At 46.9% G+C, this 144,179-nt stretch overlaps 3 protein-coding genes and 1 pseudogene across 3 annotated transcripts; 2 read left to right on the forward strand and 2 right to left on the reverse strand.

The window, feature by feature from the left end:
- Nucleotides 1–11,988: 11,988 nt before the first annotated feature.
- LOC144166622 (uncharacterized) lies at nt 11,989–19,014 on the reverse strand. Its single transcript, XM_077696166.1, has 2 exons — nt 18,597–19,014; nt 11,989–12,227 (listed from the first exon to the last, which is right to left on the reverse strand). Exons 1-2 carry the CDS (start codon nt 18,757–18,759, stop codon nt 12,001–12,003), a joined length of 390 nt encoding a protein of 129 aa, XP_077552292.1. The 5' UTR covers nt 18,760–19,014; the 3' UTR covers nt 11,989–12,000.
- A 4,450-nt stretch (nt 19,015–23,464) lies between these two features.
- On the reverse strand, nt 23,465–31,049 carry LOC144166632 (uncharacterized). The gene is made up of 6 exons (XM_077696174.1): nt 30,847–31,049; nt 30,728–30,760; nt 27,579–27,620; nt 26,945–27,007; nt 25,133–25,189; nt 23,465–23,682 (listed from the first exon to the last, which is right to left on the reverse strand). Exons 1-6 carry the CDS (start codon nt 30,974–30,976, stop codon nt 23,564–23,566), a joined length of 444 nt encoding a protein of 147 aa, XP_077552300.1. The 5' UTR covers nt 30,977–31,049; the 3' UTR covers nt 23,465–23,563.
- Nucleotides 31,050–40,336: 9,287 nt separating this feature from the next.
- LOC144155177 (uncharacterized) lies at nt 40,337–47,313 on the forward strand. Its single transcript, XM_077686464.1, has 5 exons — nt 40,337–41,066; nt 41,796–41,930; nt 42,842–43,039; nt 44,157–44,417; nt 47,297–47,313. Exons 1-5 carry the CDS (start codon nt 40,337–40,339, stop codon nt 47,311–47,313), a joined length of 1,341 nt encoding a protein of 446 aa, XP_077542590.1.
- Nucleotides 47,314–50,690: 3,377 nt separating this feature from the next.
- LOC144155182 (uncharacterized) lies at nt 50,691–95,769 on the forward strand (annotated as a pseudogene).
- The last annotated feature ends 48,410 nt before the right edge of the window (nt 95,770–144,179 follow it).

Below are 144,179 nucleotides of genomic sequence, written 5' to 3' on the forward strand. Positions count from 1 at the left end.
TTCATTAATGCTGCTTAGAAAAGCTAACCATGCAGCATTGCAAGAACGAGCCATCTTCAACGAGCATGATTTCTAAGGCACTAAATACGGCTGGAGGAGTTTTTTTCACCCCACCCAGGCGCACCAATTGCATGTACTCCAAAGGAAACTGGCTGACAAGCCCAACACTTAAGCGGAGCAACGGTGATACCTTATGATAATGGAGTGGCTGAAGCTTCAGTATGAAACTCATGTCTGTTCGGAGAGGACCATGCGTATCTGGAAAATTTATTTCTTGTCGTCCTTCGAGCGCGGACCTTCACAGCTGCGTAGTTTTTGCGTGCATGGCAGCCAGTGGGGTACCACATATGAATGCGTGCAACATGACTTAAATGAGTGACCTTGGTAAATGAGACCTTCTCGAGCAGCTCATTCATCTCACCAAGAAAGTTCTCCATGTAGGCTTACAGGTCAGCTGGTTTCCCGTTACCGTTGTAAAGCGCAGCAACGAATGGTGAGCCATTTTCTTTTCCTTTTACCTTCACGATCCCACGCCGGAATTCTCTTTGCGAGCTTCGTGAAACGCTCATCTCATCAACATTTACAATCAAAGAGAGAACGTTTCACTTTTCAGGGATGTTTCCTGAGATGTGCGCCTGTAGTCAAGGGTGTATACCCAAATAATAAAATGATCCATCAATCATAGCAACTACTTCGGTACTTCTCAGTGTTTTCAAAAGTGCCCTGGCATCCAGTGGTAACTTAAGGTTGCAGGGCTTGAGCGCTTTCAAAAGCGGACGGAGGTGCGAGGTCGGTATTTTTCTTTCAAATGCCTATCGTCGATTTTTTTTTCCTGTAGGCAACTTGTTCACTATGGGATTTCTTCTAGCGGGCTTGCACGAGCAACAGTCGGCGAATCGGCATCGCTATCTGCTGATGTAGCTTTTGTGTCATAGTCAGTCAATAGCTTCAAACTGTCACAGTCAAGAAATATCCGCGTTGTGCTCATGGGTGTGTGCGACTGCCACTGTTGTTCCCCTTTCCGTAACTTCCGCCGCAGGTACAGAATTCAGTGCTTTCGTAAGTCCACCCTCCAGCTCTACAGCTTTTGCAGTATAGTTTTTCTTCTTGCCTTGAATATCATCAATATACTCCGGCGCCTTTGACGACCGTTCGCATCGCTCAGCGCACTTTTTACCCTCTTCATTTTCTGGTAAATTCCCGTATTTCAATGTGTACTTAGAGACACTATAGGCTGAACGGAAATTTGTTTTAACTGAAAGATCATAAGTTTCTTAGCTCTCGGCTTTTGGCAGCACCGGTGCTGTCTAGCGCGTAAACGCTGGCAACGGTATTTTTTACGCCTCCGAACCATGGCGAATTTTGGATCATTTCTCTGGCCGCGGATTGGACGCTTATGATTTTTCACTGAACGGATAAGAAACGCTTTTACATGCTCGATCGGCTAGTGGGCCCGACTACTCTTTGTTAGCATCCGTGATTGTTAGTATCAAACAAGCAGCAGTTACTAAGTGCACGGTCTTGACTAGTAACGATAGCAGTTACTGTCCATACTTAGTGGCAGAGCCTACGTAACGTTATGTGGAGTAGTCAAGTTCGTAAGGAGTTAGTAAATGCACCCATTACTACCCTTTTACCAGCTTTATTGTTAGGAGTGTTTGCTGAATAGAAGTTTACACTAGACAATGCCACGAAAAAATGCGGGTGTAAGCTGTATACCTCGGTCGCGTTCTTTTCTGGCGAATCGTTTTCCTATCACATGTTTCTAAAAGTTGAAACTTTCCAATGCCAAAGCACAATCTTCTCTGTTGCCCCAAATAGTTTCCCGATTGAGCGCGCTTATATCCCCGATGCCTGTATCTGGTTCCAGTATTAATGGGCAGGGAAAACGGGAACCAGGGCTTTTCAAAGACCATTTAGGGATCTTTGAAACAAGGACAAAATTTAGAATGTGGGGAGGTGGGCAGAGGAGATTCCTTAAAATGACGAGTGCTCCCTTTTTAGTATACACCTTAAAAAGGAATAAAGAACAAGCGATGAACTGCATTTAGGAATAACGCATTTTTGACTACTTCGGATTTTGAAACAAATCGTAATCGAACAGCGGGGAAACAAAACAAGTTGCGTATTTGTTTTGTTTCTTTATATTATTTAGTTAGTGAAGCGCACCTTGCTCGTTTCGGGAGAAGGAACTGTTCTGCGAACTTAGGCTATGAAACCCATCAAGAAATATTATAAATGTTGTTGTAATTCCATGCTAAACAAACTCAGTTTTTTTATTATTATAAATGCCATTTAGTATCGCAGCATCTACTTATTGGCATGTCATGGTGTAGGGCCTGAGCAAGTAGAAGGTGCTTTAACTATAAAAATGACTATATCCAGTTAAAAACAGGCCTTATAATCAGTATGGCAGACAAAGATTTTGTACATACCACGTAAAATTCCATGTTATTCGGAATCAGATATTTGCAGATATCTACAATTCTTGCACAGTCACCCAGTAACTAGAACATATGTGATCACAGAGGCTGGCTTGCGCGGCACCTCATAGTCTTCAAAGCCACCAGTTCGTGTCCAAACCATCCACATCATTTTCCCACAAGCGTCGAACATGAACCCGGAGTAGAGTGCCTCGTGGTTTTTGCTACCACCTCGCATGCAAGTTCTCTGTTCCTCGACGCTTGTTTAAAGAGCTGCTGCAGCATACCTGTGAACATTTTTTACCATCTGAAACACTTTTTGGTTGCGGTCCTTAGATTAGCTCGCCACAAAATACTGAAGCCAAAAATTATTGCATTACGCACACCGGAATACAAGCTGAAAAAAAATCCTGTTTTTTTTTGTAATCTTCGAAGTTTGGCCATTGGTTGCATGCCATTGGTCCATACCATCAATACTTCTGCCTTGCTTTCAGTTGCAGCTATGAACTCTTACAACACAACTTTAAAAAATCGTAACAAAAGCAGATATGCCGAGTGCAAATCACGCAGTGCTATTCTGTTGGTGAAAACTTCAGCTTTCAATACTTCCAGGAAAGAAGGAAGCGTTTATTGGCACTGCTGCAGGGTCCCTTTCAGGCATTTCAACTTACACATAAGGCAACCGTAGCCTGTCTGTCTGCATCGCAAGCTTCCCAAAAGGCCGGCTATGGTCGCTTGTGGCGAAATAAAATTAATTTCGGGAGCATTGCCTCGTGAGCAGGTACGCGCCCCTTGCCTTTTTTAGGATCTTTTTTGCTTGCTCTTGCAGCCAAATATTGATGTACTGTTATAGCGTAAACATGAAGCGATCACGTGTAGAAGGTTTTCCCTATTAGCTCAGTTTGTTCAAACGACTACTCATGCATGGAACAAGACTGCTGAAAGGACGAGAGAACAAGGCTGTCAAGATTCGTCCTTTTTTGTTGTGGGGGCATATCTGATGCACAAGGTGATTGCATTATCAGGCCCGTTTTGTTTACTGTGAAGGTAAGAACGCTGGTGACCTACCTTAATTGAGCCTTTCCGTACAAGGACAGGTTATGCGCTTGGACACAGCTCTCACAATGAACACTCCAATAGTACTGCACAACTTCACTGCTCGAAATGTTCATACCATAGCGGGGCTTCCGTAACCATGGCCAGCTACAGCATTAGCAGCAGCCCACTCTGGTGACTGAGCTTTTTTATCGTCATTGTCATGGCTATGAGCTTGTTATGTGGAAGTGTGAAATCCCACCGAGATCTGGCGTGACATTTCTTGTTGCTGCTGGTTTGACGTAAGCGCGAACGAGGGGGCAGCGGTACGTGTAGTGGAACTGCACGGCTGATGGGTTGTTATTCCATCCTCCTCTCTGAAGTATGCAGCTGAAAAACATTTCCAGGTGGTCTTGACTGAGAGGGTACGTGCAGATGTATCTGTCGAAAAAAGCAGAATTTAATGTTCTGCTGGCTACCCTAATGGCTGTTACCAGAAATACATAACAAGTCTCTGAATACACTAGAATGCTGAATGAGGATGAATTTATACAAGGCAATTCGGCTGACCTGTTATTTTTGTGGTGTCGAACACTTATACGAGGGTGATCGCTGCTAACAGTTATACAAGGGTGATCAAAAATATGGTGCTTTGTTGGTATATTTTATTGCAAAGCCAACTGTATTACTTTTCGATATAATTCCTTTACGTTTTAGTTCACATTTCGTAGCATTTAACAGGCACGCATCCATTCACATTCCCATGTATCCCTTCTAAAATGCAGTTTTCACAAAATCACGAGGAACGAGGAACGTGGAACGAGGACTGCAGACGGGCGCGAGAGGCCCAGAAAGAGGCGTGGGGTGACCTTCGCCGGTACCCCACGTCAGATAACCTCATTTCTTTTAAACGGGCAAAGGCTTTTGGAAAGCGAGCGCGTCGTGAGGCGAAAAGGGAGGGTTGGCGCACCTTCCTCACTTCCATCAACTCATACACTGACACACACAAAGTCTGGACACGAATACGAAAACTAAAAGGACAACAGACACCCAGCCTGCCCCTGGTTAGTACAACAGGGGACACACTGGAAGACCAGGCTAACACACTTGCACAACACTTTGAACACGTGTCCAGTTCAGCACACTACACAAACACTTTCATAAAACACAAAACATCTGTTGAAAAGAAGTCCCTACGTGATAACAACAAGTCGCACACTTACAATTCTCCTTTTTCAATTCATGAGCTGAGGGCTGCTCTGAGCACATGTAAGCCTTCAGCTCTAGGTGCAGACAAAATCACATACACCATGATACAACACCTACGCCCAGACACTCTTGAAACACTCCTACATCTATACAACAACATATGGCTTTCGGGGCACATTCCTCGCTCTTGGAGGGAGGCCATAGTAGTGGCTGTCCTAAAGGAAGGGAAGGACCCTTCCTCTCCTGCCAGTTATCGCCCCATTGTCCTGACAACCTGCCTGTGTAAGCTCTTCAAGAAGATGATAAACAGGAGACTCGTGTACTTCTTAGAGTAAACGGTCTTCTCGAGAGCTGCCAGGCGGGCTTTAGGGCGGGGCGATCTACGAACGATCAACTCGTTGCGTTAGAGTCATATATTAAAGATGCTTTCCTGCATAAGCAGTACTGATGACAGTATTCTTTGATCTTGAAAAGGCGTACGACACTGCTTGGCGGTACGGCATCCTCACCGATTTGAAGTCCTTTGCCATGTCGGGTAACATGATGAATACGCTTGTTAGTTACCTGTCTGAAAGAACGTTTCGCGTGCGAGTTGGAGCTGCACTCTCTAGGGTTCATGTGCAGGAAAACGGCGTGCCGCAGGGTGGTGTTTTAAGTTGCACTTTATTTATTGTAAAAATGAATTCTCTTCAGAAGGCACTGCCACCATCGATCTCCTGTTCAATCTATGTAGACGATATTCAACTGTCCTTGAAATCGTGTAACTTGTCTATCTGCGAGCGCCAAGTGCAGCTTGGTGTGAACAAGCTAGGCGTCTGGGCAGATCGCAACGGTTTTAAATTTAATCCAGGAAAGTGCACTTGTGTTCTGTTTTCTAAGAGGCGTGGCATTCGGCCGGATCCAGACATTCGACTCCACGGTGCCTCTATTCCTGTCAAAAAGGAACACAAGTTTTTAGGTATAATCTTTGACGAAAAGCTCACATTCATCCCACACATAAAACTAAAACATAAATGCTTAAAAACAATGAATATCGTGAAGGTTCTGTCGCACATCTCTTTTGGTGCTGACAAACAACTTCTTTTACGTGTTTTTACCAGCCTAATAGGTTCACGACTGGACTATGGTAGCGTTGTCTATTGGTCAGCCACTAAAACATCCCTCAGATTGCTGGACCCTGTGCTTCATCTAGGGCTCCTCTTCTCGTGTGGTGCCTTCCGAACTAGTCCAGTAGAAAGCTTGTATGTAGAGTGCAACAAATGGAACCTACAACGTCAGCGAGCATACACAGACCTCCTTTATGCTTTTAAAATTTCATCCATGCCACACCATCCCTTAAAATCAGTTTTTCATGATACATCCATGACTGTACTCCTTTTAAATCGACCACCGTTCTCTGCGCCCTTCTCTTACAGAGTTAGAGAGGAAGCGTCAGAGCTTGCTGTCTCCTTTTTAGACACCATCCAAAGTTCTGTAACAGATTTCATAGCACCATGGCATCTCCGCCCTGTGTCATGCGACCCATCTTTCACACATGTTGATAAAAACCAAGCTCCCACATGTGCAATTCAGCAGCACTTCTTGTATTTGCAGGAGAAGTATCATTATTCTGAATTTTATACGGATGCCTCTAAGACTTCAACCTCTGTGTCCTGCGCGGCGCATGGGCCCGGCCTTAGTGTCACTAGAACTCTGAATAGTCATACTAGTATCTTTACGGCAGAGGCTTACGGTGTACTTCTTGTTGTCAATCATATACAGTAATACCTCGTTGACTCGAAGTCGTAAAAACCAGGAAAAATTTCGAGATAAACGGATTTTCGAGATAAGCAAAGTTGCGCTATCGCCGGGAAAAATGAGCGCTCTTCAGAAAAATCACTACTACTTACCGGCTCTTCAGCGGCAGTTTCTAATCTTTCTTCTCGTGCAGGTTTAAAACAGAAAAAAATAACGTGCAAGAGACTTTAACCAGCTGGGCTTTGCCGCACTGCCATTTTATTTAGCAGAGAAAAACTGCCTAATGCTCGTCTGCTTTGCGGTCGTACTCGGGCCTAGGAAGGCGTCCTCGAGCTGCTTAACGCATCGCATCAGTCGATCTTCCCCGCCGCTGCACTTGGCCTTATTTCGAAGCAAGCGCAGCAAATTTCTCGTCTCAGAAGATGTCGGCACCTCTCGAGGTGGTTCGTCATCACCGTCGTCTCCGCCGTCCCCTACATTAGTGGCCGTTTGAACGATTTCGGCGCCCGTCATTTCACCGGTCACCGCCACATCCTGCTCACACAGCGCGTACTCCAGAAAAGTCACGTCATTTTCGGTGGCACCGTTACCTGTAAGCTTGATGACCTCTTGACAAAGTTCCTCACAGTCTGTGAAGTCGCGCGACTTCATCGCGCGAATCTTGCAGCATCGCGCCAATCTTGTGAAATGGTCCAGCGGCGAAATTTTAGTTCCACTCCCAGTCAAGATTTCGAATTATCCGCAATCCGACCCAAAAATACTTCGAGATAAAGGGAAAAATATACATGGGACGTATAGGAAAATGTTCGGTGCCGTGGAAAATTTCGACTTAGCAGATTTTTCGAGATATGCGAGTTCGAGTTAACGAGGTATTACTGTACTTCAAAGCCACATCCCACAATCCATTATCTATACAGATTCCCTCAGTGTTGTGCGGGCACTGTCGTCAACAATGCCTTCGAAAAACCACGTTGTCAATCTGATCATCAAGGATATTATGTCGGTGTATGTACGCAAATTTGAACTGGTTCTTTGCTGGGTCCCCGGCCGCAGTGGTATAGCCGGGAACGAAGCAGCGGACCGAATGGCTGCTGCTGCTACACTCTTGAATGCAGTAGACATAACCACATTACCCTACACCGACGTGAAACCACACATCAGACAACAACTTCGCAAAACATGGCAAACACACTGGAGTGAACAAACAGGCAACAAGTTACACGTAATAAAACCTCACTTGGGACCGTACACCACCGACAGACGCAATAGATACTCTGAAGTCGCCTTGGCCAGATTACGGATAGGGCACACACATGCAACGCACTCGCACCTGCTCACTGGATCTCCAAGACCTCTGTGCAGCAGGTGCGGAGAGGCCCTATCCGTAGTGCACATACTAATCATATGCAAGGCACTTCACACAACACGACACAAACTCTTCAGAGAATTCTACAGACAACATATCCCACTACATCCATCGCTGTTTCTAGGTCACGATGCCATTGTTTCTGTGAAACGTGTGCTTGAATATTTGTCAGACGTTAAGTTTTTAAACCTCATTTCCTATCACGCATAATCAATTCTCGCCCTATACACCAGCCATCACCATTATCTTTAACTGATTTTACTCTGTTCGGCAGACATGTTTTTTTTACCTATCTTTTTGTGGTAACCACTTCACTTCATTAAATAAACTTTTCTCTGGCGCTCTTTGCCCTTAGTCGGCCTTGCGCCATAAAAACCCAACCATCATCATCAAAAATCACTACAATACAATAACCGCCGTCTACTGCTAGGCCAGTCTCTACAAACTGTAGCTTGTGCGTCGCAGGTGTTTACCTGCCATAGAACTAAACGCTCAATGAGTGCTATATGAGATGTCGGCAGGCGAAACTCAACTGTTCTTTGTAAGTTAACCGCACGCCTATAGATAGCACTGAAACAATTACGATGAAAGGCGACAGGGAAATGTTAAAAAATTTAGACCTCTTCTCCTGTCGAATAAAATATGAAAATGCATATTTTTTCGACTAGTCTCATTCCCGCGAATGGTGTGGGTTTGCCGTTGTGGATTGTTGGCATGGAACATAAACTTATTTTTCCAAGGTACGACCAAGTTCAGGTTAGCATGGTAGCTTTGCTGCTTTAGTGGAACCGCTTGCATGTAAGGTTCATTCAAGCTTATAGCACCGTTACTGAGTGAGGCTTATTGTGGTCGATGCCTGGTGCGGTTCTATTCTCTCTGTAAACAGAACAAATTACAAACGCCACATAGTTTTCTGGTCGTTCCGTTTAGCGAGAGTCTATTTTCGTGGTAAATAGAGCATTGCAGGTATAGTGCAATGCACTATATTCCAGTTTACGGATTTGCGACCTGACCAGTTTTGCAAGCACTAAAAGTTGGTTGCGAATAAATATTCGTAACAAACTAGAGCTGCTTGTAAACTAACTTGAAATTCAGTGGCATGTGTAGAGACACAAGTTTACCTACGGCCTTGTTAGCAGCGAGAAGTGTGCAGTTTTGCACCCATACAGTTAAAAGTATTAATAAATAAAAGGTACTGCTGACCCCCCACTGAATACTTGACCAAAGTAGTACTGCCGATTAGTCGTTTCTTATGTATGTCTAAAAATGGTATGGCAAGCATAAACTTGCGATGCAGAAAAGAACTTTCTGCAATAGCCGATCTGGTACTGCTGCTGGCAACATTTCTCTTTTAAAGCTGTTTTTTAAGTCAATCTAAGCCACACATGACAATTGCATATTCTAAATGACTGCGTGTTACAGTTGAACGTCACTTCAGTTGAACGATTGCGAGAAACGTGAACGGCGCTGAGGTTGAGGCTGTAAGTTCATTCATACCTTAATAAACAAGTGATATATACTATATACTATACTATAAACTAGAGTGTGTATGCTTTTTGCCGTTGCCAAACAGCTGCTGTGGTTAGGGGCTGCCAGGCACCATTCAAGTGGTCGCTGACCGCTTTTTCGCCCGGTGGACCCCCCAACACTCTATTGTTGTAAAACAAACTTGAAACCTAAAACTACATATGCAGTAATGATGTCTTCGTCGAGTCGCCACATCGCGTAGTCAAGTTATTTTGGCGCCGATTTGTTGGGGCTGCACTTGAAAGCTACAGTTACAGATCGGTGTCCGCCTTCCATGAGGTTTGTTGTACGGAGACTACCGTTGTGGTCGCTTTGATTCCACAATGCTGTTTGAGCTTGCGATGCCAGCCACTGTGGTTTACAATACGATGCAAACTCGTCAATAGCTGCGTCCATTCTGGAGTTCCCGGTCAAAGTCTTGAGAGATGAATGCCAATGTGGAACCACCAGGGGCAAACGAACTGCCAGTCCCACCAGCTTTCTCACCCACTTTATGATACAGTCAAACCCGGATATAACAAACCCGGATAGAGCGAATTATGCTATATATCGAACAAAAATAATTCACTTACGGAAATACATAGGAAACATATTCCTTATAACAAAGTTCACATCTGATATATCGAACTCTGCGCGCCTAGAATGGCCGCCGAAATGCATGGTCTTGGAGCGGCGATTGAGATGTGGATTGGCCGCGACCACGTAGCAAGAGTTGCGACTTAGACACTGCGCCTCGCACGGAGCGGCATGACGCCCGACACTTTCCGTAACTGTTTCCGGCGCGCGGGACTCACGACGGAACCCGCGCAGTCAGCGAGTCCGGACCAAGACAGCAGCATCAGTGAACTGTGGGAAGAGCTCCCACACATTCCCGATGATGTCGTGAGTGAAAGCCGTCCGACGCTTATTATGAAGCGCTTTCGGCAGTCAATGTGCTCCGCCAATGCTTCTTAGATTTCGGAGGACGCGGACTCGAACTGGTGCGAATAATGTTTCGTGTAGAGAATGCTATGCTGGTTGAAGCCGCCAAAACGAAAGTCAAAACAAAAATCGCCGCTTTTTTCTTTGCAAAGTAGGCAGTTCCGGCGGAAAGTAGCTTTATTACTTGCAATAAATGGATTATTTTGGGTATGGTAACGACTACTTTACTGTGTTCGTTTCTGCATGCGGGGATGGTGGAGTTCGGGAGGGGGAGGTGGGCTCCCGCGGATTGCGAACTTGTAATGATAAGTTCGTTATAGGTGGGTTCGGCTATATCGAACTATTGGGTATATCGAACTAATCACGGTGCATATTGCAATTCGCTAAAAACGGGTTTGACTGTAGCTGGCTCTTTAATACATCTCCATGAACTGCAAAAAAAAGTATATTTTCTGAATAAGTTGGCGACGGGATATGATTGGCAAAAGCTTTTTGCAAGAATTTATATTGATATAAACGTCAACTTATAAGAAGCTACCCGTAATTCAAGCTCAGCCAGCTCCGCATGAGACACTGGGTGAAGTGATACGGGCAGCCTTTCGCGGTCACCCTTAGGGACACATCCCTATCCGAAAAGGCAGCGCGCTGGCGGGCAGAGTTCAGCGCGCGCCTGATTTCCGGACCAGCGCGCGCACTTTCCAGCGGCGCTGGCCGCTCGAAAGCGCGTGGCGCTGGCCGCTCGAAAGCGCTCGAAAGCGCGTGGCGCTGGCCGCTCGAAAGCGCGTGGCGCTGGCCGCTCGAAAGCGCGTGGCACTGGCCGCTCGAAAGCGCGTGGCACTGGCCGCTAGAAAGCGCTCGAAAGCGCGTGGCGCTGGCCGCTCGAAAGCGCGTGGCGCTGGCCGCTCGAAAACGCTTGTGCTGGCGCTGAAAATCGCGCGCGCTGGCGCTGAAAATCGAGCGCGCTGGCGCTGAAATTCGAGCGCGCAGTCCCCTGAAAGCACGCCCACTAGCAGCTAGAACCGGCTGGGCATTATACCAAACACAGACCAGCCCTAGAAGCTATCGTGCAAGCATTAAAACATCTACTCCAGTTGTAAACAACAAAATTTTATTAACACTCCAAAAATTGAGTTTATACTTCTAGCGAACTTTAACCCAGGATGAAGAAAGAAAAGACGAAACACACGCTAGACTTCAACTGGGTTTATGCAAAAGGGAACAGAAAAGCATGCATATATGTACATGATACGAAAAAACAACCAAACAAACAAGCACATGATTCCACGCGAATGAAACACCGCAATGTTCGCACACGCTCTATCACTTTTACACTGAATCACAAACAATGCCTGGTCACATCACAGCGCCTGTTCTTTACCGACAGTGTGCACACCAGTCGCCGATTGCACATGATCAAGAGAAGGGGTGTCCCTTGATCATGTGCAATCGGCGACTGGTGTGCAAACTGTCGGTAAAGAACAGGCGCTGTGATGTGACCAGGCATTGTTTGTGATTCAGTGTAAAAGTGATAGAGCGTGTGCGAACATTGCGGTGTTTCATTCCCGTGGAATCGTGCTTGTTTGGTTGTTTTTTCGAATCATGTACATATATGCGTGCTTTTCTGTTCCCTTTTGCATAAACCCAGTTGAAGTCTAGCGTGTGTTTCGTTTTTTCTTTCTTCATCCTGTGTTAAAGTTCGCTAGAAGTATGAGTTCATTAGTCAGTAACCAGCTCGCCCAACTCTCCTCTTTAGTTGTTCGAGAGGTGATCTATGCTGCTTTATTAAGCACTGGCAGCTTGAAGAGCACCCTCTTCAGTTTCTTCGGCAGGCACGGCAACGGCAGGCACGGCTACGGCAGGCACGGCAACGGCAGGCACGCCAGGCGTTTTCAGGCGCATGAGCCTGCCCCTTTCAGCGAAGAGGCCCCGCAGGGCCTTCCGTCCCCGTGCGATCCTCTTCGCGGGTGGCTCATCACACGGATTATCGTGTACCACCTTTTGCACGGCACCTGCAAAACGGCACCAGATGCTCTGTAGTTGAACCACTAGTACTGGATTTGAAAATGAACGCAGATCAAAATGTCTCACAAGCATTTGCAAAACCTTGTGGTGCTCACAAGAAAACGTGAAGCATTTAGGGACTGTCCAGTTACACAGCCAGTTTGCTGACCCACTTGTGAGACTTTGCACTAACTGAGAGATTGAGTTTTAACATGCCAATGCTACACAAGCGATGAGGAGCGCCATACTTGAGAAGTCCGGATAATTTTGACCACCTGGGGATCCGTAACGTGCGCCGAAATTTCAAACACAGAGGCATTATTGCTTTTCACCTCTATCTAAAAAGCAACTGCCAAGGTCGCGAATCGCATCCATATCCTTGGGCTGAGCAGCACGTCTTAGCCGCTGAGCAACCACGGTGGGTGTTGCACTAAACTGACATTTATAGTGATAGCAGAGTCCTTAAATGCTTTTCTGGTCATGAAACTGTGCCGTCACGCTGTGGGAGAGCTCCGTGCGCTGCCCAGGGAGGCTGCACCACGGCACTGGTGTTGATCGGAGGGCAGGGCAGCAGGGGAAATGGTCAGAGTGCGTTTGGCAGGAAACGGACGCTCGGCGCCTTGTCAGCAGTGCGCTTTCGCTTCATGCGTCGTGGACTGCTGAAATGGACTTGTCATTTTGTGAGTGACGAAAACATTTGGCGTGAACAGACATGCTGCTACTGCATTCCTGCCTGCCGGACTGGCTACAGAGCAGCGGCGGCCGAGCCCGATGCCCTCTGATCTGTGGTGGTGCCCCTCGCTGATAGCATCTGTCCCCGTACGAAACTTGGCTGGGAGTTTCATGACCAAAGAAGCATTGAAGGACTCTGGTGATAGGGTAGGACACTGTCAAGACAGGCACACCCGAGGCACATACACAAAACTTTATACAAAGTCCTCAGGACATAAAATTCCCTTCGCTCTCAGAAAGCTTCGTTAAAAACAGGAATTTACTCTCCCTGCACTGCCATTCCAAAAAGAGAAAGTGGTTACCAATGCCACCACTGAGCAAGCAAAGAAAACAGGGCACAAGATAAACTGGGATGTTGCCCAGATTCTGTCCATAGAGCACAACGTATAAGCATGCCTTCATTTGGAATTCTTGGTTATCCAGACTGAACTACAGAAAATCAATAGGACTGGTGGCTGCAAGTTCCCCAGAGATGCCAAAACTCTGGCAAGATCACTGAAGGCCACACAAATCGGTGCTTTCAAGTTCATTGCGTAAAACGAGTCGCACTGCTCCCAAACATCAATTTTTATGTTTTTACTTGGTCAGTGATCTGCATTTCATATTTTCTGCAGTTCGTACCATTAGGCTTCGATAAAGCGAAACCACAAACAAACCAAATTGATTGAAAGCAAACTTATGTTGCTTGTTTTGAGTTTCTTTTTCATAATAAAGAAATGAGCAAGCAGAGCTTTTTTTTTCATGTAAATTATCTCGGGTGTATAATCTCACATTTAGCACAAGGTTGTGCAAAATGTTGGAGGGCATGCTGGTGGCATGTGACACCTCCCGCAAGATCCCAAACAAGCAACCCAGGCGGCACAGAAAGTGTGCCCCAAGACCGGCCCGTCTATGGCCGCTTTCTGGCATGTCCGGCCAGCATCCAGGTTCTGGCAGCCACTGATCATGCGTTGAACGGCCAACATTCGGCAACCAGCGCTTCGGCATTTTTCCGTCCGCCCGTGTCCGGACGCACAACGGCAGCTAACCGGCTGCCAGATATTCAGTTCTCTTACGGCTGCCGATGTTGAGAAAGAGAACGGCCGAAGTACGGCCTTAGGGCATCCGTTTTTTCTTCGGGAAGCGGTAATCGGCCGAAGCACGGCAAGCGACCGGCCACAGAATATGCGTATTCTTGCGGCAGTTGGGGTTCGAAAGGAGACCGGCCGGAGCGCGGCTGCCGTGCATTCGTTGTTTCAACGGTGAACCGCGCGTCCGGCGGACGTACGGCCCCAGAATATACGTTTTGCATTCGGTTAGCTGTCCTCGGCCGAATTACGGCCAGCGAATGGCCACAGAATATTTGGCAACCGGTGTTCAAGAGGAGACCGGCCTACGTAAGGTATCTGGTTATACGTCCTTTTTTCGGCAAACGGCATCCAGCCGAACAACGGCTCGCGCCTGGGCGCCGAGAATTCATGCACAGACGTGTTTGGAAGGAGACCGACCGGTTTTTTTCTGGGGGGACAAAGAGCCGTTAGGGAGCCGAACGACGGGGACGCGTTTTTCATCCGCTCCGTGTTTCTACGTTTTAAATGAACGAACATCGTTTGTCAAACAGTAATGAGTGTTCTCGGTGAACGGGCAAGGTGCAAGGACTCACTGGACATTAGCAGGGAACCTTTTAGGCCATCGAAATGTCATTTATTGCCACAAGAAGACTGTGCCACACCGACGGGTGAGCTAAGCCTCGCCAGTCATCGCCGCTACCACGCTTCTGCCTCCGGCTTCGTCGACGCATCATCTCGAGGCTATTCTCCCGCTCAAGAAATGGAGAGCATTGGAGACATCGATCCACCAGAGATGTCCGATCCGAGATGGAGATGGTTCACCAAAATAACTGGCCTTCAAGGGCGTCGAGCAAGCGGCAACCACGCAGGAGCTAAACCGCCACCATGTCAAGGACTCCCCACCAAAGAAAGGCAAGTGCGAGCAAAAGCGCAAGTTATTCTGCTTAAAATTAAACTGCGACAAGCAATGTTGCACTATGTTTTTGGTGATAAACGTAGAAGAGACTCGCTCGTGCATTGGTAGGATCAACTTCATGCCCTGCACTGTTACTTCATGGGATTTTACGACTGCCTATTTAGAAAAAAAAATATTTTAAATTTGCGATAACCACAGAGCCTTGTCACTGACGAAGCCTAGCTGTTAATTAGGTTTCGATGTTTGAAGGTGAGCTTAGCTACTCTTGGGATATGACTCATGTGGTTAAACATAATCGCCAGCATCCTAGCAAACACGGATTTTGTCAGGATTTTCTTGCTCAACGCAGATTGTTAAGTTCACGCACGATTTGGCTCTTGCAATAGATAAGCTTAAAGTGGTTTACTGTATATTCTTGGACTGCAAAAAAGCAAATGATGGTGTTGCATATCACATTCTGCGTAGTACATTTCATCCTGTGAACTGAATGAATCGGTTATTGCATTGTTATTACTATTGGCCCTATAGCTTTGTTCAAAAGTACTGTGTAGTTAACCGGACTATAGCGAATGAACGTGATTTCGTATACCTGCAGTTTTATTCGCATTTAATAACATCCTGGTGTGCTGATTCAGAAAAGTTTTTGGATGTTAAACAGTGTGTTAACGGCACCTTTACAAAAAAACCTTCATTCCAATTGGATACGTATACCGTAAATTATGCTGCTGTGACAACGGCCGAGGAATATAAATACCTAGGAGTTTATTTAGGGAGTGGTTAGAGGTTAAATAGGCAGGTTCACACCATAAAAGTTACGGCTGCATATTTTTTTGGTTTTCTGAGACGAAATTTCAGTGAACCTCCATCTAACTGAAAAGAACAACCGTATTTCACTCATGTGCGCTCAATCTTGGAGTACGCATGTGTTTTCGTGGATCCCTACACCAAAGAGCTCGTTGATACGCTCGAAAACATACAGAATATGTCAGTGCAATTCGTATTAGGTAATTGGCACGCTCAACTTAGCATGAGAGAAAGTAAAAGTAAACTGAAATGGCAGGACGTGAAAGATCACAGACGAAACCACAGGTTTAACTTTTTTCGTAATATCTATTATTCGAAAACTGTTGTAGAAGGGGAGAAGTATGTCCAAGCGCCATTCTACATATCTCAAAGTGGGACCGCTAGCTTAAAGCAAATTATTAACTTTTCTTTAAAGGTGACGCCTTGCGCGATTCCTTTTATTTTACATCAATGCTGCAGTGTAATTATCTTCGACGTATGATTGCATTAACTGTTTATATTGACGATTTTCAGCGCGCTTTGTAGAATTATTTTGTTATTTTGTCTCATATTTAATGCTTAGTGTTATGTATCTCCTTTCTGTAATGCATGCAAAGGAAAGCAGGTATCAAATAAACAAACAAACAAATAAATAAATAAATAAATAAATAAATAAATAAAACAATGAATAAATAAATGAATAAAAATAAATAAATAAATAAATAAATAAATAAATAAATAAATAAATAAATAAATAAATAAACTTCCAGAGGCGCAAGTTTGCTCCGACGGGTTGAGAACCCTACGCATTCAACCTTGACCAATAAAATATTTATTGCCCTATTCGTTGCAGTATGCAAGGTTTCCTGTATACATGCTACCATTGCTATGTTATTGGTTTGAAACAAATTATGTAACTCTAATTTTACGCCTTTCCTTGCGTGAACACAAAGGGATACAACTGCAGCCACCTGAAGCAGGGCGTCATTCGCGACGCGTCTAGAATTTTTTGAACGTAGTATGACATTAGAAGAAAATTAAGTTCTTTTGGACTATTGAGTGGTGTGGACGTACACTCATGAAAACAACATTAAAATAGATTGAAAATGAAAGTACCTGTTTGCTCCTTCTTAGGATCAGCCCTGCGCAAGATCATCAGAAAAGTTGATCGAGTAGAAAATGTCTTTGCAAGAAAAATGGGCAAAAAACTGGACATACTTTTTTGTGAAGGAGTTATATTAAATGCTCCTGAGTGTTTTGTTGAGAACCAAAACGCTTCGTAAACGCATTCACGCCGGTTTTATATACATCAAAATTGGTCAAGCAACTGTTATAAAAATAGTTTATGTAGTCATAGCATGAAAGTGTTCCGGAATATTGCCCTAAAAGAAATTGGCTAAAAGCGGCGCAATTTATCTCTCTGAAATTCAACCCACTAAAATGCGCCCTCCGCCGCCCCCCCCCCCCTCCTCTTTCCCCGTTTATTACAGGTAAGCCGCCCCACAGAGGATATCAGGATCTGGACAATACATCTATTCAAGCTCTACAAAGAACTGAATATTTTCTGTGTTTGGCAGTAAGAGAGGCACAGCAATTAAAGGACCGACAATTTGTGAGCACTGTTTAATAAATGAATTTTGCTGTCAACTGAGGCTGGTAATTAAGCAAAGCTGCGCTGAAAGCTTGACGGCTGGTGCTTGCGCGCGAACTCACTTTGATGTGGCTGCATTGGACCCAAAATGCTGGGTTTGTGCTGCTTCTGCACTGCGCGAATGAGTCATCTGCTTGCGCGACATGCAGTGACCGGCCTCAGTACAGCTAACGTACTGTGGCTGAACTCCAATGCCCGTAGCACGGCCGTATTTCCGGTAGCTGTAGTCCGGCTGGAGTCCGACGACCGCATCTCGGCTGTCCTCCGGCGGACGTACTTCGGCCGTACACGGGTGGCTTTGGAATGGCCGGAGCCCTACGGCTGGAATCTGGCCGTATGACTGTAAGCCGGTCGACTGGCCGACGGACACTGGCCGTTGGACAGCCATCGGAGTACGGCCGTATACGGCCAAAAGGCCCACATTTGGACATGGGCCGAACATGGCTGCCGGAAAACGGCCGGACAGAAAATCACCGGCCAAAGTACACCGGCCTGTTTTAGGCCGAACAGTCCTGTGCTGCCTGGGAAGCCCCCCCCCCCCCTTCCATCAAGGCCCTTCTCCCCTTAATCAACAGCTAATTTCAAATTTCCGTGCTGTTGTGGGATTCTCCCTTTGCCCTATAGTGTCCACACCCCGAGCTACACTGCATACAGGCAACATTGGCATGTGACGTTCAGTCTATAATCCAATCCAACTGTGGGTTGCAGCAGCCCAATAGCATATGTTCGATTTTGTTGCTGGGGCATGGGCTGCTGTACCCGAGGATACCGCGGCATGGTTTTTCAGGGGCTGTGCCAATAGAATGCACTGTATGGCCCGGGGGAAGGCGGCCTGCATGGAGGACTTGCAGATGTTGGAGCCAGGACACCAGGAGAACAGGGCAGACTTCAAGCTGAATTCTGAAAACTTTTCTCTGAGACTGACTCAGAGGATTTTTTTTTATATTTTTGAGATTGATGACTAACACTCGTTGGCAAAATGTTAGGTGAATGTGGATTCCGTCTTTTTCCTGGCGAGGGATCGTTGCCGCCACCATCGTGAATTTTTGTGTCGTTTTGGGATAGAGCACCCTCCGCACTCTGCCAGTGATCTCGACTTGCATGCTGGGGGGCACCTACTCGGAATGGTATGGTAGTTTTGGGCCGCCTGATAGGGTCAAACCAGGTTGCTACATAACTGCACTGCCTGCATGGTAACATTTCACTGATGCAGATCAACCTTCCCTCTTTCAAAATGCCCCCTTACACATTATAGCCTCCACTTTTGTTGGCGTAGCTGGCAGAGAGGCCACTCCGCCCGGCTCCTGGCGGTGGGACTGGCCAGTCAACGTCCGAGCCTGCAGCTCCTTGGCTGACCAAAAATTGCGGGCCAGCTCCCGAGCCACACGTGCCGGCGCCCGACTAGCCATGATATAGCCGAACTTGGCTTCTTTCACTAGGTGGCCGGACCCAAGGTGAACCTGTAACGACAAAATACACACAACATAGGAACAAAGGCTATTCCCAAATTTGGGCGAAATCTACCAGGAGCTATTACCGGCAGGCTTGGAAATAGGTTGCAGGAAGTCAACAACAGAAATTGGTTAACATAGAATAAACTGAATTTAAGTAATACCAGCAGCTTTGGAGATGCAGTCTTCAAGGAACCACGCAGATAAAATACAACTTTGTTTTATTGGTGGAAAGATTTGGTGTTTTAGTGCCTTGAGCACTTACTTGCTTAGCAGCAAATGATGCTTTATTCAATCATAAATTAATCCATGAAATCTAAAATTTTGATTCTTCTGCCCAATCACGTTTTGTGACGTCTTCAATGACGTAACAGACAGGTCTTCAAGTAAATGTTAGTATGCCATGTAGTCTGCAGTGGACTGTAGGAACATCCAGTTTACCTCAGAAGAGTTGAAGCTTGAGCTGGTTGGTACATAAATTTGAGAGTAGAGGGTGGCGCAACGAACGGGACGACGCGAAGATGAGAAACAGAAGCGCTTACTAACAAACAAAGGATTTATTGCATCGGGATACATGCTGGTCGACCACAAAAAACAAGAAAGAAAGAAGAAGGGGTAGGGGAGAAGGAACAAGGGAAAGCAGCACCAAATTGGTTGCTAAAAAATGCACAGCAATGGTGACAGGAGACACGTGTCAAGTTCTGAGATTGTGAATCCCTTTTTTGATGAGCGAGATGTCCGGTGGGCTAATACAAACTTCACCGCGCTGAGAAATGCAAAACACCTCATAAATCTTGCGTGCCTTCTGCTCCCGATAACAGCCCAATACACCGCATTTTTCAAGAAAAAGTGTGCAGCCACAACTTTTGCAGTGCGCAGGAAGGTGCCCGCCAACAGACCCATCCAGTGCTTCAGCGTGTTCACGCAAGCGGTCATTAATGCAACGGCCTCTGTCTGGCCTATGTAGCACCTTTTGCAACTGAGTGGGATGCTGTACAGCACTTGAGATTCGCATTCAACGTAAGGCCAAGCATGTTTCTTTTTGCAGGTCTTGGCTGGACTGGGCTTGCAACTAACTCTTCTGCACAGGCGTCGATCGGCGCAGTGAAAACAACGCAAACGCCGGCTCTTCCAACTACTTTCTTGATATTGTGTGACATCTTATGTACTATCGGCCGGAAAAGTAACCGGACCACTGCTCAGGCAGCCGGAGCGGCTGCTGGGGCGCACCGCGGCGCTGTTATCTCGCTGCGCTCGCTCACGACGAGAGTGCCACGCTTGACGCCAAACTTCCCCTCGCCCTCGCCCGGGTGCTTGACGCTTGACAAACAATCGCATGAGGGCCCAGCAGCCGCTCCGGCTGCCTGAGCAGTGGTCCGGTTACTTTTCCGGCCGATAGTACATAAGATGTCACACAATATCAAGAAAGTAGTTGGAAGAGCCGGCGTTTGCGTTGTTTTCCCTGCGCCGATCGACGCCTGTGCAGAAGAGTTAGTTGCAAGCCCAGTCCAGCCAAGACCTGCAAAAAGAAACATGCTTGGCCTTATGTTGAATGCGAATCTCAAGTGCTGTACAGCATCCCACTCAGTTGCAAAAGGTGCTACATAGGCCAGACAGAGGCCGTTGCATTAATGACCGCTTGCGTGAACACGCTGAAGCACTGAATGGGTCTGTTGGCGGGCACCTTCCTGCGCACTGCAAAAGTTGTGGCTGCACACTTTTGCTTGAAAAATGCGGTGTATTGGGCTGTTATCGGGAGCAGAAGGCACGCAAGATTTATGAGGTGTTTTGCATTTCTCAGCGCGGTGAAGTTTGCATTAGCCCACCGGACATCTCGCGCATCAAAAAAGGGATTCACAATCTCAGAACTTGACACGTGTCTCCTGTCACCATTGCTGTGCATTTTTTAGCAACCAATTTGGTGCTGCTTTCCCTTGTTCCTTCTCCCCTACCCCTTCTTCTTTCTTTCTTGTTTTTTGTGGTCGACCAGCATGTATCCCGATGCAATAAATCCTTTGTTTGTTAGTAAGCGCTTCTGTTTCTCATCTTCGCGTCGTCCCGTTCGTTGCGCCGCCCTCTACTCTCAAAATCTAGCTTACTGTGTGCTCTCATTTTGCTTATGACTGTATTTGCACCTGGCTAGTTTTTTCTACAGCTAGAAGTAATCACAGCGTGAAACGCTCGGTATGCTCAACAAACAGGGTCGCGTAAAACACCATCGCTTATACCAGTCGGCCAATGCAGTCTGAGACAACCCCAAAGTGCCAGGCTGCTGGGGAGCTATAACATAGTGCGTGCAGTACCAACAGCAGTAGCACTGGCGATTCTATGTGCACATGTACTTTCATAAGTTCCATTGTTTGCCCCACCATTCTTACTGCTATAAGATGAGTACGCAGTACATTTAAGCACAAGTAGCTCGTTCTGCAAGCTTATATTTCCCTGCCTAACTTGCATTTGCTTTTGCTGGCATCAGCCAAACACTCAGCTGTGCATATTACATCTTATGTTCTGTTGTGGCAAATGAGCTGTGAGTCGCGCAGCCATTCCCTTTTTCCAAATTATATAGCTTACTTGAGCGAAGTGTGCGTTAAACGTGGTGTCAGCACGATTCTAACACGGCAGGCTTTCGAATGAACCAAACTTGTGTTTTGTCTGAATAGTCCTTTTAAGACAGTGCCCCACATCGCTCATTTGCATTTTCAGCACTATTAGTGGTAAGTCTGTCACAATCGTTAACGTCTCCACTGTCACCCGTTTCGCAAAAAAAAAATCCCTCCTTTCACTAACTTCTAAATTGGGTTTAAAGAAATGTCAGTAAGGTGAACTCACTTGCATATACAGCTTCAAGTTGTGCCATTTGTTGAAATAGTGTGTGTAGCCCCTGCACACAGAAGTGAGCTAACTTCTTTTTTATTTGGTAAGTTAGCGATGTCCCTACTTCGCAGAGTCCCTCCTTAAAAGCCAACTGCACTCAAATTTTACCTCAGCCAAATTTACTGTGAAAGTACAGTACGTACCACCATACCAACAGGGACATCAGTTACAAATGTTAGTTACAAATGTTTAAAATAGCTCTGTCGCAGGCAATGCTGCATCTGCCAGCGAAACACGCAAAACAGCCATGAAATGGAAGTGACATTGCGGCCAGCCAGTAGAACTGATTGAGCTCCGCTGGGCGTGCTTCTTCTCATAGGGCTGGTGTAAGCGTGAAAAGTTGTGCACAGGTTTGCTCCAGCAGGCCGGCTTGGGCCGTAATGACTGTGCTCATCTCAGTGCGTTCCAAAATCCCAGATTTTTTTATGGCCCTTCACGCCGTAGATACACTTATTTCAGTTTTAATATTTTCTAGCTTGAAGTCTTAAGTTTTCAAGGGGTCGAAATTTTGAGTGCAGTTGGCCTTTAAGAGGAGGAAGGGAGTGACATTAGAGGTAAGTGGATTAACATCGCTCCTAAATACGCTACAGCACTACTCAATCCCATGGTCTTCTACACTGGTAAAGGAATGATCCTTCTCTTCTCCCGAGAGGAGGATGTTTCTTCTCATAGGAAGAAGAGTAAAAATTAACTGATAGTAAATGGCTCTGATTATCTGATAGATATTATGATTTCGCAATAATGCATTACTTGCATTTGCTGGGCCATCAGTTGATCAAAGATAAATGTGAGCTATTTTATTTAAAAGGAGCACAACAGCAATTTCTTTTTTGCAATTGCCCAGAGACTAAAATTCGCATGTATTATTTACACATGTGTACAACACAATTACCCTGCACTGTTTTTTGTCTGTAAGCATATATTCTAGTCGTGATGCAGTTTCCAAATGTACTAAAAAGTGGCAGCACTGAATTCCCAGTCATTCAGGAAATACTACACATATTTAAATGCACATATTTTATTCAACCTAATTGTACCTGTTCATTTTTACGCCCGTTCAGCATGTCTGCTTAAAGGAGTACTGACACGAAATTTTCGTGTTAAGTTTTTTTCGCTGCTATGCGTGCCTACCAGCCCACTAATCATAGAATGACAGATTAGACGGTCGAGCGCAGCGTAAACATTCATTTACGGCGTCGTTTATTCGTGCCAGTTTTGGTTTCGACTGAAAAACGCCGAGCGGCCGCCATGACAGGATGTATCACATGACGTCACCATTCTTGCCGCATCGCTGCCTCTCTGGAAGCACGCGCGAGCGAGCGCACGCGCGCGCCCAGACCGGCCAAGGTTTTCGCCGTCCCCACAGGACCGGGCAGCATGACGTCAGTCCCAAAACCATGATGTGTACACACGCCTGAGCAGCGCGCGCCAACCACCGCCAGCGCGTCGGCTTCGTCACGGGAGCCCCGACGTCAGCAGTTTGGGGCAAGTAGCACATGATGTCATGCCGGCCCGCTCTGGGCATTCTCGTGAGGGCGAAGATTAAGATGGATTTCAAATATATTTCGCTGAACGGTTGCTGTTGAAACTTGCTGGGAGGTATCTCCTGATAAAAAGGAAGTGTTTTACATAGTTATCTCAGCTTTGAAATTTCGTGTCAGTACTCCTTTAAGCTTTAAAATAAAATTCCATGAAAGATGGTATGGTACAATCATTTTACTAGTAAAAAATGCGTGCCGCAGGAGAACAAAAATGCCTAATTTCCAAATAAAAGTCACGTAAGCATTCGACAAAGAGCACATGCGTACTGAGGCTCATGCGGTTCAAGACCAGGCCTTCATTGTGCGTGGCTGAAATCATGTTTTCAACTGATGGACTACGCTCCTCAGCATATACACACCTCGCCATCTTTAACTGCAAACAGTGGTGGCAGGCTCTCCTGCTGCCGCTCAACTGAGGCTGTCCTGCTGGCGGCAGGCAGTCCCACTGCTTCAGCACTGGTACCTGAAGAAAAAAGGACACCAATGACACATTTCGTAATGACAAAACACGAACTCTGGAGTGCACAGCTAGGGAAAAGCACTGCACTGTCTGGCTGATCTTAAATGTAGGTCAGAACATGCACTGCTGTTGACATCAACAGAACTTCATTGGCCGTGGGCAAATTCCAGATTCGAATTTCTTTTACACCATGCATTGTGTGAAATGTCTCTTCCTTTTACAAATTGTATTAGTACTTAAACCAAGAAAAATTACGGGGGAACTTCTTAACATTGTGAAAATGAGGGCTTAGTTGGACGTTCTGCTAATCTACTGTTAAACTTGCATGTTGCTCTCATGGAGCTTCTGTAGCTGCCACTTCCTTGCAATGGCAATTACAATAAGCAGCATTTCAAGCTGCTTTAGCCTCATCTGCCATTGCATACTTTCTCGGCCTTCCTCACTGGTGATTAGGGTCTAATGCCCACGCAGCGACATATACAAGGCATGTCCAGAACATTCCACTGTCGCCTTCTCTACCAGCTCTCATTTGGCGGCTCCTGTTTTCCTTTCCAGCCTGTGCTGCCCGCCTTGTGCCACAATTTTCTGTGATTCTGTGTGCCTTACAATTTTTTTTACCTCACATGTGCCATAGAACGAAGATCTAGGCCAAACCATTACTGTGCACTCAATTTATAACAAGTTTAGATAACACATACGTAGCAGATGATGCGCGACTGCTCCTGCCTAGTGGGATCAGTGCGCATGTGCTTGCTCCTGCCGAAACTCGCCATTTCTCAGCATCGGCGCTTCGTAGAGCGCAGTTGCCACACACTCAATTCACTTTAACAGTGGACCACACTGCACATTTGCATCTTCAAAGTAGAATGTTTCAGCTACTGGAATATGTCTGTCTGGTGCAATACACATTGCATTAGTGCTGCAGTAGTATGTCAGCCCTAGCACTCACCCCACATAAAAGACAAGGCAGTGCGCTGCCAGCAGACAATGGTTTCCTAGATAGACAAGTTATACCTCACATTTTTGCCTGCAGCACTTAAATTACAGCAAGTCTCCTTAATTTACCACTCCTAAAAAGCCTGCTGGCTGTACAGAAGTGACCTGAAGCAGCTGTCATCCAAAAGGAAGCAGGAATCAAGCAAATATACAACGTAAAAGCTGAATCCATCAAAGAATTACATGACAAAACAAATGCAAGAATGTATTAGGCAGCTTTGCTCCTACACTGGTTACAAAGCCCAGAATAAAACTGTTGTTACTGCCATGTTCTACCTTTATCCATGTTGTAAAAGCATATTTGAGGCCAAGCAAAACGTAATGTATCAATATCTGTCTTGCTTGTCTGTGCAAGAACAATTTTTGAATGTAGAAGCTTTTCCAGCAAAGCGGACTGATTTTTTTTAAACAAGAAAATAATCAAAAGGTGCACAAAAATGCAGAAATTATGGCTCACCACCATCATGCAGATGACTGCCTGATGCCACAGCCTTGGCCGCAACAGCATCTCGGTCTGAAAATTAGGGGGTATCATAGCATGCTTTTCAAAACTAAGTACAGTCTGTAAAAATTCTCTAGGCCAAGCCGAAAGTGTGCTGGGCACAATAAATTCACTATACAAGCTTATGTCCCAAGCGAGGCTGAAACATTTTATGATACAAAGCTAGAGAAAACACCTTTCTTTTTTACTGTCAGAAAATATTTGCGTCAAATTGAAAGATAAAGCTTATTTTTTAAATTATTTGTGGTTGCGAAGGCTTAGGATTGGCATAGAAAATTTCAACACAGGTACATCTAACTATACCAGCACATCATCTACAAAAGCGATACCTACGAACACTGCCTCCCAGTACAGCCACTGCTGGCACACCACATTGGTGCAACTGAGCAAATCAGATTGTCCTTGTGGAAGAGCACAACAAGCTATCGCACATAACACACGGCTGGCCTGGCAAAATGTACTGGTGTAACCATGACATGCTTCAACAGTGGTGAACCTGAAGGAAAGGTAAAACAGGGGCAGCCACCTGTGGCCTCCAAAAATTATTCACGTGCTTTGGTAGTTCCCTAATGATGCTGTGCCCCCTGCATTTGTAGGCCTCTGCCGATGTGGTGATCAAGACATAACTGCACTCCTCTCTCCTCCCTCTTCTGTTCCTTTCACTCTTCTTGATACCCCTTCAATCCCCCACCCCCCTTGATTGATTGATTGATTGTAGGGGTTAACCGCCGACGCAACGCAGGCGATGAGGCTCGCCGCAGTGGAGGGCTCCTGATTAATTTTGACCACCTGAGGATCTTTATCGTGTGCCGAAATCTCGTACACACGCGCGTTTTTGCTTTTCGCCTCCATTAGAACAGTGGCCGCCGCAGCCGGGAATCGAACTCTCGACCTTGTTCTTAGCAGCGAAACGCCTTAGCCACTGAGCCACCGCGGCGGGTCCCACTCCCCTTCCCAAGGACTCGGTTGCATGCACATTAACTTTCTGATGAGCTCAATAATACCCGTATCCATTTCTTTTTGTGTTTTCCTCAAAACTGAATAATAACCCCCTCACCCCCTGCTTTTGGTTTGCTCTCTTGGTCGGCTGCACCCCTTCCCGCCTTTGTGCCTGAAAATGTGACCCTCTCCTTCTTAGCTCTCCCCAGCAGCTAATTAACTAATTTCCTCTAGTCTGCAAGAGCAATCACATACCACATCATGTAATGTATACTTTGCGGTGGAAACTGGGACCCTGCCCATTTTATTTCTGCATAAGTTTTTGATTTGTCCAGCGTACAAAAAACACCTGTCCTTGCACCCCACAACAATGAGCACAAAGTTCCACATTTTCATTTCAATGCCTTATAATGATGGCTGCACACTCTAGGGAAATGCCTGTCAGTGTGATGCGGTGACTAATGTGCATGATACAACTTTTGCATTAAGCTCATCCCAGATGCTCAACTTGCCCTAGTACGCTCATGTAATCGTGCATGAAATTGGCAGGCGCCAAAGAAACTGTTGCTTTCCTGGACTCTGTTCGAAAAAATACTCGTTAAAGCAAACTAAACAACAGGCAGTACAACTGGCTTGTCCACTGTCACGAGAAAGTGTTGCACTGTAGCGTGCCAGTAATGCTGGGTAACAATTCTCATTCATCATGCCATTACCACTTTACTCTGTAAGTGGGAAAGTTTTAAGACACTGCTCATACAGTAAAGACAGTTTTTCAACTTCAAACTGTAACAAAAATATAAAACAGAAAAGGCAGAAACTAGGACTAACCTCGCTCACTCCGCTCACTCCATGACGCCGCACTGTGGCCAGCTGTCAGGATGACGTCCTCCCCTGAAATTTAAAAGTCATCAATAAACATGCTCCTAGATTAATCGAAAAGAAACTAAACGCCAAGCAACTACTAATTATGCTCACACAAAATAAATGTAACTCAGTGGCCAATGCTCCTTCCAGTGACCTGCAAGCAACATTAGCCCCTCAAAGCTCCCGATTCGTGGCCATCCCCCCAGCAGGTATGTGCAAGAAAAAAAAACACTTTGTTCCATTGCCAGCAGCATCAGCAGATAGCTAAGGCACTTAAGGCTTTTGCTTTCAAATACTGTTTCGCTGCCGTATCCAGTCGGCTTCATTTTTCTAATGATCGTGCAAACTGCAGCGATTGGCGATTTGCCTCAAAAAGGACTCTTCATACACGCCAAAGCATTATTTCTAGACCTGGTGAGCAGCAATAATGTACAGTGGCTTTTCAGAACATCGATGCACTCTTAACCTCTAAAAAGAAGTTCTCCTCGTAACCATCTAAGCCAATACATGAAAGATGACACAAATGGCGCAAAAAATTACCAGACTGCAAGGCACAGAATATGCAGCACAAACTCAAAACAGCTATAGAGGAACTTGCCTTCAAAGGAGCAGCTGGCAAGGACGTCGTACGGGCCGGGCTCTCTACATAGAACAGTTCCATATGCATTGGTACGCGAAATATGAAGGATCCAATCTACATGTCACCTGTATGACATGAATGCACACAAGCTCGTAACAGTTCCCCATGTAGGTAAATACCATGAATACAGTGAGCTTGTGGTATGCGAAATTTTTCTGCCACATGGAGAGGGATCAGGGGCAGTGATGAAGGTTGCCACAGCAACCAATGCATTCAAATAACTGATGGTACACAATGAGAAAAACTTGGCTCAAATAAAAATTTCGCAAGGCTATCATGCCTTGCTAAATGAAACTATCATGCCTTGATGTGCAATAAATGTATTAGCTATTGTTAGGAATAATTACTGCTCAATGAATACTGGTTTTCTAGGTCAAAAACAGCACAAAATATAAATGGAACATACAGCACCCTCAGTTCTGACTTTAAACTAGTTTCATTTAATAATGCAATGAGTATATACTAGTGGTTCACAAACAGAAGTGCGTCCAAGCCCCCACATGTGCAGCAATGGTAAGACATGTTCATGCAACACCCCTGTCTGGACATGCACACTTTGCCGCAAGACAAAGAGGTCTGATGAACTGTCTCTGTCCAGCAAGGGACAGTCTCCTTCCTGTGCTCACCCCCCCTCCCCACCCAATAATCAGTGCAGAAATAATAAAAGCTATTCAATTATAATTAGGTAAAACACAATAAAATGTGGCACTGGCTATGCCACACCTGATGCCTCGAGATATGGCAACACAAACAGGGACGTTATGATTGGCCGAGCTCCCAGTATTTTATACATGCCACTGTATTGACCAAAAAGGCCTAAACAAGGAATGCTTTATTTCGTATTCTTTAAAGTAACCATAAAAACTGGATTATCGACTCAAAAAAGAAAATAAATGGAGATAGTAATAGGGGGCTTGCTCGGTCCGAGAGCTGTGTGCTTTTCCACCGCATGTTGCAATGAACCGATTAAGCATCACTCGGTGTCTGCACACTTAGCCAAGGTGCATACACGAGAACTTGCCCATCTACTAGTTTTACATGGATGTCCACTCTCGGCATATACCAGCATTGATGCCAGAAGTCGTGCAGATGGTAATCACAAAGTGTACGCCAGTTCAGTATATCTTGAAGTTAGGGGACATGCTTTAGGAATGGGGAACTCAATTCCATTCCCCTAAAAACAATCCTTTTTTCTATAGCAGCAGTCGGCTGTCTTGAGACCAAGTCAACCAAGCTATTTGAGGTAGAAACCTATTACCCAAGACAACTGCAATACTAGTGACGCTTCCCATTCATGGCTACGTTGGTTTGCATAAGGAGGATTGCAAATCTGCAATCACTTTCTATACAGCAAGCTCTGGCTACACTGTTATAGCGCTAGGATGATGGGGCCTGTCTGTAAAGATTGGTGCTTGACAAGTGCTATCACTGCCAGAACTTCTCTAATATGACAAAAAATACACACCTGAAAATATGTGTTGACCCCTTGGCTTCATACACTGAATTTTTAAAGCATCTTCTATTGCCAGAATCAAATTAGTGGTAACGCACCCAATTTGTTTTGAAGGTTGGTAGTTGTAACCCCACCAAACTTTTTTTTTTCTGTGTGCGCTTTCATTTTTTTTAACCACGGTGTGCCAGTTTTTTGCCTTTCTACGAGCTTGCAAGAATTGTCATGTCACGTGAAACCTCAGCATAGAACTCAGCTTTGCACTTTGAATTAAAGCAGCACTCAGAGGACAAGCTCAAAATAGGTCTTCCTATAAATAGAAGCCCAGTTAGCCCAAAATAGCTTGAGGGGTGGTAGGGAGTTCAGAGAAATAAGCCTAGCAAAAAAAAAACCAATTCAGAGCCAGCAAATGAATATGCCAGCCTCTGGTTACTTGTTCTCTCTTGTCGGCATTGTGCTGTCAATAATGCCGTCAAGCATAAAAAGGAGCTTCCCAAGTCAGGACATTGTGGGTTTAAACTTCCACAACTTCTCATGTTTCACAATCACTGGTACCGCAACACGCCACCGGGGCCAGTAGAAAAGCAAGCAGCAGTCCCCAAATTTTTTAGAAGAGGGCTGCAATTCATTTGCTTGTTTTTTAAATCTACAGATTGAATAGCTCCCTCATTTCTGCACATATCTTGATCATTCTTTTTGTGTCTGTTTCTGCAACAGAAACTACCGAATGAAAGAAAACCGTTCCAAGGATGCGTTGAGACTGTAAGCTCTGCAGCTAGGTGCCTCCTACATATTCACTTTTGGGCAGATTCTACCCAACTTATTTAAGGTGAAAACATAACTTGCCCAACATACCACACTGCCCTGGCAACAACTTGTCGATGTATTGTATGGCACAAACCTTCTAACAAGCCACGTACACTCATTTGATATCTGGCCCACATACGAAAACAAAAAGTTTAAAAATAAAAGCAGAAAAACCATTGCATTAGCACTAAGAAATGGGCTTGCTGCACCTGGCTCACACAGTTCTCACCTTCTTTGGAATGCTTAGCAATTCAATCTCATTACCTCAGCCCGCATTTAAGCGAGAAGATAACACGAGTACTCTTGAAGGACCAAATACAGGGGCAAGCAAAGCACTGCAAGGCGAGGCCTAGTACTTGGCCTTGACATAAACTACCATGAAATCCCGAACAAATGCTCCCACCCATGTAAGGGTCCCGACTAAATCCACTGCTAATTTCAAACTTCCGTGCCGTTCCGGGAAAGCCCCCCCTCTCTCTGCACGGTATCCACTCCCCAAAATTCACCCATTAGCAAGCAGAGAATGATATTAGGTTTGAGGCTTACATAACAGGCACGTTTTCATGCTGATTCGAGATGTGAGAGCATTTTTTCTTTTACATGTGCAAGATATCAGCCGACATTATTTGGATGTTCGGTAGCCCTAACCAGCACTTCAGTATTGTTTTGCAGGCAACATTGTTCTCTGAATAAACTGGTTGGCCCTTGTCCAGAATGTTGTCCTTTATCTTGGCCTGCATCATGTTGTGCTTGTTTATCAAACCTGAACTACAAGCTGAGGTGTGAGTTTTAAGAATTTCTTCTCTTACAATATAGGACTGACAAGCACAGAAACATTGTCACTCATTACCTTGTGTTTGTGCAGTTGGTGTCGAACTGCGAACTGCAAATTAAGCAAAGGAAATATAAGCAAGATAGAAAGACTACAATGAATAAAATATCTCCAAAATAAAGGGAAGTCAAACTAACCTGTGGGCTCGTTGTCGGGCAGTGAAAATTTTGCCACCACGTCCGGCCCAACAGCGTCCCGAGCGATTTCTGCAGAAGTCACAAAATTTTTTGTAGTCACAAGTAAATGTGGGATAGGTGGTTCGAACATTGAAACATGGTTAAGAGAGCACACAGGTCTACCGCTAGTCCCGAGTGGTCTCTACTTTTGTCCCGTCCTTACCACGCTACTTCACTATGTTTTTTGTAGTATTTTAAAGAATAACATTTTAAATGTCTATATAAGCATGACAATCATTTGACAATGGCTGCCACTTACCTATCCTTTCCAAGAGGGCATCGCACAGTCTGTCCGCCCGGCATCGCTGCTCTCGGACCTGCTCCTCCAGAGCAGCAACTTCTTTTTTGTGCCCCTCCTGCTGCTCAAGGAGGGCCGCCTCAAGTGCTGCGACCTTATCCTGGAGCCTCCTCAGCTCCGCACACTCCTCAGGGCCGATACCGTCCCCTTGAGCCATGGATGGCCCCGCCACGGCTAGATCATCACACTAAACAAAAAAATTATGTCATAAATATGTACTTTAGAAACAATACTGAAACCTAGTCTCAGCACAGTAATGAACGCAGTACCACTAACAGTACCTGCTTTACATTGTCATGTATTGTTTCAGTGCAGAATACATACTAGTACATGTAATGCCTGCTAATGTAGCTTCAACAAGCTTTCAATACAGATGATACCTTTTTTCGTCTCTTGGTCACCCACATTTTAGGTTAAAAAAGCTACAGCGTTAAACCCAGATTTATGGGACTATTGATTACACTGCGTTAGAACGGTGGTTTGGGCTAGTTGGTGGTGCATATTGAAATTTGAAACAGTGTGAAAAGACGGGACAAGAAAACGACGACACAAGGCGCTGACTAATTGTTGGTTAGTCAGTGCCTTCATCGTTTCTTTGTCCCATCTTTTGGCACTGTTTCGAATTTCAGTATTGATTACAGCTGACTAAATTCAAAGCAAAGTTTGTTTTTATTAATGCTTAAATTTCTACTTCTACCCAGTAAGCATCCGATTTATGGCCTGCCCCTTTATTAAATGAGAACAGCCATGTCTGCCACCATCCTAGACTGCGCGATGCAGGGTCCTGGCTGGGCTAAGCCAAGCCAGTACCAATCACGTCTCAGCCTTTAATTTTCTGCCACGTGCGATAGCAACTAAACAAGTGAGTTAGACATTGCACCTCAATACAGAAGATGTCCTGCGTAAAAAAATAAAGAAAAAAATATTTTGTTTTTAAAGTGAAAAGCAAGGTGAAATTACAAAAGCTATAAGACGGCATCTGCCAAACTGTGGAATTTAATAAACTTTCTACAGTTACAACAAAAGGGGGGACAGGGGCTTACTTATCTTGTTAACAAAACTTCGTTGATTGTCACTGCAAGGGAGTCACTTTGGTTTGCGGTCGGCTAAATGATTCTGTCCCTCTCACCATCCACCGTGGACCGAAACACATTTGTAACACCCAAAATTTCATCCCTTTTTAACCACACTTTGGCGAAAAATCTTTTAAAATTTATATCACATTGATCAGTCGTGGTCATGCTAATGAGATATTGCTGCAATAAAAACTTTTTTTTCACAAGCATGTTTGCTGGCTAAAAAGGTTTGTTATGACTTATTCGAGCAGCGCTAACTTAAACAGCTGCTCAAATATTAGTCATAATTAAAGTAGCCACAATAAAACATACAAACAGCAACCAAAATACTTTGCTAGTATAAGATACATGTAGGCTCCCCAACGAAAGCTAAGATGAACGAAGGGCAATCTGCCTCCTCTTTACTAATGCTCTGAAAGTCATATTTTTGGCTGTGCTTAAATGGACCCTATGTACTGATGCTTCTGTAGTGAACAGGAATCTCATGTACGAGCCAAAACATATGTAATTAGTGAAATATTTTGGTGGGTGTTATTTTGCTATTCCATTATACCATGACCTATCCTGACCAAATGAGCTTCCTTCCATCAAACCGGAGTTCAGAACTACCCCATTAAATGTCGGTCAAATTCTGGTAGAATAGATATATTATAATACACATAAGTTGCAGTGAAACTTACGTTCGGAAGTTCTAGGCTGCGGTCAGAGGCGTTAAAAGCATCGATGATGCCCCCTAGCTCCCTCCTTGCAGCTTGCTTCCTTTTGGCGGCCCTTTCTTTTTGCGTAAGGCTCTTAGGTGGCTTCAAAAAGAAAGCGATAAGTTATATAGGTCATTAATTAAATTAATGGTAACCACACATTGACCACAACTTCACTACCTTGTAGAAAACACAATGCCATGCAAACATTTCCACACTATCAGGACCACATTGAATAACAGTGATCACATTAAAATTTCCAAGCACATTATGTCTTCAGTGCAGTTTACTGGCAGCCCCCCCCCCCCCTAACCTACTGTTATGCAATGTTAGTAGTCTGTAAAAATCGCGTAGATTCCCGCCGCGGTGGCTCAGTGGCTAAGGCGTTGCGCTACTGAGCACGAGGTCGCGGGTTCGATTCCCGGCCGCGGCGGCCGCTTTTCTGATGGAGGCGAAAAGCAAACACGCCCGTGTGTACGAGATTTCGGCGCACGTTAAAGATCCCCAGGTGGTCACAATTAATCCGGAGCCCTCCACTACGGCGCGCCTCATCTCCTGCGTTGCGTCGGTGCGTTCAACACTACAATCAAACATCGCGTAGATGCTAAAAACATGCATTACTGGAAGTTTTTTTTTTTGGTTATAATGACATTATATATTTTGTACTCAGCAGAATTGCCTCCAACGTTATACATTAAACAAAGCCACAGCAAGTAATTTACAATAAAACAACAATCCCTCAGATTTGTCAGATCAAGAGGCGCTTTATATTTATTACTTGAGTCATGAGGTCTCAAGGACACCTTACCATGGCAGTCTTCGTGACTTCGGCCAAAATCACTCTCGGCACAGCGAAGCGGGCTTTTTTCAAAGCTTGAGTGAGCCCCGGCAGTGAGTCTAGAGAGAGAGATTAAAATCATTACTATTACGTTACAACATCAGATAACTCATACAATTTCAGGAAGTCGCTAAAGGTCGATAGAGAAAAAGCTCTCATCGCGACAAATTAGGAGAAAGCAGGAAAATCTGCTCTTTATAATGAGATTTTGCTTTCGGCGTACATTTGCTCTTGGCTGAGTTTGATTTAACAGGATACTTTTTCGCTATTCGCAACAACTGCGGCTTTTTTCAACAATTTTGTTTTAACAAAGCAGTTCCTCTAGCAATTCCTGTTCCAATAAAAGGAAAGCCAGCTCTTCTTGAGACAGAAAGAGTAATTTGTGTAACTAGAGACGCGGCTACGACCGAGAACGCAAAGGCCCTTGTGGCATCGAGAAGGGTCCATTAAACGCTAATAAACGTAAGCTAATTTGCTCATTACCATTCGTCGTGCGCATCAACTTATAGAACAATATACTTTGGTACTATTTCACGGGCATATTCCAAGCAAGAAAACCTATTCGCTTACCTGACAGTGCCGTCACGTGCGCGGGATAAAATCCCTCCACGTCGCCCGCTTCGCTGCGCCAGTACGCAGAAACTGTTCTTTGCCTCGAAAAATCGGTCGCGTTTTTGGGGTGAAAATCCTTAATCAGCTCCGTACGAAGCACCGCACGCTGTAAATCCTCCGTGAACAGCACACACGCGAACATTCCAAGGATGGGAGAAAACGAGCTGCAATGGAGGATCTCGCGCGAGTCGCATGGAGGAGTTGGAGCAGGAGGAGGAGAATGGCCGGAATGGCGTTGCAAGTTGCATGGAGGCAGAGCCTTCTATACAAGTTGTATAATAAACGTTACTAAGGGGCACACTGGTCATTCCATTCCTAAATTTGAAAATATTCAGCAAGTGCAGTGACTCGATCTACATATCAGTGGGTAGAAAACCTGCTTGTTGCAATTGAAAGTGGCAAAGCAGCCTAAATTATGACATTATGAGCTCAAAGGCACGTTTCTCAGTGCTCAAGGGCACTGCTCAGAAATTGCCTCATGCTGTTTTTTAGCCGATTTGTTGAGGTAATCTGTTTGGGCTGGTGTTTTTGCGATGAGAAGCTCGTGGTGTTGGGTAACAACTGCAATGCAAGAACAAAGTAACAAAATACTTCGGATCTTGTGTTTGGACCAAATGCTCGCACCCGCAGTAAACATATATACTCACCAGCTGCCTTAGTGCATCATTGGTATGCACTAGCACGGCAGAAATTTCTTTTTTTGGGGGGGGGGGGGATTTTTCCGAAATCCGCATTCCTTCAGCTGTTTGTTCACATTCGCTACTAAACCTTGAAGCTCCTTCCTCCATGTTCTTTAGAGGTATTAGGAATCGTCTAGAGATTGTCATTTCCCTTTCCGATGACCACTAAAAATTGGAGATTTGTTCACGTTGTTAATCCTTAAAATGTGAGTCAATTCACTTTGAATTCAATTTTTTATGTCCAACTGGGGAAAACCAGCTGAATTCCCCCCCCCCCCCCCCCCCCCACGTGTGGCAAGTTCTACTGGGCTCACACTCCTAGATACAATTTGAGAGCCCCTTGTGCAACGCTCTCATCCAAGGCTGTTATAACGCTGATCGTGGTCACGCAATTGCATATGACCACGGTTAATGCTCTCATCCAAAGCTCTCATAACGCTGTTTGGGGTCATGCAATTGTGTAGGACTACGGTTAGTCAGCATTAAAATATACTTATTCGTATATTTACACTTAGAGTATTGCGTGAGAGAGGGCCCAACATACCAACAATTCATTTGGCTCCACGACGAGTGAATTTGTAAGTGCATTCTGAACCGGTGCAGATTAGTCAAGTGTCATGCAGACCAGTGCAGGAAAATGAACATACGCTGCACTGCTTACACCAGTGCAGCCAGTTCAGGTACAAAAAACGCCTCTGTTATTTAGATCACCACGGGTGTCCCCCGCTTTGTGTGTGCTACGTCCACTACGCCTTCTAGAGATGCGTCGCCCAGGAGCGGTTTGGATCTTTTGAGCTGCTCTTTCTGAAGAGCAGGTGAGCTGCGGCTCAGTGAAAGTGAGCTGCAGTTCTTTTGGAGAGAGGGAGCCCCTTCTCGCTCATTCAGTGATCCGTGTCGAACGGGGCAAGCCACAGCAGAGCCAACCACGGAGGAAGAAGGGCCTACTGAGCCGAAAAGCCGAGTCAAATGAGCCGGCTCTTTGCGCCATCTATTATCGCCGCAAGAAAGCAACTGCACTGCCGGGCCAGGCAGGGCTGATTTTCCAAATCCCTCCAGCGCCACCTGTCGTGTAAGCAGACAGTCCGAGTCAGGAGAGCCGGATCTTCTGAGCCGTTCTTTGAGAACGGCGGTTGAGAGACCGCGGCTGCGAGAGGCAAATCGGGAGGCCGCAATGGCAGCAGTGACTGAACTGCATATGCATTATAAAAGTAATTAGAAAATACACTCCTGTGACCTTTATGATTCACCGCACTTACATTTTTGCGCTCAGCTATAGTCCGAGTCAGGAACGAGCCGGATCTTCTGTGCCGCTCAGTTCAGCGGCGGTTCTTGGCTCCCTGCTCCGAGCGGTTCTTTGGCACAGTGGCTCTCTCTAAGAACTGCCGCTCAACGGCTGCTCGCTCGATCAGAGAATCATGCTGAACCAGATGGCTCTGGATGAATCACGTCGGCACGTTCCGGTAGCGTTAGTAGAGGCGTGTCGGCCGACCAAGCTGGGTCTGGTGTGCAACTTTTGCGTCTATTATCAGTGCCAAAAAGCAAGCCCATCTCGTTTCGAATAAACTGAGCAAAGGGTTGTTTAAAAACTACAGTTTACATTTCATGTATTAAAATTAGTCTCTTGTATCGTGTTTTCCAGAGTCATTTTTTCTAGTGTCTCAGCTCAATAGTAGAGATTGTGTTTTTTCTTCAAATATTGACAGAGTGATCTTGAAATACCAGACACATAAAAACCTTTGTAATGACGGTGAAGCCAGGCCTTTTCTGTACAAATACACCAGACGCTGTGACAAAAGAAAGGTGTCTATAGCAAGGAAAAGTTCCCGGACCTAAATTAAGCAATAATTTATATTATGTTTAACATAGGTTAATAAACCGCTCAGCCGTTCAACTGAACCAGTTCACTTCTGTGAACAGACCCATTCTCAGTCACTCAATGACGTGAGCCATTTCTCCCATCTCCAACGCCTTCGCTAACACATGTGCGCACACGAACACACACACACACACACACACACACACACACGCACACGCACACGCACACGCACACGCACACGCACACGCACACGCACACGCACACGCACACACACACACACACACACACACACACACACACACACACACACACACACACACACACACACACACACACACACACACAATTCAAAATGAGGGGCTCGGCAAACGAAAACAGAAATAAGGGTGTACAGTCATGAACGGCATGGAAATCAAGGAAAAAATGTGGTACGTCATTTTCTTCTTGAACCAGACATAGGTTTTTTAAAAATGTTTGCAGGATAGAAAAAGTGGAGAGAGAGAGAGAGAGAGAGAGAGAGAGAATAAACTTTAATTCCATAAAGGAATTGCTTCACAAAAGTCTCCTCCTTCGAGGATGCCTTGAGCTCAGGCCGCGTCGACAGCCCTTTCGATCAGGCGAAGCTGATCTTTGAGGCCGGAGGTGGCCAAGGCCTCTCCCAAAGCTCTGTGGAAAGGTGGATGTTAGGGGGGGTCTAGGGTAGACTTGTCGCAGCCGCCCACTGTGTCTGAGAGTCCCAGGCTCTCCACAGCAGCGGCAAAGTGGAGAAAAGTGTGTCCGGTCAAAGAGGTGAAGTCTGGTTGAATGTGGGAAGGTGTTGACCTGCAGGGCACGCAATACACGCAATAATCTTTCCTTATCCCTCAGTAGCGATTTGTGGGGTGAATAGTAGGTTTTACAGGACAGCCTATAGGGTTGCGTAATTTCCTGGTATGTGACAAGAGGTTGCATGCGCTCGGTCTCGGCTTCATCAGCACTGGCTCGGCGGGTCAAATCGCGAGCCATGAGGTTGGCGATCTCGTTGCCAGGGATGCCTCTGTGAGCTGGTGCCCATACAATCCTGACTGGTCTCGTTGGTGGTCTCTGATTGATTAGTCGAAGTGTTGTGACGTGCAAGCGACTGTAGGCAAAGTTGCAGCACGCCTGCTCGGAGTCTGAGATTATAATTTTGGCGTTGCTTTGGCTAAGTGCAAGTGCTATCGCCGCTTCCTCAGCTTGGAGAGGGCCGTGTCCAGGGATTAAGATGCTGCATTTGTGCTGCTTATTTAAAACTACAGTGGCTGCCATGGCTGCTCTTCCAGAGTAACAGGCTGTGTCCTTGTAGGCAGTAGATGATGCATCTCTGTACAACCAAAATATGGTCCAGGATTGGGCTTCTCTGCGATCCTCGTGATGCACAGGGTGCATATTGTATGGTAAGGCGGGCACAATTCAGCATTGTCTAGTGGAGTGGGGTACATTACCAGTAAGGAGAGGTGGGTGGCTGAGTGGGGCTGACAGCGCCAGGCATGGGAGGATAAACCTCCCCGTTTCGGTTGCTCCTAACCTTAACCGTTGGCTAGACAGGTGCGCCTCTATTAACTCCTCGGCCCAGTTGTGGATGCCAAGTGTCGGAGTAGCCGTGCAGTTGAGGTGCTTGCCGGGAGACCCATGGCTTGCTTGTATGCCTTCCTGATAAGGATGTTAACTTTCTCGAGCTCTGTGGCATTAAGCAGGGCGTAAGGCACAGCGTATGTAATCCTCGACACGACGAAGGCCTGGACAAGGCCTGAAGCTTCTGAACCTGAACCTAAAGGCATTAACCATTCTGCTGATAAGAAGGGTGTTGGAGCGGTCCGCCTGGAATATCATGCCCCGTATCTTAATTCACGGTCGGAGAGTGCGCAATGATATGTCCCTCTAGGCGTAGAGTGATAGTAGGCGAACCTGGAGGGTGTGTTTTGCGTGATGAAACCAGGAACAGCTCATTCTATTAGGGGGCGCAGCTGAGACCAGATGACTTGGCATAGGCAGCCATCACATCCGCTGCCTCGTGTAGGCGGCTCTCTAACTCTCCCATCAACCCTGGACGACCACATGGTTATGTCGTCAGCGTATAGGCCATGACAGATCCCCGGGATGTTGTCGAGGAGTGGCGGCAGGCCTAGCAGGGCAAGTGGGAAAACCCCCACCGGGTAACAACAATAACAATACTTTATTTCAACCCAGGAGGGCTGGGGTGTGCTGAAAAGGCCAAAGGCCCATACCGAAAGGCCCAGCACACGGGTAGATTCAGCTCACGATCTCCACAATAGGCGTCCGATGCGATTACCGGAGGGCCTTTCACTTTTACCGTCTTTCTATCGTTTAAACATAAAAAAAATGCTATACCTGTTTCGAGAAGAAATAAATGACGTATCAGATCTTCCCTGTTACCTTGCTTGACGTTCAACCCTTATGAATAAAAAAAAGAACATTACACTAATATACTGTGGTCTCGCTGGCCTAGTTTCCTAGGCTTCTAAACAATTTCTCAAAGAGAAAGAGAGAGAACAACTTTATTGTGTGCCCGGTCAATGCCTCCTAAAAGACTGACCCTGTGTGAGGTCGAGGATCTAAGAGGTCAGCACTTATTGCACATATTCAGAGTGAAGGGAAAAAAAAATTGCTGGGCTTTTTTTTTCTCCACGCATGGATGAAGGTATATAGAAGCATAACTCTATCGATAGGAGAAACTGGAGAAACCATGGGTGGGAGCAGCGCGCGTGAGTCAGGTTAGCCAGCTGAGTGATCTATTTAGCTTAGGCACGAGTGACAGTGACGGACGGAGTGGCCGAGCCAATCAAGCCCGCTGCTGTTGTGCTTAAGTGATAGGAATTCGATTTTGCGCCGTTCCGCGACGTCAATCGACGATGAAAGACTCAGACTAACTGGACGTCTTGTGTGGGGTTGCAATGGCGACTGATGAAAAAAGAAAGGCGAAGCTCGAGTACTTCCACGAGAGTGAGGACTTCCGTGTGCCCAAGTCTACGTACTACGACAGGCTGAAGAGGCAGCGGCGACAATCGGCGCCTCAAGATTTGCGCAATGACGGGGCCTCTACATCTCGTAGCGGTGATTCAGATGGATCGGTGGAGGAGTTCCCTGCCGCGGACGACAGTTTTCCCTCTCATGAACTCGGCGACCTGCTACAGGACGGCACTATTCTTGCTGATAGTACGAACGTGGCCGACTGGTCCAGCGCGTGTGAGGAAAGTGCAACTGACTTGCCTCCTCAGATAAGCGAGGAAGAAATAGTTTCGTCGTCTTTTCGAAACTGCCGACGGAAAAGATACCCAACCTCGGGACCTCCAAAGCTGGCGCAACTGCCATGGCAATGTCGTTCTGTGTGGCGCACGGCCTAACCTGGACAGCTCTATGTGACCTCGCCAAACTGGTTAATAACATTGCCGGTATGGAAGTATTGCCGCGCAGCCAGTACATGTTTAGAAAGCTGTGGGTAGCACAAAAGAACGACCTAGTGAAGTACTGGTACCGGTGCGTACAATGTGAATCTGTGTTGGAAGAAGACCAGAATGGTGACTGCGTATGCGAAGTCTGCGATACTAAAGTGCCAGCATCAGACCTGCACGCTAAGTCGCACTTCTTCATCACTCTTGACACCAGGAAACAGCTACAGACGCTTATTGAAGGCACAAAGGAGGACCTTGCAGGTGGTCTGACGGCACGGAATGAGAAGTGCGACGATGTAATCACAGACATTACAAATGGGACGTCCTTCAGTTATCTGCAGCAGACGGAAGGACTAACACCGGATGATTTGACGTTGACCATGAACACAGACGGAAGTCCAGTATTCAAATCGTCCAAGACGTCCGTGTGGCCACTTCAGTTCACTTTAAATGAACTGCCACCTGCTGCCAGATTCAAGCATCCTGTATTGGCTGGACTCTGGTTTGGGCCCACCCACCCCAACATGCAGGCTTTCCTCTCGAGATTCGTGGCGGGTGTAACTGCAATGAAGCCGATTGTGTGGGAGCACCAAGCTTGTGTGCACAGCTCAAGGGTGTTTGTCCTGTGTTGTGCAATGGATGCACCTGCACGAGCAGCTGTGTTAAACATGAAGATGTTTAACGGGCACCACGGTTGCCTTCGGTGCTTTTCGAAGACTGACCACCAAGAAGGTGAGCATCAGACTATGCTTGTAGGGTTTCGTAGTGTTTTGCTTTAACAAAATTACAGTGCCAAAAACATAAGTACAGAGCAAGTGCTCGTAGTTGTGTTCTTTGTGCATCAATTTTTTTAAACTATGTGCAAGAGCTTGCTTTAGTGTGATTTGTTGCACAGTTGTAGATGGAATTTCTGCTGGATTTTTGGCCTGAGCAGCTTTGAATTGAGCTTTAATAACATGTTACTATTTTCGTTTAGTGCAAGGCATTTTAGCGTTGGGTTGAAAAAAACTTTTACAGCAGCCATACCAAAAGTGTGTGTTGCCATTGGAGGTATTAAGGGAATGCTAAGTACTATAAAAAGTCTGCACTGTAGGGCTCTTCGATTTACAGTGTCGGACCCAGTTATGCTTGATGTAACATGCTTTGAGATTCATGCTTAACAGATAAAAAAAAGTAAATCGTTCCTGAACAGTGACAGCTATAATCAGGAAGTTTTGTTTGGAATGGTCGTGGGAGAGGATGTTACAGCTGTGCAGGTCTCTTAATGAAGCTGTGTATTATTTTTGTACTGTGCACGTAGCCACATTTACACTTAGTGAGAGAACTTGCATTAGCCACGTGCATAATTGCTACTCAGGTAATGACATGAGGTTTTTTTTCAAAGTTTTGGACTCTTTTTCATCTTGTACATTTTTTGGCACTGAGTGGACAATTTTTTGTGTCATTTCTGCATAATTTCAGGTAGCATGCGGTATACCAGTCAACTGATGGAACCAAGAACACATGACGGCGTGCTGCGAGACATGCATATGGCATATGTGACAGATGACTGGTTCAATGGCTTCATAGGACCATCAGCCTTAATAAACCTTTCAGGTAGGTACTGAAATATGTTTTATAGTTGTTGTGAGGAAGAATACAGTTTGGTTTGAAGCATACGACAAATCCTGTGGTGTGTGCTCTGTAATGGGGCTTGGAGGTGAAATCCCTTTTTGCTGTTTTTTTTAGACATTTTAATTCACGTGAAGTATTTTATCCCCCACTGACCTCGTGGGATTAAAAGCAAATGATCTGTTTGTTGAGAGCTAAATGTTGCGGCATAGATCATACTTTTTCTGCAGAATAGTACGACAAATTGCTGTCAATCTACTGTTAATTTCTAGAAAGCTACCCAGTGAAGCTGGGGATTTTACAAGTGCCAGCTGCAGAAACAAAACTCTTGGGAAAGGCATTTTAAGCGTAGCTTTCATGGCAATGCATATGCAAGTGCAATGTAATTGCTGAATACCTTCAATGTGTTTGAGATTAGTTTAGTAGTTAGTTTAGTAGGACACAAAAGTGTCAGGTAATTGATAGACGTCTCGCTGCAGTAGCTATGTGTCTGATGGTTGTAAAATCCAGAGTGAATGCCGTATTTAAAATATTTCACAAGATAAGGCCATAAGTAGACCGCATAAAAGTGTCGTGCCTCTCTGGTAGTTACCTTGACACATGACATTTTAAATGTAAAATAACCGTGGGTTTGAAGAAACACTGGATACTCACAAATTTGGCAATTAGTGCAATGTTAAAAGGGCTATTAGGACGACATACAAGTTTGATGCTCTGTTGTTTTAAATGCAGCATCTTAAAAGACGAAAACCTTTCTCCGTTTTATGCAGTAGACATAGCTCAGAATAACTGAATTTCAAAATAGTAATTTTCAAAATATTTTGAAATTTAATGGCACAGCCACAGTATGTATGACTCACTGCTTTGCTTACCGGCTTTGAATTCATCTCTTTTAGGTTTCAACCTGGTCTCCGGCGTCAGTGTTGACTACATGCACTGTGTGCTTCAGGGGGTTTGTAAACAACTGACAGACTTCATGTTCAAAGGAAATTACAAAGGAGTGCCTACGAAGTCAAATGACAAAGCAGCGCCGACCAAGTCAAATGACAAAGTACCACCTACCAAGCCAAATGGCAAAGCACCATTTTACATTGGTACGTAAGATGCTTTTAGTATGTTCCCTAGATATAATGACTACCTCAATGGACAGGAAGATTCTTACTTTTAACTTGAGTGGTCACCATTTCTTGTAAACGCATTGTGGGGAGATCCAGCAGTGACAGGGTAGTAGATGTCACTCAGATAAGGTGAACATAATTAACACTGTTCATTATGGCAAAAAACAAAACGACATCACCAGAAGAATTGGCCTGTCTAAGCAGACGGTCAACTTCGTGTCAAAAACAAAAATGCCGCCAGCAAATGGGGCTCTGGTGAGATTGAAGAAAAGTGCTTTGAAATGCACGAAGCGGTGCACCCAGGGGTCGAATCTGCTCTCATCACGCAACATTCTCTGTAATACAGAGGTGAAGTTCAGTGAAGTTTGGCATTTATTATTTCCACGCAGCATCGATTCTCTTCCATTTGATAAAAAGGGTAAGAGTTGTTTCAAATGGGAGGATGGTTCTCGTCCATTGTGTGCAATCGGCTGCTGGCAGTGCAGTCCGGCTGATCTAACTTCCATTTCCACAGCCGACCTTCATCAGATTTCGTATCAAGAGTTTTACTGGCCAGATGTGATCATTTATAAAAAACCTGCAAGCAGGCTTTAAGAACGTGGGGCAGCGATCCAAATTGTTTGAAAAACGGTTGTGGGTAAACCTGCCTTGGCATGAAGTGTTCAAAGGGTCCTTGGCAAATTCTATTGGCAAGGACTGATTTCTATAGCTAGGTAGTAATTGCTGCTGATTACATTCTTGCCTTATTTGCCCAGCTTAGCGTGCATCTCCATGTACTTGACTGCATGGGCTAGGACTCTTGTAAGCAGCAGTGCTAAGATTTGAAAACTTTCATGCTGCATGTAGGTAAAAAGAGTTGATTATCAGTAGCATTTATAAGCAATACTGATTCCAGTTCCAATTTGATGCTCATATACACCCCCCCCTTCCCCCCCCCCACCCACCCACTTTGTCATTTGGATTCTGCATGCTTCAAGAACAGCAGACATATTTTTTTCAGATTAAAAGGGTCTGTTGGAACAGGCATAGACTGTACTTGGTAATACTTTTTTAAAAACAGAGAAATATTATCGCTCAATGTTTTTATATGCAGGTGATCCACCGAAACTGAAAAAGGTCAATGACCGGCTGCTGGCCATCCAGCCACCTCATTGTGTAACACGGCTGCCTCGATCCCTCGATGAAAGAAGCAACTGGAAGGCGTCCGAGTGGAGGAGCTGGCTGCTCTTCTATGTTCTCCCTTGCCTTGAGGGTGTGCTGCCGCAGGAATACTGGCGTCATCTGGCGAAGCTCTCTGAAGCTATTCACATTCTCCTGAGAGAGTCGCTGTCCACAAACGACATTGCCCGCGCAGGTAGGAATTCGATTGCAAGAAAGGGCTAGATAGTGGTGTCATTTGAGGTTCACAGAATTATTTGATGTGGTTTGATTGTTTTTACAAAATTTACTTCAGAGAAAAGCAGGCTTGAATGCTACTGACAGTGAACTGTGTGTTCAGGTAATGCCCTCACCTGTTATTCATAATTGGAGGAAAAAGTAGGACGATAGATAATGCAATCATCTCAAAGGAACTCATCTTAAACGAAGCTCATTTGTTTATTGCCATTAACTAGATGAATCTGCTGTCTTCACTAAACCAGTATTGAATGACATACCTGTTGCTGTTGAAAACTAGTTTGATTGCTTCATCAGTACTATCACACCAGGATGGCAGCTGTAGGCATGAGTGACACTTTATGGTGGAATATTCAGTTTTCTGTACTTTATTTCTTGCTGTGTATTTTTCCGGGTATCTTTCCAAAGATATATTTGCTGGAACTCTATGCAATTAATGGGTTGTCTTCACAAGTGCATTGAACCAAACTGGCCATTTACGTTCTGCATTTTCAAGTACAATAAACCCTTGCAGGACATAGTCCTCACAATAGAAAACTGTCATCAACAGGTAATACTACTTTGCTAAAAGTGGAGAAGGTTTGGCCTCTCTGCACTGCAGTGGGGGACTATTAAATACTTCAAATAAAGCGAGATTTCATATAGAGGACTACCATTATAAGGTGTGTACTGTAGTTGATCCCATCTTTAAAAGTTTACACGCAGCCATCCTTAAGAAAAATATGTGTATGGTGATTGTGTTAGAAGTATTTTTTGGAACGATTCCATGCTATGGTGAAAATTCTTATCTGCACATGTTAGTCAGTACTATACTAGGACCTTCAGCGTCTGAGGTGCCTTGTAAGATTTGTGATCCGAAACCAGTCATACATGCAAGATTTATTTTAGAAAGGTCTAGACCACCCGCACAGAAGAAAAATCTGCTAGAGCATAATAAAAAGAACAAAAAAGTCAGAACTAAACAAAGCAAATGTACTGAATGCTGAAGCTGGGCCCTATTTTAAATAGCCAGCCTACTGATTACTCTTACACGGTGGCTCAGTGGCTAAGGCGTTGTGCTGCTGAGCACAAGGATGCGGGTTTGGTTCCCAGCCGCCGTGGCTGCTTTTCTGATGGCGGTGAAAAGCAAAAACGCCCGTGTGTACAAGATTTTGGCACACCTTAAAGATCCCCAGGTGGTCAAAATTAAGCCGGAGCCCTCCACTATGGCGTGCCTTATCGCCTGCGTTGCGTTGGCGCGTTATACCCTGCAATCAATGATTACTCTTAAAGGGGTGGTGAACAGAACGTACATTTGCCTTTGCTTAATTGTATCTGCAGGAACAATCTTTTAAAAACATAAATACGAAATGTTTTCACAATTCGTTGCTTTTGGAATTTCGGAGACACCTTTGAAATGCTCATTCTCAGGCGCATCGCAAGCAACCATGTGTGCATTGTCGGTCGGCAGCGCAACAAGCAGTGACGTCTTGTTAACAACATTTGAGAGATGAACGCTCTTTGTATATAGTATTTTGTAAAGCTGTAAACTCAACATTTTAAAAATGTTGCCTCCTTTTGTTGGTTGCCCGATATACTTTTCCATCCACACGATCAGCGGCGTGACTGCTTCAGTTGTCTGGCAACTGTTGCAGCAGAAATCAGACCTACTGGCTTATTGTACTCAGTTTCCCTGGCGTAGTTCACCATATTTTGGGGAATTCTCTTCCAAATATTACCTTCTTCATGTCAAACAATGCAAAGCCACTCTAGCAAAAAAAAAAGCAGGTGCCTCGCGTGTGATTCGAACGTGCAGCCACCGGGCCAGCCTGCATTGAAGTCGAACACTTTGCTCACTGGACCACAGATTCAGGGTGCTCATGCATCTCAAACTGCAGCATAAAAGCCGTTTTATATTTAGCCCAGCATTCCGGTTTGCTTTCATAAATTCTTGTCTATCTAGAGCTTTAACTGCCAACTTACTGTAGAACGCTTCTGCAGTAAGCCATAGGGGAGGGTATCCAGTTGACAAAACTATGTTCTTTCACTGCAAACAAGGGAATCAATCCAAGTGCGTGATGGTGGGGCTTGGCGACTCGCTGTATCACTGGTTCACGTGCAATATTTTTACACATGAAGGGTAAAAGATGGGTTGGTGTTAATATCTGACAACTAGGAGTTCCTTAGATAAACGTGTTCAGACAGTAAATTCCCATTTTAAGCTTTAGGTCATTTCGCTCGTCATATCAGGAAGCTCACGTTTGCGTAACTCACATGAGAGGTTATGTGAGATAGACATCAGCATAGGCGTGTGCAGAGTTCTCGATTTAGGGGGGCAAAGTCTTACCGCTGCCCCCCTCCCTTACAGCAACTCCTGACAACTTCCCACTGAAGGCCCAGCGGTCCGAACGCAGTGCAAAGAGGGACAGTTATCAAAGTTTTATTTCAATGCGATGGAATTGCAACACACAAAATATTTCTGAGCAGACATTTTTACTTTCATGTGTTACATCGGCAAGGTATGGGGCAAATTTTGCGCCCCCCTTCAGATGATTAGGGGGGGCTGCCCCCCCCTGTGCGCACGCCTATGGACATCAGCAAGCTTGAGCAAGAATACTGGCTTAAAGAGCGACAGATTAGACTAGGGGGAAACAGCATAAACAGTTTACAAATACCCAGTTTACTGGTTGCCTCTGCCTGTGCCACTCACCCACATTGTTGACTGAGAGTTCGACCTTGTTGATCAGTTGTTTCAGAGATCAGACATTGCCCGTTCAATTGTGGGCAAATTCTATGGTTGCACCGATGTTGTAGCCATATCTGACTCTTTGCAAGCCTGCTGTACGCCCACATGTGCAGATGAGGGGGAGCTATGATTGGTTTCTTTAGTTCTTAACATGACATCACCTCACGACTCGAGGAAAAAATCCTTGGAGAAACCGTACCTGCGTGTTTCTACCCATTTGCCGATATTGTCCAGCGTAACTACTATGCACAGTTTGTTTATCAAGGTTTCACAGTTCGAAATACGCACACACAACATTATTTTTTTTTAAATCTGTTCACGACCCCTTTAATTTTTTTTTAAATGTGAAAGCCTTAAGTGTGCCAATGTGTGAAAAACAGTCTTTGCTGTTTGGTCAAAGACATGTCCTGCCACTTAAAAGGGGTAAAGAAATAAAAAAAAATGTGTGTGCTGCGGTGGCATTTGATTAGGGTCTCCACGGTAGCACAGCATAGCAGCCCAATGTGTGACCAGTGTACTATCTCGGCACGTTTGCAATAGAACAAAAGTTATCATTATCCCCTGTTTTGTTGCGCGTTCTCACTTTAGCATTGGCCGGGATTCTGAAGCTTGCCTTGAGGGGCTGATGGGCCCACTTCACAAAGTTCACAACAAAACTATGAACAGGAAATGTAAAAGTTGTCGAATAGTGCGGGCCGTGTCACAACTAAACATTGTACATGAGTAAAAAGAAGAAGCCAGTCGAAATACTGAATGCAGAACAGCAAAGAAATAAAAGCGAAGAAAGAGGTGCAAATACGATGTAGCTGTAAACAAGTGCGAACTTAGAAGCTGTATAAGTTAATTGCGTGGCTTTAGATAAAAACATAGCCACCAATAACATTTCTCTGATGATCGGCAGGGTTGGTGGCCTTGATCGATACCCTTTTATGACTCTCTCCCCTCCTTCTTCCCCTTCATAAAAATTCAGAAGGGGGCCACACCCCCTTTTTGCATACCCATGTCTCTGAAACATTCCTTTTTAATTCATTCCAGATCGGCTACTGTTGTCATTTGTTGAACGCTGCGAAGTGCTCTACGGACCTGCAGCACCGGTGTTCAATGTGCACTCTTTGCTGCATTTGGCGTCAAATGTTCAAAACCTTGGTCCTCTGTGGGCGAATTCCACGTTTGTATTTGAAGGTGGGAATGGAAAGCTTGTCAAGTCCATCACAGCAGCTAACGGTCTACCCCATCAGATTGTTGAGCGTGTGGTTATGGGACAGTGTCTGGAGAATTTTGTTTCAGCTGGAGACATCACCGAAGATGAAAGAGCCACGTGCAAACTTTTTTTGGGCCATGCTCGTGTCTCCAATGCAATTCATGAGGAGGGGGCTACACTGTTGGGGCACAACATGCATGCCAAGCTTACTGTTGCTAAAGGTGACTTATTGAAGGAGGCTGGCTATGGTGCCATTGAGTGCTATGACAGATTCATCTTTGACGACCAAGTCTATCATAGTGCCTTATATAAAAGGCCAATTAAAAGTGATAGCACTTTTGTGGAAGCATCCCAAGGTTTCTTCCACATCGAAAAAGTGGTGCGAGCATCGTTTATGGGAGGGCACAAATGCTTGCTCTTATGCCGAGAAGTTCTGTTTTTGGACACTGCGTCATTTCCCGACCACATTAGGCCATGTTTCTTGTCTGCTTCAGGTGTGCCCACAATCTTAACACCACGAGATGTGTTGAGAAGCTGTGTTTTTGTCGAGTTTCGCAAAGAAAAAAAAGCCTATTTGTGCTTGATGCCCAACAGCATTGAAAGGGATTAGGTGCCCATAAGTTCATTTTCTTTGTTGTTGTTTCTGTTGTTGTTGATCTTATAAGTGCAGAGCACTTTAGGGACTCAGCTTGTTGTCATAGCTTGCCTGGGGTCACACTATCTAGCCACTGTAGTCACGCGGCGGTACGCGCCCAAACAGAGCCCAGCAGTTAATCGACCAGATTTAGGGGAAATCCCCAAGGTGGAGTAAGTTTCTGTGAAGGAAATATTGACATCCACCTTAATGCAGCCATACGGCTACAAAGGAAAGCTATACAGCTTTCTCAGAAACTTCGCAGTTGAAGAAAAATTGTCCTGGCCCAGGATTCGAACCCGGGACCACTGCTTAACCGGAGCAGTCGCTCTACCAACTGAGCTAACCAGGAGGCTAGTCGTTAGTAGCGCGAAAGCGAATTGATCAACAGCTCGAAGTGAAGGACAGGTGTTAATCGACCAGATTTAGGGGAAATCCCCAAGGTGGAGTAAGTTTCTGTGAAGGAAAGTTTGACATCCACCTAAATGCAGCCAGACGGCTACAAAGGAAAGCTATACAGCTTTCTCAGAAACTTCGCAGTTGAAGAAAAATTCGTCCTGGTCCAGGATTCGAACACCCGGGACCACTGCTTATTGAGTTCAGTGATTTTTTTCTGTAAAGAAATGCACAAGGAATGCACGGTAAAGAAATGCACGGCCATGGGAGTGAATGATTATGGCAGGACAGCAGATTTCAGCACTCATACATTTCCCACTGTTGCCTTCCCCAACAACTGGGTAGAGAAAGGTCAGGCTTACTCTCGCATGCGTAGAGTATATGCTCCAAATGTAGTTGCCCTAAACATACACTGTTTTTGCGACCTTTTGCAAAATGTATCAGGGAGATTGTGTTGTAAATATTGTGTAAAATACCGTAAGTGTACCATATATGACTGTAAATGCTGTGATGAGTGTACTTTCCAGCAACCTTTATTTCAAGCCTGTGTGGCTGTAAAAGTGTGTTGCCACTGGACAAGGTTGTATTGTAAATATAGTGTAAAATACTGTAAGTATGCCATTTATGGCTGTGAGTACGTCTTAGCAACCTTGTCTTCAAGCCTGTGTGTTTGTACAAGTGTATTGCCATGGGAGATTGTAAGTTAACTATGATGTCAAATTCTGCAAGTGTACTACATATGATAGCAAATACTGTGAGAGCACTACACTTTTTGGCAACCATAATTTAAGCCTGCACTTGAATAAAAATTTGTTTCCACAGAATGTAGCCCTGCTGTGTTTGATGGCCTATACTTCCTGTTATGGACTTGTTTCAGTTGATCAGGGGAGTAAACAAATTGCTAAATGTCCTGTTGTGCTTTACTGGCTTCACATTCCCTTTAAAACGAAAGCCTGGAGTACCCCATTCTACGAAAAAGTTCTATTATTGTTGTTATTTGGTCAAGAAAGTATTGACAGGGAGAGTAAGTAAAAAAAAGGCTCCAGCTTAGCTCAGCTAACCCTGGATTTGTGAAGCAAAAGCTTGGCATGGCCTATTTAAGCGTTGGTTTCACTTTGTTAACCTTTTACTTAGCATAGGTATGCATTCATCGTTAAGATAGGTAGGACGGCTTTGCCTATGTTGGTGGTCAGGCATGACTCATTCGGTAGGCGTGGGAAGACATGCATTGGCTCAAAGCCTGCGTCTCCGGGAAAGATGGTTCGAGCTCTAATCCATGGCCAAGTTCACACTAAGTGAGTGCGGCACTTCTCTTGGCCGGGTGCGTGGGGAGTCAAAGGTGAGTCAATGTTCTTTGTGCTTCATAGAACAATGTGACGGAGAGGCTTATGAGGACTGGTCGGTTAGAGTGGCAGCAGCGATGGAACACCGACAACGCTGACACTGACTTCCTTCGCTGAGTTCCCAGCACACTCACTATACCGCGCTGTTTTCCTCCGCCCAGACAACTCGCCTACATCATTACTGGACAAGGCCCTTCCCTGCACTGTTTCCACATGATCGACTTGATCCCCGAAAACAGGTGTCCATGTGGACAGCTTGCCTCTTGTGTGAGCCACTACCTTTGGGATTGCAGTAGGGAGCACCGATTGTAACCCGACTTAAACATGTCCGCTTGTCCCTTGAACCTCTACATCTGTGACAAGCCCTGGACCGGGCCGTGCAAATCCTCATCGAGCTTATCGATTTTGCGAGCAAGAATATGCTGGATGTCTCGCGCTCATAAACAGCTCTGAAGTGATGTGTGTTGCTTAAGGGTGTAGTGAGTGTCTCTGCGATTGTGGTCCTCATTTGAGGGCTCATCTAATGAAATTTAGGTGCTGTGGGTGGTTGCTGCCTGTGATGAAGTTGCCCGCCTGTGCTCATCTTCATATCTGCGCAGCGATACTGTTCTTCGGGGTGTGCTTCTCTGTAGCTGGACCGTGCAGTGGAGACAGACTGCATAAATTCGGGAATACGGATAGTGCCTCTAGCAGCTATGGGTGTTAGAGTTTAGGGCCTCTTCAGACTGCAGTGCTCTTTTCGTGTTTGGATTTTCATGTAATTGTCATTTTTTTATGAATTGAGTAATTCTTTTTTTTTTAATTTACATTTTGGGTGCTTGCCCCTGTTCATTTATATCTGATTGGCTGTAAACGTGAACCTGCCATAGTTTTGGTGGTGCGGGTGTTGTTCCCCGCTTTTTTTGTTTTCTTTTAGGAGGGGGGAACACAGAAGGAATTGGAATTTGTCAGGCAGCGGCCTAGCTACAGAGAGTGCATGTGCCAAGAAAGTTGGTAGCGGCGGCTAGCACACCTGGCAGCAGTGAAGCTTGGTGCAGCAAGTGGTGAGGTGTTGCCTAGGCTACGGCACAGTTGTGATCAAATAAAGGTCAAATTGCTGGTAACGCTGAAACTTGGCTTGGCTGGGTTAGTAAAGCTTTGCTTTAAAATGTGTGTGATCTGATGTTACATAGTAACAGCATGATGCTTCAACAACTGTGCCATCTCAGATCTCTGCACGTTGCCAGCGCTGTCGTGTTTCTCTTCGTGGCACATATGCACTTGGGGGATTGGCAAGGAATTCAGAACTGTGAGGCCTAGGCAGTGTGGAAGCTTCACAAAATTTACAAAACTATGAACTTGAAAAGTAGAAGTAGTAGAGTGCGTGTCGCCTGACACCTCAATCTAATTTCCCGTTAGTATGTGCACCAGCTGGGCAGAACCCTGATTTTTTGGGAGGTAGTGGCATGTACGTGTCGGTCTCCTTGTTGAATAAATCGGCAATATAATGCAAAAAAGTGAGAGCGAAAAGACATACACAGTGTAGAAGAAAAGGCGATTGAAGCATTTCACACGAAAAGAAAAATAAAAGCAAAGAAAGGGGTGCAGATGTGCTGCAAAGAAGTCACTAATTAATATTGCGAGTCTTCAACCATCAGCGCACATAGACAAACTTCAGTGTGCCAAAATATTTTGTTACTGAGCTCATAAACAGAACTGCCTAAGTGGTATAGCAAACTCGAGCAAAAAAACCTTTCTTGACTGCTTATGTATGGGAACGTGAAAGCGTTATATATACACTTCATTTTGAGCACTGTGCTGTCCTCTATGCATAATGGCAGTTCAGTTCTTATTGTCATCCTTCATAGCGACAATGTCTCTCAACTCGAATCTTGATGTTGGCAATTACGTAATAAGGGAAATACTAAAAACAGTGTTTAGTGGGTTTGCTACATTTTGGCATTCAAGGGATGCTATAAAATGAAACTGGCGGCCGTACTACATTTGTACAGTCATGTTTCCTAGCAGCGGCTGTGGTTGGCGGCTGCCCACAAGTCCCTGTCACATCGTAAGGACCTGTTCAGAAGAGGATCCCATTGCTACATTTGTCTCTCCTGCTATCTAGCTTAGCTGTTGGGAGTTTCTGTAACCATTAATGCTTAATGAATTGTGCAATCCTACCTTTCAGTGAACTCCAGGTTAATAAGCCAGCGGCACCTGCCGCGAGAGAATGAATTGCGCCGCCTCCGCGTTAGGCATTTCACTGCGCAGCTGAGAAATGAATTGTGGCCGCTATCTGCTTCATTAGGTGCCACTTCCGTCTCTAGAAGAACTTGTTGCGCGAGTTGGTGCATCTTTTTTAATAAACACGGCCTTAATTAGCGCGAAAAAGACACCACACAGAGGAAGGACGGGACGAGCGCTCGATCGTCCCGTCCGTCCTGTGTGTAGTGTCTTTTTCGCGCTAAGACGATTCGCTTCCGTCTCCTTCGCCTTCGCTGGTACGAAACTTTGTAGTTCGCTTTTACTTTCATTGTGACAGTATATCAGCCGCTCGCCCATCGTTGCCGCAATGGGCCGGCCCTATCCCCTCCTATCCGTATTCATGCTCCGTGGTTTAAATCGACCGTCGTGCGTTGTCTGCCGGCGCAGGCGCCGTCGTTTGGTTGCAGCGATTAATTATAGACCGGGGCGCAACGAAGTTTCTCACGTACCACATCCTTGTGACCACGTGCCTACGCACGTGCTAAATTGGTAAGCGGCTGCTGTTTCCGCGGCAGCAATAAGGGCAGAGTTGAAAATTTTGCCCGTTTTTTAGAAGTTTCTGCACGCAAAGTTTTTCATTGCTTCACCGCACAGCACGCGCGCGCACACTGCAGTGCCAGCACCGCTTGGGGCCAGCGTTCCGCCCGCCAGCGGCATGAAAGCGCTGTTCACAAGTGAGGCTCGAGCGCCAACAGCACATTTCAGCACATTTACGCCACTCCGGCGCGAGTGACGCTGCTTGACAGCGGAGCTGAAGCGCTGCTGAGCGGGGCTGAAGCGCTGCTGAGCAGCGCAAGCGGCTTTCAGCGGCGCCAGCAGCGCAAACCATCGCTCTCAGCGGATTTCAGCACAAAAATGGCGCTGAAATACACTGCCTTTTCGGATAGGGATCGTCCAAGGGGGATATAGCCGAGACCTCAAAGTCAAAGTGACCCACCTCGAAGGCTCCTACTCGACCACATGGGGCACACAGGGCATCCTTAATTACTGAAAAAGCTTAGTGCAATTGGCTCTGGTCATGCTGCGGCATAAGGGCTACAACCTGTGGTAGTCCTCCTTAGTGGAACCTATGTACACTATACGGTTGTGCAAATTCTGGGGGGCAATGATGAAAGTTTACATCACATATCAAAAGGTTTTGCTGGAAAGCTAAGATGAGAAATGGTGTAGCAGCTTATTCAGAAAAACCCAGCCTCTCGCTGACATCGTTAGTTGCTCTTGATATCCGTGTTTCGGTGAACTGCACCCAAACAGCAGGGGGTCACCTATTCCACGCAAGGCTGCATATCGCTTCTTAATCTTGCGGTACAACTACGATTTCACGGACCTGGAAATAAAAAGTAACTACCTTTGCAGCGAACGCTCGATAATTGTTGCTGCCCATTTGAAATTGTCCTGTTTATTTATTTCATAAAAAGGAGGCAAATTACTTCAATGGGAAGCTATTAACAGTACAATGCGAGCTTCCAAAAAATATTTTGAGCAGGTTTGCAAGAGTGACATGCTTGCAAAGAGTAGCATACCCAGTGAAAAAACTGAAGCAAATATATGTATATACCTACGTATATACCTACGTAATTTTGTCCAAGCAACCATACTCAGTTCAGTGACATTGTTTCGACAGTGAGCATTGGGACTGGTCTGAGGCCGCTTGCTTGCAGTATAGAGGTACGGGCAGCAGAATGCGGTAGGGGGCGTCGCGGGGCAGAGGTATGTGCAAACACACGCATAAATGGTGGCCAGTAGTCAAGAATGTCAAGGAAGGCAAATGGGAAGTATTTTAATAATTTTTGGTATTGCCTTACATTTATTTGTTTTATGAAAGGATATGGAGGTAAACATTCCTTGGGCACTTGCGTCTGCTTACATGCTTTGGAGGCGAAAGCCTGGCGATACTTATGTACTACATCTCTGTCTTTGATTCTCTATATTTGCCGAGAAACACACACAACGCAGGAAAACTGCTTTGTGTGTTTGCCATCTCTCGACCGGTTTTTAAGCGCAGTTGTATGCAGTCATGAACAATTTTCAACCCTCCCGGGTTTCCACTTTATAATCGTCAGTTTTTTTTTTTTCGGGACACATTGGGTGGGCAAGTTCATGTTTTTTTAACAAAGGGGAATCATGATAATTAATGTAGCATGAAAACTGTGCGTAGCGTACGCACTTCCTCCTTCTGCGGCCACCAGATGTATAACCAAACTATAAACCAGCCCATGTGTCAACATGGCTGGGCGAGGAGGTGGGTCGCGAATCATCACTACTTCATCTGTATTCCTCGATATCTGATCTAGTTGTTTAAAGGGACACTGAAGTGAATTTGTCAAGCTCCCGTTTTTGCTTGCACTGCGTAGACTGGCTCAAATTAGCACACTTTTCATCGTTTATCCGGTTGACAAATCGGTAATTATTTTACAAAGCGCGAAAGAAGAAAAACTACCATGCGCGGTTTGCGGCGGCCGCACCAACTAAGGCTTTGACGTTGGGAGGAGGGGGCACCGTGATTGGACGATGCCCAAGGTTAGCAATCAAACAAGTTTCGGTTTCGGTTTCGGTTCTGTAAAACACAACCGATGGCGTTGTTGGATGGGCATTCTCAATATCTCAGTAATCATCGTACCGCGCTTCCGCCATGTTGTCGGTGGTAAAATGCATAAGATAAGCCTCCCAGGACATCTTGGAATAGTAGTAATCACTAGCCGAGGCCTCCGCAGTGGATGAACGCCATCCGCCTCAACGCAGACGTTCAAATGCCATGCGCTTTTCCCCCATATTTGGAGCTTGCCTCCCTCATGCCTGTATCGTAAAAAGCGTGTTCGCACCAGGCCAAGGGTCTGTTCATTCTGGCCTGTGCCCACTGCCTGCAAGCAGTCGGTGCTTATGGCAACAGCACGCCAACGAGAACTCGCTAGCGCGCCAGTGCCAGCCTGCGCGCGTTTTGTGAACTAGTTCGTGTAGCCATGAACGTTGCGGCCCCAAAAAAGGTGAACTCAATATAGAAAACATCGGCGGAAAACAAAAAAGTTAACTTACAAAAAAAAAAAAAGCACGTACCCGCGGGGATTCGAACTCGTGACCCGCAAAACATTTGCCGTGAATTCCTAGCGCCTCAGACTATTAGGCTACGGAGCGCGACGCGAAGGCCATGCTAATATAGGGTATATATTGTACAACCGGTTTACACTTTTATTTAGTTTTGGCATTTCAAGCCGCTTAGGTGACTATTTGTTGTACTGCGATCGTGCAGTAAGCGTCGCCCGAGTTTCCACAGTAGCTCACGTCTAGCAATTGCATTTCGTAGACGGAAAAGCGTTCGCAGATGCGTAGTCGTGCTGCTGACCGCTGTGCTTGTTCGCCCAGCGCTAAAAAGTGCTTCCCGCGCCCTAGTTTTACGCTGTACGGTAAAAATATCAGTTGATTTTATTTGCTTAGTACCTATATTGACTTCGCTGACTCTTCTCCCGCCTTCAAGAGGCCTTATATTTTCCTACTGGCGTACCAGTCAGCGAAGCGTCGCATGTGCAGCGCTTGTGTGAAGCGACCTTGACTTGGAGCTAGATACAGTGTACAAACAAACCAAGTAAAGAAAGGCACATTCTTCCATTCACAAACGTGTCCTGGCTTCGTTTCAACTAAGCGAACGAATTGCGACCAAGCAATTTTTTTTAACCTCCTTGATTGCGACGACCCGCCGGCGGCCGGCGGACGAAACGCTGGGCCGACTGACTCTGTCGGCCGGGGAGCCGTGCAGTAGCGCAGCCGTGGCGCAGCCAATTGCCAGCTCATCCCCTCCTGACGTCACACGAAAACGCCACAGAAAATGGGCGAGCGTAAAGAGAGGAGGACAGCGTTTTCGAATTAGTTTTTCTACTAAATAAAATCGCGTAAACGCGCCTAGAGTGGTCGAAACATGGCCTGGGGACTCCGGACTACAATTTGCGCTAGTAATCCCGCAATGTTTACATATCACTTCAGTGTCCCTTTAAAGTTAACAGTAAAATTGCATCGCCTTTATTGGAGCTAAGTAGTCGTATGAATTAAGCAAACTTGTCTGTCATTTGGTCGCGGAATAAATTGTTCCGGAACAAATGGCCCAGGAACTTATGGTCGTAGACAAAATGGTTCCTTAACTAATGGTCCCGGAAAAAATGGTCCGGAACAAATGGCCCCGGAACAAATGGTACCAACTTCAAACTAGGAAAAAATGGTCCCACCCCTACTGCACCTATGCACGAGCGCCTGTATGAGGGAAGGAATTGGGTGAGTGTATTTATTCTTGTATGTTTGTATTTGTGCACAATGTATTTTGCATGTGTTCATATATAATATATTTGGTAAGGCTGAATTTCCTTGAGGTAAATGAGTTTTACAAATGTTTTGTCGTCCATCTACGTCCTCGCGTGCTTAATTTGCTCGCCTCTTTTGGTTATTCCTAATGACGGGCAAACCAGTGGCAGACATTTCAATCAAAATCCGCGTGTATAATAAAAGCGAATACAATAACAAGCTGCCATAATTTTCTTGATGAATGCAGTTTTCTTATGAAGTGGAGCAACACAACTGTTGTTTCAATTAAGCTGGCTGACGTGCAATACTCGGAAGGATGCAAAATTTTGCCAACGCTTGAGAAGCGCGTCCCAGTTGAGCCTATGCGTTGAGCCCATTTACAGTGGCAGTATTCTTTAAGTTATGTAAAATATCAAAAATGTGAGTGGGCCGGTACTCCTGACCGTCAGTCAACATAGAGCTGTACTGGTGCATTGCGCTGACCGATTTACTCAGTTTTTTGTGAGACCAGGTAATACTGCACTCCAGAAAGGTGCAACAAATTTAATCAGAGAACCCACGTGGAGTTTTATAGATTCATTTTTCCCTAAGAGGTGCCTGGAACCGTTTTAATTTCCTGTTGCCTAACAACTAACATGAATAAATACATTTAGAGGCTTAATTCAGCGCACACTGACTCAAATCAGTGTGACTCTCCCAACAGTGAGATAGCATCGACTAGGTGGGTCCACACAAGAGTTAGGGGAAAAGAGGCAACCAAGACTCTACTAAGCAATTTACATAACTATCAATTTTGGTTGGTGCTGATGCGCTCACCAGACGAGATGCGGTAAACCGGTAGGAGTGGAAAACTCTCGGCTTACGTTGCCCGAGATGCGTGTTCGTCGCGACATATCAATCAGGCGAGTGTTGCACCACATGGCTATACACCACTGTGAATCAGACTTCCATGTCATTTGTGGCATAGACCGCTGTATGGTGTGGTTTCGACGTTGATATGCGTACAAACAGCGCGTTTATCGTTCGCACAGAAAGTCTGCAGCCTTAGTGATCACCGCATCGGTTGAGGGCACTGCAAGAAACGACGAGGGGGCTGTAGTCAAAATACATTCGCCAATTACTGACGCCGGGAGTCATGGAAATAGCGACGAGGGTGACGATGCGAACGATGGCAGTGAGACATCGCCGAATGGTAGCTGCAGCACAAGTGAAATACAGAAGCAGCTTGTCCTGCTTTGTCTTAAAGTGACGAAAAAACTTAAGTTTCCATTCTCCGCAGCAGATTAACTCTTAAGTGTGGTGAGATCTCTCATCAAGCAAGGCTTGGATGAACACATATAGCGAACAGCGTCATACCATTTTTAGAAAACGTAATATTGCACAACAAACTGTTATGCTGTGCAAATTTAAAGTCCTATTGCCGACGACAATAGAAAGGCAACGGTTATATTATTGTTTACTTGTACGTGATGATGATGATGGTTAGAGTTTTTTGGCAGGCTAGCTGGGGCAAAGAGCGCCAAACAAAAGTATCTAAAAGAAAATAGTGGCTACTAAAGCCAAAATAACAATAAAATCAATAACGGCAATGGTGATGGCTGGTGTATAGGGCCAGTTTTGGTTACGCATGATAGGAAATGAGGTTTCAAAAGTTCACATCAGACAAATATTTAAAAACGCGTTGCACAGATACCATGTCATTATCACCCAAAAACAAGGAAGGGTGTAGCCGAATGTGTTGTCTGTATAGTTCCTTGAAGTGTCTGTGTCTTGTTGTGTCGAGTGCCTTGCATGTGATTAGGATGTGGACTACGGATAGGCCCTCCCCACACCTGCTACACAGGGGTCTTGGAGATCCCGTGAGCAGGTGCGAGTGCGTTATATGGGTATGGCCCATCCGCAATCTAGCTAAGGTAACTTCAATGTGCCTGTTGTGTGAGTCAGTAGCGTATGGTCCCAAGTGAGGTTTTATTACATGTAACTTGTTATCTGTCTGTTCACTCCAGTGTGTTTGCCACGTGTTGTGAAGTTGGATGATGATGATGGATTGATTTTATTGGCGCAAGGCCGACATGGGCAAAGAGCGCCAAACACAAAGTGATTTGATAGGAGAGAACAAGAAATAAAATCAGTTAAAAACAATGAGCACGGCTGGTGTAAAGGGCCAGGGTGAAGAACAAGAGTGGTTAAAAATTAAATAAGGTGGCTGGTGTATAGGACCAGGGGTAAAACTATGGGTGATAAGAGATGAGTTGTAAGAAATGAACTTCAGATAGGAACCTTAAGGTTCGCTGAACAGAGAACATGGCTTCATCTCCTAAGAAGTATGACGGGTGTGGTGGAATATGTCGTGTTTGTAGTTGTGGGAAGTGTTTTCGTCGTGTAATGTCGAGTGCCTTACATTGTATGAGGATGTGGATCACGGATAGGGCCTCTCCGCACCTGCTGCACAGAGGTCTTGGAGACCCCGTGAGAAGGTGCGAGTGCGTTGCATGAGTGTGCCCTATCCGTAATCTAGCCAAGGCGACTTCAGTGTATCTATTACGTGTGTCGGTGGTGTATGGTCCCAAGTGTGGTTTTATTACGTGTAACTTGTTGTCTGTTTGTTCACTCCAGTGCGTTTGCCATGTTTTGCGAAGTTGTTGTCTGATGTGTGGTTTCACGTCGGTGTAGGGTAATGTGGTTATGTCTACTGTATTCGAGAGTGTAGCAGTAGCAGCCATTCGGTCCGCTGCTTCGTTCCCAGCTATACCACTGTGGCCAGGGACCCAGCAAAGAACCAGTTCAAACTTGCGTACATACACCGACATAATACCCTTGACTATTAAATTTACAACGTGATTTTTCGAAGACTTTGTTGACGACAACGCCCGCACGACACTGAGGGAGTCTGTATATATAATGGATTGTGTGATGTGACTTTGAAGTATATGATTGACAACAAGAAGTACACCGTAAGCCTCTGCCGTAAATATACTAGTATGACTATTCAGAGTTTTGGTGACACTAAGGCCGGGCCCATGCGCCGCGCAGGACACAGAGGTGGAAGTCTTAGAGGCATCCGTATAAAATTCAGAGCACTCATATTTCTGCTGCAAATACAAGAAATGCTGCAGAATTGCACATGTGGGAGCTCGGTTTTTATCTACATGTGTGAATGATGTGTCGCATGAGACAGGGCGGAGATGCCATGGTGCTACGAGATCTGTTACAGAACTTTGGATGGTATCTAAAAAGGAGACAGCAAGCTCTGACGCTTCCTCTCTAACTCTGTAAGAGAAGGGCGCCGAGAAAGATGGTCGATTTAAAAGGAGTTCAGTCATGGAGGTATCGTGAAAAACTGATTTAAAAGGATGGTGAGGCATGGATGAAATTTTAAACGCATAAAGAAGGTCTGTGTATGCTCGCTGACATTGTAGGTTCCATTTGTTGCACTCTACATACAGGCTTTCGACTGGACTAGTCCGAAAGGCACCACAGGACGAGCGGAGCCCTAGATGAAGCACAGGGTCCAGCATTCTGAGGGATGTTTTAGTGGCTGACCCATAGACAACGCTGCCATAGTCCAATCGTGAGCCTATCAAGCTGGTAAAAACACGCAACAGAAGCTGTTTGTCAGCACCAAAAGAGATGTGCGAGAGAACCTTCAGGATATTCATTGTTTTTAAGCATTTATGTTTTAGTTGTTTTATGTGTGGGATGAATGTGAGCTTTTCGTCAAAGATTATACCTAAAAACTTGTGTTCCTTTTTGACAGGAATCGAGACACCGTGGAGTTGGATGTCTGGATCCGGCCGGATGCCACGCCTCTTGGAAAACAAGACACAAGTGCACTTCCCTGGATTAAATTTAAAACCGTTGCTGTCTGCCCAACCAGCTAGCTTGTTAACACCAAGCTGGACTTGGCGCTCGCAGACAGACAGGTTACAAGACTTAAAGGATAATTGTACGTCGTCTACATAAATAGAGCAGGAAATCGACGGTGGCAATGCCTTCCTCAGGGAATTCATTTTCACAATAAAAAGGGTGCAACTTAAAACTCCACCTTGTGGCACTCCATTTTCCTGCACATGCACCCTAGAGAGTGCAGTTCCAAGTCGCACGCGAAACGTCCTTTCGGACATGTAACTGGAAAGCGTGTTTATCATGTTACCCGACATGCCAAAGGACTTCAAGTCGCTAAGGATGCCGTACCGCCAAGCAGTATCGTACGCCTTTTCAAGATCAAAGAAGACTGTCATACAGTACTGCTTGTGGAGGAAAGCATCTTTGATATAAGACTCTAATGTAACGAGTTGATCGTTGGTAGATCGCCCCGCCCTGAAGCCCGCCTGGCAGCTCTCGAGAAGGCCATTGTACTCTAAGAAGTACACAAGTCTCCTGTTTATCATCTTCTCGAAGAGCTTACACAGGCAGCTTGTCAGGGCAATGGGACGATAACTGGCGGGAGAGGAAGGGTCCTTCCCTTCCTTTAGGAAAGCCACTACTATGGCCTCCCTCCAAGAGCGTGGAATGTGCCCCGAAAGCCATATTTTATTGTATAGGTGTAAGAGTGTTTCAAGAGTGTCTGGGTGTAGGTGCTGTATCATGGTGTATGTAATCTTATCTGCACCTGGAGCTGAAGGTTTGCACGAGCTCAGGGCAGCCCTCAACTCATAGAGAGTGAATTCAGAGTTGTAAGAAGTTTTTGATCTGTCTTTGTCGTGTAAGGGCTTTTTTTCTGCAGATGTTTTGTGTTTCATGAAAGTGTTCGTGTAGTGTGCTGAACTAGACACGTGTTCGAAGTGTTGTGCAAGCGTGTTAGCCTGGTCTTCAAGTGTGTCCCCTGTTGTGCTAACCAGGGGCAGGCTGTGTGTCTGTTGTCCTTTGAGCTTGCGTATACGTGTCCAGACTTTGTGTGTGTCTGTGTATGAATTAATGGATGTCAAGAAGGTGTGCCAACTCTCTCGTTTCGCCTCACGGCGCACACGTTTTCCTAACGCCTTGGCCCGTTTGAACAAAATGAGGTTACCCGACGTGGGGTACCGACGAAGGATACCCCACGCCTTGTTCTGGGCCTCTCGCGCCCGCCTGCAGTCCTCATTCCACCACGGCCTCCGCTGGTTACGCGGGGCACCAGAGGCGTGGGGAATGGACTTTTCGGCGGCGTCGAGGATGTGCGCCGTGAGGAGTTGGGTGGCTTCTTCAACCTGTAGGTGTCCTATGGATGTGTGGTGTAGTTTCGATGTCTCTGTAAATGTGTTCCAGTTAGCTCGTGCTTCATTGAACCTATTATGGGAAGAAGAACTGCTTGGGCCGTTACCTATATATGTTAGTGAAGTGGGGAAGTGGTCACTGCCATATGGGTCAGTGCCCACTCCCCACTCAAGACATGGAAAGAGAATTGCCGAACCAATAGCCAAGTCAAGATTTGAGTATGTATTGTGTCCTATGTTATGGTATGTAGGCTGTTTCTTGTTGAAAAGGCATGCTCCAGAGGATGTTAAAAACTTCTCTATCAGGCGACCTCGGGCATCCGTGCGAGATGAGCCCCAAAGAGAATTGTGTGCATTGAAGTCGCCTGTAAGTATGTATGGTTCGGGCAGCTGGTCAACCAGCGCCTCGAAGTCGGTGCTCGTAAGTGCAACATCAGGAGGAATGTATATGGAGCATACCGTTATCAATCTATTAAATATTATTGTGCGGACGGCTACAGCCTCGAGGACAGTGTTCAAGGTGACAGGGTGGTATGCTAAGGATTTGCGAGTGATTATGGCAACACCGCCAGAAGAGTGTGTGCAGCCATCCCTGTCTTTCCTGTATACCATGTAACTATTCAAGAAATTTGTGTGTTTGGAATTCAGATGTGTTTCCTGGACACACATTATACTTGGCTGATTGGCATGCAGAATCTCATAAACGTCGTCAAGATTATTCAGAAGGCCTCTGCAGTTCCATTGAACTATGTTTTCTCTTCCCATTATTATGTGTTCAGAGCTACTGGAGTGTGACTGTTTATGTAGGGTCTTTCGGGGCTTGGACTCTTGGGAGGGGCTTTCTGGCCTTCTCTACTGACTTGGACGTCGCAGCCCGTTCCTTCCGCTGCGATGAAAGCCGGAAGGGCTCGACGTCCATGTCGTCATCTGAAGGCAAGGGGGTGGCCAGCGGACTGGGCCCCCTTGGCGTGGTACCCTTTCGGGCGTTCTTTGCCTGCGCTGCCAGTGCCGAAGGCGTGGGGAGCACGACAGGTGGCACAGGCAGTGAGGCAGGGGAGGGGGTCGCTGCGACTGCCTCCGTCTCCATCTCGTCCGGGCCCTTGCGTGTGCTTCGGGCCGGTGGAGAGGAGGAAACGGTGGGTGCAGCAGCATCCCCACCGGACGTGGATGCCACCACAGCCGCTGCTGGCTCAGCGAGCGGTGCGGAGGCGGGTTGGGCTGCAAGAGGCAACCCAGGGGGGGGCGGGGGCGGGACCAAGTCCGACTCTCGGTACTGGGTCCCCGCCGAAACAAGACGCCGCTCCGCCCCCCGGCGAGCTGCGTCGGCGTACCTCCCCAGGGGAAAAGAGGCGAACCTCTTCCGCGCCTCTGGGAAGGTGATGTTTTCAGTGATTTTGAGATTTATTATTTTCTTTTCCATCTGGAACCTTTCACACGTGCGGGAGTACGCAGCATGAGGTCCATGACAGTTGCTGCACATTAATTGTTGAGCCTGGCAGTTATCTGTATCATGATCTTGGGATGAACATTTTGCACACGTTGTTTTGCCGCGACAGGAGGTGGTGCCATGCCCGAACCGTTGGCACTTGAAACAGCGCCGCGGGTTCGGGATGTAAGGCCGGACAGAACAGTGAATGAAACCTGCTTTAATGGATTCGGGGAGTGTGGAACGGTCAAATGTCAAGATTATATGCTTTGTCATGATTTGCTTATCATCTCGCCGCATGGTGATGCGCCTCACTGCCGTCACGCCCTCGCCTTTCAGACCTTCGAGCAGATCGGCTTCCGTCTCATTTATCAGATCTGGCTCAGAAATCACACCCTGAGAGCTATTGAGGCTACGGTGGGGTGTGACTCTGATTTCCAGATCTGCCATGCGATTCTGGGTAAGGAGGCTTGTGGCTTGCTGGTGAGTGTTCACCTCGACCAGAACTTCGCCGGTTCTCAGTTTCTTGGCTTGGAAAGACTTGCCAAGGATGCCTTCAAGGAATTTGGTGATAAGGAACACTGACTGGGAGGAGATGGGATTTGACTTGTCAAGAGATTCAACAATCAAGAAGCGCGGATAGTTATCTGGCTTTTGGGATGAAATTGTTGGCAAGGGTGGGAATGAAGCTTCGGTGCGGCCCCTTTTCGGTGGCCGATCACGTTTGGGGGGGGGGGGGTTTGGAAAATGCCATATGATACATTGGGAAGCAGGGAGACGGGGGTACTTTCTTCTTTGACCTTACCCTGGTAGCCAAAGAGGTCCCGGAGCTCCCTGCCTGGTGAACAGACAGGGAGCCCATCCGCCGGAGCTTGACCTGGGCTCCGACGGCCACCGTTCATGGTTTCTAACCCTTCACCTATAAACACATTGCCACGGTTGGATCCAGCGTATGTTTGGGGGCTCGGGGTCCGCGGTATCGCCAGTACCGTCACCAAGATTACTCAAGGTGCCCCGTGCGGGGTGTTGTGAAGTTGGTGTCTGATGTGTGGCTTTATATCTGTGTACGGCAGTGTTGCTATGCCCACTGAATTCAAGAGTGTAGCAGCAGTGGCCATTTCATCTGCGGTTTCATTACCGGCAATTCCACAATGGCCAGGAACCCAACATATTGTTATTTCAAGACTTGATGCGTATGCCGCCATAAGGCCCTTAAAAACAAGATTGATTCCATAATTTTTTGAGCGTTTTCTAGACAAAAGTGCAGGTACAACACTAAGAGAATCTGTAAAAACTATGGACTTTGGAATTTGATGTTGGACAATGTGGTCTAAAATAAGTAAAATGTCGTGTGCTTCAGCTGTAAAAATGCTGTTGTGGGAGTTCATTCTTTTTGCCACGTTAAAGTTCAATCCATGCGCAGCACAAGACACAGCATCAGCTGTCTTTGATGCGTCGGAGTAAAACTCTGCACACTGGTACTTATCCTGCAGAAAGAGAAAATGCTGCATAATAGCTGCCCTTGGTGCCCTGTTTTTGTCGAACTGCACAAAGGACAGTTACAAGAAACATCACTGGCTTGCCATGGTGCAATAAAATCAATGATCGCTGTCTTGTGGATATATGAAAATGACACTGCTAGCTCAGAAGCTTCTGCTCTCACTCTGAGAGGGAACGGCATGGGAATTTTACTTGTACGTGGAGTTGCGTCAAAATTGCCCATGGCAGGATTGCATCGCATAAAAAGAAGGGTCCACGGTTCATCCATATCTCTCAAACTATGCCCTCCCGTACCTCAATCCCACCCGTGCAGAACTCGACAAAGTAAACTGCCTGTTGTGTAAGGTCTACCGAGTCACCCTGCAGGTACCTCACAGCACTTCCACTGCCAAATAGGAACAACTTGGTATCCACAATACCGCTGAGGAACTTATTAAGGCCCATCTAATGAATCAATACTCCCGTCTAGCATCGTCCCCTGCGAGACTAACAATTCTCCGCCGATTACACATCCGCATCCCAATCTTTACTAATTATGCCCACCCGATTCCCCTACCATTCGAGACAATATCCTAACCCGGCCGCTTCCCCGCAACATGCACCCCACAAACCACGTCGCTCGAAGGGAACAACGCGCTCGTTACCTGGCAGAAAAATACCCTATCAAACCGACAACCCACTATGTGGATGCCGCTAGCTAGCAAAACCACACAGCCTATGCCTCGGTGGTCATCAACAGTCCTAACTCCCCCCACTCACATCTCTCACCATCCGCACCCACTTACCTACTCAGGCGGAAGAGGCGGCAATAGCGCTAGCCCTTTCTCAGAGTACTACCCCAAAAGTCATCTTGTCCGATTCTCAATCTGCTATACGGAACTTTGCCCGAGGGCGCATATCAGGCAAAGCTTTCAAAATTCTTCTGCACAACCGCCCCCCCTCCCTCCTTTAAAAAAAAACGCGCGTGGAGCTCGTGTGGCCTCCCGCCCACACCGGCTTAGGAGGTAACGAGACGGCCCATACAGGAGCTCGAGATCTTACTGTCCGAGCAGGCCCTTCGGTTACCCCTAACCACGGCGCGCAATCCACTCGAGATAGCCTTATTACGTACGCGGCTATCACCGCGCATTACCGCCTCCTCCGCCAGAAATACCCCCCAGCCCACTCCTCACTTTCGCTTAAGGAAGAACGCTTGTGGCGGCTCCTTCAAACTAATACCCTTCCGTGGCGCGCCACCCTTTATCTCATATACCCCGATCAGTACCCATCACCCTTATGCCCCCACTGCGGAGATGTCGACACCATCTGCCCCGCTATGTGGGCGTGCCCTCAATACCCCTTACCCCGAATCCCCTATGTTGATCAATGGGAGGCGGCGTTGGGCTGCTCTGACCCCGGGGTCCAGAAAGCATACACCTGATGAAGAAATTTGTTGCCGCAAATTTCATACCTACCGATGACTCAGGTGTCACTGCAGACTGGTGATTTTGTGGACAGTTTAATACATTTAGTACGGTCAACAAAAAAACACTACTATCATAATTGTGCCTGCGCAAACGACAGCTTTTTGTTTATTTATTTATTTATTTATTGGTGTATTTATTTATTTATTTATTTATTTATTTATTTATTCATTACAGTACCCTCAGGGCCTTTACGGCGTTACAGAGGGGGTGGGTACACTGCAAGAAAACAGGTTACAGTGTAGAAGTACAGGCAGTATGTAAACATCAGCATATTTCCGGAAACCAGGTTACAGCATTACATGTATAGAAAGTGCATTCTTGAATGATGCGGGATCTTCAATACACAATGTGGTGGGGAAGGTGGTTGCATTCCTCAGACGTTTTGGGGAAAGGAAACAAACTACCCTTGTTCCTGCAGAGTCACCATGCCGAATCTGCAAATCTGTCCAATCATGTTGCAAGGCCGTTGGATGAATGGAGATACGCCAGTGATTTCTCGAACTGAAGGTTTCTCTAATTTTTCAAAAACCAGTAAAACCTGTGGAGGTTTTCCAAAAATTATCTGAGCCATGGTTTATCCTTGCATCGCCTTGTGTATACGTTATCCACGGGCAGGTGAACGCGGTGTAGCGCAACACGAGAGTAACATAAGATGCACTGACATCTTGCCTCTAACATTCCCGCTGTTCCCTTTCTGCTGCTAAAGTTAGTATCTTGGTCGGTAAGTTTGGAACGATCTTTCCCGTATACATTTCCTGTAGAAACTTTGAGTCTACTTTTTGTCGGGCGGTGGAATCAAGGGACAGACAGACATACAAAGCAAAATCGTTGCGTTTCGGTATCGAAAAAACAACGATCCTAATATTCGTGGAGCTTGCATGCATACGAGCGACCAAGCAGTCGTTTGTGGAGCCATCTCGCAGCCAGCTACAGTATTTTTAGCAACAATCTACATTTTCCCTCGTTTCCTAGGACCTACCGTAGCAGAACCGCGATCTTTATAAACAGTTAAAACTTGATTGTCTTTCAAGTAGAATTGTATATGCGTGGCGGCTGTTTTCCTGTGTCGAGTGCCTTGCATTATGAAACCCCTTGTTTTCACTTTTTTGTAGTTATACGCATGTTTTCTATTCTTTAATGTGTGCGCATGTCAATCTTAGTAGTCACGTGTTTAGCCAATGGCATGCTGCATGCATAGTTCAACGAATATTCTTACTAACGTCCATTCCGCACTTTAAGAAGCCACCGTAGGTTGTCTTCACCGCAATGCACCAGAATGACCTAGCGAAGTGACCTTGGGTGCAAATTTGATAAATGAAGTGTCCGAGCATTCAATTTTAATCAGAAATGGGATCTGCGCGAGGACATTCCGGATTGCGAAACGCCATTCCCGCCTTGCGTGTTGTGCCTTTTTTAGTTATGTTGGGAGTGTTCATTTTTTATTCATGTTGGGCCGAATGCGCACACTAGGCCACTTCGATTGGTCATTGGTGGTGAAGACAGTAAGCGAGGTTTCGTTATTTGAGTCTTCAAAAGTACGAACACTGGTTACGCTAGTTGTGTCGCTGCATACACAGTATTTTCCGCAGCTGTAGTACACGACTTATTCAAGTACACAAAAATACGGGTCCTCCTGCGTTTCTTTTCGGGGTTTACTTGTGCTATGCAGCGTTGTAAGCACTTGATGCAGGTACCGTAATCACCTTTAATTAGCGAGTTGACAATAATTGCGGTAATTTTCAAATATATTCAGGCAGATCTTATTTGAGACCTATATTGGCTATGCTAGCTTCGGGAGCACAACAAAACGAACATTTGCTTCCTTTCGGCGGATTTCTTATTCTTTTGTATTCAAGCCCCTTTCAAAACTTTCGTACATTTTTATTTTAATTACCGGGGAAATGACAGCTGCCGCCATTAGCAATTTCGAAAAAAGCCCTGGACGAAGCCTACACCATAGATATTCTCTGGGAAGAAAAGCATAAGGAGAAAAATAATTATATTTAGGGGTTTGGCGTGACAATTCATTACTTGGTGTGTGGAAATTGTGAAAAGTGACTCAAAATGTAGTTTTTTTTATTAATTACGGAACGCGCTGAAACAAGTTTGCTGCGAGGTGAGAAGAGGTGGACCAATAAGTGGCTGCTGCTGTCCCAGTGCGGGACACGGCTGCCGACGCAGCCTGAGCGCGTTTTCTTCTTTGTCTTGTAAGTACATTATGTGAATTTAGTGCGAGTTTCTTTCGCACCAATAACGAACTGATGCGTGCCGATATCGCTAATATCGGCAAGTCTACGGCAATGACATAGCCATGTACGCTTTGAAAGAGGAGGAAACTTAGGTAAGCACGACCATCGTCAGCAGGACTTGGCAGACACACGTCATATGGCTGCGGCAAGTTCAGTGTGCCATCATTGCGCGGGAAATAAAAAAAATTGTTATTTTGACGACGAACTTCAAGGGTGCGATCATTACGTGTGTGCGATCATTATGCGAGTACATACGGTATGAGTGATGCCGACAGCATTGATTGTTCAATACCGCCTTTTTCATCAGTTTTACCAAAGAAACCAACATGCCATACCATGCGTTAACGAATTTTATTCTGCCTTGTATGCCGCTTATAACCTTTATCCAAGCGGGTATATTGCCTTTTATTGATAAAGTAAAACTGTCTTCTGCAAGAGGTGTGAAAGACCTCAACTTTGAAATTCCTAAAAACACCAAATACATTTCTGCAATGATTTTCTCGCTAATATTCTCATATTCCATTTGCACAGGCTACTTACCGCTGTATTGGAAGGTGGGGAAGGCACTCCTGACTTCAAATTATGACCCTCATCTTCCTAACAAGTGTACCCTTCAAAATCATGGAACACCTCATCTACTCCCAAATCACCGACTTTCTTGACGCAAACAGTTACTACTTCCATCTTCCTCAGCATGGGTTCCGGAAGGATTAATCTTGTGAAACCCAATTAGCCCTTTTTGTCCAGGGTCTGCATACGTCTTAATACTACCCAGCAGACTGACGCAAAATTTCTGAATTTCGCGAAAGCGTTTGACAGGGTACCTCATAAGCGACTGGTAATAAAGTTTAAATCGTTGAATTTACATACTGACATTAAAACTTGGATTGAAGAATTTCTTACTAACCGCACCCCAGTTCGTTTCCCTCGATGCAGTGTATACCCTAGTCCTCCTACAGTAACATCAGGTGTCCCACAAGGCCCCGTTCTCGGGCCTCTTCCCTTTTTATTTCCGAATAATGACCTAGCTTCGCATCCTCCAGAATACGTTCGTTGGCCGACGACTGGGTAATCTATCGCCTAATCACTAACCCCAATGATCAATCCACTATCCAAGATGACCTTAACCACGTACAAGAATGGTGTGACCGCTGGCTTATGAAACTTAATCCTAACAAATGCAAAACAGTGTAATTTTACCGCCGCCACAACCGCTTTCTGTTCCCGTACCTAATTTCTAACGTCGCCTTCAAACAAGTGCAATCATAAAAGTACCTCGGTGTCACCCTAAGCAACGATCTTAACTAGCGCCTGCACTTACAATAGATCATCTGCGAACAAATCTTTAGGATTTCTGAAATGTCACCCGCAGCACGCCCCAAAGAAGGTGAAACCGCAGGCGTACAAGTCTCTTATCCGGTCTAAATTGGAATGTGCGCCTGCAATGTGGAGCCCATACCAAGCATATCTAATCGACTCAGTCGAGGCAGTTCAAAAAAATTGCTGTTCTGTTGGTAACTCAAACTGTGAAGGATTTAGATAACGGGGTTTAAAATGAACAATTTTACGCGAATGTGTGCCGTGTATATAGTGTTAGCTGTATAAAGTCTGATAAGGTAAATGCTGTAAATTCCCGTAGGCTGGTTTCCTTTCTTTAGTTGCTGTTCCTTATCTTGGAGTTCACACAGAGCTTGGAAGTTGAAGTGGTGCGTGCAGCATGGGTGTCTGACGATATGTACAGTCGCGTGCGATTTGAAGGTAATCGCGCGAGCTTCGACCGATAAAGACGTTAACGCCCTCGCGCGGCATTTTCCCGCGCACCTGTGACCTAGTTTATGCATTCTCCTCTCCATCGGTCGCTATTCCTGCAAGCTGTCATCCCTCCCGCAGCTACTAAACCAGCCTTTCCACTTTGTGGTGATTCGGTGGTTGTAATCACGTGTGCGCTTTCTTCTTGGTTATCGTGAGCAGCGCTAGTACCCATTACTATAAGTACGCAGTATTTCCGACAATGTGTTTGTACACACTTTTTCAAGACGTTCTGTAAGATACTAGTGGGACGTCGTCACTGCGTGCGCGATAAAAAAAAGGGGAAGGAATTACTGGTTTTTTGGCGGGAGTGATGGCTGCTTGAATAAACAGCTACTGAGGGAAAGACGAATGCGTATGCTAGGAACCAGGCGCATTAAAACTATCCGCGCGGGGGCGTTATCGTCGTGGTGGGTCGACGCTCGCACTATTACCTCCAAATCGCACGCAAATGTACTGCTGGCCTAAAGCGAAGCCAGAGAGCATAAAGGGCTGTTTAAGGACGTTGCCAAACAACAGGAAGGATGGCCACAATACTCGGTGGAAGCGAAAGGTGTCTTCGGTAAGTTGTAAACACGTTTGTGACTTGAGATTTTGAGTTGTCTTTGCTTTGAGTGGGCTTCATTTACTGCAACTTCATGAGATTTTTGCGGACGCAAAGAAACTAAACCTGAGAAGTAGAAATAAATTGGATGTTTTCGCTCTGCAGGCCAGCTCGCCGCTGCTCGCGAGCGGGGCAATGCCATTTCTGAGAAGCGCGGTGTGCCCGAAGCCGGCACACGCGTGAAGTTTACGCGCGTGCGGCACGCGCTCAAAGCCGGCGCCTGGTATTTTCATGTGCGCCGCTTGCGCTAACTGAAACCTTTATAAACGCCAAATATGGCTGCTCCCAGTACCTCCCATTTGTATTCCCGAGTGTGCGGTGTGATATCGTCTCGATTGCGTAAGCGCGAACCCAATGTTAATGCAAAGGCGCCTGGGCAAGTACACCCTTTTCTTACGCCTTTTCTCCCCCCCCCCCCTCCTTTCACCCAAACACTCCGTTTAGATGTAGAGAGTGATCGCACGTCTGCAAAATGAAAGCATGCACCCCAGCTAGATTTAGATGGTCTTTTTCAGCTGCTTTCAAGATGCCCTCTTATCTGCAAGAGCAAACTTGCCCACTTGACAGGCCTGCATCGTTCCGCGGTGCCATGAGAACAATGTTTGTCTATAACAAAAGAACATCAATGGTGCCTGCTTTCCCCCGATGCAAGAGAAAGGGAGGTTAAGCCTAACCTCAATTTTTCCAGTTTCTGTGATCGAGTGCGTTCGTTATGCCAATGTGTTACGCTGAGAGCGAGAGAAGGAGCAATGCAAATTTTCGCACTCGTTTTCCTTTCTCTGTGGCAATATGATGGGTTGTGAAAACAGTTTTAATCTTACCAAAAACAAGGCCGAAATGTGAAACGCTAGATCCCAATATTGAGAGCAAAAGCCACAATATTGTCGCAGAAAGCGTAACATGCATAAGATAAAAATAGGCACGATGCTATCAAACGTGTTATGCGTGTAGAAAATGATGTATTGACTAAGTAATTGATATAATGGGCTGCCCTTTACTTTGTTTGACCGGTTTTCGTTGCACACAAATTCACCACAAATGCTTTTTTGTTTTGTTTTTAGGTTTCCAGCTTCATAGGAAACCACGAGGAAAAAACTTCATCGCTCACAGTTCACATCGAATTTGTCATCCACGGAAGACGAATTGAATCAACGTCGGAAGGTGCGAAGGCCGAACCGCTTTGAGTCTGTTTCTGAATCGGACTCGCCGTCGCAGAAGAGGGGACGGAAGCAACCATCATCTGCCCGGCAGTTGTACCCAGAGTTGCCGGTCTGCTTTCCCTCGTCCCTTGCTTCAGGTCCGTTTCAACCTTTTTCATTCATTGTAATATGACAGATTTGGCTCGATATGTATTAGCGCATATTAAACAATGGTCTTCGTAAAGCAGGGACGTTCAGATCTATAAGTTACGCATATTTTATTTCTACAGAGGATTCCCTGTCCACTCCCAGGCAAGGAACTCCTAGACCTACAGATGACAGTGATTCAAGTACACCTCGTGTCGCATGTGTGAAACAGATATATCAGCAACTGAGGGCTTTAAGTTTATCATAGTTTGTCTTTCTTGTCTTGCAGGACAAACTGCCTCTACAGATAGAGCTCCTGCCATCCCAGAAAGGGATATCTATGTTTCCCGTTGCTCTTGTTTTTTTTTTCGTTTTTCGTTTAAAGTTGTTTTAATGGGGGAGGTATCTCAGCCTTCTAAACCGTCATTTTTTTCTGTAACTGAGTTCGTCCGAAACGGAAAAAAATGGCCCCAGTGACAAGCTAGGAAAAAATGGTCCAATGCTCTGGTCACCATGTTCCCCTTCAAGTTACCCATATCTCAACATAGTTACGGTTTTGATTTTATTGCTTTGGGTTTGAGCTAAAGGGTTGAGGAAGAGATGGGATGCTTTATTATTCATGTATAGGCCAGAAGTGAACTCTTCAGGAGGGTAATATCTAGCAAAGGAAACTGGGTACACATACAGAATGGACGTACGGGCGGATGGACGGACAAACGGTTTGATAGATTAATCGATGGACGATGTGTAACCGAATGGATGGATGGATGGATGAATGCCAGTGCTGATCATCGATTAAAAATTTTAATCCGAGTTATCGGGAGACATTTTCGAATAATTGATTGGTTGTTTTTTAGGTGGTGTGGATGACGAAAAGAACGAAAAGAAAATAAAAAAAAATTACGGAAAATGGCAAATGGTATGCCGCCCAGCGTTTCCAACAATATTGCAGAGTTCACCAAAGTTTCTCGTGTAATCGTTATAATAGCGTATATGGTATAATTGGTCGAAAGAAATTTGGAAAAACAAAAAAAAACAGAAGAATATCACTTAATTACGGAAAATGACGAACCGTGTAACGCCCTGCACATCCAGAAAAATGTTGGTTTCGCGGAAGTTCTACCTCTAATTGTTATCTGGAGATTTCGCTGCGGACATTTGGGTGCACAGATAATTTGGTGCACGTACTTCTTGGGGGTTGCACGGACGTTTCGGTGCAGGATGCCTCGGTGCGGACATTTCGGTGCACGGGCTGTCACAGGCAATCTTTTAACATTTCAGTTTTAATATCGTAATTTCGTCAGTTGATATATGTTTTCAAGTTCGAGAGTTTTGTTTGAGCCGCTGGTCACGGAAACGAACGCTAAACCGAGGCGGAGCATCATCGCGTAAAACCCCATTTTGGTAGTAGATGTCAAAAATTAACGTTGTTATTTACTCCCGTTCACCTTTTTTTATTTCAACATTCATAGTAACAACCGTAATACTTTAGGTGTTACCGCAGCGCTTTGCATTCGCTTCACACTTCACACAACGCTGCAAGACGCTGCTGCTTTAGTCCATTCCTATCTCTCCTTCCCCTCCCCTCCGCCAAACCGCCGCGAAAACAAAAAAAAAAGAAAGTAACCGAGCTTTTTTAAGCGCGTGTGTAACCCCTTTTAATTATTTTCTCTATCAATCTCGCCTTCTACTTCAAAACTAACCAACGATCACACTTACAATGGCGTCACTAAAGGGGAGGGACGGGACGGCTGAGCACCGCCGGCTACCAGCTCCCTTGTAAGAGAGAGGGGGGTGTCACTTGCGCTGCCTCATTGTGTAAACTGGACGTCCAAAACTTGAATATGACTGTCCCGGCTCTCGTCAAACCAGTCTATTCAATTTTTCTCTTCCTATAATGGAAGAAAGCCAGGTATGTGCCGGGTGTCCATGATATGCCCGACGTGTAAAGCTAATTGCCGAATGGGCGATCTGATGGGAACAAAGCGATTCCTGGAGATGGGGCGCCGTCGGCATGACCACGAAGCGCGGAATGGTGTAACCACCAAGCTTGTTGCTCCATGGTGGCGACAGGCGCCAACGATACTGGTTACTTTGTCCACAGCGGATTTTCGGGGGGGGGGGGGTTGTTGTGCACAAAAGCGATTGGGCCAGCTCATGGTGCATGTGTAGCTAAGTACTGCCAGGCATACGGCCACAGAATAGACTTCGTCGGGACGGCCATCATCGAGAACAAACAAAGCTGGAGGAGGAGGCTTTTACTTGAGCGGTGGCACATTCATGGAACTTCACCATACATAAATTGCTACTTTGGAACTCGTAACTTTTGTCTACACGCACGGGGTGTGCTCCATAGAGAGGGGCTTTGTGAGATACCTAACGCATTGAAAGGCTATTAGACGCCCCAGCACCTGGCCCCAGTCACCACTGGGAAAGAAAGCTGGTTGTGAAACGTGGGGTTCTCCGTATACTGCATCACTGTTTGAAGTGCAATTATACCTTTTTATTTGTAACTTCCCAACCAGACAGATCGTAGCGAAATGTTTACCTTCCGTGTACGTTGTGCGGGCCCTACGTACAGCGAACTTGACTAAGACAACTACCCATTGGGTCCGCTGAATGACGATCATTCTGTTTTGCAACATCACAAGCACGTATGCATACGCACTTTTACAGATATTCTCAGGCCCTGATCCCGCGGCGCCCAAAAAAGCAAAAAAAAAAAAATGCACGCCAATCCAGCCTGTGAATGTGTTTGGAAAGCAAAGCTGTTGAAGCAATTTAAAATTAGGGGTTGCTACTAGGAAATAAAGTCCTATCTTCCCTGTGCCAACCACAATGTCAAATAGACTAAAAAAATTGTTGCTTACAGGAGCATTGTTTCCCACCCGCACCTCTCGTGAAAGCGATGATGATCGGGAACCGGGTGATGGTGACGTTTGCGTGTCACGTCTCCTATTGGGTGGACCACGAAACAACCCGAGCCTGTTTTGCCTGTCTCAAAATCCCACTCTCAAAATAAACTGCCTATTTCCCATCGTGTTCAAAATCCCTCCACTCATATGCACATGTTAGCAATTGCCCCCTCTCGTGTCCCCTCGACCTCCTTCCTCTCCTCAGCGAAAACGAAGGTTGGGTCGGCTTTTGTTGGCGCGCCAAGACGAACAACGGGGCAGTGGCTGCCGTGGGGCGCACAGCGCACAATGCGTGCGCGGGGACGTACAATGAGTGCTCCCCCGCTATAACTGATGGGGGGGGGGGGGAGCTTAGCAATCAGCCCGTATTTAGGCCGCGTCGTCAACGTGTAAGTTCCATGCTATCATAGGTTTCACGCACCGACGCGACGGAGGCGAGGAGGCGCGCCGTAGTGAAGGGCTCCGGATTAATTTTCACCTCCTGGGGATCTTTAACATGTGCGGAAATCTCGTACACACGGGCGTTTTGGTTTTGACCTCCATCAGAAAAGCCGCCGCAGCGGCCTCTATGCTATTACAGAAAACCTAACTATCCCTTCTCTTTACCAGGCCTAACACTGACGACCCGGCCGGACCGAAGCATTTAAATTTCGCCATGGACAAACACTTTATTCTTCTGATGCAGTTCGTTTTTAATTTATTTGCAGCGGGGAGGCACGGCCGTCTTTTTCTTCCAGGTGGACCGAGCTCGCACAATGCCAGGCGAGCTCCCCTGCCTGTTCCCACTAAAAGGGTCGCTCCCCTCTCCAGCTCGAGGAGAGGGCTTTCGCGGCAGGGGGATGAGCAACACGTGGGTTGAAAGACAGGGATTATGGACAGTGGAATTTTGAGACACGAGGGAAGCAGGGCGGGAAAACTGCGACGGTGGAAATGCGACATGGGGAAGCGTGCTACACCCCTCCTATTTTACTGCCGACGCAGACGCAGTAAGCCGTTTCCGAGTGGAAGAAATGGAAACACTGCAATTGAGCCGGCGATGCGGGCACGGCTAGAAAACAATGACGACGTAGCCCCTCCTTCACTATGCCAGCACTTGTCATAGATACGGCCACGGAGCAAGATATAAAGAGGAGCGCCGACTGTGGCCCAGAAAAATTCTTTTGCTCAGGCTGATAACGTCCACGCGCCGCCGGCCGCCCAGCTTTCCCTTTGCTCTCTTCCTCCTTCGTTTGCCCTCTCGTCGCTGTGCCTGTGTACATGGCTCTTCCCTTCTTCGCTCTCCGCCGAGGCGTCGTTTCTTTCGCAACGACGTCTGTCGTATGCCTGTCCTACTATGCAGGAGGAATGCCCGCACGCGCGGAATTTAAACACCCGCTAGCAGCCGGAATAGACGGCGCACATGATCGCACGCCACCGCATACATGGCGATCGCTTATTCCCTATCGGGGGGCGTTTATTCGGACATTATGAAGACCCGCTAAAAATATTGTACTAACCCAGCAGATGTAAGACGCAACTGAACGACGACGACTTTAGAAACACCAAATAATGAGCAAGAGTAATATGAAACGCCACAACATGCAGTCTAGCGTGATTCTGCTTACGACAAACCGATGCAGCGCAAAAATTACCCTCTGTTGTTAGCCCGCTCTGCGGCCGCCTGTTTAATTATGTATGCCGCTTCTGCGCACGAACAATGCTTACAAGGGTCGCCCGGAGTCTCCATCGGCAAACGGCAATGGGACACGCATTTCTGTGCCAATGACTGAATTGAACGGCTGCCCTGTTGTAATATGTGTACAAAAACACTGTCATCTTGATAAGGCACCCAAGAATATCAAACGCAACCTTCATTGTAACTCATACGGCAACTTACCGCCCGATGTTCACTGTCGCTCTACGGTCGTGTTATCTCGTCGATAACGCCGTGCACTCCAAATAAAATGCTGCGATTTGTATGGCTGCAATTTTGGGCCTACGAGGGTTCCCTACGTTTTTTTTTTCTTTAAGCGGCTGACCAGCAAAACAACCGGCTCGTCAAACCTTTTCTTTTGGCGAATCATCACCACAGAGATATAGGGTCCGGACGAATTCAAATATCGCGAAATGAAGGCTTGTGAAAAGACCGCACTGTCAGGGCCTCGATCTTGAGCAGATTGCTACGTCGCGGGCAGTCGCGGGTGATGTTATCGCGTTTCTGATATTTTCTGATGAGCGTGTGAGTGCCGGTTCGTGCTCTAGGCACACTCTGTTTTGGACGTAAGTTGGAGGACGGCGAGAAAGCTGAATCAACTTTTATAATCGCTAGTGATCAGAACCAGTTGCTCCTTTCGCCTTTTGTAAAACCTGTTAAAACACAGCCGAATTGGTGTTCACAAATTTACAAAACGGAGTCACATTTTCGGCAAGCACTGCGCAAAAGGTATTGTTTGTATAGCAGCCATATGTCTATATGTGGCGCTCTACATTTTGTTTTCCCGCCATGCAAACCAATCCTTAACGCATCTTTGCCGTGCCGTACGACCACTCAATTCCTTCGGGTTCGGGTTACCCAGAAGGTGCTGTCGAACAAGTTAATCAAGCCGTGCGAAGGAGGAGCGCGATGAACGCGAAACGGCGCCAACGCAGGCCCAAAGCACTCCGTGCCCAGAACTACCGTCCCCGAAGCAGACAACAAAAGCCGACGGAATGCGTCCCGCCAACGCGCCCGCCGGCGCACGGGGAACGCCGGCCGCTTAGCCGCCGGACCATTCGCTGCGCCATCTACATTGCGCTCCTCGAGTGATGGACATTAAGAGCCCGCAGGAGAGAGCGAAGTCGGCGCTCCTGTTTATCTTGCTCCGCGGATACGGCGTTGCTATCTTAGCGTACTGCTTGCCCCCCTCCCTCTATTTTGCTGAGAGCGGGTACACGTAAAGGACTGCAGAAGGATCAACATTTGGGCGAGTTGGTACTGGTTATGTATCATCTTGATGAAACAGCGTAAAAAAAAACGGGGACACTAGGAGAGAAAGACGACAGGACGACGCTGTACTCACAACTATTTTTAATAAACTGCAACACGCATATATACTATGTTCCCAAAACCCACGTGCGCTCACAACATGACGCACATCAAGATTATCACTACAAAGTAACACCAAACTCTAAGTCACGGACTTATCTAGAAATAAGAATTCTTTTTCATGTAATGCTATCGACGGCTCACTTATGCAGATATCGCCTCTTTTTCTAATGTGAAATGCTTCGATAACTTCCCTAGTGATCTGATTAGTGTGAACCGAAAGGATGGTGGTGTCATGAAAAAGCGGAAAACACCCATGCTCGGAACAGTGTCTGGTGACATGTGAATCTTTCTTGTTTTTTAGTGCGTTTTTGTGCTCTAGTAAACTTATATTAATGCAACGACCGGTTTGCCCAACATATACGTGGCCACAATTAAACGGAATTTGATAGACCACCCCCGTTTTACACTCGACTAGAGGGGACCTGTGCTTAACAGAGCATTTCTTTTTAACTGCAATATCAGATTCTGCCAATTTTCTTTCTATTCGACAACAAATTTTTCCCATCTTAATGGGTGCTGAAAAAATATTTATACCAAATCTACCAGCTACATTTTTGAGCCCATGTGACAATTTATGCTTATACGGAATTACTACCACTTTTTTTCTTTTTACAAGGTTCACCCTCCCTTGGTTCTACGGCTTCTTAGGCGGATAAAAGAAGTTACCTCCGTATTATAGCATTATAGAGCCGTAGTAGGAGTTCTTTGTCAGCCCCATAAGATTGGTGGGACAGAACCTTAATGATGTTCATTATTTTCATACATTTATGCTTAAGTTTCCTGATATGTGGGATGAATGTGAGTTTGTGGTCAAACACAACACCTAAAAACTTGTGCTCCTTGTTCACAGGAAGCGACACGCCATTAAGAGTAATGTCTGGGTCCATATGGACCCCGCGCTTCCTAGAGAACACAACGCAGGAGCTTTTTACAGGATTCAATTTAAAATCATTCTTGTCTGCCCAGCTGGCAAGTTTCTTGACGCCGAGCTGGACCTGGCGTTCGGATATTGACATATTACATGATTTAAAAGATATCTGCACGTCATCTACATACATGGAGTAAGAAATTGTAGGCGGCAGTGCCTTCCCAAGGGAGTTCATTTTTACTATGAAGAGAGTGCAGAGAGTGCGGAACGCCGTTTTCTTGCACGTGTACCTCTGACAGGGCAGAACCAACTCTGACGCGAAAGGTTCTCTCCGACAAATAACTAGCAAGGGTGTTAAACATATTACTAGAAACACCGAATGACTTCAGATCAGTAAGGATCCCATAACGCCAAGCGGTGTCATAGGCCTTTTCTAGGTCGAAAAACACAGTTAAACAGAGCTGTTTGTGAATGAAGGCATCCTTAATATCTGACTCTAGTGCCACAAGTTGATCGTTTGTGGATCTCCCCGCCCTGAAGCCTGCCTGGCAGCTCTCGAGAAGACCGTTGTACTCCAAAAAATATACAAGCCTCCGGTTTATCATCTTCTCGAGAAGCTTGCACAGGCAGCTGGTCAGGGCAATGGGTCGATAGCTAGCGGGATAAGTAGGGTCCTTCCCTTCTTTCAAGAATGCTACAACTATGGCATCCCTCTAAGACTTTGGAATGTGCCCCGAAAGCCATATCTTGTTGAAAAGGTGAAGAAGTGTTACAAGAGTGTCTGTGTGTAAGTTCTGTATCATTGTATATGTAATGTTGTCTGGGCCTGGAGCTGAGGGTTTACACGTGCTCAGAGAACCCCTCAGCTCATTAAGTGTAAACTCAGAGCTGACCTGTCATTGCCATGTAAATGCTTCTTTTCGGCCACGAGTTTGTGTTTAATGAAAGTGTTTGTGTAGTGTGCTGAACTGGAAACGTGTTGGAAGTGTTGTGCGAGTGTGTCAGCCTGGTCTTTGAGTGTATCCCCTGTTGTGCTGACCAGAGGCAGGCTGTGTGTTTGTTGTCCCTTGAGTTTCCGTATTCGTGTCCATACTTTCAGAGTGTCTGTTCAGAGCGCCTTTGCCCGTTTGAACAAGAGGAGGTTTCCCGACGTGGGGTACCGACGAAGGATACCCCACGCCTTGTTCTGGGCCTCTCCCGCCCGCCTGCAGTCCTCATTCCACCACGGCCTCCTCTGGTTGCACGGGGCACCAGAGGCGTGGGGAATGGACTTTTCGGCGGCGTCGAGGATATGCGCCGTGAGGAGTTGGGTAGCTTCTTCAACCTGTAGGTGTCCTATGGATGTGTGTTGTAGTTTCGATGTCTCTGTAAATGTGTTCCAGTTAGCTCGTGCTTCATTGAACCTATTATGGGAAGATGAACTGCTTGGGCCTTTACCTATATAAGTTAGTGAAGTGGAGAAGTGGTCACTGCCATATGGGTCAGTGCCCACTCCCCACTCAAGACATGGAGAGAGAATTGCCGAACCAATAGCCAAGTCAAGATATGAGTATGTATTGTGTCCTGTGTTATGGTATGTAGGCTGTTTCTTGTTGAAAAGGAATGCTCCAGAGGATGTTAAAAACTTCTCTATCAGGTGACCTCGGGCATCCGTGCGAGAAGAGCCCCAAAGAGAATTGTGTGCATTAAAGTAGCCTGTTAAGATGTACGGTTCAGCAAGCTGGTCGACCAGCGCCTCAAAGTCAGCTCAGAAGTGCATTATCAGGAGAGATGTAGATGGGGCATACCGTTATCAACCTATTAAAAACTATTGTGCGGACGGCTACAGCCTCAAGGACGGTGTTCAAGGTGACAGGGTGGCATGCTAAGGATTTGCGGGCGATTATGGCCACACCGCCAGAAGAGTGTGTGCAGCCATCCCTGTCTTTCCTGTATACCAGGTAACTATTCAAGAAATTTGTGGGTTTGGAATTCAGATGTGTTTCCTGGACACACATTAAACTTGGCTGGTTGGCATGCAGAATCTCATGCACGTCGTCAAGATTATTCAGAAGGCCTCTGCAGTTCCATTGAACTATGTTTTCTCTTCTCATTATGATGTGTTAGAGCTACTGGAGTGTGAATATTTTTGTGGGGTATTTCGGGGCTTGGACTCTTGGGAGGGGATTTCTGGCCTTCTCTACTGACCTGGACGTCGCAGCCCGTTCCTTACGCTGCGATGAAAGCCGGAAGGGCTCGACGTCCATGTCGTCATCTGAAGGCACGGGGGTGCCCAGCGGACTGGGATCCCTTGACGTGGTACCCTTTCGGGTGTTCTTTGCCTGCGCTGCCAGTGCCGAAGGCGTGGGGAGCACCACAGATGGCCAAGGCAGTGAGGCGGGGTAGGGGGTCGCTGCGACTGCCTCCGTCTCCATCTCCGTGCCCTTACGTGTGCTTTGGGCCGGTGGAGAGGAAGCAGTGGATGCAGCGGCATTCCCAACAGACGTTGTTGCCACCACAGCCACTGCTGGGTGAGCGAGCGGTGCGGAGGCCGGTTTGGCTGCCAGGGGCAACCCAGGAAGGGGCGCGGGTGGGACCAAGTCCGACTCGCGGTACTGGGTCCCCGCCGAAACCAGACGCCGCTCCGCCCCCCGGCGAGCTGCGTCGGCGTACCTCCCTAGGGGGAAAGAAGCGAACCTCTTTCGCGCCTCTGGGAAGGTGATGTTCTCGGTGACTTTGATGTTGATTTTCTTTTGTAATTTAAACTTTTCACATTTTCTGGAGTAGGCCGCATGTGGACCCTGGCAGTTTACGCAAAGAAATTGTTGAACGTTACAGTTGTCGGACGGGTGGTCGTTCTGGGCGCATTTTCCGCAGGTAAGTCGGCCGCGACAGGAGTTTGTGCCGTGCCCGAACCGTTGGCACTTGAAACAGCGCCGCGGGTTCGGGATGTACGGCCGGACTGAACATCGGATGTAACCAACGTTGATGAATTCTGGAAGGGTGGACTTATCAAAGGTTAGGATGAGGTGCTTTGTCGGTATTTGCTTATCGTCTCTGCGGATGGTTATGCGCCTGACCGCTGTTACGCCCTGACTACGAAGGCCCTCCAGCAGGTCAGCTTCAGATTCATTTAGTAGGTCATTCTCGGAAATCACGACCTGGGAGCTGTTTAGGCTGCGGTGGGGCGTGACTCGGATTGGCAGATCGGCGATGCTGGTTTGAGCAAGAAGTTTATTGGCCTGATCCTGGCTACTGACCTCGACAAGAATTATACCGGTTCGATGTTTTTTGGCCTTATACGACCCTCCAACAATACTGTCAGGAAACTTTGAAATGAGAAATACTGACTGTGAAGCAAGAGGTTTTGATTGGTCTACAGATTCCATCACGATGAAGCGAGGATAGTTGTTCGGTTTCAGAGGACTCAAGTCAGGAAGTGGTGGAAAAGAAACTTCGGTGCGCCCCCTTTTCGGGGGCCGATCACGTCTTGGGGGGGGGGGGTTTGAAAATGCCATATAGCATTGTATAAAAGGAGGGAGACGGGGGTACTTTCTTCTTTGACCTTACCCAGGTAGTCAAAGAGGTCCCGGAGCTCCCTGCCTGGTAGACAGGCAGGGAGCCCATCGGCCGGAGCTTGACCAAGGCTCCGACGGCCACCGTTCACGGCTTCTAACCCTTCACCTTTCAACCTCTAGCCACGGTAGGTAACAACCTAAATATGGGGGGCTCGGGGTACGCGGTGTCGCCACTCACCGTCACCAAGATTACTCAAGGTGCCCCGTGCGGGGGAATTGGGAAATGATCAACACAGCCTGCACATTGATCTTTCACGAAATATCACTGAAACGAAATTTGCAGTATGATTCCAAGCAAGATCTCGTTCATGGTTATGCTGACCCCGGGTAAGAAAGGAAGAAGAATGTGGCGAACACTGCACTATTAGTCCTAGTGTCGGGCATTGCAAAGAAATGGATTCAGCCGGTTGCTTGCATGACTGGGAAGGCAGGTGTTCGCTCTGGCCCACTTTTGATCCTTCTTCAAAGATTGATCAGGAATTCTAAGGAGTCCGGTATTTTCGTGAAGGCACTGATTTCTAATCAGGAAGGCAGCAATGGTGTCGTGGCAAAAACGCCCAGAAAGACCATTCTTTACAATAGATGGCACGAAAATACGTTTCATTTTTGATCCCCTCACCTTTTGAAATGTACGAGGAATAACCTAAGGAAGCGTAAACTGAAGATTGGAACAAAAGTAGTAAATTGGGAACATATTAAGCAGCTCTACGTGTCCACGCCCCACTTAAAGTTAAGTACATGCCAAAATTTACCTTTAGGCATATCTATGAAACTCGTTTTGGCAACATGAAGGTAAAGTATGCAGCACAGGTGTTAAGCAGGAGTTTATACTTAGAAATGCAGGCATTCGTCGCCTTTATTGAGCTGCTCCCCACGGCTGTGGATACAGCAGAGTTTGTACAGCGGATGGATGATTTGTTCGACACCATAAACACCCCCTGTGTTCGAATCCAAGAGAGAAATGAGACAATCTGTCTCCATCCACTGAGCATGTTAAGTTCTTGACTGCATGCTTTTTCTGGTTTCAATCGCGGAAGTTCGAGCCCGGTTGTCAGCCTAGAACCTTACGGAAGTAGTAGGTGGCAGTCAGGGCCATTGTTTTGCTTTAGGCAGAGCTCCAAGCTTCTTTTGGGTTTCAGTTTCTACTGACACGCAACCTCAACCAGGACCCGCTTGAAAATTTGTTTGGAATTGTCAAGCAGCAGCACGGCTGCAATGAAACGCCGAATGCATACCAACTTGCTGCTGGGCTCAAACATATTGTAGTCGGCAATCTTCAAAGTATCCGACAAAAGCAAGTATGAGCAAGACACATCTGTTCTGTTAACAGAGCTGAAAAGGCTACCGCTGTCAGATGTCGCAGGCCAGGGCCAGAGCCAGAGCACAGCCGGTACGAGTCTGGATGTTCCGGAACATCTCTCCGTAACTGACCTGCGTTCACTTGATGTTCATGAAGCAAACATAGTTTGTTACGTGTCAGGGTATCTGGTACACACGTTCCTAAAGAGTAAGGCTTCTGACTCGTGTAGACAACTTCTAAAGTCCCCGAGCCAAGACCTCACCTAGTCAAATCAAGTATTTACGATGTTCACGGCAGTAGAGACTAGGTACACTAGCTGTGCCAACTGAGATGGCCTTTCACCATGTGGCCAGGTTGGAGCAGCTGTTTTCTGTAGCAATAAATGACGTTTCACAGTATCGGAGAAGCTAGTGAGCATCATGAGAGAGGCCGTAGAAGGACCATTTTGCAGCAAGGACTGCTGTGAGGCGTTCCTGAGGATGTTCGTTCGAATTTGCCTACTTTGGTACCTGAGGATGAGAAACAGATACCTAAGCAAGGTAAAAGAGTCCAAGTCATCAGCAAAGAGGAAGCTGAAAAAGCTATAAACGAAACATTATTGGGGCCTTTTAGGCAGCTTGTGAGAACTGCTTTATTAATATCTTCTTATTACTGGAAAATCCATCTCTGGATAGCTTGTTCATCTTCTCTTGAACGTTTAAAATGAAATGACTTACCATGCTGATACCAGGCACAATACAATTGTTCCAGCCAGGAGCTGTTGACCATTCACATTCAGTTGCTTAGTTCATCAGAGAGCCGAATTGCATGATTTTCGCAGTGGTGCAGATTTCCAATTGGGTTGTCGTCTAGTGCATGAATTGAAGTATTTTAATTTTGGTCAACTACACTTTTCGAAATGTACCAGCAATGGAATCTTTTGGAAACGTCTGTTAGTTGGGAGCCCATTAACGCAGTGTCTTACGGGTGTACACGAGTTATGTATATGTCAAAACAGTGCTTTTGGGAAGCACGAAAGTGCTCGGCAAGAGTGTGTACTTAATGGTTGGAGGGTAACAATCGGCATCATGCTTCTTTTTTGGGGGGAGGTGCAGCTGAGGCTAGTTTGGATTTCTGTTCTTACTAACACTCAACCTTAACCATACCCTGCTTAAGCTGTACAGGCTTCACGAGGTTAGTGTCACAGCAGTGCTTTGGTCCTGCAAATGACTTTCGAGTTCCCCCTATGTGAAGGTAGAACATGCCCCAGTGTTCTTGAATCGCATTGTTTGCACTTCGGCAGTGTATATGGTACGCACTTTATTGAAGGCATATGATTCTCACAAAGAGCTCCTGGAGGATAAGAGCCACCAAATTTGTAGTGTCATTAGCACATGTAATTTCCACGTCTTCCAGGGACCCTGGTAGCAGTTTGCCTGTGGTGTGTTTGCATTGGTGTGCTGTTTTGCTGTAAACAGTGTGCCATTTCGCAATGTGGGAGATAGAATGTGTGAATCAGTGTTTGATATAGCAGTAAACAGTGTTCGACATGCGAAGACATTGTACTACTTGCATTGATCTTTTATTGCGGTTCTCAAATACAATTACCATCATATATAATCAGCATTACTGCGACTGAAATACACAATATCCTTCATTTCGCTTTACAAGTTTCTGATCAGCTGTGAATTGCAATAATAACAAACAAGCATTTTTTCACTGCTTTTTGCAACTATACTGTTGCATCTTGATGTGCAATTGGTTCTTAGGTAACCGTGAAGAAAACGCATTAAAGTCAGTGCCGCACAGGTTTTTGATGACGGGTTTGAGGTACCCAACATATTTATGAATTGTTAGGACACTCGTGGAAAATTTTTATGCAGTGATTTCCTCAATACCCTGCCGCGGTCGAGTTGTCATCTTCCTACCTTCTAATGACCTCTTTTGTTGCTTGCGAAGAATCTTGATTTAAAATGCACTGCTGTATTGTAAAAATATGGAAAGTCGTGTATCACCCATTTTGTCCGCCCTCCCTGTAGTGGAAAGAGTACTTACTGACAAGAATATTGTGGAACATTAACAAATGCATTCTTAACCTGTACAGGGTACATCGTCGATACTGTGTCTGCAGTATAGTAGTGTTGACATGACGTACCCAGTAAATGGCAAGGGCGTATTGCATACGACACTTTGCGGTATGAAATGAGCATTGAATGGCTTACATTGCAATAATCTTGCATATCGACGTTCCGTTCAGTGCTGTGTAAAGTTTGTTTGTTAAGAGCTACTTATTTGTTAGCTGCATGTATTTCTTTATCACATCCTGTATTAGTATGCGAATACAGGATGTGCTTATGTGTTTCTGTCCCGTATTTCTTTATCACATCACAACATGTATTCGTAGAAGTGTTTTCAATTTATTCATTTATTCTTTTCATTTTTCACCTGGTGAGATATAAAAACTAATTAAAAGCGAATAAGTCAAAGCATGAAAACAACAAAGGTAAATTTACTCGCTAAAGCTTGGAAATTGTATGGCCATGCCTACCAGGCAACTGAATCTGTGATATGTCACTAGTCATGTGGTTGGGAAACTTAGGCAATCAATTATTAATGCTCTTCTTTATTATATATTCAAACAAAAAATTCTATGTGCATTGAACTGTTGGAAGTTCCTGACTTTGGGTCCAGTAATGCCGGTGATTTGCTGATTTGTGTTGTTTTTGTAGCACGAGGGCTACTCGGCCAAAGAGTGCCAAGGAAAAAAAAGGAACGACTGTTAATACCATCAGCTGACAGTGTCATATCAACGGGGCACATTTTAAGAGTCTTTTAAATCATAGGAGCTACGCTTGACTTAAGTATTTAAATATCAGATCTATGCAGGTTGTTTAAGCAGACTTTCATACTAGGTAATTGAAGGCAAATTTATTCATTTTATTTTTAAAGGGGCTGTGGAAACAAAATGAATGTTTGGTCGTTCAAAAGAGTGCCTCATTAAAAACACTCTGGCCCACTTTTATCACAAACTTCGCTGTAATAAGCTTAACAATGACGAAAATACAGAATAAACATGCGACACTCTAGCTACTTTTTTAAACTGCACCTATGGTGTATTATTGGCAGCTTATTGCAATTGTCTGAGGCCGGCAAAATCCAATGTAAATTAAACAGGCATTACAAGCTTGCAGAACGAGCTATTTGTGCTTACATTTAGTGCCAATTTTTGTTATAGCAGTAAGAATGGTGAGGTAAATAATGGAAATTATTAGGTAACAGTAAACAGAAACATTAGTGCAGACTGTGTGCATTATGCTAATTGAAGCTGCACAACCATCAGGTGCATTTGGCTTGTCTCACCTGACACTGGCATAAGCGATGTCACCACTTACGTGGCCCTGTTTGTCGACCATACCCAAATTTTCACGAGTGATTACTATCAACTATAAGGACAGCGGTCCATGAGTGGTATTGTCACACAATCTATGAAGGCTGACGGGAAACAAGGCAACCATTTAGATGCTTTACCATTCTCTGTGGCTGTAGTCAACATACTAATGTTTGCATAAAGCACATTCTCTGAATAAGTCATAGCTAATGCCACGAAAGACACAATTTAGCGGGAGAATGGAAATTTTGGCTTAAAATGTCTGATGTCGTAGTGAAGAAAGCATTGTTTGTTGCCAGGCAAGCATTGAGGGCATTGTGAAACTCCAAATCATTCAGATAAAACACACGTGTTTTTTTCATGGCCTCTTTAACCAGTGAAGAGTCACTAAACTAACAGGTTTTACTTTTATCATACTAGGAAGAAGTCCTCAGGGTCTCATCTGCAGCACTTGGTGTGGACACAGGAGCTTCTGAAGAGACAGGAGCTGACGAAGTAAGAATTATGAAGAGATGGCTGGATGTTTTTTGCATTGGGCAGAATTTTTGTGTGCAGTTTACGTGACTTGTCTTATTCTTCTTTTAGGACCAAGATGCTGATGAAGGTGCAGCAAATGCTCTGTTTCCCGAAAAAGCATTGCTGGTGTCAGCTGTGCTCACGTCCTATGCGATGCGTCACAGAATTAGCGACGAGGGCACCACAGACTTGTTCAACATGCTGAATGCAATATACCCAGGCAAAGCACCACGATCTAAGTACTTGCTGAAGAAGGCTTTGGGTGCTGATGTGCGAGAACCCGAAAAGCATTTTTACTGCGTGTATTGTAAGGGGTACCTGGGGCAAGAAACTTTCACGAGGCAGGTTTTCTGTGAAAACTGCAATCGGGATGTAGATCTTGCCTTCTGTTCGTTTTTTTAGTGGTGCCTCTCAAAGAGCAGTTACTAAGGATTCTTGCTCAGAAAAACCGGAAGTGGCTTCCACAAAGAGCTCGAGGAGACACAATCCAGGATGTGTTTGACGCCATTGAGCATGCGAGATTGTCCGCAGATTTTTCAAATGATGACATTTCTCTCATTTGGAACACAGATGGGATAAGAGTGTTTGAAAAATCGACATTTGAGATTTGGCCAGTTCAGTGTGAGATAGTTCAACTGGAACCTGCTGCGTGCCCTGTGGTTTGTTTTTTCCAAACCAAACATGGTGGTGGTGGTTTGATTTTATTGGCGCAAGGCCGACACGGGCAAAGAGCGCCAAACAGAAAGTTATTTGATGAGCAGAAAACACGAAATAAAATCAGTTAAAAACTATGAGTACGGCTGGTGTAAAGGGCCAGGGTGAAGAACAAGAGTGGTTAAAAAATAAATAAGGTGGCTGGTGTATAGGACCAGGGGTAAAGCTATGGGTGGTATGAGATGAGTTGTAAAAAGTGAACTTGTGATAGGAACTTAAAGGTGCGCTGAACAGAAAACATGGCATCATCTCCTAAGAAGTATGATGGGTGTGGTGGAATATGTCGTGTGTGTAGTTGAGGGAAGTGTTTGCGTCGTGTAGTGTCGAGTGCCTTACATTCTATGAGGATGTGGATCACGGATAGGGCCTCTCCGCACCTGCTGCACAGGGGTCTTGGAGATCCAGTGAGCAGGTGCGAGTGCGTTGCGTGAGTGTGCCCTATCCGTAATCTAGCCAAGGCGACTTCAGTGTATCTATTGCGTGTGTCGGTGGTGTATGGTCCCAAGTGTGGTTTTATTACGTGTAACTTGTTATCGGTTTGTTCGCTCCAGTGTGTTTGCCATGTTTTGCGAAGTTGTTGTCTGATGTGTGGTTTCACGTCGGTGTAGGGTAATGTGGTTATGTCTACTGTATTCGAGAGTGTAGCAGCAGCGGCCATTCGATCCGCTGCTTCGTTCCCGGCTATACCACAGTGGCCAGGGACCCAGCAAAGGACTAGTTCAAATTTGTGGACATACACAGACATAATACCCTTGACTATTAGATTTACAACGTGATTTTTTGAAGACTTTGTTGACGACAACGCCCGCACGACACTGAGGGAGTCTGTATATATAATGGATTGTGGGATGTGACTTTGAAGGATATGATTAACAACAAGAAGTACACCATAAGCCTCTGCCGTAAAGATACTCGTATTACTGTTAAGAGTTTTAGTGACATTAAGGCCGGGCCCATGCGCCGCGCAGGACACAGAGGTGGCAGTTTTAGAGGCGTCCGTATAAAATTCAGAAAATTGATACTTATGCTGCAAATACAAGAAGTGCTGCAGAATTGCACATGTGGGAGCTCGGTTTTTATCTACATGTGTGAAGGATGTGTCGCATGATACAGGGCGGAGATGCCATGGTGCTATAAAATCTGTTTGAGAACTTTGTATGGTGTCTAAAAAGGAGACAGAAAGCTCTGACGCTTCCTCTCTAACTCTGTAAGAGAAGGGCGCAGAGAACGATGGTCGGTTTAGGAGTAGTGCAGTCATAGACGTATCATAAAAAGCCGATTTAAAAGGATGGTGTGGCATAGATGAAATTTTAAAAGCAAAAAGGAGATCTGTGTATGCTCGCTGACGTTGTAGGTTCCACTTATTACACTCCACATAGAGGCTTTCGACCGGGCTAGTCCGGAAGGCGCCACATGCCAACCGCAGCCCCAGATGAAGCACTGGGTCCAGCATTTTGAGGGATGTCTTACTTGCTGACCCATAAACAACGCTTCCATAGTCTAATCGTGAACCTATCAGGCTGGTAAAAACACGTAAAAGAAGTTGTTTGTCAGCCCCATATGAAGAGTGGGAGAGAACCTTGAGTATATTCATGGCCTTTAAGCATTTATGTTTAAGTTGTTTTATGTGTGGAATGAACGAGAGCTTTTCGTCAAGGACTACACCTAAAAACTTGTGTTCATTTCTGACTGGAATTGAGACACCATTGAGTTTGATGTCTGGATCCGGCCGAATGCCGCGCCTTTTCGAAAACAAAACACAAGTACACTTCACTGGATTAAATTTAAACCCGTTGCTATCTGCCCAGCCAGCTAGCTTGTTAACACCAAGCTGGACTTGGCGCTCGCAGATAGACAGGTTACAAGACTTAAAGGATAACTGCACGTCGTCTACATAGATTGAGCAGGAAATGGTTGGTGGCAGAGCCTTCCGAAGAGAGTTCATTTTTACAATAAACAACGTGCAACTCAAAACTCCACCTTGCGGAACACCGTTTTCCTGCACATGAACCCTAGAGAGTGCTGTTCCAACTCGCACGCGAAACGTTCTTTCAGAGAGGTAACTGGCAAGCGTGTTCCACATGTTACCCGACATTCCAAAGGACTTCAAGTCGCTAAGGATGCCGTACCGCCAAGCAGTATCGTACGCCTTTTCAAGATCAAAGAAGACTGTCATACAGTACTGCTTGTGGAGGAAAGCATCTTTGATATAAGACTCTAATGCAACGAGTTGATCGTTCGTAGATCGCCCCGCCCTGAAGCCCGCCTGGCAGCTCTCGAGAAGACCGTTGTACTCTAAGAAGTACACGAGTCTCCTGTTTATCATCTTCTCGAAGAGCTTACACAGGCAGCTTGTCAGGGCAATGGGGCGATAACTGGCGGGAGAGGAAGGGTCCTTCCCTTCCTTTAGGAAAGCCACTACTATGGCCTCCCTCCAAGAGCGTGGAATGTGCCCCGAAAGCCATATTTTGTTGTATAGGTGTAAGAGTGTTTCAAGAGTGTCTGGGTGTAGGTGCTGTATCATGGTGTATGTAATCTTATCTGCACCTGGAGCTGAAGGTTTGCACGTGCTCAGGGCAGCCCTCAACTCATAGAGAGTGAATTCAGAGTTGTAGGAAGTTTTTGATCGGTCTTTGTCATGTAAGGGCTTTTTTTCTACAGATGTTTTGTGTTTCATAAAAGTGTTCGTGTAGTGTGCTGAACTGGACACGTGTTCGAAGTGTTGTGCAAGCGTGTTAGCCTGGTCTTCAAGTGTGTCCCCTGTTGTGCTAACCAGGGGCAGGCTGTGTGTCTGTTGTCCTTTGAGCTTGCGTATACGTGTCCAGACTTTGTGTGTGTCTGTGTATGAATTAATGGATGTCAAGAAGGTGTGCCAACTCTCTCGTTTTGCCTCACGGCGCACACGTTTCCCTAATGCCTTGGCCCGTTTGAACAAGAGGAGGTTTCCCGACGTGGGGTACCGACGAAGGATACCCCACGCCTTGTTCTGGGCCTCTCGCGCCCGCCTGCAGTCCTCATTCCACCACGGCCTCCGCTGGTTGCGCGGGGCACCAGAGACGTGGGGAATGGACTTTTCGGCGGCGTCGAGGATGTGCGCCGTGAGGAGTTGGGTGGCTTCTTCAACGTGTAGGTGTCCTATGGATGTGTGGTGTAGTTTGGATGTCTCTGTAAATGTGTTCCAGTTAGCTCGTGCTTCATTGAACCTATTGTGGGAAGATGGACTGCATGGGCCTTTACCTATGTATGTGAGTGAGGTGGGGAAGTGGTCACTACCGTATGGGTCAGTGCCCACAGCCCACTCGAGGAGAGGAAAGAGAACTGCGGAGCCAATCGCCAAGTCAAGGCATGAGTGTGTGTTGTGTCCTATGCTATGGTATGTAGGCTGTTTATTGTTGAAAAGGCATGCTCCTGAAGATGTAAGGAATTTCTCTATAAGGCGACCTCGGGCATCCGTGCGAGAAGAGCCCCAAAGAGTGTTGTGAGCATTAAGGTCGCCTGTCAGGATGTATGGTTCGGGCAGCTGGTCAACCAGCGCCTCGAAGTCAGAGCTTAAAAGTGAAACATCAGGAGGAATGTATATGGAGCATACCGTTATCAACCTATTAAATATTATTAAGCGTATTGCTACAGCCTCAAGGATAGTGTTCAGAGTGACAGGGTGGCAGGCTAAGGATTTCCGGGCAATTATGGCCACACCGCCAGAAGAGTGTGTGCAGCCACCCCTGTCCTTTCTGAAGACCATGTAACTATTCAAGAAATTTGTGTGCTTGGAATTCAAATGTGTTTCCTGAACACACATTACACTTGGCTGATTAGCATGCAGTAGTTCGTATACATCGTCAAGATTTTTAAGAAGGCCTCTACAGTTCCATTGAATTATGTTTTCTCTTCCCATTATTTAGTGTGAGAGCTACTGGAGTGTGTGTGTTTGTTTATGTGTCTTCTTTCGGGGCTGTGACTCTCGCCTTTTTTGGCTTGTCGGGAGGCTTTGGCGTCGGGACGCGTTCCTTGCGCTGCGTTGCAGGCAGGAACGGCCCGACATCCATGTCGTCGTCGGATGTCCGAGGGGTGCCCGACGGACCGGGCCCCCCGGACTTGGCCCCCCCTCGGGAGCCCTTCGTTTGAGCCGCCACCGCTGAGGGCGTCCGGGGCGCCAGAGGTGGCACGGGCGGTGCGGTGGCGGTGGGAACCGGTGCGGGGCCCGTGGTGTCCATCACCTCGGTACCCTCCAACGCACTGGAGGACGGGGAGACAGAGGCGGGAGCGGCACCGGTCCCGACGGAAGAGGTTGCCACCACAACCGCTGCTGCCTCAGCAAGCGGCGTGGTGGCGGGTTGGGCTGCCAAAGGCAACCCAGAGGGGGGCGGCGGAGGGACCAGGTCAGACTCGCTGAACTGGGTCCCTGTGGAAACCAGACGCCGCTCCGCCCCCCGGCGAGCCGCGTCGGCGTACCTCCCCAGAGGGAAAGAGGCGAACCTCTTTCGCGCCTCTGGGAAGGTGATGTTCTCCGTGACCTTGATGTTAATTATCTTTTTTTCAATTTGAAATTTTTCGCACTTGCGGGAGTACGCTGCATGCGGACCGCCGTAGTTCACACAAGTGAAGGTTTCGGATGGACAGTTGTCAGTCGGATGATCGTGCGCCGCGCATTTCGCACACGTCGTTCGGCCACGGCAAGAGGTTGTACCGTGCCCGAACCGCTGGCACTTAAAACAGCGCCGCGGATTCGGGATGTACGGACGGATGGAGCAACGGATAAAACCTGCATTGATGTGTTGTGGAAGAACTGCGCGGTCGAAAGTCAAGATAATGTGTTTGGTGGGAATCTCCTTGTCGTCTCTGCGGATAGTGATGCGTCTCACGGCAGTGACGCCCTGATCCTTCAAGCCGGCAAGGAGATCCGCATCCGTTTCGTTCAGGAGGTCTGTCTCGGATATCACACCCTGCGAGCTGTTGAGGCTCCGATGGGGTGTGACCCGGATGTCTAGATCAGCCAGTCTAGTCTGAGCTAGAAGCTTCGTGGACTGCTGCTTGTCATTTATTTCGATGAGGAGTTCACCGGACCTTTGTTTTTTACACTTGTATGATTTTCCTACTATGGCTTCAAGATACTTGGCGATCAAGAAGACTGACTGAGATGCTAGAGGGTGGGTTGGATTGAGCGATTCCATCACAAGAAATCGAGAAAAATTATCCGGTTCAGGAAATGTTAAAGATGGCAATTGGGGAAAAGATACTTCGGTGCGGCCCCTTTTCAGGGACCGATCACGTTTGGGGGGGGGTTTTGAAAATGCCATATAGCATAGTATAAAAGCAGGGAGACTGGGGTACTTTCTTCTTTGACCTTACCCTGGTAGCCAAAGAGGTCCCAGAGCTCCCTGCCTGGTGAACAGACAGGGAGCCCATCCGCCGGAGCTTGACCTGGGCTCCGACGGCCACCGTTCGTGGTTTCTAACCCTCCACCTATAAACACATCGCCACGGTTGGATCCAGCTTATGTTTGGGGGCTCGGGGTCCGCGGTATCGCCAGTACCGTCACCAAGATTGCTCAAGGTGCCCCGTGCGGGGCAAACCAAACATGACTACACTCCTAACGCCTTTCACAAAAAAAAGAACTACAGCAGCTTTCCACTGGGTTCTCCTGTATGAAAGATGGAAAGGAGGTTAATGTGAGAGTTTTAGCTGGCGCATGCTCAGTGGACGCAGCAGCTCGTTCTGCAGTCCGAAACTGTAAAAAGTTTAATGGTTTTCAGGGGTGTAGTTGGTGTTAACATCGGGGGGGAAAGTCGTATGAGTTCTTGGACACTGCCCCAGAGCGTCGAACGGCTCGCCAACATGTAGCAGATACCATTAAGGGCGCACTTGCTGCACCTTGTAAAGGAGTGACTGGTCCCTGCCTCGCTATGACCCTTCCCCGTTTTGACGTGGTTGACGTGTTTATCCCCGACTACCAGCATTGTGCCTGCCTTGGGGTGATGCGGCAACTGCTCAAGCTGTGGCTTAAGAGTAAACACCATAAGTGTGACTGGTATATTGGCACACGTACGTCGGAGCTTAATAGCTTGCTGCTTGCAATAACTCCTCCAATGGAGATTACCCGCACCCCAAGAAAGTTTGAGGACATGCTCTATTGAAAGGCGTCGGAGATGCGCTCCCTGTTGCTGTTTTATGGCTATGTTGTTTTGAAGAGAGTCTTGCCGCTCGTATACTTCAAACATTTTACTCTTTTGTCTTATGGTGTGTACCTGTTCCTGAAAGCAGAGATCACCAAGCAGGACATACGAGAAGCACGGGCCCTATTGGAGAAGTTTGTGGTGCAAATGGGCGTACTGTACACAGCCAGACGTGTCGCATAACGTACACCAGCTGCTCCACCTGGCAGACTCGGTGGAAACCTGGGGCCCGTTGTGGGCTACTTCACGCTTTCCCTTTCAGGGACGAAATGCAGTTCTGCTGGGCTATTTTTCGGGAACGCAGCACATTGGAGAGCAGATTGCTCGCACTTTCGTTTGGTGGCAGCACCTGTGTCTCTGGGCAGACAAAATCGAGGAGGAAGAAGAAAAGTCCTTCTTTGAAAGGGTGGTTGGCCGGCAAACGATTGGCAGGACTGGTGTTGTGCTCCCTGGGGACGTAGTTGGTTACCAGCGTCACAGTTGTTCTAGCCCCGACATCAGGCTTGAAGTTGCTCTGTAGAACCACCTGGGGCTCCTACCAACACAGATAACGTACTACAGTAGATTCCAGTGCAAAGGCATTTTGTGGCACTCGGAAACATACAATATGCCCAAGAGGGTCAATTGTGTTGCTGAGCTCGAGGATGGCACAGTTGGAGTTATACAAGCTCTGGCTTCCTTTGGGAGCACACCACAGCTCTTGGTGCTAGTAGAGAAGCTGGAGCTGGTGCGCACGGTTCCATTCAGAGACGTGCAGCGCGGAATTTATTTTGCAGCTGTGCAATAAAGGAGACGAAGAGCCGCCATAGTGGCATACAGTCCCAGTGCCTTGAAAAAAAATGTGTTGCCATGGAGTGTACTCCTGAAAGTTTTCTAGTTGTAGCCCTGCCCAATCAAGTTGAGCGGGTTTAGGATGGATTGATTGTGATTGGGGAGTTAAAGGGCCGAAGCTACACCTGGGCTACAAGGCACGCATAGTGGAGGGCTTCGGATTAACTTTGACCACCTGGGGATCTTGAACGGGCGCCGAAATATCAACGCAGGCATTTTTGCTTTTCGCTTCCATCAGAAAGGGGCCACCACTGCTGGAAATTGAACCCGCATCCTTGGGCTCAGCAGCACAACACGTTAGCCACTGAGCCACCGCAGCAGGTGGCGGGATTAACCGTTTCGGTCCAAAACTTTACCCACTTCCCCGCCGCTCCGGTCTGAAACTGTTTTGCAAGTTTCCGGCGCCACAAAGAAAAACACAAACTGCGCAAGAAAAACTCACAGGATATTTAGTTTTCTCCTGCATTCTGTGCTTGCAACTTCTTTACCTATATTTGAGCAGCGTGTGAAACTGATCGAAACATTCTTTTGGGTGCAGGCCAGGGGTTTTACTGCAGGTTTTGCAGAAAGTTTCCCTCCTGCCTCTTTTTGTTTTGCTATCACTACAAACAGCACACTCCTTGCTGCTTCCACCTGGAATCTTGTAGATTCCCTCCCACCCCATCAAGCCTTTCTTCGCACTCCATATGTACAGACAGGCCCTGCTTTTTGGCTCGAGCCCTCGGGTCACGCAACAGGTGTTGGATGAGGTTGCCGCAGTATTGCAGGTGTCGCTGCTTTTTCTTGCCATGATTCGACTGCTGTGTGTGCCTCAAAACAAAACTATTGACAATGGAAACCCCTAGAAACCAGGAAATAAAGCAGAAGCTTTCGCTCCCATTTCACGGCCTTTTGACAAAATGCGTAGCTTGAACAGTAATGATCTGCACAGTGCTGTCTCCACTCCTGTCGTGGTCTTCGTCACTAGTTTCTGTCGAATCACTGTCACCACTATTTGATGGAGGCACGCTATTCTCATCTTAATTTAAGTCATCATTGGTTTCGCTAAGCACAACACTGTAAAAGCACGTGATGAGAAAGCATCTACAAGGCCCGTGCTGAACTTTGTGCTGCAGCCTAGTTCGAAAAGAAGTAAACTTCAAAAAACAAAGTTCACTTATTTCTCGATATGGCACATCATGTGTACAGAGAACACGCGCGTATCACAGTGAGTAAAGCCGTGAAATTTAACCTTAAAGGGGCCCTGCAGCACTTACCATCGACCACTAGGAATGTACTTTGGGGTAAAGTGCATTGTCTCAGCAATTCCCTCTTGAAAGAATTATGAAAATCCGTTCACTATCATCGAAACTACGCGCGATGAGAAATAGCGCATAATCGTTCCCTCTCAACTCGACCGCAGACAATGCGACGAAAGCTGCGCGCTCTCTGCCGGAGAGGGTGGTGGCTCGCGGCGTTCTCTTCCGCGGCCTACGATATATCACAGGATGGGGAGTTTTCTCCTTTTCTCCGCTTCGTGTAGGGGCCTATTTCTGGTGGGGTGCCACAAAAAAACAGGCATCGGTGCCTACTCGCAAGCGCGCGCTCGGGCTGGTAGGGCGTATTTGACGCAACAAACATTTGTTGTCGACTGGTCTGGTTGAAAGGGAAGTATTGAGCTCATCACTCAAACTCCGCGCACACTCAAAACGCAAAAGAAACAGCAAAACTGTGCCTACAGGTTCAGGCATAGAAGAGGTTCTTGCACAGCGCTGACGGCGGCGGATCGTCACAGGAAATGCAATATATTACCCGCGAAGTTGACCAGTAACAGCCAATCGGACAGCCATGGCCTCAATGACGTCATTTAGGACATGTCAGCGGGTGTACATTGAGGAAGATTAAAGAGAGCGCGGTTGGTTTTTCCGCGTCTTTCACAGCGATTTGCGCACTCACCGCTTCACGTGTACACGTGCAATATTTGGCTCTGGTAATTCTGGTAGTGTAAGCTAAGTGTCGCGCAGGTTTACTTGCACTGCTCAAAGTGTTGCAGCGTCCCTTAAACACCCAATTTGGGCAGAGCCCCACAACGGGCTGCTACGGCCATGTTGTCCTTGGGCCGGGCCTGCCAATGGTACACAAAGGTTGAGAGTGTCAACAATTAGATTAAATTGTTATGTGGCGGCAGGACAGCAGTGACAGGGTTGAGTATCATGAGCAATCTATTTCCAATATTTACTAGGCAGCCATGATGGAGCCCACGCAAGGTAGGCGCTAGCCACTTTTTTGTCATCATCGTCGGTGTTGAGTCATAGCACATATTTCTGAATAAAGGCAGGGGCTGAATATGGGTAGGCAACAGGAGAACAGAGCAGTCGTGTGTACGCAGAAAACTCCTCTGGCACGACCCCATGAGCAAGCGTGGAACTAGGTTGGAGAGGAGGTAGGAGTGAAGGAAAGTGTGGCTGGGTTTATCTGTTGCAGCAGAGCGCAGTGAACTATGGTTGGCAGTGTGGGTGGAGCAGCGTCATCAGGGCAATGGCAAACACTGGCTGCACGTTACTTCAAATGGATAGGAATCATGTCACACGTACTTCCGAAGGGCAGGCAGCTTACAATCGCAGACACTGCAAGCAGGATCAGGAATGAAGGAAAATACCGCAAACGTAACACATAATGAGAATGATTTTAGTGAATTATTTAAATAGTAACACACCTGTAAACACTGGCTGCCTGCCTGGCTGCCTGCCTGGTACATTTGTACAAAGTGCATGGGCACATTCTTTTTGTCACCTGTCTTCACCTTATAAGCACATGTACAGAGCACATGGACATTTTTTTTTGTCGCACATTTTTTCACTTTGGCTTAATTAAGTCATGTACCTATGTAGTAAGATGTCCTACGATCTCAGCTGATCCCTACCGTTTCTCAATTATCTTTGCCAGTGTGATTCAAGCAATACCGCTGTTGTGGTGTCGAAAAGTTGAGGTTGTTTTTGATAAAATAAGTTTTCTTTTTTCATTTTCTTTTTCATTTCAGGTTTCCTTTTTCTGTTGTTTAATACCTTGCACTGTTTAAAATTGTTATTGTCAGTTTGTCATGTTAAAGTGCCCGTTTTGCATTCTCTGTTGATTATTAGCAGTGAAAAAGCACTGAACATGTTGATCATTATGTATGTTTTCTTTCTCTTTTACCCCAAAATCTGTTTTGTGCCATCACTCCGAATGTGTCTTGGTGATCATGCCTCAGACAGTGGGTTCAGTTCTTTTCTTGGGCACTTTTGATCTTTCGCTAAACCAAGCCTTATTCTCTTCCTCAATCCTGTGGTCAGTCATAATAATCTTGCCATATGTGTCTACTTCTAGCACAATGCTACAATTTTCTTGCTGTAGATATATTGCACTTGAGCCATTTGGTCTCTTCAACATCTCATTTATTCCTTTGCAGATGTAGTTACACTCCTGAGAACGGGTACATGAACATACTTATTGTGTATGCTCTGCTTTGCGGTAGTAAATTGTCAGCTTTCCCATTGCATATATTCACAATTATTCACAATATATTCACAATATTGAGCATTGGGAGAAAACAGCTTCACCATCATCATGCCTGTATGTTGGAGTTTCTAATTGTACTAGTTTTAACGTAACTTTTTTTGATCAGCTACAACTACTGCTATCCTCTCATTGATGCACTGATATGTCTCCCGTTGCTGTCTCTTAAGAAATCATACACCAAGCTCTTTCAGAGACATGGTGAGGTCAAGATATATACGCAGTGTTCCTATGCCTATGTTCCTTTTTGACACTTCTTATCTGTCTGGTGTATGGTGTTTTTAGTTTCTGTGTGAATATTTACAAACTAAAATTTTCTGTAAATATTTGAAATAGCATTGCTCTGGACAACAATTTATATTTGCTTTTTTTGTTTTTGTTGAGCATTGTGATGTTTGAATTGTGTCTATGAAACCTTGTATATTGTGTAGCAGTTGTGCTGCACCAGAGTAGTCAAAATGTAGTAAAACAGTGAACAAATGTGTCGGAATATTGTATTGTATAAACATCTAATTCTTATTAACTTGGGAGCTTTTGGTTATTGCCAAAAATGACTGACATTTTGTCCTTTGTCAGTTGTATGTCAGTTTCACTTATTTCCTGGCTTGTTTTAATAAAATTGGCAAAGGATGCCATGATCCCTGCTGTTTGCTCATTATGCTTTGAATTGACGAGGTCAGTATCATGTTTTTTGATGTTCAAGTATTATATGCCCATCATGTGGAAATATGGTGTCCGGTAGTGGTGTTACCAAAATATGGGGATTTAAAGGCCGACATAAATGAAATAGGTGGACTGTAGTCTGCGATTCAAACACATGGCCTTAGTTCTCCTTAGCTCTAACGTGCAAAAGGTTGCATGCGTTGGGGCCTGCAAGTGCAGAAGTTGCGAAATTTTGCCGACAGTATCTGCAGGGCTTAGGGATGCAGCCAAGCAGGGGCGTGGTTTAAACTCCCCTCCCCCACCTAAAACTTTTTCCAGGCAGCCCGTAAGTGCTCACATTCTTTCCTACAAAATGCCCCCACTTTTGAAGAAATTTTTGGCTACAGCCACGGTAGGGCTTACAAGTGCAAGGAAGAAAAAAACTCCAAAGGGATAAGATCATAAGGACGGTAATGAGGCTACACAGTCGCATCGCTGGACGCCAACAGGGTGGACATGTTAGTTATAGAAGCAGCAAAGCACATTTATTCAACAGTTGCAAATTGTGGGTGCACCTGGGACATTTGCAGCATGTGGTTATGTATGGCATAGCGCCTTTGTTACAATTTTTGAATCGCGAAGTGGTGGGTACTCCACTCTGAAGTTTTGCACGACAGCCCCAACTTGTATTCTACTTTGTGTAAAAATATTACGTAGGAATTCCCTAGTTTTTTAGCAATTAATGAAAGTCTTTTCCTAGGGGAGAACTGCTTGCCCCGCCCCTTTTTTTTCTACGTGCGAATACATGGAAAGAGCCTAAATATCCGTAGTCTGCGCCCGTAGCTCGAACTAGCTCGAACCGTAGCTCGAACTACCAATTACCCATTGGTCCGCTGAATGACGATCATTCTAATTTGCAACATCACAAGCACGTATGCATACGCACCTTTACCGATATTCTCAGGCCCTCATCCCGCGGCGCACAAAAAGCAAAAAAGAAGAAAAAATGCACGCCAGTCCACCCTGTGAATGTGTTTGGAAAGCAAAGCTGCTGAAGCAATTGAAAATTAGGGGTTGCAACTAGGAAATAAAGTCCTATCTTCCCTGTGCCAACCACAATGTCAAATAGACTAAAACAATTGTTGCCTACAGGAGCAATTGTTTCCCATCCGCACCTCTCGTGAAAGCGAAGATGATCGGGAACCGGGCGATGGTGACGTTTGCGTGTCATGTCTCCTATTTTACTGCCGATGCAGACGCAGTAAGCCGTTTCCGAGTGGAAGAAATGGAAGCACTGCAATTGAGCCAGCGATGCGGGCATGGCTAGAAAACAATGACGACGTAGCCCCTCCTTCACTACGCCAGCACTTCTGTCATGGATACGGCGTTGCTATCTTAGCGGACTGCTATCTTAGCGGACTGCTTGAGATATGGCCTGTTGTCTACATGCCGTTTCATCATAGGCTGGTTCGTAGCATAACATTGAAGCACCTGCCATAGACCAGTTCTTTACATTAAACCATTCACCTTAGGTGTCCCAGAACATATCTACAGTTTTATTTATTTATTTTGAAGCACGTGTGAGCTTAAATAAAATGCTGTCAGCCAGGCTATGAAAGGTCACAACTGGAGAGAGAAGTGGGTAATAGAGACTACAGATATGTCTTTGAAGAGAGGTCAAGGTTAACACATTGTGCTGAGTTCAAATTGCAATGAGTGTCACGTGATTTGAGCCTGAAATGTGTTTTCTTCTTTCCCTTGCCAATGGTGATATGAGAGTGACAAATAATTCAAGTCAAAGTGGCCAGTGGGAACCTAAACCCAGAGGTTGTGGGAACGCGACCTTAGCGCGTGCCCTTTCGTTCGGCTTCGCCGCAGCGCTTGCTCCTCGCGGGAACTTGCTTGTCGAGACGTCGCGGAGAGTGATCTACCTCCTCGCCGAAGGAGTGTCTCACTGCCGGCGAGAGCGCGCGGGATGCAAGCGGCTGGAGGCTGGATCTCGGGAAGCGAGGCGACAGGACGCGCCTGGTGACCTCCTTCCTTCAAGGATCGGGCAAAAAGGAGGGCGACAATGGCTGCCATCGGCTTCCAAGCGAGGCAAACGCGAGCACGCTCAGGCGCCCCCGGATAGGGCTGTTGTCGCGGTGAGTCGAACCTCTCGATTCCCTTAAATTGCCCGGGCAATGAACTAGATCCTCGCCATCAACCAGCTAGCCGGAATGTTCTGTGTATGTTTATTATTCAGCAATAAATGTCAATGAGCGAAAAGACTTGTCGGTTCCTTTGTTCCTTCGAGCCACGGTCCACCGCGGCTGGCGCGGTACAGCCCGCAGCCGCGGGGTGGGAGATAGCTTGCTAGCTGGGCGAAACGAGAAGACAGACTGATTAGTGTCTCTCGTCTCTTCGCCGGTTTCGCTATTACATGCTGAAGGTAACCAGCCTACTTTTACCCCACGATAATCTCCACATCTGGCGCATCAACGTGGGGCTGTCTCTCGGAACATGGAACATATCTTTGTTCGGTGTGAGAAAAGTTCTTTGTCCGTACCTGACAAGCGTTGCTCCTAGCGTGAATCAGATCGCTAGCGGAGGCAGCCGTACTTTCTTGAGAGCGCAGTGAACGTTGCTACATCGTGCTAGAACATGTGAGCGCCGAGTTTTCTCAGTGCGCCGTTTAAGCGGGACGTTTCTGCCGCGGCAAGGTGAGGCACGGAAAACCTGAAGTCCTGCACCCTTGAAGCGCTAGGGCATAAGGCCCGCGCTGTAATTGCAAGGCCGAAGTGAGCGAGTACGGAAGCTGCGTTGTTTGGCCCGATTTTCTTTTTCTCTGCTGTCTCTTTTATCGACTCCAGGAGTCGGGGCTCTGGGAGCCGTGTGGCCAGGAGCCCCGGGTGCTGTAAGGACTGTCTGGTATTGCGGCTCGGCACCGGGCGTTCCGACATCGCAAGACGCGATGGGCGCCGCCGCTCATTGAGCTGCATGTGTGCAGCAAGCGGATAGGGCCGACGGCAAATCCGATGCCTCCTTCACGGCTGTGCGAATGGCGCAGTAGAGCAAGCCTCTGGGTGGCCGATAGTTGCCAAAGATGCGTGTAGCCCGAAGGACTTTAGGAGCCGGCACCGCGTGGGAGAGGGCACGACCGAGGGGGACGTAGCTCGCGAGCAGACAGGAGGGAAACGGGCCCCCTCCTCCACTGAATGGCGGGGTGTGTGTCGTCGGAATGATTCTTTTAAGTGATTCTGCACGTAGCGGGGAGAGATCTCCTTTCGCCTCAAGAAAGTGAGTTTTTTGCGTGCTGTCGGAAACCGTCTTTTGACAGCCGCAATTGTTTAGCGTCGTGCCACGCGGCCGATGCTGCGGAATAGCATTTCTTTCTTGCCTGAGTTCAGGGTTTGCGGGAATGCTTAATGTGATACGCAAGCGAGTTGAGCCACCCAGGCTTGCTTGCTACGCGATGTCTGTGCCTGCTGCTCCGGGTCTGCGAGCGTTCAAGAGCTAGGAACCACTGGCAGCTACTTGGAGGCGGCCTAGCTGCGGCTCTGTGGGAGATCCCTGCAGCGGCTGTCTCCCTCCATGAATAAGGGCATGTTGGTGTGGGCGGCGCCGTCCAGTGCTGCATCGCATGGTGTCACTGCGGTTCCTGGGCCGCAATTTGCAGTCGGGAGGCTCCTGGAGCTGCTGATACGTCCTCGGCGCGTCCGAGCTGACAGCAGACTCTGTACGGACGTCATCTGTCAGCGCAGTCGCTACACTTGCTCGGCCTGGCTTCAGCCTTACCCTTCGAGACGCTGGCCTGCTGCCTTTGGCAACGGCAGGACGGGACCTGCAGATCACCACCACCGACTGAGAAGGGCGCCAGTGCGAGTGACGATTGCTCGAGTTGGTCCGCGCTGCGCTACGTCGAACCTTTGGCTGAGAACTCTGTTGCCCGGGGCACTGGGTCTGCTGATGCCTTCTCAGCGGTTCTTGATGCAAGCAGCCCCGGACACAGCTGTCTACGACGAGACGTCATTTGCGCTTGGCATGCCTGTTCGAACGAACTTGTCCACCGTCACCTCAGAGTCCAGAGCAGCAGCGTTAACCTCGGTGTTACCTGCGACACATGAGCGTTACATTGCCAGATCGTGCATGGCCGTTAGATTGTGGATGCGGCTGGCGATACCTGTTTGATGACGGCGAGTGCGAGGACAGCTACTATGCGGGGAGAACCTTCATGTTTTGTTTACTGTTACAAACACTGCGTCTAGATGTCCCCGCGTTGTATACTTGCCACCGTACGGAAAAGTTTAAGGTTGGAGGGATGTGGGAAGGCGACCTTAGCGCATTCTCTTTCGCTCGGCTTCGCCGCACTGCTTGCTCCTCGCGGGAACTTGCTTGCCGAGACGTCGGCGAGGGTGATCTACCTCCTCGCCGAAGGATTGTCTTGCGGCCGGCGAGAGCGCGTGGGATGCAAGCGGTGGAAGGTTGGAGCTCAGGAAGCGAGGCGACAGGACGCGCCTGGTGACCTCCTTCCTTCGAGGAACGGGCAAAAAGGGGGCCGACAGTGGCTGCCATCGGCGTCCCAGCGACGCAAACGCGAGCGTGCTGAGGCGCCCGCCCCCGGATATAGCTGTTGTCGCGGTGAGTCGAACCTCTTGATTCCCTTAAATAGTCCGGGCGATGAACTAGATCCTCGCCGTCAACCAGCTAGCCTGCATGTTCTGTGTATGTTTATTATTCAGCGATAAATGTCAATGAGCGAAAAGACTTGTCGGTTCCTTTGTTCCTTGAAGCCATGGTCCGCCGCGGCTGGCGAGGTACAGCGCGAAGCCGCGGGGTGGGAGATAGCTTGCTAGCTGGGCGAAACGAGAAGACTGAATAGTGTCTCTCGTCGCATGCTTTGATATTACATGGGGGGAGGTAACCAACCTACTTTTATCCTGGCAATCCCACAAGGTGCAACTGCCAGTTATTTATTAGGGAATTTCTTTGAGCCAGAAAAAAAATTGTGTTTGTGCTATACCATTATAGTGCAATGGCAATGAAAAAGAAGAAAAGCTTTGTGCCCTTGTCACATGAAGTTACAGGGATGAAAAATAAGTTTTCACTTGTAGTTGCACAGCCTGTTACATCAGCTAATGCAATGGGGATTGGTGTTCCAATACGAGCTTCCGCAGCCGGCTAGCACACTATTTCCTTGTTGCTTGCAGCTACCATGTCGCCGACTTCCTGGATGACAGAAGCACTTATGTTGTGCCCGAGTGGTGGCTCAAGAGGAGCAGGCTCCACATTACCGCCTTTCGGCCGCCGTGTATGGTTACGCAACAAGTGCTACAAGCCATGCGTCGAAAGGAGCCAGTGACGAGGTACTGGATGGAACATAGGGTGAAAATTCTGCACTTCTAGAGTAAACCAATTTTATGTTCTGTTTCCAAAATATTCAGTTGTATTGCTTTCAGGGTATGTAAAATTAGGTTGGTTCGGGACCGACTTGTTTTGAGACTAGAAAGAGTGAAGAGAGCAGCCATGTTAGTGTCTGTTGCTGGCTGCTAGTGTATTGTGTGTGGTTGGTAATGTGATGCTTTGTGAAAAAAAAGTACTGCAACAAGCATGCCACCTGATCCTGGTTATTGATGGTTAAAAAGATTACGCTGTGCTGTGGACATGTTTGTTGAGCAAGCTAGTGACACTAGCAAGCTATGTGGTGTTAGTGGATGGGTTGGCACTTGGGAAACAATGGTTGAAGGGCGGTATGGTAGCACGGCCTTCATTAGTAGAGAAAAGGATCATCTTTGTAGATAAATTTGCCTTATAGACGAGTATTTGGCATGTTTTTAAGGTTTTGTATTGCAGTATTGTTATTTGCTTGCAAGAACGTAGTAGTGTCAGTAGTTAGTGTTCTGCAGCGAGTGCTCTCGTTTTGACATTTGTTTGCTTATACTTTTCTCTTGCCTATCGCCTGAGATGGCAAACCACTGATTTAAACAGTGAAAAAAAAATTTACAAGGGTAGTCATGCATGTGAAGCTTGCTGACGAGATCGCATAAAATCTATAGAAGAAAAGCACAGAACTCTCATTACGGTTCATGAAGGGGATGCCATTCTATATGCATATTTCATCAACTTTGATATTTCACACCGAATAAACAGCTAGTTTATTCTGGTATCAGGCTTTCGTTATAAAAATTGTAATTATTTATTCGAAGAGCGACCCTGCAGCAAGTACTTCAGAAAGTAGAGGATACTGAGCAAATGCCCAACTTGGAGTCCGATGGGAGTGAAGAGCCTGTGATAAAGCCGCAAAAGAGATCTCAGGCTTCTGGTCAGCATGACAAAAGCCTTGGCATGGAAGGAATCATCTACTATGCGAAAATTTCGGGTACATCCTTCAAAGGAGCAGCAAAAAAACATAGGACATGGAAAAAAGCTTTCTTACTTTTGGATAAGCCGAAAAGAAGACCTTCCGCTACATTTTCTCGTTAGATCAGAGTTCTAGCGGTTGCTTTTAAGGGGAAAAGGCGGAGTGCAATCATGAACCTTTTCAAAGCATCAAATTCTTGACATGCCCTAGCTTCCCAGTAGAATCGTGATGTTGTTCATTAATTTGAAATTTCATTTATTTGAACTGAGATGGCTTCCCTTACAGTTTGAATTATTGAGTTTTTACTGTAGCAATAACATTGAATCTGGTGCTTAATATTGCTACGCAACTCCCTGAACATTTCACATTGCATTGGACTGGATCACCTGGTGGTCAATCCATCGTACACTTCATCAATGGGTACGTGACTCATCAGTGGGCGCGCACGGCAAGCCGAAGCAACGAGGAAGAAATCACGCACAACCGGACTGGCACGAGCTGCATTGGATGCCTTGGCTTCGGTCTCTTGGCCGTCAGCTGTAACTATCTGTAAATAGATTGCTTATTCACATCTGCTTCGTAACATCGTTTTGGTGAAGGTGGCGGACTACCCTCCCTTTGCCTGTCACGAGCGCAGCTACACCGTAGCAGGGAGCTTCGGAGTGGGCGACATGTTCGTCGACGAACGATGCACCCTCCCCCCGAGGCTCACCCACTGCGCCACTCGTCATCGTTTCCCAGCCCCGTAACCCAGGCTTTTAACCGGTGAGGATGGTGCCGACGTGGAAGAATGGATCCGCATGTTTGAACGTGCCAGCGCCGATAACAGGTGGGATGACTCAATCACGCTGGCTAATATGCCTTATCGTCTTAAAAAAACGGCCAACACCTGGTTTGAGACAAGTGAGCATACATTGACCAGCTGAGACGTGTGCAAAGAAAAGTTGCGCGAAATATTTGGCCGACCCGTCGAACTCGAGCTCGCCGCAAAGCAACAGCTTGCACCCCGTGCCCAGTCGACTACCAAATCCTACATCACGTACATACAAGATGGTTTTGCCCTCTGTTCAAAGGTTGATCGCAAATGTCGGAAGCCGATAAGGTGGGCCACGTACTCAAAGGCATTGCAGATGACGCCTTCCATCTGCTGATCTGCAAGGATTGCACTACCGTTGACGCCATACTTAAGGAATGCCGACGCTTTGATGAGGCAAAATGTCGTCGCGTATACCAGTTTGCTTGACTGCCTCACACGGCGCCAACCTCGTCTTTTCAAGATGTGACGCTGCCATCGCGCACACCGCTGATGCCAAACACGGAGGCTCAGACTGAGAGCCTGACCAAAATAGTGCGCCGGGAGATCGAGGCTATGACCCCAGTCGCTGCTTCTCCTTACACGCAAGACCGGACCGCCTCCCCCATTTTCCTCATTCAAGCTGTCGTTATAGACGAGATCGCTTCCCTGGGCCTTCACTCGGTTTGTGCCTTGGGACTCTACGATCCCTGCGACGGGGTCCGCGCACCCTCTACTCGGTACTGATGTCCCGCCGCGCTACGATGTTCAACCGCGGTTCCGACGGCGCAGCCCTGGCGAATGGAGAACAGCCGATGACCGTCCCATCTGTTTCAAGTGCCATCGCGTTGGCCACGTCGCCCGTTACTCCCGTAGCAGCTGGTCGTCATCTCCACGCCCACGGTTCTTCGACAACCGCTACTCCGTCTACCCCGCTCGACGATTTCCTCCCGGTCCTGAGCAGCCCTTCGCAGCCGACAACATAAGACGCAACCGCACTGGCCGCTCGCCATCACCTCAGCGTCGCCAGTTGAGGTGTGAGCTGAGACATCGGCGCGCCGCCGCCTACTGATCTCGCAGCGCCACTGCCGCCACCGCTGACGTATTTTCCCGGCGTGATCGGCGCGCCATATAAGTATATCGAATAAGGATGCATCTCGGAAAACAAACTGCGCGCAAAATACCGCGGACAAGAACACATGAAGACAGCACAAGCGCAGACTCGCAACAAGTTTATTATTGCACAATTCAAAGCTTTATATGCCAAAGCGCCCAATCGCCACACGTCCAATGCGTCACAGTTCTCGGCGCACTCAGCCGAAAAAACAAAAAAAACCCGTAACAACAAAACCACAAAACGAACTTTGAGACGCATGAATGGCGAAAAAACCAGCAAAGATAACCGCATCATACATGGATTAAGACCCCCCCTCGCACCACCAACATGCATGCCCAGAAGACGCACCGAAATAGCGCTAAATGTGCATCTAAATATGCGATTTCTTGATTACGCACGGCGATAGAGGGATGACTGATGCAATCGGAACCAGCTTTTATCATGTGGCTGGCTTCTACAATTTCTCGCATTTCCTGGTTCTTATGTCTAAAAAGGATGGCTGTGCGCTCAAACACAGGGACACAGTCAGGTCTGCATGCGCGGCAATGAGAAGATAAGTGGCTCAGGCCTCGTTTTTCCTTTGAATAGTTATGTTCTTTAAGCCTGACATTCAAACACTATCTCGTATGGCCAATGTACACTTTGCCACAGGCAAGTGGTATCGAATAAACGACCCCCGTAGCACACGGTACGAACTTCTTTTGGTGATTAATGCCACATGTCCCCTGACGGTTTTTTGCCTTTTTATTCACTCTTGTACAGATATTCTCCAACTTATTAGGAGCCGAAAACACTACGCTCACGTCATACCGTCCTGCCACTTTTTTTAGTCCGTGGGACATCTTATGAACATAGGACACCACGGCGAAGTTTTGGGGTTTTTGTTTTGGTATTTTGGCTTCCTTGTCAAATTTTACTCACTTTAGCAGCTTTTCACTGGCCCTGGATATTATATGATCAGGGTTCCCAGATTTTGTTAGCTTCTCAACCTGCTCTAAGACGCTGGTGGACATTGAATGAATGCTTCACACAAAAAACTTTGTTGGTAGTCAGCGCTGTGTCTGTAGCCTTCTTTCTTCTGTCCCGTCTGGAGCGCTGTTTTTTGTGTGAAGTATGAACCAACAGGCCCAAACACTTCCATTGCTTAAATGAATGCTCGCAGGATATGGATACACAGATTTCAGGCAGAAAAGGGAAATGCCCTGCTTCACCACTTTTCAATGTGCCGACTGAAAGCTTAAAAGGGCTTTAACAGACCTGGGAGAATACTTGTAGCACACGTTACCTTCTCCGAAAGTCAGCCGTAAATCCAAAAACTGGAGCACTCGATCTCTGCGCAATTCAAAGGTAAATCGTAGACCCTGACCACACTCCTTGAAAACTTTCAGTACATCAGGGTACACACTCTGCAAGGGGACCTGTCCGCCACAACAAGGAAATCGTCCACGTACCGGAACACCTTCACAACAAGCCCCTCGAGCTTCTCTTTCAAAGACCGATCCACTCATCCCAGAAAAATATTACTAAGGACCGGGGCCACTCGGGATCGTATGCACAACCCCCTCTTCTGAGTAAATGTGACTCCATTCCACTCGACCACGGTCGAAGCCAAATAGAAAGACAACAGTTCCAAAAAGGAGTTCAGCGACATCCCACACCTAGCAAAGAATGCACACTCGTCATTGTCATGCATTATATAATTATTTAGATAATTCATTAGAGCTTCGTGCGGCATATAGTAGTGTAAATCCTCTACATCGATGCTGAACGCTTCAAAGGTTCCGTTGTCTAATTCCCGTATACTTTTGACAACTTCTGCAGAATTGGGGACCAGGAACGGATCACCGACATGCAAATTATCTAAAAGTTTTATGAGAAACCCTGACACAGCCCGCTGCCAGGTTCCCCGTTCGGAGACAATAGAGAGCTTTAGCTGACCGTTTTAAATGCAGAACATTTCTTTAACTCACGATGTCACCCGTTCTTGTTGTCCGTAGTAGTCCGCATCCCTCCCCCTACACTATATAAAAACATAATACTTACCGGCGCCTGGTTTCGATCCCACGACGCTGCAGGCGGAACGCAAGGTACATGGTGCTCTACCCACTGCGCCACAAAGCCGGCACAGAATGGAGGGCTACGAACGCGCCTTATATCCTCGACTCATTCAAACTACGCCAAGAAGCTGCTGATACAACGCATTCACTACCTGTGGGCGGACCGCGATGTGCATTGTGCTCTTCCCACTGCGCCACAATAATCATACCCACCTGCTAATAAATGATGTTACGTGACCACGTAATTACGTCTCCTCATTTAATTACAATACAACAACCAAGGGCAACAAGTGCAACAACATTAACGTAACGCAAACTACTTAACGTCATGCGCCCCCGGAAATGCTCTGTATTTGATCGTGCCCCTCGCGAGGGGGATGGTTAGTTTCCTGCCGCAGGAAGAACCAGGCGGCCTCCTGCGCAAACTTTAGATTAGGTCAGTTGGCAAAGAGCGCGGCCTTCCAAGCACGGCGGCGCGGGCCGCTGCTGCCGCCGACCAGGCGGTGGCGCTGCGGTAGCGTTGAGATCGGTCTCTGCGCGTCGTCTGCTTCTCCTTGCTTGAAAAGGCGCCGGTGAAATGCACAATCCAACTTCACTCTAATTTTTTTTTGACGCTCCGCTATGCTCCCGACGTCCCGCTCAGCACAACTGGAGCGTCAGCAGCCGAAAGGCTTTTAGCTAAGCGATAACCGTACCTCCCTCGACGGGGAATGATTCGCGTGACTGGTCGTTTCGCGTGCGCCTGTAAACCAAAACTTCAACCAGAGTCCTTCAATGCTTCTGTGGTCATGAAACTCCCGGCCAAGTTTCGTACGGGGACAAAGGCTACCGCGAGTGGTGCCACCGCAGATCGGAGGGCACCGGGTGGCCGCCGCTGCACTGTAGCCAGACCAGCAGGCAGGAACGCAGTAGCAGCATGCCCGTTCACAGCACATTTTTTCGCCACTCACGAAATGATAAGTCCATTTGAGCGGCACACGACACGTAAAGCGAAAGCGCACTGCTGATAAGGCGGCGAGCGTCTGTTTTATTTTATTCCGTTGTCCGTTCCCTGCCAAACGCGCTCTGACCACGCCCCCGGCTGCCCTCCGATCAACACCAGCGCCGCGGCGCGGCAGCGAACGAAGCTCTCCCATAGCGTGATGGTGAAGTTTCATGACCAGAAAGGCATTGAAGGACTCTGTTTCAACCTAAAGGAAACATAAGAATTTGTATTTGGTCGCCTAAACGAAGCAAAATACCGTGTTTCTTGGCCTCATTTCACATTTTTTTTGTATAATGTAGTCGCCGACGTGGTATATTTTTTCTAAATAATAATCAAGAAGCCGAAAAACAAGCCGCTAGCACGTGATGGCAACGGTATCTTTAGCCGTGGGCTCTGCAGTTTGTATTTGCATTGTCCATGACTTTACACAAAAAATGACAGTAAGTGCTCAATGCCTTAAGTTTTAGTGCCATTTGACCTAATGCCATTTTTGGTTTAAGGAGATACGTCACCTTCACGAACACCTTCAATCAGTCTAGCACCAAAACAAAACAAACGAAACTCTCAGCACCAGAGTGTTGACGCGGAAACGTAGGTGAACTTCGAAATGAGACACTTTTTTGTGCACTCTTGGTGGCGAAGTTGTGAAGAAGATGAAGGTCAGTAAAACAGCAGCAAAAGGCAAAACATCGTGTTACTCATTGTGTTTTTCGGATTTGGCTACCGCTGGCAGGCGGTGGCAGCTGCTGAAGCCACTTTTAGAACTGGCTCATACCATTAAAAAAAAACACTATTTCTCATCACGTTCCTTTTCTACAAAAAAACATTTTAACCCTGGTTAAAGACGTTTTTAGCGACATTAGACTTATTGCCTTTGCGTTTTCGCGTGTAGCACCGCCCGGCCAATTAATGTCATTTGGTATCTTAAGGCCTTAAACACTTAATGTCACTTTTTGCGTTCGTGTGGCACGGGTATAAGAAGACTCATTAGGCCACACTCACCATTTCGGTTGCTTCCTCCGAACTTTCTTCAGGCTCTGGGCTACAGTCGTCGTCATCACTGGACGAGGAGTCCTCCGAGTAGCTGTCACAATAGGCGTAATGTCTGCTGTTGTAATCAACAGACGACACGTCTTTAGTAGGAGCAGCTGGCGCAGTTTCTTCGTCCGAACGCAGATACGTTGGTGACGTTGGCGTGCTCTCATCATCTGATACGGAGCTACAACTGCTACAACTCTCCGTGTCGGAAAGTGTTGTGCCTGTTGAGATCGCGTTGTTCGGTGCTTCCGCGACTTTTCGTCTGCACCTAGTCCGAACTGGAACCTCACATGCCTCATCGTAAAGATACTGCTTGTACCTGTTTCTTTTCAACATGCCGGAGCCTACCACTACTCCGAATCAACTACTAACAAGGCCAACAGCAGTGATTACGACGGATGTAGCATCACACACATCGAAGTGCCCACCACGTAGAGAGTAAACATGAGAATGTTCATTTAGCACGCCCCTCTGATTATCATTTCGCGCATACTCCGCGCTTGTGAGGAACTGCCCGGGAATTGCACTTTTTATTCCAAGTGACACTTTCTATGCATTTTTAATACCCGTGTCTTGCCCAAGGTCTACCCTGGTGCCACCCCGTAAAAAGAAAATCAAACCAAGGGCAATTTTATGTTTCGCGCTATACGACGTCATGTGAAAATGACCGCGGCGACATACAGGTTTTAAACAAACTTGACCCCTGAAGTTAAAATCAGCAATACTTGCTTGATATAATAATTATAAATTATACAGATAATGAAAAGAATCCTGTACAAAACATTGCCTATGAATGAGTAGGCGTTGCATGATTTTAATCGCGCCTAGTACAAGCGGTACAAGTAGTTATCCAAGCTAATCCGTATCCGCACCGAGTGAGCAGCTGGCGCGTTGCCCTGCGTGGCTGTGCTTTGTAGTTTTGTTTCTGTCGTGTTTTGAACCAGTACCACTATGTCACACGTTCTAGTAAAGTGGAAGAATGAAAGAAAATGGGATGTGTATTCAATGAGGTGCGTTGTTGACCCAGCAATCGGGTTAGAACTAATGGAAGACAGTGTTGGAGCCCTTGAGCCTTTGAGCGGCCGCCTCGTTGAGATAGAGTGGAAATCCGGCGAGAAGCATGCCCTGGCAAGTATTCTTGCAGCAGGTAAGTGAAATGGCATATTATCATACGCATTATGATGTTGCTCGTGGAATGAACGCGCTTAGGAAATATTTCGCACACCTGCATCTTGTGGCGTTCATCGGTAGTGCATGCCTTTACAAAAACAAAGCAAACGCTCGCCGCAGTGAGGGGTACTGCTCGCTAAGTGTTTAGTTTGTACGAAAATAATTTTGCGTGTTATAAAAGCGCGGAAGAAATGGGTACAATGCACGAGAATCTGTCCGCGGCTGCCGAGCACGATATCAAGGCAAACACGGCCCCGTGCGCTCGTCGCGCATGCAAGCCGACGACTACCTTGAAAATTCATTCATATTTTTCACTGACAAATGTCCGCTCTGTTGCCACCAACGGTGCATTACCTTAAATGGTAAACTGGCAGTGCCAGTCAACTTCGGGTAAATCGCACGGCTGGCGCCTCGTAGGCGTTGTGAAATCCCCCCCCCCCCTCCACCTCCCTACCCGAGACTTGCGACCACGGCTTGCGACCACCCGCCTGGCTGCCCGAAGGCGAGCGTCGTGTTAAGCGTGCCGTGTTCGTGAAGCTCGGCAACATTGTGAAATTGCCGTACTCGCTCGCCAACGCGCTCCGACAGTGTACGCGTCGACCGGATGCTGGCGGAGTTGTGGTGGAAGAAAAGTAGACAAAAGATCGGGACCCAGGATGGGTAGTTAAACATATGAGTATATAGAAAGTGGAGGGGGGAGAAAATAATATGCAAGGGCAGGAAGCGCGCCGGCGAGCGAGTACGGCAATTTCACGACGCCTGAATTTGTTGCCGAGCTGCGCGTGTACAGTGCGCGTCAGGCTTGTCTAGGGCAAGCGAGCACACGGCTCCGGAGCGTGCTGGCGACATCTGCTGATAGCTGCTGGGTTAGAGATAGCTTGCCATTGCGTGCGCGTGCGTGTGCCATTGCGTGCGCGTATCTCGGACAGGGTCGGGCCGGCCGTCATTTCGCATGGGCCACTCATTTGCAGATGCCACCACCCACAAGGGGCGCTGGTCTTCCCCACTGCCAGCCATGAGCGGTGACAGGCCAGATAGACGCGCGGTTTGACGCGTTTATCACAGGCAGTTACGTAATCGCCTAAAGCAACGAACGTCAATCTTCTGACTCTCAAATCTCAAGCGTACCAAACGGAAAGCACGCAAGAATTCACTGCAGGGCTTTCGGTCGAACCTGTTGTGCGATTACGTAAGTCCCTGGGGTGATAATACACCGCGTCAAATTACGCCCTCATCTCCGGTGTCACCACTTTCGGCGGGCACGCAGAAAAGAAGCGCCCGTTGCGGGTGGTGGCGTCTGCAAATTTGAGAGGCCCAAGCTGAACGACGACCGGCCAGGGCCTGTCCGAGATCTACGCACGCGCAATGGCAAGCTATCATGATGATGATGGTTGGTGTTTAATGGCGCAAGGCCGACGAGGGCAAAGAGCGCCAGAGAAGTTATTTAATGAAAACAAGTGATTACCACAAAAGCTATGTATAAAATGTGTAAACTGGACACAGTAAGATCAATAAAGATAATGGTGATGGCTGGTGTATAGGGCCAGATATGATTACGCATGATAGGAAATGAGGTTTAAAAACTTAACATCTGACAAATATTTAAAAACGCGTTTCACAGAAACCATGGCATCGTCACCTAGAAACAGAGATGGGTGTAGGGGAATATGTTGTCTGTAGAGTTCTCTGAAGTGTTTGTGTCGTGTTGTGTCAAGTGCCTTGCATTGTATGAGTATGTGGACTACGGATAGGCCCTCCCCACACCTGCTACACAGGGGTCTTGGAGATCCCGTGAGCAGGTGCGAGTGCGTTACATGCGTATGGCCTATCCGTAACCTAGCTAAGGTAACTTCAATGTGCCTGTTGTGTGAGTCAGTAGTGTATTGTCCCAAGTGTGGTTTTATTACGTGTAGTTTGTTGTCTGTCTGCTCGCTCCAGTCTGCTTGCCAAGTTTTACGGAGTTGTTGTCTAATGTGTGGCTTGAGGTCTGTGTAAGGTAGTGTTGCCATGTCGACTGTGTTTCGGAGTGCAGCATTGGCGGCCATTTCATCGGCCACTTCATTACCGCCAATGCCAGAGTGGCCTGGCACCCAACACACAGTCAACCCAAGGTTTGAAGAATAAGCTACCATAATCGTTTTGAAGATAAGATTAATGACATGGTTTTTTGATGACTTTCCGGATGATAATGCACGGACGACGCTCAACGAATCTGTATAAATGACGGATGTAGGAATATGATGTTCAACTATGTGACTTACAACTAGAAATATGCCATATGCCTCTGCTGTAAAAATACTTGTATTAACATTCATTGTTTTACATGCTTCAAAATTAGGCCCATGCGCAGCACAAGACACCGCAGTGGACGTTTTAGATGCATCGCTGAAAAACTCTGCAGCCCTGTATTTATTCTGCAGATGCATGAAATGCTGCAAAATCCCACTTCTTGGTGTCCTGTTCTTGTTGTATTGTACGAAAGACAAGTCACATGCCACAGGACGAAGATGCCATGGTGCTACAAGATCAGTGTGAGATGATTTGAATGTGTCTAAGAGGGAGACGTCATGAATAGTCATCTCGTCCCTCACTCTCTGCGAGAAAGGAACAGCAATAGATGGGCGGTTTAAAAAGAGTTTAGTTGTGGACGTATCATTAAAAACCGGTTTAAAGGGATGGTTATTCATTGATGAGATTTTGGAGGCATATAGGAGGTCAACATAAGTTCGCTGGTACGCTAAGCACCATTTGTCGCACTCTGCATAAAGACTGTGGACAGGACTGGTACGGAACGCCCCACAAGACAGGCGAAGCCCTAAGTGAAGCACTGGGTCGAGCATTTTAAGTGCTGTTTTTGTGGCTGACCCATACACAACGCTTCCGTAGTCCAACCGTGACCCTACCAACGCGGCATAAAGTCGAAGCAGGAGTTGTTTGTCTGCACCGTACGATTGGTGAGACAGGACTTTTAGAATATTCATTGTTTTTAGGCATTTTTGTTTAAGTCGTTTTATGTGGGGTATGAATGAGAGTTTCTCGTCAAACACCACACCCAAAAACTTGTGTTCTCTTTTTACTGGAATCGAGTCACCAAAGAGTTTTACGTCGGGATCGGGCAGGATGCCCCGCCTTTTTGAGAATACAACACAGGTACTTTTAGAAGGATTAAGTTTAAATCCATTTTCATCTGCCCAGCGAGAAAGTTTATTTACCCCAAGCTGGACCTGACGTTCACAAATGGATATGTTACATGATTTGAAAGATATTTGAACGTCATCTACATACATCAAGCAGGATATGGTTGGCGGCAGTGCCTTTCGGAGAGAGTTCATCTTAGCTATAAACAAGGTGCAGCTCAATACGCCACCTTGAGGCACGCCATTCTCCTGCACGTGAACATTTGAAAGTGCCGAACCGACCCTGACACGAAATGTTCGTGAAGACATGTAACTACAAAGAGTGTTCAGCATGTTACCCGAGATACCAAAACCCTTTAGGTCTCTAAGAATGCCGTAGCGCCATGCTGTATCATATGCCTTTTCAATGTCAAAAAATACTGTCATACAGTATTGCTTATGTATGAATGCATCCTTTATGTAGGCCTCTAGAGAAACCAGTTGATCATTTGTGCATCGCCCCGCCCGGAAGCCTGCCTGGCAGCCCTCGAGAAGACCATTGTACTCAAGAAAGTACACGAGCCTACGGTTTATCATCTTCTCGAGGAGCTTGCACAGGCAGCTTGTCAAAGCAATGGGCCGGTAACTGGATGGAGAGGAAGGGTCCTTCCCTTCCTTTAGGATAGCCACTACTATGGCCTCCCTCCAAGAGCGAGGAATGTGCCCCGAAAGCCAAATCTTGTTATATAGGTGGAGGAGTGTTAGAAGAGTGTCTGAGTGTAGGTGCTGTATCATTGTATATGTGATGTTGTCTGGGCCTGGAGCTGAGGGTTTACAAGTGCTCAGAGCGGTCCTCAGCTCATGGAGTGAAAACTCCGAGTTATAAGAGGAGGTTGACTTATCATTATCACGTAAAGACTTCTTTTCAGCCAATTGTTTGTGTTTCATGAAAGTGCTAGTGTAGTGTGCTGAACTGGACACGTGTTGGAAGTGTTGTGCGAGTGTGTTAGCCTGGTCTTCCAGTTTGTCCCCTGTTGTACTGACCAGGGGCAGGCTGTGTGTCTGTTGTCCTTTTAGTTTGCGTATTCGTGTCCAGACTTTGCGAGAGTCAGTGTAAGAGTTTATGGATGTTACGAATGAGCGCCAACTCTCTCGTTTTGCCTCACGGCGCACACGTTTTCCCATCGCCTTAGCCCTTTTGAACAATAAAAGGTTTCCCGACGTGGGGTACCTGCGCAGGATACCCCACGCCTTGTTCTGGGCCTCTCGCGCCCGCCTACAGTCCTCATTCCACCACGGCCTCCGCTGGTTGCGCGGGGCACCAGAGACGTGGGGAATGGACTTTTCGGCGGCATCGAGGATGTGCGCCGTGAGGAGTTGGGTAGCTTCTTCAACGTGTAGGTGTCCTATGGATGTGTGGTGTAGTTTGGATGTCTCTGTAAATGTATTCCAGTTAGCTCGTGCTTCATTGAACCTATTATGGGAAGATGAACTGCTTGGGCCTTTATCTATATATGTAAGTGAGGTGGGGAAGTGGTCACTGCCATATGGGTCAGTTCCCACACCCCACTCGAGAAGAGGAAAGAGAACTGCGGAGCCAATCGCCAAGTCAAGACATGAGTATGTGTTGTGTCCTGTGTTATGGTATGTAGGCTGTTTACTGTTGAAAAGGCATGCTCCTGAAGATGTAAGGAATTTCTCTATGAGGCGACCTCGGGCATCCGTGCGAGAAGAGCCCCAAAGAGTGTTGTGAGCATTAAGGTCGCCTGTCAGGATGTATGGTTCGGGCAGCTGGTCAACCAGCGCCTCGAAGTCAGAGCTTAAAAGTGAAACATCAGGAGGAATGTATATAGAGCATACCGTTATCAACCTATTAAATATTATCGTTCGAATTGCCACAGCCTCCAGGATAGTGTTCAAGGTGACAGGGTGGCATGCTAAGGATTTGCGGGCGATTATGGCCACACCGCCAGAAGAGTGTGTGCAGCCAACCCTGTCCTTTCTGTATACCAGGTAACTATTCAAGAAATTTGTGTTCTTAGAATTCAGGTGTGTTTCCTGAACACACATTACACTTGGCTGATTAGCATGCAGAATCTCATAGACGTCGTCAAGATTATTTAGAAGGCCTCTGCAGTTCCATTGAACGATATTTTCTCTCCCCATTATTATGTATTAGAGCTACTGGAGTGTGACTATTTATGTAGGGTCTTTCGGGGCTTGGACTCTTGGACGGGGTTTCTTTACCTCCTCTGGAGGTTTAGATGGGGGGACCCGTTCCTTCCGCTTCGAAGCAGATAGGAAGGGTCCCACATCCAAGTCATCATCGAATTTGGAAGGGGTACCCGGCGTACCGGACCCCCCGGACCTGGCACCCTTTGCGGTGCCCGTCTTTTTGGCCGCGACCGCCGAGGGCGTCAGGAGCGCCCCGGGTGGCACAGGCGGTGCGGCGGAGGTGGGAACTGCTGCGGTTTCCTCTAGCTCCATCTCCTCCGGGCCCTCGCATGAGCTTCGGGCCGGTGGAGAGGAGGAAACTGAGGGTGCAGCAGCATCCCCAACGGACGTGGATGCCACCACAGCCGCTGCTGACTTAGCAGGCGGTGCGGTGGCGGGTTGGGCTGCCAGAGGCAACCCAGGGGGGGGCGGGGGCGGGACCAAGTCCGACTCGCGGTACTGGGTCCCCGCCGAAACAAGACGCCGCTCCGCCCCCCGGCGAGCTGCGTCGGCGTACCTCCCCAGGGGGAAAGAGGCGAACCTCTTCCGCGCCTCTGGGAAGGTGATGTTCTCTGTTACCTTGACATTAATTATCTGTTTCTCCTGCTTAAACTTTTCACATTTTCGCGAGTACGCTGCATGGGATCCCTGGCAGTTGGCACAGTTGAAGGTTTCGGATTCACAATTTTCTGAGGGATGGTCATGCTGACCGCACTTAGCGCAGGTAAGTCGGCCACGGCAAGAGTTTGTGCCATGCCCGAACCGTTGGCACTTGAAACAGCGCCGTGGGTTCGGGATGTACGGGCGGACATTGCAATGTATATACCCGGCATTTATAGATTCTGGAAGGATGGATCTATCGAAGGTCAGGATAATGTGTTTAGTGGCTATTTGTTTGTCATCGCGGCGTATGAATATGCGCTTTACAGCCGTGACGCCCTGATCCCTTAAGCCTTCCAAAAGGTCGGCATCGGTTTCAGAAATGAGATCTGCCTCAGAGATCACACCCTGAGAGCTGTTGAGGCTGCGGTGGGGTGTGACCTTGATCTCCAGATCTGCCATGCGGGTTTGTTTCAGGAGGATTGCGGACTGCTTCTGAGTTTTTACTTCAACTAGTACTTCGCCTGTTCGTAGTTTTTTTGCCTCGAAAGATTTGCCAATCATTCCTTCAAGGAACTTGGAGACAAGGAATACAGACTGGGAGGAGACGGGTTTCGATTTATCTACTGATTCAAGGATCAAAAACCGGGGATAGTTGTCAGGTTTCGGTGTGTTGATGGTTGGTAGGGATGGAAAAGAAACTTCGGTGCGGCCCCTTTTCGGGGGCCGATCACGTTTGGGGGGGGGTTTTGAATTATCCATATGGCATAGAAAAAAGCAGGGAGACGGGGGTACTTTCTCCTTTGACCTTACCCTGGTAGTCAAAGAGGTCCCGGAGCTCCCTGCCTGGTAGACAGACAGGGAGCCCATCGGCCGGAGCTTGACCAAGGCTCCGACGGCCACCGTTTACGGCTTCTACCCTTCACCTTTAAACACGTCGCCACGGTTGGACACGGCTTATGTTGGGAGCTCGGGGTCCGCGGTGTCGCTGCTCACCGTCACCATGAATACTCAAGGTGCCCCGTGCGGGGCAATGGCAAGCTATCTCTAACCGAGCCGAGCAGATGTCGCCAGCATGCTCCGGAGCCGCACGCTCGCTTGCCCTAGACAAGCCTGACGCGCACTGTACGTACAGCACGCATATCACGACGCCCGTCTTAGTGTTCACGTAGAGTTCATAGAGGCATAGAGTTCACATGCGTGGACATTTGAGGTGAAATGCGCGCATGCGGCCCCACAGGGAATTAACATTGTCTCGGGTTGGGGGTGGGCGGGAGGGATCACAACGTTTACGAGGCACCTGCCTCGCCAACCTGCCCTTGTTGAAAGTTGTTTAATGGGTTCTCTTCTTGCGATTCTGTTTGACAGCACCCATATCTCATGAAATGGTGATGCAGGTGCTGCTTATTCATGCATGCCTCATTAATCAGTCCTAATCCAGGAGTTGTCAAGCATCACTAAAGTTGGTTCAAACCTTTGTGCTCTACCATATAAAAACCCAGTTTTTGTTGGCCAGGAACTTGGCACTGCTTGCCGGTTAACCTTGCAATGCATATGTCTGGTGTGGTAGTTTGTGGCATGCTCGCGTAACTTGATATATTTGCAGGCTCCGCTTTTGCAATGGAGAAAAAGCGGAATAGAGTTGCGGCCACAGCACCCAGCTCCAGCTCTTCCAGCAATGATGGAATGGTAATAGTTTTGTTTTCCCTGTAGAGGAGAAATATCGGTGTGTGTTGCATGTATAACAGGTGCCCTTTCTACTAATTTATAGTAATTCCGACTTCATGTTGCCAAACATTTCGTGTTTCATTATGCATCATGCAGGAAATGTGTACCTGTGCCGAAAAAGATGCTGAGATCGCAAGCCTCAAAGAAAAAGTGGCCAGTCTTGAGGCAGACCTCGTGACAGCGCGAGAATGCCTTGGTAAGCTTAATGAAATTATGCTCCCTTTATAGAACTCTTGGTTGTGATATAGGATGGGGACAGTGAACCGGGGACAATAAGATGCCTCAACGCCTAATGCCAACTTCGGCACACATAATAAACAGTAGAAAAGTCTCCCGATGCCAGTGCGTTTGGGCCTCGTGTGCAGTCTTTTTTGTGCTACTGGCAGAATTGTATTAGTTGACCTTTTTTTTTGGTACCAGTAGTTCTGCCAAACCAGGGAAGTAAATGAAGACAACTCTACTCATTGGCATATAGTTCACTCTCTTTACATTTCACAATAGACCAAGCTTTGTATCTTTAAAAATTGCTCAGACAAATTCACAGCCTTGACAGTTTTCTCAGCATACAAAGGAGCAACAAAAGCAGCAGCATTCCTTCAGCATCCAGCTTTCATTTAAGACTTCTTCTTCTGTGACATATGATTGCCACAATTGCAGCTATTAGCATATATAAACGCAAATAAGGTATGCTGCATGCCCTTGCAAAGGCTTGCATGTTAACGGGAAATGTGTTAGCTGAACAAACCAGTTTGTGTAGAGTTTTGTGACCAGATTTTGGAAAGAAGCTACAAGCCAAGCCTCACAAAGTGCTGTGCGTGTGCCCACACTTTTTTCATCATGCTAATGTCATAATCTACCTTGAATATGTCATACTCAGAGTTCTCCCCACGGTGGGCGGCGGTGGAAATGCCAGCCACTGCTCCTCTTCACCTCCGATCTCTCTGCTTCATTGCCCACTGCTTAAATTAAGTTCGGTAGGCCCCACCACTCCGACCGACCCGTTTAAAACACACGCATGAGGAGCTAAAAGTGGCCGCTGTGCGAGAGCAACCCCAGCGGCAGCAGGCGGCACGGCTTGCTGCCTGTATACGCGGAGGAGTCTGAACAAGTTGTTTTTAAGTCGGAAAAATTGCCAGCTATGTGCTTTATTTGGCCACAGTTGTTGAATCTTTGTGATTAAAATTTAAAATTTTCGCGCTTAACATCTTCCCATCCCCCCTGTTCTCAGAATGTCCACCTCTCATAAATTTCTGTGGAGTACCCTGGTCATACTTATGATGCCTCAAAACATTTCAATAAAGATTAATGGTTTCCGGAGGAAAAAGTTGCGAGTACAGATACCATGCGGGACATAATTTGCCTACCTGCTTTACACTGACTGTGCAAAGTGCATGTGCTCCTGTATGCATCTATGATGTACAGTCTTTGTCAAAATTTTGTGGGCCACGGCGACCGTGACCGGAGCAGACGCGCGGCCGAGCAGGGGCGCTGCGCTTGTTGCTGTCGGCTGGTTACGCGGTTAAAGAGAGTGTGGGGAACTTTCGCACTTCTTTTCGTAGCATAGCTGGCGCGATAAGTGCAGCAGGGACGGTTTCTCAGAGCAGGCGCGCTTCCATTCAGCGCAGGCAGTTTGCGCAGCACTTGTCGCGCCGGACACACTACAAAAGCAAAACCAAAAGTTCCCGTCGCTCTTTTTACCCGCGCAACCAGCCGACATCGGCAAGCGCAGCGCCCCTGCTCGACCGCGCGCCTGCTCCGGCCACGGTCGCCGTGGCCCACAATATTTTGACAAAGACTGTACATTGGGGTCCACTGTTAAAGGGAAATGGCGAGTGCAGGGCCACTGTACTCTGTGAAGCACCGGCGCCGATAAGTGGCGAGAATCGGAGACAGTCGGCACATGCGCACTGACCGCATGAGGCGGCAGAAGCCTCTCTGTTGTCTGCTACGGCGCTCCGTTGTGCCACTCAGTTTGCAATAGCTGAGGGATTTCGCACTCAAAGGATGTGAACGGCGCAGCGGAGAGCCATAGAAGATGACAGAGTGGCTTCTCTCGTCTCATACGGTCAGTGCGCATGTGCCGGCTGTCTCCGATTCTCGCCACTTCTCCGTGAAGCATCCACGTGCTCGCAGTTTCCCTTTAACAGTGGACCCTAGGTGCGGTGCGGCCACTGTTAGAGGTAACACAGAGCGCATGGCCACGCCCGGTGGATTGCCACAACAAGTGCTAGAGGAATCTTGCACATGCACAATTAGAGGCAGAGATAGCTGAGCGCCATCTGCTACGACTCCTCCCACTTTGCCGTGTGCAACGAAAGTACGCAAACAATCTAGCCACGGTGCTTTAAGAAAGTATATTCCATCTGAGTTGAAAAGCACGCAATGCTGCATACAGAACATTTTAAATCTGCCTTCTACTTCCGGAGGCTCATTATCATTACAGAGGTTTGCTTTCAGCATTTTTATTCTTACAAAGAAAAACATCACATGGCAAAAAATGTTGATTTAGTAAAACGATGTGCTTCAGGTAGATAAGATAAATTACTGAACATTCTAAATTTTTGGGTTAATCTTACACGTGTGCCTCAACAACCTGGTTCGAATACATTAAAATAGCACCATGGCTGCAGTGCTTTCGTACAAGAGCCTGCACCGCAAAGGGGGAGGAACTGTAGCAGACGACGCACAGCTATATTTGGCTCTGATTAATGTGCCGCCGCCCGTCGTGGCGCTCTGCGCAGCACAGCTACGTGCTCTGTGTTACCTCTAATAGTAGCCACACCTGTATTTAAGCGCTACTCATGGCTTATTGTTGAATGTAAAATCTCACTGCGCTTTCCAAATCTTATTCTGGTACTGGAGTAATTGCGACGTACTATATTATTCAGTTTGCTTGGCAAACACTTGCTGTACATATGCTTGCCCTGTTACATTTAGATTCTGCACGAATGGTGAAGCGGCTGAAGAAGATGCTTGCCAGCGCTGAAGCGGCACCTGCACCACCAGTCGTTGCTGCTGAACAAGTAAGGAATGTTTCTTTTTTTTTTCGTGTTTCACCAGTAACTCACAGCATTTCAGGAGACGGTGCTTTTTTGGAGAAAGATGCAAGACTGTGCAGTGTAAAGCTTTGTGGGAACGAGAATAGTGACCAGATATTGTTTTAGTGACGTCAGCAACGTTTTCTTAGCACTCAATGTTTTAAGCACGTGTCCCTGTCTCACTGATGTGCGTACCGTAAAGTTCCGAAAGAAATACACAGATATCAATTGAAAAATACTGGATAGGCAAACTTTCAGGTCAAGTGCGGAAAGGACAAATAAGTGACCGCACACCGACACACGAATAGATTATTCGCGTTTATTTTGTGCACTCATCATTGCTAAAGGCATCGAACAATACATTGCTGTTAAAGTCGGACATCACCATGCTCTCCTGAGCTCTCGGCCCTTTCACCAGTATCGTGCTCGCCGAGGCCACGTGCTGGGTAAACTAGCTATCTTCAGAACCGTCAAGGCTTGTCGACATGCATGCCACATCTCTTAAACGATGCTAAGACAGTACCTCCCCGCTCTTCTATTCTTCCCATATGATACCCCTGTCTTCTTCTTTCGATTCGTTCTATCTACTACCTCCTCCTTCTCCTCTTGCCAGTCAAGCTGGACATGCATCATTTTTGGTCTAAACCAAGACATCAGCGGTGTTCACGGCGACAGGATGCTTTCACTCAGGGAGCTTTCAGGGCTTTCAAAGGCATTGTAGCTAGCGCAATTTTAGGAGGTGGGTTATCTTTGGGGTCTTTTAGTAGACTGAATATTTCACCCCTCCATAGGGGGGGGGGGGGCAATGTTTCGGGAAGGCGTTTCTCCGGAACTTTACAGTATATTTATGTATCCGCTTGTCAGCCAACTTGTCATAAGAAAGCTGGTCATGGGTGAATTGGCCAAGAGGGTATCCCATTTGTGGTAGACAAGTGCTAAAAATGATCTTGTCGTGTTTGACAAACTTTTGGGCAGAAAAGGGGATGGAAGGCAAGTGGCTTTAACCTAAAAAATGTTTGCATTGACCTCATTGTAAGTTGGGGACTGTGTTCCCCTTCTGTTTGTCTGCAAGTGGTGGTTTAAATTGGTTTTCTGATTGCAACTCTAGTGGTGCTGGCCCTTTGCATTTGTTTCTTTTCTAATAAAATTTGTGCCGTTTTTTTTCTGCTGGGGCTGGCAGTGTAACTTTAATTTTACCCTCTGCTTTTCTGTCCCTTGGAAATAAAACCTTTATTGTAATGGGAAAGTCTTTTTTTAGATCTTTTCTTTTAACTGTTTTGGGTACGTAGTTATACATACATAAGCCTTGGACATTTCAGTGTCCAAACTTCTCCTGCAACGACGTTGTGTGCTTTGCTGTTCAATACTATCAGTTATTTTGATTTGCAGGGATCATAGTTTAATTTTTGTTGTATATTGCTGTTTTCAGGGTTTCTTTTTAGAATTCCAGCTTTGAATATCTGTTTATTACTTTTTCCGTCTGTGTACCCGTTATTCAGTAGCCTACTTATCACATTGCATTGTTTTGGGGCTGGGGGAAGGGGGGGAGGTTAAGACTTTTGGGGAGGGGGGGGGGTTAGGAAATGTCGGAAAAGAGCAGTGTCTTGCCTTGTTTTGTGGAGTCTCATGGTTTACTGGCTAAGATCATTGTTATTTCTAGTCGCATGCCTACTGCATTTTCAGCAACATCTTAGCGAATCAATGAAAGCGAGGCCGTGCATAGTTCTTCCTTGTCCTGCAAAGCTTGCATTCTGCTGAGACAATGAAACAGTTTTATAAACAGGGCAGAGACCACAATAAAGGCCACAACGAAACCTGGAATGTTACAAATCTGGCTGAAAAAAGTGAATTTTTTAATGAGTATTATTTAGGGGGGGTGTTAAAGTATGAGGGGCTTTCCGAAGTGCACCAAAAGCAGCAGATGCTAGTGCCATTGCGTGGGGTTGCATGGGATTGAGTGCCCATGTGGTCCCGTCGTTCTAATTGGGGGTGGTTTTGGTGAGTGAGGCGGAAAATGTTAACTCAGTGGGTACGGTGAACGGGTAGTGGGGGTGACAGCGACAACCACAAGATTAACACACTGCTACCGGGGGCATCTCTCGCTGTTGCTCACTTGTGGGCTACTTTTGGCCGGCCAGACGCGAGTGACAACTCATCCCTGCTGTCGCCCCCAGTGGTAGTGGGTTTTTTTTTTTCACTGTCACCTCAACAACCCGTTCACTGTACCCATTGAGTTACATTTTTCGCCTCACTCACTGCATTTGCTTCAAGTTGTTAGCCTTTTACATTTGCAAGAAAACTTGCACAGAAAGGCATGCAAACAGGCGAAGTCATGCCTTCAGTTTTTTTTGTATCTTGCCGAGCCCATCGATAATCAGAAATGGAAAATACTGTTACTGTCAAGTTTTCTAGCTTTTTTGTTTCCTTTTTTAAGGATACAGAGGGAGGGTCAGAATTCACAAAGCGTAGTAAGGTCTTTTAGTATTGTGTGAAGTGTGGTATAATGATTTGCAACCAAAGTACTTCATACAACAGTCGGTGCCTGCTGTTGAGGCACACTACATGCGCTCTTTCATTTCATTTGCATCAAATCAAAAGCCCTTCTCTTCGCCATGAAGGCTCAATGCAGCTGTGGCAATCCTTGAGGCAAGAAAGGATATCTTGCATTCCTCAGAAAACATTTGCTCTATTGACCATAATTTTTGTGTAGTTTAATTACTGTGTTGAATTGTTCTTACAAATCTGGCCTTCAGTAGCAATTATTGAAAAATCTCCAATGTTTGTGGATCAAATGGGGAATTAAATGTAACAAGAAAAGGACAAGCTCATCAAGTGTAGCATGCACGCAGAGTAGAGAACAAACTTCCCAGCTCATTTTCATGAAAATTCCCGATAAAGCACACAATGCATCAAGTCATGCACAAACTTGTTCGAAGGAGATGAAGTCATCTCATCTGATTGATTGAGAGGGTGCGCTGATGTATTCTGGTAACCTTTCACTGAGTCCAGATTTAGGTGAAATTCTCTACGTGGAGAGAGATTCTGCGAGGGAAAATTAGACATCCACTGTGGAATGCACCCGTACGGCTACAAAAGAAAGCTGTACAGCTTTCTCGGAAACTTCACAGTTGCAGACAAATTCGTCCTGGTCCTGGATTATAAACTTAATCGATTACACTTGTCCTCACTTTGCGTTGTTGACCAATGCCCTCGCACTACAAATGCCTAGCCTCCTGGTTAGCTCAGCTGGTAAAGCGACCGACCTACATAGGTGATGGTCATGGGTTGGAACCCTAGACCAGGGGCGGTATTATCGTAACTGTCCCTTTTGAAAATGTCCCTTTTGAGTCCCTTTCATCGTCACGTACTTCCGGTTAAGCAGTGGGCATTGGCAGTAGATTTGTTGCGTTTGCATTACGTCACTTCCGGTTGTTTGCTTTTAGCCAATCAGGGCTCGCCAAAAGGGACACTTTTGAAAAGGACGCAAAAGGGACAAAACTCGAGAATACCGCCCCAGGACTAATTTTCAACTGCAAAGTTTCCGAGAAACCTGCATAGACAGTATTCATTGAAAAGTTTAGCTGCCAATTTCTTCACTTGGCAACACTGAAATGGCCACGGACATGGCCGAAGCGCGACAAACATGGCGCGGCTTATGCCACTGCGCCCGCACGCTGAAGAACAAAAATAACACTGGTGTGCGTCGTCTGCTCCGTTTCAACCCTATTCTCAACAGTGGTGCCAACAGAGTTATCTATTGCACTCACATTTGAGTCGAGGCATTAATTTGCGTTCGGCGGGCTAAAGCTTGGAATGTCCAACCCATATCATGCGCTTAGCGCGGACGCGGACAAGTACCACCATCTCGCGGAGCCCGACGTAACCAGTGACGGTGCATTCACATGGTTTCCTGAATGGGCGCCTCGCTATTGAATACAGGCCATAGAGGCCATAGCTTTCCTTTGTGGCCGTATGGCTGTATTCCAGATGGATGTCTAATTCTCCTTTCCAGGATCCATGGAAGAAAAAAGTTAGGAGACTTCATGACGTAATACAGTCAGTTTTCGCAAAATCACCTTCGGGGACGCCGCTCCCTCACTGTTTCTCTTTCTGGAACCGCTGGTGTCGGCCCCACATGTGGCCACGACCCACGGTATTCCTTTAGCTGGCAGCTTCGAGCCGACGTGTGTTCAGATGGAGCCAGCATGATGCTGTCACATGGCACAGTGTCGTCCGGGCAGACTTCGATTTTACCTTTTATGACTAGGCTTCATGCCTCTCCAGTGCAGTGTCTCCAAGCTTTTTTCTTCCTCAATGCCAGAATTTGAAGTGCCATGGCACACAAGGGCAGTGATCTTACATGTTGAACACGACGTGCCTTGTAGGTGCAGATCAATGTTTACTGCAAGTGGGAGGGGGGTGGAGCCAACCGAAGGGTAGTGTGAAGTCATTATGCCTACTTACAAAATTTTTACTGACAGGTTTTCCCTTGGCTTCGCAACCTATTAAGTTAAGGTAGAATCTGGAGACGAACCTAAAACCCGTGGTATTAAAAACGAGCAGTCATGTTATTGCACACTTTCCCCATGCACAACAGCATGGCACTTTCTTTACTCTACGGCTTTAGAAAATGTGTGTTTTGTGTATACTTATTTGCATATTTTTTCTTCGCAGGTACACATCGGGAATGGTGTCCTTGTAGATGCGGGCACCCTAGCTCGCATAAAAGCGGACAGCAAGGGATCCGCCTGCCGATTTGCCCGCTCCATGGTGCGGCTCTTGTTTACCTCAGAGGAGCTGGTCGGGAGGTCTCTCTACGGCCGAAAATCCAACTCCCACAAGGACGCTGCTGTTAAGGATGCCTTGGACCCAGTGAGGTGGAACGCCATCCTCAGTACGTGAAACATTTTTATAAATTCTTTACTGTGAAATTGCCGTAAAGATGAGTCCTCTGCAGCAAAAGATACTGGATTTCCTTGATTGTAACCGTGCTCACCCACTTTCGCAAAGAAAGTTTTGTATATGTTTCCTCAACATCTTCTTCAACTTACCCTGTCTTTAACAGCTGTTTGTTCTAAAAGATTACAATTGTGGACAACTTCAATTTTTTTAGTACAAAAGATTAGCAGTCATGAAAGTGCAGTACCAAAAAAACACTCCAGTGTGTTAACTGCATGCTTGCATTCAAGTGCTGTGCTCATTTTCATTGGCATGATTGTTTTGCTGATTGTGTAGTCCTTTTATTAAACTTATCTATTTTGCTGTCATTTTTCTCTTAAAAGGACCCTGCAGCATTTAACACCGACTACTCCTAATGTATTTCGGAATAGTCATGTCCCAGCGATCTCCTCCCACAAGAATTTTAAAAATCTGCTAACTATCATTGAAGCTAGGCATGATAAAACATCGCACATAATCGTTCCCTCTCCTCTCGACCGCGGACAACGTGAAAAATGTTGCGTGGACTTTCCTGTAGAGGGGGGCAGCTCATGGCGTTCTCTTCAGTGGCCTTCAATATATCACAAGCAGGGGAGTTTTCTCTTTTCCTCCCTGACGTGGAAGGGTCTATTTCTGGTATGGTGCAACAAACAAGCATTGCCGCGTGCTCGCTAGCGGGGCTGAGGCTGGTAGGGCGTTTTTGAACCAATAAATGTTGTCGGGTGGTCTGGCTGACCGGGAAGTATTTAGTTCATCACTCAAACTTATGATGATGGTTGTATGTGTATGGCGCAACGCCAACTGGGGCAAAGAGCGCCAAAACAATAGTCATATATGAGGGGTGAAACCTTAAACACTAAGTAAATTTAGCAAAAACAAAAGTACAATCACAAAACGAGAATGAGCATGGCTGGTGTATAGGGCCAGTTTTGATTATGCATTATAAGAAATGAGGTGTAAAAACTTAATGTCTGACAAATACTCAAAGACACGTTTCACAGAAACCATGGCATCGTCCCCAAGAAACAGCGATGGATGTAGGGGGATATGTTGTCTGTAGAGTTCTCTGAAGTGTTTGTGTCGTGTTGCGTGAAGTGCCTTGCATGTTATTAGTATGTGTACAACGGATAGGGCCTCTCCGCACCTGCTGCACTGGGGCCTAGGAGATGCCGTCAGCAGATACGAGTGAGTTGCATGCGTGTGCCCTATCCGTAGCCTACCCAAAGCGACTTCCGTGTGTCTGTTGTGTGAGTCAGATGTGTACCGTCCCAAGTGTGGCTTTATTAAATGTAGTTTGTTGTCTGTCTGTTCATCCGAGTGTGTTTGCCATGTTCTGCGCAGGTGTTGTCTTATGTGTGGCTTGAGGTCTGTGTAGGGTATCGTTGTAATGTCTACAGTGTTCCTGAGTGCAGCAGCAGTGGTCCTCTCGTCTGCCAACTCATTCCCAGCGATCCCTGCGTGATGATGATGATGATTGGATGTTTATGGCGCAAGGCCAACTAGGGCAAAGAGCGCCAAAGCTATGGTTATGTATGACGGTTGAAGATGTAATCCCTAAGACTACTCAATAAGAGCAGAGATTAAAATAGTAAAATCAGTGAGACGATGAGGATGGCTGGTGTAAAAGGCCAGGGTGTGATAGTGCAGGGCATGAAACTACGTGCAAGAATTACGCGTGATAGGAAATAAGCTGTAAAAATTTGATTTCGCTAAGAAACCTAAAACTACGTTGTAGGGGGACTATGGGATCAGCCGCTAAAAACAGTGCTGGATGTAGTGGGACGTGTTGTCTGTATAGTCGTGGGAAATATTTGCGTCTTGTTCTGTGGAGTGCTCTGCATGTAATGAGAATGTGAATTACAGATAGGCCCTCCCCACACCTGCTACACAAGGGTCTTGGAGAACCAGTGAGCAGATGGGAGTGTGTTGCGTGTGTGTGGCCTATCCGCAATCTAGCTAGTGCAACTTCATTGAATCTGTTGTGTGAGTCAGTAGTGTATGGTCCTAGGTGTGGTTTAATTAGGTGTAACTTGTTGTCTGTCTGTGTGCTCCAGTCGGCTTGCCAGGTTCTGCGAAGGTGTTCTCTTATGTATGGCTTGAGGTCGGTGTACGGTACTTTTGTAATGTCCACTGTGTTCGTGTGTGCCGCAGCGGCGGCCATTTGGTCTGCGGTCTCATTTCCCGCAATCCCACAGTGACCCGGTACCCAACATACAATCACTTCGAGATTTTTGACATACGCTGACATTAAAGTCTTAAAAACTAGATTTATGACGTGATTTTTAGAACGCTTTTGGGATGATAATGCTCGTACAACGCTGAGTGAATCTGTGTAGATGATGGATTTTTGAATGTGATGTTGAACAATGTGACCAGCAACAAGAAAAATGCCATACGCTTCCGCCGTGAAAATGCTTGAATTTACATGCATCGATGTAGAGGCCGTAAAGTTGGGTCCGTGCGCAGCACAAGACACCGCGGTGGAAGTTTTCGATGCATCACTAAAAAATTCGGCAGCCTGGTATTTTTGCTGCAGATACTGAAAATGTTGTGAAATCGCGATTTGTGGTACCCTGCTTTTCTGTAATTGTGTAAAGGACAGGTCACACAATACAGGGCGAGATTGCCAGGGGGCTATAAAGTCAATGGTAGATGCTCTGAATGTGTCCAAAAAGGAGTTTGACAGTTCAGAAGCTTCCCTTCTCACCCTAAGTGAGAAAGGTAGAGACAGAGATGGACGATTTAAAAACAGCTGTGACGTGGATGTATCCATAAAAACGGGTTTAAAAGGATGGTTGTCGATTGATGATATTTTACAAGCATATAAAAGATCAACATAAATTCGCTGGTACTCCAGGCACCACTTGTCACACTCCACATACAGGCTTTGGACAGGGCTTGTACGAAAAGCACCACACGAGAGGCGAAGCCCTAGGTGCAGCACTGGGTCGAGCATTTTTAGCGCTGTTTTTGTGGCCGACCCGTAGACAACACTACCGTAATCCAAACGAGACCCTACCAAAGCGGTATAAAGGCGCAGCAGGAGTTGTTTATCTGCACCGTATGATTGGTGAGACAGGACTTTCAAAATATTCATTGTTTTTAGACATTTTTGTTTGAGTTGTTTGATGTGAGGTATGAATGTAAGTTTTTCATCCATCACCACACCCAAAAACTTATGTTCCTTTTTAACAGGGATCGGGTCACCATTGAGGTTTATTTCAGGATCGGGCCTTACTCCACGTCTCCTTGAGAATACGACACAGGTACTTTTTGTGGGATTAAGTTTGAAACCATTTTCGTCTGCCCAGCGAGAGAGTTTCTTTACCCCAAGCTGGACTTGACGTTCACATATGGATATGTTACAAGATTTAAAAGATATTTGTACATCATCCACATATACTAAACAGGAGATCGATGGAGGCAATGCTTTCCGAAGCGAATTCATTTTGACGATAAAAAGCGTGCAGCTCAAAACTCCGCCTTGAGGCACGCCATTTTCTTGAATGTGAACTCTCGACAGTGCTGACCCGACTCTCACACGAAATGTTCGTTTGGACAGGTAACTATCAAGAGTGTTCAACATATTACCTGTTACACCATACGATTTTAAGTCTGCAAGGATGCCGTAGCGCCATGCCGTATCATATGCTTTTTCGATATCAAAAAATACGGTCATGCAGTACTGTTTGTGTATAAAGGCATCCTTAATGTAAGATTCCAGTGCAACTAATTGATCGTTTGTGGATCGCCCTGCCCGGAAGCCTGCCTGGCAGCTCTCGAGAAGACCATTGTACTCAAGAAAGTACATGAGCCTCCGGTTAATCATCTTCTCGAAGAGCTTGCACAGGCAGCTTGTCAGGGCAATAGGTCTATAGCTTGCGGGAGAAGAAGGGTCCTTCCCTTCTTTCAGAAAAGCCACAACTATGGCCTCCCTCCAAACCCTTGGAAGGTGCCCCGATAGCCATATTTGGTTGTATAGGTGCAGGAGTGTCTCAAGGGTGTCTGCGTGTAGGTGTTGAATCATAGTGTATGTAATGTTGTCTGCACCTGGAGCAGAAGGTTTACAAGTGGCAAGAGCAATCTTCAGCTCATTGAGTGTAAATTCACAGTTGTATCCAGACTTTGACTTGTTCTTGTCGCGTATAGGCTTCTTTTCGGCAGATGTTTTGTGTTGCATAAAAGTGTTTGTATAGTGCGCAGAACTAGAGACGTGTTGGAAGTGTTGTGCAAGTGTGTTAGCCTGATCTTCCAGAGTGTCCCCTGTGGTGTTAACCAGGGGCAGGCTATGTGTGTGTTGTCCTTTTAGTTTACGTATTCGGGACCATACCTTGTGGGTGTCCGTGTATGAATTTATGGATGTGAGAAAGGCGCGCCAGCTCTCCCTTTTTGCCTCACGGCGCACACGCTTACCTAATGCCTTCGCTCTTTTGAAAGAAATAAGGTTAAAACTTGTGGGGTGTCTACGAAGGATGCCCCACGCCTTGTTCTGGGCCTCCCGCGCACGCTTGCAGTCGTCATTCCACCAGGGCCTTCTCGGGTTGCGCGGGACCCCAGAGGCCTGGGGTATTGACTTTTTGGCGGCGGCGAGAATGTGCTCCGTGACGAGCTGGGTTGCCTTCTCTACAGGTAAGGGTATTATGTCTGTGTAGTGTAGTTGAGATGCCTCTGTGAATGTGTTCCAGTTCGCTCTTGCTTCTATAAACTTGCAATGGGAAGGGGAACTGCTAGGGCCTTTATCTGTGTATGTTAGTGAGGTAGGGAAGTGGTCACTACCGTATGGGTTAGTGCCAACATCCCACTCAAGTGATGGAAAGAGTACTGCAGAGCCAATGGCCAAGTCTAGGTGTGAATAAGTGTTGTGTGCTATATTATGGTATGTAGGCTTGTTTTTGTTAAATAGGCATGCTCCTGAAGATATTAGAAATTTTTCGATTAGGCGACCTCGGGCATCTGTGCGGTGAGAGCCCCAAAGAGTGTTGTGTGCATTGAGGTCACCTATAAGAATGAAAGGTTCTGGTAGCTGATCTACAAGGCCCTCGAAATCGGAGCTTGAAAGCTGGAAATCAGGAGGGATGTAGATGGAGCACACTGTTATTAGCCTATTGAAAATTATGGTTCTAATGGCAATAGCCTCAAGGACAGTCTGTAATTGGATAGGGTGGCATGCCAATGATTTTCGGGCAATGATGGCCACACCACCTGAAGATGTACCACCACCAGCCCTGTCCTTCCTAAATACCATGTAACTATTCAAGACATTCGTGTGTTTGGAGTTTAAATGTGTTTCTTGTAGACACATCACACTTGGCTGATTGGAATGCAATATTTCGTAGACATCATCAAGATTGTTAAGGAGGCCTCTACAGTTCCACTGGATGATATTTTCTGTTCCCATTATGTACCGTAAGAGCTACTGGAATGTGTGTGTGGGTTCATGTTTTGTCTATCGGGGCTTGTATTCTTGGAGCGGGTTTCTTTGGCTTTTCTGTTGGTTTGGACGCCGCAGCCCGTTCCTTGCGGAGCGATGCAGACAGGAACGGTCCGACGTCCATTTCCTCATCAGATGTTCGGGGGGTGTCCGGCGGACCGGGCCCCCTGGACTTGGCACCCTTACGGGTGCCTTTGGTTCCAGCCGCAAGCGCCGCGGGCGGGGCAGGCGGCGGGGCTAGGATGGGAGCTTCTGTAGGCCCTACCATGTCCATCTCCTCCGTGCCCTCAGGTGTCCCTAGGGCCTGTGGAGAGGACACAGTGAGAGCGGCAGAGCTCCCAGCGGCGATCGCACTCGCCACATTCGTTGGAGTCGCCACACTGGGCGATTCCTGACTACTCTGGACTACCGAAGGCAGTCCGGCAAGAGACGGGGCCCCCGCAGCCTCTACAGGTGTTGTAGAGGCAGCAGGTGGCTGCTCAGCTGGGGGTTGGGACAACAACACGTCAGCAAGAAGGCTGCACTGTGTTGCCGTGCTGACCAAACGACGCCCCAACCCCCGGCGGGCGGCGTCTGCGTACGACGTGGCCGAAAGCAGCTTGTGCTTTTGGCGCGCTTCTGGATAGGTGATGTTTTCATTTACTTTTATGTGAATTATTTCCTTTTCGGCCTTGAATTGTGTACACGCACGCGAATAAGCAGCGTGCGGTCCGCTGCAATTCGGGCACTTCTGAGTGGTGCTTTCACAAGCTTCTGAGGAGTGACCTGTCTCAGCACAGTTGGCACATGTCAACTTCCCTCTGCATGATTGGGTTCCATGGCCGTATCGTTGGCACTTAAAGCAGCGCCTCGGATTTGGGACATACGGTCGTACGTTGCAGCTAAGAAAACCCACTTTGACCTTTTCTGGAGGCGTTGTGCGATCAAACGTTAGGATTAGATGCTTTGTCGGAATTTCTTGGTTTGCTCTCCGAATCACGATTCGTTTTACTGCAGTTACATGTTGAGGTTGGAGCGCCTCAAGAAGATCTGCTTCCGTCTCAGACTCTAGCTCTTTCTCTGATATGACTCCTTGCGAGGAGTTGAGGGTCCGGTGTGGTGTCACAGTGACAGTCAAGTTGGCCAACGTCGTCTGTTTCAGTAGGTTCTCACTCTGATTTTTCCTTTTTACTTCGACCAGTACATCACCTGAGGCGAGTTTCTTAGCATCATAGTCTGAACCAACAACAGACTCAATGCACTTTGCCAACAGAATGACAGACTTCTTTGCAACAGGAGTGGTTTCTGCAGAGTGAATGACAAGAAATTTGTGGAAATGTTCTGGTTTACCTTTAGCTAGTTCTTCGGTGCGGCCCCTTTTAGGGGGCCGATCATTGGATTGGGGGGATAAAGAAAAAGCCATGCGATATTGAAAAAAGCAGGGGACGGGGGTACTTCCTTCTCAAACCTTACCCTGATAGCCTGAGAGGTCCCGGAGCTCCCTGCCTGGTAAACAGACAGGGAGCCCACCCGCCGGAGCTTGACCTGGGCTCCGACGGCCACCGTTTGTGGTTTCTGCCCTTCACCTTACAACTCGTAGCCACGGTAGATTACAGCAAGAGTATGGGGGCTCGGGGTCCGCGGTGTCGCCAACACCGTCACCAAGATTACTCAAGGTGCCCCGTGCGGGGAGCGATCCCTGCGTGTTCTGGGACCCAGCAGAGGACCAGCGCTTGCTTTTGTGCATACACGGGATTAACTATGTGGTTTTTGGGGGCCTTGTGCGATGACAGTGCGCGAACAACACTCAAAGAATCTGTATAAATGATGGAATTGGGAATTTGAGTTTCAAGAATGTGTCGTACAATCAGTAAAATTCCATACGCTTCTGCTGAAAAAATTGTTGTGTGCACGCTCATGGTTCTGGCTGCATTGAAATTTGGACCATGAGCAGCGCACGACACCATAGTGGAGGTTTTAGAAGCGTCACTATAAAATTCTGCACATGTGTATTTAAAATGCAAAGACAGAAAGTGCTGCAGTATTGCAGCTCGTGGTACACGATTTTTGTCAAGTCTCATAAAAGAAAGGTCGCACGACACAGGGCGAACTTGCCAAGGCGGAAAACTGTTAGCATAGGATGACCTGTACACATCTAAAAACGAAGCGCTCAGATCCGAGGCTCGCTCTCTCACTCTAAATGAAAAGGGCAGACAAACGCATGGGCGATTTACAAAAAGCACAGATGTGGATGTGTCGTTAAAGACAGGATAAAAAGGATGATTATTGAGTGATGAAATTTTAAAAGCATAAAGCAGGTCCATATACGTTCGTTGGTTCTCAAGGCTCCACTTATCACACTCGACATACAGACTCTCCACAGGGCTAGTGCGAAAAGCACCCGAGGCGAGACGAAGCCCCAAGTGTAGCACTGGGTCAAGCATTCGTAACGCTGTTTTGCTGATGATGATGATGGTTGGAGTTTTTTGGCGCAAGGCCACCTGGGCCAAAGAGCGCCAAACAAAAGTATCTAAAATAAAATAGTGGCTACTAAAGCCAAAACAACAATAAAATCAAATAACGGCAATGGTGATGGCTGGTGTATAGGGCCAGATTTGATTATGTGTGATAGGAAATGAGGTTTAAAAAATTCACATCTGACAAGTACTCAAACACACGTTTAACGGAAAACATGGCATCGTCACCCAGAAACAAAGATGGGTGTAGGGGGATATGTTGTCTGTAGAGTTCTCTCAAGTGTTTGTGTCGTGTTGTGTGAAGTGCCTTGCATATTATTAGTATGTGTACTACGGATAGGGCATCCCCGCACCTGCTGCACTGGGGCCTAGGAGATCCCGTCAGCAGATACGAGTGAGTTGCATGCGTGTGCCCTATCCGTAGCCTACCCAAAGCGACTTCCGTGTGTCTGTTGTGTGAGTCAGATGTGTACCGTCCCAAGTGTGGCTTTATTACATGTAGTTTGTTGTCTGTCTGTTCGTCCCAGTGTGTTTGCCATGTTCTGCGCAGGTGTTGTCTTATGTGTGGTTTGAGGTCTGTGTAGGGTATCGTTGTAATGTCTACAGTGTTCCTGAGTACAGCAGCAGTGGCCCTCTCGCCTGCCAACTCATTCCCAGCGATCCCTGCGTGTCCTGGGACCCAGCAGAGGACCAGCTCATGCTTTTGTGCATACACGGACATGATAGTGTTGAATAGAAGATTGATGATGATCGTTGGATGTTTATGGCGCAAGGCCAACTGGGGCAAAGAGCGCCAAAACAATAGTCGATGATAGGGGTGAAACCTTAAACACTAACTAAAATCAGCAAAAACAAAAGTAAAATCACAACACGACAATGAGCATGGCTGGTGTATAGGGCCAGATTTCATGATGCGTGATAGGAAATGAGGTTTAAAAACTTCACGTCGGAAAAATACTCAAACACACGTTTCACAGAAACAATGGCATCATCACCTAGGAAAAACGATGGATGTAGGGGAATATGTTGTCTGTAGAGTTCTCTGAAGTGTTTGTGTCGTGTTGTGTGAAGTGCCTTGCATGTGATTAGTATGTGCACTACGGATAGGGCCTCTCCGCACCTGCTGCACTGGGGTCTAGAAGATCCCGTCAGCAGATACGAGTGCGTCGCATGGGTGTGCCCTATCCGCAGCCTACCCAAGGCGACTTCCGTGTGTCTGTTGCGTGAGTCAGCTGTGTACCGTCCCAAGTGGGGCTTTATTACATGTAGTTTGTTGTCTGTCTGTTCGTCCCAGTGTGTTTGCCATGTTCTGCGCAGGTGTTGTCTTATGTGTGGTTTGAGGTCTGTGTAGGGTACGGTTGTTATGTCTACAGTGTTCCTGAGTGCAGCAGCAGCAGCCCTCTCGTCTGCCAACTCGTTTCCAGCGATCCCAGCGTGTCCTGGAACCCAGCAGAGGAGCAGCTGATGCTTCTGCGCATACACAGACATGATAGTGTTAAATACAAGATTAACTATGTGGTTTTTGGGGGGTGTATGCGATGACAGTGCGCGAACAACACTCAAGGAATCTGTGTAGATGATAGACTTCGGAATTTGATTTTCAAGTATGTGTCGTACAACCAGCAAAATCCCGTACGCTTCTGCTGAAAAAATTGTCGTGTGGACGCTCATGGTTCTGGCTGCACTGAAATTCGGACCATGAGCAGCGCAGGAGACCATAGTGGAGGTTTTAGACGCGTCACTGTAAAATTCTGCAAGTGGGTATTTAAACTGCAGCGACAGAAAGTGCTGCAGTATTGCAGCTCGCGGTACCCGATTTTTGTCAAGTTTCATAAAAGAAAGGTCGGAGGACACAGGACGAACTTTCCAAGGAGGTAAAATGTCTGAAAAGGATGATCTGTACACGTCTAAAAACGAAGCGCTCAGATCCGAGGCTCGCTCTCTCACTCTAAGTGAAAAGGGCAGAGGAACGGATGGGCGATTTACAAAAAGCAGTGATGTTGATGTGTCGTTAAAGACAGGATAAAAAGGATGGTTATTCAGAGATGAAATTTTAAAAGCATAAAGTAAGTCCATATACGTCCGTTGGTTCTCAAGGCTCCACTTATTACACTCGGCATACAGGCTCTCGACAGGGCTAGTGCGAAAAGCACCCGACGCAAGCCGTAGCCCCAAGTGTAGCACTGGGTCAAGCATTCGCAACGCTGTTTTAGTCGCCGACCCATATACCACACTGCCATAGTCTAAACGAGACCCAACCAAAGCAGTATAGAGCCGTAGTAGGAGTTCTTTGTCGGAACCATACGATTGATGGGAGAGAACCTTAAGTATATTCATTGTTTTCAGACATTTATGTTTAAGTTTCTTGATGTGTGGAATGAATGTGAGTTTCTGGTCAAACACAACACCTAAGAACTTGTGCTCCTTGTTCACAGGAAGCGACACGCCATTCAGAGTAATGTCTGGGTCCGGATGGACCCCGCGCTTTCTGGAGAACACAACGCAGGAGCTTTTTGCAGGATTCAATTTAAACCCATTCTTGTCTGCCCAGCCGGCAAGCTTCTTGACACCAAGCTGGACTTGACGTTCGCATATTGACATATTACATGATTTAAAAGATATTTGCACGTCGTCTACATACATAGAATAAGAGATTGTTGGTGGCAGTGCCTTTCCAAGAGAGTTCATCTTTACTATGAAGAGAGTGCAACTCAAGACGCCACCTTGCGGCACGCCATTTTCTTGGACGTGAACCTTTGAAAGTGCACAACCAACTCTTACTCTGAACGCTCTCTCCGACAAATAACTAACAAGGGTGTTCAACATATTACCCGAAACACCGAATGACCTGAGGTCACTAAGGATCCCATAACGCCAAGCGGTGTCGTAGGCCTTCTCGAGGTCGAAAAATACAGTTAAGCAGTACTGCTTATGCACGAAGGCATCCTTGATGTATGAGTCAAGTGCAACCAGTTGATCGTTCGTCGATCGCCCCACCCTAAATCCTGCCTGGCAGCTCTCGAGAAGACCATTGTACTCGAGGAAGTACACAAGCCTGCGATTGATCATCTTCTCGAAGAGCTTGCACAGGCAGCTCGTCAGGGCTATTGGACGGTAACTTGAGGGGGACGACGGGTCCTTTCCCTCCTTCAAGAAAGCCACTACAATGGCCTCCCTCCAAGAGTGTGGAATGTGCCCCGAAAGCCATATTTTATTATATAGATGTAGAAGTGCTTCAAGTGTGTCTGCGTGTAGGTGTTGTATCATTGTGTATGTAATGTTGTCTGGGCCTGGAGCTGAGGGTTTACACGTGTTCAGAGCAGCCCTCAGCTCATGTAGTGAAAACAGGGAGTTGTAAGAAGTCTGTGATTTGTTATTGTCGTGTAGGGACTTCTTTTCACAAGAGGCTTTATACTTCAGGAAAGTGTTCGTGTAGTGTGCTGAACTGGACACGTCTTGGAAGTGTTGTGCGAGTGTGTCAGCCTGGTCTTCCAGTGTGTCCCCTGTTGTACTGACCAGGGGCAGGCTGTGTGTATGTTGTCCTTTGAGTTTGCGTATACGTGTTCATACCTTGCGCGTGTCTGTGTATGAGTTTATAGATGTTATGAATGAGCGCCAACTCTCTCGTTTTGCCTCACGGCGCACACGTTTACCTAACGCCTTGGCCCGTTTGAACAAAATGAGGTTACCCGACGTGGGGTACCGACGAAGGACACCCCACGCCTTGTTCTGGGCCTCTCGCGCCCGCCTGCAGTCCTCATTCCACCACGGCCTCCGCTGGTTGCGCGGGGCACCAGAGGCGTGGGGAATGGACTTTTCGGCGGCGTCGAGGATGTGCGCCGTGAGCAGTTGGGTGGCTTCTTCAACGTGTAGGTGTCCTATGGATGTGTGGTGTAGTTTGGATGTCTCTGTAAATGTGTTCCAGTTAGCTCGTGCTTCATTGAACCTATTATGGGAAGATGAACTGCTTGGGCCTTTACCTATATATGTAAGTGAGGTGGGGAAGTGGTCACTGCCATATGGGTCAGTGCCCACACCCCACTCAAGACATGGAAAGAGAACTGCGGAGCCAATCGCCAAGTCAAGACATGAGTATGTGTTGTGTCCTATATTATGGTATGTAGGCTGTTTAGTATTGAAAAGGCATGCTCCTGAAGATGTAAGAAATTTTTCTATAAGGCGACCGCGGGCATCCGTGCGAGAAGAGCCCCAAAGAGCGTTGTGAGCATTAAGGTCGCCTGTCAGGATGTATGGTTCGGGCAGCTGGTCAACCAGCGCCTCGAAGTCAGAGCTTAAAAGTGAAACATCAGGAGGAATGTATATGGAGCATACCGTTATCAATCTATTAAATATTATTGTGCGGACGGCTACAGCCTCAAGGACGGTGTTCAAGGCGACAGGGTGGCATGCTAAGGATTTGCGGGTGATTATGGCAACACCGCCAGAAGAGTGTGTGCAGCCATCCCTGTCTTTCCTGTACACTAGGTAACTATTCAAGAAATTTGTGTGTTTGAAATTCAGATGTGTTTCCTGGACACACATTATACTTGGCTGATTGGCATGCAGAATCTCATAAACGTCGTCAAGATTATTCAGAAGGCCTCTGCAGTTCCATTGAACAATATTTTCTCTTCCCATTATTATGTGTTCAGAGCTACTGGAGTGTGACAATTTATGTAGGGTCTTTCGGGGCTTGCACTCTTGGAAGGGGTTTTCTGACCTTCTCTACTGATCTGGACGTCGCAGCCCGTTCCTTCCGCTGCGATGAAAGCCGGAAGGGCTCGACGTCCATGTCGTCATCTGAAGGCAAGGGGGTGCCCAGCGGACTGGGCCCCCTTGACATGGTACCCTTTCGGGTGTTCTTTGCCTGCACTGCCAGTGCCGAAGGCGTGGGGAGCACCCCAGATGGCACAGGCAGTGAGGAGAGAGAGGGGGTCGCTGCGACTGCCTCCGTCTCCATCTCGTCCGGGCCCTCGCGTGTGCTTCGGGCCGGTGGAGAGGGGGAAACGGTGGGTGCAGCAGCATCCCCACCGGACGTGGATGCCACCACAGCCGCTGCTGGCTCAGCGAGCGGTGCGGAGGCGGGTTGGGCTGCCAGAGGCAACCCAGAGGGGGGCGGGGGCGGGACCAAGTCCGACTCGCGGTACTGGGTCCCCGCCGAAACCAGACGCCGCTCCGCCCCCCGGCGAGCTGCGTCGGCGTACCTCCCCAGAGGGAAAGAGGCGAACCTCTTCCGCGCCTCTGGGAAGGTGATGTTTTCAGTGACCTTGATGTTAATGATTTTCTTTTCTAATTGGAACTTTTCACATTTTCTGGAGTAGGCCGCATGTGGGCCCTGGCAGTTTACGCAAAGAAGTTGTTGAACGTTACAGTTGTCAGACGGGTGGTCGTGCTGGGCGCATTTTGCGCAGGTAAGTCGGCCGCGACAGGAGTTTGTGCCGTGCCCGAACCGTTGGCACTTGAAACAGCGCCGCGGGTTCGGGATGTACGGCCGGACTGAACATCGGATGTAACCTGCGTTGATGAATTCTGGAAGGATGGACTTGTCAAAGGTTAGGATGAGGTGCTTTGTCGGTATTTGTTTATCGTCTCTGCGGATGGTTATCCGCCTGACTGCTGTTACGCCCTGACTACGAAGGCCCTCCAGCAGGTCAGCTTCAGATTCATTTAGCAGGTCATACTCGGAAATCACGCCCTGGGAGCTGTTTAAGCTGCGGTGGGGCGTGACTCGGATTGGCAGATCGGCGATGCTGGTTTGAGCAAGAAGTTTATTGGCCTGATCCTGGCTACTGACCTCGACAAGAATTTCACCGGTTCGTTGTTTTTTGGCCTTATACGACCCTCCAACAATACCGTCAAGAAACTTTGAAATGAGAAATACAGACTGTGAAGCAAGAGGTTTTGATTGGTCTACAGATTCCATCACGATGAAGCGAGGATAGTTGTTCGGTTTCGGAGGACTCAAGTTAGGAAGTGTCGGAAAAGAAACTTCGGTGCGGCCCCTTTTCGGGGGCCGATCACGTTTGGGGGGGGGTTTAGAAAATGCCATATAGCATAGTATAAAAGCAGGGAGACGGGGGTACTTTCTTCTTTGACCTTACCCTGGTAGCCAAAGAGGTCCCGGAGCTCCCTGCCTGGTAGACAGACAGGGAGCCCATCCGCCGGAGCTTGACCTGGGCTCCGACGGCCACCGTTAGAGGTTTCTACCCTTCACCTTAAAAACACATCACCACGGTTGGATCCAGCTTATGTTTGGGGGCTCGGGGTCCGCGGTATCGCCAGTACCGTCACCAAGATTGCTCAAGGTGCCCCGTGCGGGGTGAATAGAAGATTAACTATGTGATTTTTGGGGGGCTTGTGCGATGACAGTGCGCGAACAACACTCAAAGAATCTGTATAAATGATGGAATTGGGAATTTGAGTTTCAAGAATGTGTCGTACAATCAGTAAAATTCCATACGCTTCTGCTGAAAAAATTGTTGTGTGCACGCTCATGGTTCTGGCTGCATTGAAATTTGGACCATGAGCAGCGCACGACACCATAGTGGAGGTTTTAGAAGCGCACTATAAAATTCTGCACATGTGTATTTAAACTGCAAAGACAGAAAGTGCTGCAGTATTGCAGCTCGTGGTACACGATTTTTGTCAAGTCTCATAAAAGAAAGGTCGCACGACACAGGGCGAACTTGCCAAGGCGGTAAACTGTTAGCAAAGGATGACCTGTACACATCTAAAAACAAAGCGCTCAGATCCGAGGCTCGCTCTCTCACTCTAAATGAAAAGGGCAGAGGAACGGATGGGCGAGTTACAAAAAGCAGAGATGTGGATGTGTCGGTAAAGACAGGATAAAA

Source organism: Haemaphysalis longicornis, unplaced genomic scaffold (genome assembly GCF_048455015.1).
Source record: "Haemaphysalis longicornis isolate Haplotype H1 unplaced genomic scaffold, Haemaphysalis longicornis Haplotype H1 scaffold_1, whole genome shotgun sequence".
In the NCBI taxonomy this organism is placed as follows: domain Eukaryota; kingdom Metazoa; phylum Arthropoda; class Arachnida; order Ixodida; family Ixodidae; genus Haemaphysalis; species Haemaphysalis longicornis.

Bases quoted from the DNA above. Each gene is read 5' to 3' on its own strand.
- LOC144166622 (XM_077696166.1), bottom strand. From the start codon at position 18,759: ATGGCTAGTCGGGCGCCGGCACGTGTGGCTCGGGAGCTGGCCCGCAAT. The intron at 12,228-18,596 runs GTAAGGGGGCAT...GCCGTTTTGCAG, and splicing joins AAAAGTGGAGGCTATAATGT to GTGCCGTGCAAAAGGTGGTA.
- LOC144166632 (XM_077696174.1), bottom strand. From the start codon at position 30,976: ATGTTCGAACCACCTATCCCACATTTACTTGTGACTACAAAAAATTTT. The intron at 27,008-27,578 runs GCAAGTTCCTCT...TTTAAATTTCAG, and splicing joins TGCCAGCTGCTCCTTTGAAG to GGGAGGACGTCATCCTGACA. The intron at 23,683-25,132 runs GTGAGCCATAAT...TTTTTTCTTCAG, and splicing joins CAGTCATCTGCATGATGGTG to GTACCAGTGCTGAAGCAGTG.
- LOC144155177 (XM_077686464.1), top strand. From the start codon at position 40,337: ATGGAAGTATTGCCGCGCAGCCAGTACATGTTTAGAAAGCTGTGGGTA. The intron at 41,067-41,795 runs GTGAGCATCAGA...GCATAATTTCAG, and splicing joins GAAGACTGACCACCAAGAAG to GTAGCATGCGGTATACCAGT. The intron at 41,931-42,841 runs GTAGGTACTGAA...CATCTCTTTTAG, and splicing joins AGCCTTAATAAACCTTTCAG to GTTTCAACCTGGTCTCCGGC.